The sequence below is a fragment of the Lineus longissimus genome, chromosome 17, assembly GCF_910592395.1.
Source record: "Lineus longissimus chromosome 17, tnLinLong1.2, whole genome shotgun sequence".
Lineage (NCBI taxonomy): Eukaryota > Metazoa > Nemertea > Pilidiophora > Heteronemertea > Lineidae > Lineus > Lineus longissimus.
In genome coordinates, this window is record NC_088324.1 from 9,553,737 (window position 1) to 9,675,633 (window position 121,897).

The window sequence follows — 121,897 nt, forward strand, 5'->3', positions numbered from 1 at the left end:
ACTTGGAAAATGTTCCTTAAGAGAACTGCCCTTTTGACAAAACTTCTCAAATTCTACAGTCCGTTACCTCCCTACTGAAACTGAGAACTTAAACTGCTGATTTTCTAAGGATAGAATTAGTCATTGTAATGATATCAGGCATGTCAAGGAGGGATACAGATTTGTGTCTCTTGCTAATTCAAAGCATCACCGAGAGTGAGAATCCTGAACGAAGGCTGTAGAGAAGTTGTCCACTAGATATCTATACAGTGAGCACCATGACCCCTTGACATTGAATTATCAACTTCGCATGTGCACCTACATGTACAACCATCATTTCATGTTGTCTTTTTCTTTTCAGCATGATGAGCCATCCCACAGAAGGGAGAAGGATGTTGTTGACCTAGCACATCCCAACCATGCTCCCATTGCCGTCAAGTAACTACGACGGTTGTATTTTGTCGCCGTAGGCCCTATTGTTTTATCAAAATATCTGATTGAAAGGTGATTTTAATGAAAATGAAAAATTTTCTGATGGTGAGAAGGCAAATATTTATCTTGCTTATGACAAGCATAGATTCTTTTCATCTAATCTTGGTTATGACCATGACTTATGCCATGGTTCATAATCTTACACTTTAATATCAAAGAATGATAATTATCATTATTGGGTTGTTATTTAAATGAGGTAGCCAATAAGGCACAAAAGGAAAAACAATTTGGGGGGGGGGTTGTTTATGGCTGCCAGAGGAGCCAACAGCTGCCTTGGGCATATCAGGACCCTGAAATTCTTTTCAGGCTAAAGTTATTTTTCTGCTTAAAAAATCACCGAATTCATCAGATATTCATTTGATTATATCCATCACTTTGGACATGGGGTCCATGTGTTCTTGTTTCGCTGACCCCACGAAACAAGAACACATGTGTCTGATGGAAACGTAGGCCTTTCATACTGTTTCTCGATCTCATCAGTACCACAGAATCAACTGACATGGCCTGGGCTCCGATGCCCTGGACCCTATATCACACTGGCTGGATCAGTTGCTCAGTACATGACTGCCTTCATGCTTGAGACAACTGACCAACAGTGATAAGTTGAATTTGAATTTCCTCCTTCTTGAAATACCAAACATCTTTCCAATTGAACTAAAACAGTTGGATAAACTCTCACTGTTTTATAGAAAATTTAAAGACTGATCCTTCCCTAGTGGTCACACGGTGAGCCGTTGTCAAAGCGTGTCATTCGACAATGGTGGCATGCATGCATGTTTTGTTACGGCTGAGGGACCCCAAATTGCTGATGATGATGTTCTCCATGAGTACATCTCCTTGGATAATAGTTGAACACAATGGTACCTGCCCTCATGACAATTTTGGACATTATACTGAATTGATCGAGAAAAGTGTAATTTAAAAACGTCAACTTTTAGACGTTCCTGTATGAATGTATTTAAAAATACTGTATGTAAACTAAATATTTTGTAAAATGCTGAATAAATGAGATCTATAGACTCCATGACTTGGCAAAAAGTCTGGCAAACCCAACTTTTAATCTTTACCATGCCAAGGTCACCTCTTTTGTCATGCAAATAACATGTCAGAACTGCTCCTTTTGTCATGCTAATTGGCAGCCAGATCTGTCCAGCGGCCATGAGAAATGTGGTTCTTTTGTTATTCAAATTAAGTCCTGCAAGTCAACAGCAGTGACCAAACCTATTGTCAGCTAACATACAATAGCCATTCATGTATAATAAAGTTCGATGAATGCATGAAGAGGTTTATAATGCTAACTCAAACCATTGTGTTGGAGCAGTTGAGCCTATTGTGTTTGATCTCAATTTAGCATTGTGTTGCAAGGACACTTATCAGTGTTTCTTTGTGATATCTTGTAAAGAAGTTGACCATATCTTAAAGGGATAGTGCTTAACTGTCCTATCTCCTGGTCCTCTTCTTGTGTTGGGCTTTCGGAGTGGTGCAGCAAAAAAATAATGTACAATGTATGTACTCATTTTAAACATAAGCGCCTGTCACCTGTTTGATGGAGATGGCGACTCCCTCCGATTGCGTAGGTTTTCTCCCGGTATGCGGGTTTCCTCCTACACGACTTTCCATTTGTCAAGTGTCTTCCTTGGAATGTACAACAATAAAGTTTTTTTGAAAGAGAAACAGTTTTTTTTCTTATTGACCGCCTCTAACAGAAACTTCTCACTGGAGCCGTCATGCTGACCAGCTTTTGACCTAGACAAATAGGTCAAGTAAAAAAACGCTTCCTATGTCTTGCATCCCAATGGATGTTGGAAATGACACACTTTTAGTGTTGTCAGTTTCAGTCGCCCCTGAGGTCATCTTACCTAGTGGATTATGCATAAAGTTGCAATGACCATTGGACTATGTAGCTTACCTTTGCACCCCAAGGAGAAGAGGCCATTGATTATAATCTTCGTTATGAATCCTGGCCAACAGAAACCCAGGATTCAGGAACAGAATATAACCATAGCAAAATTGCCACCCAGACGAAAGGGCAACAACCTCTACGAGGGTTGCCCATCTCTCCGAGTCGAGGTAACAAGGATTCGTTATGGCAAACGGCGGCGCGGCCGACAGCATAACTGTCCTTGGATATACGTTTTGGGGGAGGGGGGGCCTTAAACGAACCCAGTTTCATCCCTCAAGGTAGCCTTTGATCCCCGATCTGCGGGGGGTTTGCCTCGACTATGGGAGGTGGGTAATCGGGAGAAATTGTGGCGATTCCCCAGTGTGTGCCGAACACAACTCCATCTTAAAGTCTCCGGAGGCAGGCATATTTAGTGCTAGCTCTGAGCTACTGTGAATTGGGGGAACAACCTATCTTGAAGACAAGCATCAGTGCTAGCTCTGGGCGACTGTGCATTTTGGGAACATACTATCTTGAAGACAAGGAACAGTGCCAGCTCTGGGTGATGGTGTGTTGGGGGAACAACCCATCTTGGAGACTTATCAGTGCTAGCCCTGGTGTATTGGGGAACAACCCATATTGAAGACAGCTAGATCAGTGCTGCGCTGGGGAGTGGTGTACCCATCCTAGAGACAGATCAGTGCTAGCTCTGGGCGACGGTACATTGGGGGAACATACTATCTTGAAGACAAGGAACAGTGCCAGCTCTGGGTGATGGTGTGATGGGGGAACAACCCATCTTGGAGACTTATCAGTGCTAGCCCTGGTGTATTGGGGAACAACCCATATTGAAGACAGCTAGATCAGTGCTGCGCTGGGGAGTGGGGTATTTGGGGACAAACCATCTCGGAGACAGATCAGTGCTTGCTATGGGCGATGGCGCATTGGAGAACACCCCATCTTGAAGACAGATCAGCACTTGTGCTGGGCGATGGTGTATTGGGGATCCATCCTGAAGACAGGCAGTGGGCCTTTCGTTCATTCCCAGACGAGTGGACTTAGCTTTTGTATAGCTGAAACACTCTCCCTAACGCAGAACATATGAAAGAATTTGTCTTATCATGGGGGGGGGGGGGGGTGATTATAACACTTAAAATGCTGGCTTCTAGAACTAAATAAGTGGGTTGTCAACATAATAACCGCAGTCGGGGCACAATGTGCAATGCGCGAATCAGGTGTCTTTGTTGCAGCCGCGGGTTTACGGCTGGCTAGGAATCTGTCTGAGATATTTACCTACTAAAAAAAACTAACCCGGAAGTAAAAATAAACAGAGAATGAATGAAACCTTTCTGACATTTTGATTGCCAGTTAAGTCAAATATTTACTGCTTATGAACGGAAAGGCTGCAGTAAGTTTGCCATATAAGTTGTTTTGATTTTCAGGACGATCGTCGTACCACAAAGTCTGTGGTAATAGGTTGAACCAGTACTTTCTTTTGTAGTGTAAATTCCATGTACATTTTCACATGCATTGTACATTGTTAGATTTTACATTCTAAAAATATTTTTCTGGCAAATGAATAACACAGTCGAAGTGAGATTGCTTTTTCACTTCTATCTCATTAATATGCCCACTTTCACATACCTTAAACTGCCCTTTGATGTCCCTGACCCTGGCATGGCCCTTGCGTTTAATTCAATTATTGAGCATAGCTAGGCCTAGGCACTGCATTGTCTGTGACAGATTCAATGCCTATAGCTTTTAGGGTTCTCGTCTTTGACAGACGTGACCATCTGACTAGGGCCTACATGCATGTATCAATGATGTTAATGACTGAATCATCCATAGACCACACATGATGTCGGTCAGTGGGTAACTAATAACAAATGCGCTAAACGTTTTGTCCAGCCTTTACCACTACCATTGTATCAACATCTGTGATGCCTCAAAAAAGCCATGAGGCTCTAAAGGGTCAAGGAAAATGCGGGACAGGTTCAGTAAAGACAAGGCAGGGCCCAGACAAAAGAAATACGAACACTAAGACTCCGAATGCATCAGAATAGGTCAAGATACAACTCGGGCATATTTTCATAATGGCAATAACCAGTGGCATAAAAGTGTGAACTTGATCATCCCAAATAGCAAAGGATGTACATGTAGCCATTGTACTGTTCTTCCCGAATATTAACCAACCACTATAAGACCTATTTTTATTTTTCCAAACTGTTTTTTTCAGAGCTAATGTCTTGAAATGCAGGACATCAAAGACGACGTGCCAACAGATTTGCCAATCACTGGTGTGTGTATCGTGGCAGACCTTAGTAAGATACCCGCTGGATTCAAAGCGGTAAGAGTAATTCATTCTAAAACACATTTTAATAATAATTGGTTATGTATCAAGACTCGTGTTGACCTCCGAGGTTTTGATGAGACAATCGTTGCCTCTTGAGTTGGTATAAAAAATACGGTAAGCAGATTCTTGGTGAGTTATCATTAAAACATATCAAGAGGTATTCTAGAATAGAAATTGATACTCGTACCCCAACATGCTCAATGTTGGTATTGGTTAACTTATCTCACCAAACACTGTTCCAGTGGAGCTCTTTTGGCAGTTTCGGTCTAAACTTTAGCTCCACCCTTGAGGTATTTGGTGCGAATCCAATACCTCCATTATCAATTCCTTGATCTCTAAAACCAAAACATCACAGACACAGACTAAAGCACTCTCCAAGCCGATTGAATGGAAGAACAAACAGATTTCCATTACACTGAGTTGTTGCTTGCGCGTTAAGCGGGCTGAGCAAAATAAGGATCTATCTGACACAGGCAATATGACTTTGGGGATTCCTGCTTTATAATTGGTATGCTTTCTCTACAGATTGACCGTTCGTATGACAAATATGAAGATGCAGACTTGTGGAAAGACAGTTTTTTTGCTGCAAGAAAAGTTTATCGATATTTTTGTGTGACTCGAGAGATAAAGAGTGTGGTAAGTTTCAAGCTGTGCTGTCTGATGGTGTCCGTGGGTTTGTCCCCTTGTGACTTGTAGAGTGATATTCACATTTAGACCCCTGCCAGCTAAGTACCCATTTACTCCTGGGTGGAGAGAAGCAAGAATGGTTTGGTGCCTTGCTCAAGGTCAAAAAGCACAACAGCTTCAATAGTTCCTAGAGTCAAACCAATGATGATTACGATCCTAGTGCTCTTACCACTATGCCACTGATCGCCCTACATAACATTTTCCTAAGCCACTAGTAATAGACAACTACATATAACACTAACGGTGTAACGACCTTTTTCCAGGACGTAATTGCTGGTGATGTTGTGTTGGCTGACATAGCTTTATTGAACGATCGAGAATCAGTACCTCCTGGGTTTGCCCCTATTGACCGAACAATAGACACTGGTAAGTATTGAAATTGTAAATAGTTAGATTTTGCAGGGTTGACAGCATGATCGAAAAAGTCATAGTCTAAGGCCACCTTCTGGTGATAAAATGATACAAAAGTGGTGCCAGTATCTCAACCCGAATAGCATTCCACAAGACAGTGCAGGCCGCCTCTGGAAAACCAGTCGCCACTGAGTGGGTATCACCAAATTAAAACACCTTGGATATCCAAATACTCTTGATACATTCTATCTGCTTCAGGCAATGCTTGACAGAGTCGGAGGAGAGAGATTTCAATAACCCGCGCAGAGTTGGGTTGTCATGATCATTTTCTGAGCCCTTTAAAACAGATTTCAAAGCCATGCGAGGACAGGCCCCCAAGTACCTGTCTGACTTTTTAGAGATCTGTCAGTCACGGCGAGTACTTCGATCAGCAGATACCATCTCGCTAGTGCTCCCGCGCACAAAGACTAGATTTGGCGAGCGTACATTCCAGTGTGCCGCAGCAGCACTCTGGAATGACCTCCCTAGTAATATTCGAAATGCGGACTCCATCACAACTTTTAAGACACTCCTCAAGACCCACCTTTTTCAACAACATTACGAACATTAGAATTGTTTATTGTTGTCAAAGACTATACTTCTTATAGAGACTCTGTTTTTGTTAAGCGCCTTTGAACGGCCCAATATAGGACTGATAAGGGCGCTATATAAATGTGATACATAAGCCGCACTTACACCACCTGAAAATGGACCACCAATCTTGGTTCGGGAACCAATGCCGCACCATCGAAAATCCACCAAGCGCTTACACCAGTGCTGTAGCTAGTTATAAAATCCGGCTACAGATGGCGCGCAAACAATAAGCAGAACGCAGAAAGCCTAGGCAGAAAGCGCCATTTCGAAAGCGCTGCCTGGAGCCGAACCATCTAACTAGCTAATTGCCGATCCATTTGCGCTTACACCACGACAAAGCCGAGCTTTTAACAAGCCGGGCGAATTTGGACCATCAAGCTTGGTGGGACAAATTCGCTCGGCAATTTGTATCGGCAATGGATTGCCGAACCAATTTGTCGCGGCAATGTGGTGGTGTAAGTGCAATTGGTCCACCAATATTTCGTGGTGTAAGCGCAGCTATTGATAGATAGATAGATTGGGTATTGGCACAGAGGGGGAGGGGTCATTTTATCTACACCAACGCCTCCCTAAACTCCCCATATACTTTTCAGGGGACAAAGCAACCAAAGGCAAGAGAGTGGTGATCAAGATGATACAGCGTGACACAACAACCGATGGCATTTGTGAACTAATCATTCTAAGTAAAAGTAAAAGACCGCCTGGAGATTACACTCTGGTTGGGTAAGTAGAAGGAAAAGAAAAAGGAAAAATAACTCTGGGCTTCTCGTTACTGTGAACTGCAAAAATCTTGTGCATTTTTATTTTTTGTGATTCGTTAACATTTCTGAAAGAAATGTAATATATTTTCTTTTCTTTTGGAAAATATATCCATTCTTAATTTGTATTTTTATTTTCAGTGAACTGAATGGTTTAGCACTTTGTTTCAAAATGGGGCCGGTGCCCAGAAATCCTAATGCACAAAAGTAAGTGACACTACAATATCAAGTTTCCAATTGAGCCAAGACCCTGGAGGGACATGATGGCTCTGGCTATAATGATGTTCTTTGCTACTTGTAAAGTGTAAAGCATATGGCAAGCACTCTTTAACTTCAGAGCAGATCTGAGATGTGTTAGCCCCATGAAGGGATTGTCACAATAGCCTTCAAACAGAACCGAACTCACCGCATAAAAGCGCTTGGCCAGACCCTACTGAATGTATGTTCCCAAAATGACCCTATCGATCAGTTTCTTTTCTACTGCAGATTCTTTTAGATACAATACATGTAAAAGATGAAACCTAAGTTTCAGACTGATTTCTCTCAACTTGTTTTCCCATTCATTTTGAACCCATTTCAGTTCTGTCAAATTACCATATGCCTTTCCGGGACAAGTCACGCAACCGGGCGGAACTGCCTACTGGAACGGTAAACAACAGCAGACAGGCTACCATCAGCAGTCGAGTACCTATAGGGAACCCAGGGTAGAGACTACACATACAATAAACGTTCAACAGGCTCCTATAGATAGCAGGCTGTCTGAACCAAGCTATGGACAACACTCAGGGTACGGGCAACATGCATATGGAAGTGGCAACGCTACAACTCTACAAAGGCATTTTGCTACGTCACGTAAGTTTTTAGGGTAGTGTAGTGGTTCATCAAATGTCTGATTCTTCACCAGGAGGTCTCTTAGAGGTGAGAGACCTCTGTAGTTCCCAAAAGTCATAATCTCTCTTTGGTGTCAGGCTGTTAGTTAGCTGGGTCTTCAGCTTTTTTCTGAATCATTCTCTAAACCCTTTTGGATTTTGGAAGCATGATACTCTGGCAAAAAGGTACCAGTATGTTTACATCTAAGGAACAAAGGTTTTTAACATCATGATTCGACCACTGAAAAGTCTATTGGAACATCTTTTCTTGGACGCTGTGGCCTTAATTCATCTTACCCAAGATACTCATTTAAATATGCTGGGCTACTGGCTGAGCCGTTATTGTCTCGAGCCAAAGCTTTGAGATCCTCATTCCAAGAGTCAATCCCTCGAGCTCTACAAAAATATAAGAATAATTTTTCTGTTTCAGCATTGTCAGGTGTCCCATTTCAACTCCATAAAAAATTTGCAGATTCAAGTGGTTTATCACAGGTAAGCCAGATTTTTACTGTAAAATGTTGAAGCAGTCAAAATCACAATTCGGTGTTGCTTCAGTTGTCTTAGAATAGAAATTGATGCCTCAGAGTAGGTTTGGGTGGTTTTGCCAAACATCGCTAAAGTCGTTTTCATTCTGTCCAAAACCTTGGTTGCCACCTTGGTTTGGACCTACAGTTTTTCTGTGTTTTGTAAGACATTAACCAAGTTTGTTTTAAGTTCCCTAAACCAACAAACCTCACTCGCCTTTATTGTCTGTTTACAATATTACTCTGTTTCATTTTCAGTGTTCATTGCCAAACATAGGATACAAGACAATGATGGAAATAGAAAGAGATGTAAGCACTGCATCATTTTTCCGTCTCTAGGAACAAAGAAAACAATTCAGAACTAAAATGAAAAGTCAGTTCGTCTTGTACTAGCTTGGGTCTCTGACCAGTGGTCTGGTTCGATCCCCACTGTTAGCGTGAGCCTCTTAGCAGGTCTCATTGGCAGGGCTTATCTTGTATTCTATTGCCTAACATTAACTGGGATTCACATCCTGAAGATAAGCACAGTGTGCCTAAATACACTTAAATACATGAGCCATTCCACTGATCTCCCAACTGCATCTGGTGATGCTTTCTAAATCTCGCAATATGTTTCCTTTTTCAGTTCGAATACAACTTTACTGTGGAAAAATCTGTCCGCTCCCGGTCTCCTTCGACATGAAATGACGCAGGAATGTACTCTGATACAGGACACTGTATGCAAGACGAGGCTTACTGGACATCAGGCCACGGGCCATGATGAAGACTTGAACTTCCAAGATGCCTGTTAGATGCTCCTGGACACTGAGATTGGAGACAACAGGCAGGAGCTGGGGGCTGGGGGTCAGATTAATGTTGGCTGAGTCAGGACCCTGATAAAGTCACAAATAAGTTTCTCTACCTTCTCAGAGAGCATTAGCAATATTCTTGCTTGGGAATCTTTGAACTTCTTTATTACTAAGTAAAACAAGACCTAGCTCCCTTGCTTTGCACATTGGTGCCTTAGACCACCAACTGGCCCCACGAGCTCCCTCGCGTAGTCACACTAAGGAATCCCTGCATTACTTAATGCGATTGATATCATTGATGTGCTTTTGAAGACAGTTTTACATTGTAGGGAGTGGGGAGAAATATTTAATTCTATCTTGTGCTTCTAATTTCCTCCGATTTACTGGAGAACAGAAATTTTTTGTGGCATTAAATATTAGGTAATGCCCGACGATGGACATAAACGGAAGTGTATTCGAGGCCGTATTTTCTTAACAGACAGACAATTTGTCCTCTAAAAGAGGTCACCCAATGAGCACAATGACTGCGTGCTATTGGTCTAGCAGCTTATAACAACTTCCATTAAAAAACTTGTTTGAATACATGTATTTATTGTTGGTATTGAGCATTGTCAGCCCCACATAAGCTATGGCACCACCCATGTCTCATACGACCAACTGAGAAAGCCCCAGAGCTGCATTGAGTGTGGTCATGAATTGGATAGGTAGCCAGCGCATATAACACAACTGGGTTTTCACACACACCGAGGAGACACGTCTGAAATAGACACAGGGTTTTACGAATAGGTGAATGAATGTTCAGCTTATGGGTCAAATAAATGTGGATGTTTGGAATCGGAGCTCTCGCATTTTCACTGTGTATATATATCAATGTTATTGTAATTAAGGAGTCATGATGTGTAAATACTGTAGGATTGTTTTACGTGTAAAAGCTGTTCATAGTGTGACCCATTCTCCAAGCACGTCAAGGATACTGTATTTGCCTACACAGATTGCCTCTGCACCATGAGGGTGCAGATGTGTCACAGGCACATGATAATATCAGAATTTACAGCTCAAATAGCAATTGATCAGGCATGACAAAACCAGAAGAAAACTTGCATTTAACCCGGACATTATAGACTGATACGGTACATGAGTGCGTAGTTTTTGTAGTCTTATAGGTGATGTGTATCAGTTGATGCGATCAATAGCTATGATTCTGGTATCTTCAATCGCCTGTGATCTACTCCACGAATCATGGAGTAGCGGATACGAAATGGTGGCCTGTGTTGACAGTAGCGTAACGATGTATATACGTGACTTGCTTTTAGGAACATCTTTACATGTACCTGCTTATATGTAACTTATTTTGACACAAATGAAAGTGCTATTTTTTCATGCTATACGCACTTTCCGAACTGTCCTTAGATTTATGAAATCCATTTTGAGATGATGAAAAGTATGTTACATGAGACCAAGCTGTGGTCTCTTGTGCTGTAGGTAGTCTTCTGTATTTTAGGTGAAAGCTCCGAGCCTGTACCTGACGAATCTGAACTGCAAAACCTCTCAAATTTCCAAATGTCAGGTTTAAAACAAATGGTGCGGGACCTTTCGCCAGGTACCGGTACCACAAAAGTAGTTTTGTTTAGGCTTCTGCATGCACTGAAAAAGTACTTTACTGCAATTGCTATTCAAAAAACAATTTCGAAATTTTGATGAGAAAATGCGAGCATGTTTGTGGTGAATTTTCATACGTTATTTCAGTATGAATCATCAGTTCATTTAGGGAGGTTAACTCCTATGTTAAACCTCCATTGTTCTTTCATCCCTCCAGATAGAGAAGACCAGTGATACTGCTTGTAAATATATGTATTATACCCAGTATTACTTTTCTACTCAAATTCATGGATATTTTCTGTATACATGTATGCATGATAGTCTGCTGCTTAAGGCTTCATCAAGTTAATAACTATTTTAAGTTCAACATCAGTTAGAAATTTAGTTCTCACTGTATCATTAAGTGCTACTCTGCATGGAAAGGATTGATATTACCTCCCCTGTCCTGTGTATTGAATAATAGCGCGTTATAGATTACAATGCATGTGGTTATTTCTAATGAACTGTTGAATAAATTTGTTAAAAGAAACTTTGTATTTCTTTTCTCCACAAGAAACGGTGTTCTTCACAACGAATTTCTGTCCAGGTGCCAAAATGGAAGAATTCATTTCGTCTGGTAGCAACGCGTGGACCAACAACCTTAGCACTGATTGACCAACCAGACTCTGGTGTTGATGACAAGGGAATGTCACTTGCATTCCCACTGCTCAAAATATGGGGGCCTTTAGGGACTTACCATCGAGTCTGTACGCAATGAGGCAAAGTGAAAGAATCTTAACAATAATAAGCTGAACAATAAGCGTGAACAGTGCATTTGGCCTACTGACCAGACACAACTGTTTGCATTGAGGACAAGTCCAAAAGTTAAGACATTGATGTGTGCGAACTTTATGGACTGCTCCTACGAAGGTTGCAAAGCTTGGGCAGAATATTAAACATGCAGTAACTGAACTGTTGCATGCATCTTACCTCGGCCTCCGGGCAGGCTTAGGATGATGAAAAATAAACTGGCTTGAACAGTTTCCTGCTTTAATCCTGGAAAGCCAAGAATTGAATGACATTGAACAATAATCATAGAAATTGAACCCAACTCCTCATTTGCCTTGTATCGGCAGATAGAATGTGGCTCTTCGATCAGTGGGATCTGTGTGATAACAAGATGAAGCCTTAATAACTTCATTGAAAAAGAATAAAAGTAATGAAAACAAAAGAAATTTTTCTTCAAATGTTTCATTTTATTTACATCAAGAATAAATATTTGAATGAAAATTTCACCCAAAAAATGGTCAATTATTACACTTTACAATACATGAAAACAAAACTTCCATGGATCACCTTTCGGAAACCTTCTCAATGATCAGCCAAGCCAAAACAGAACTGCGCATTCTTACCTCCGCAGAATCTGAAAAACAGAGACTGGTGGGTTCCAGCTTTTTGTAATTCTACAGACATGAGTCGGTACTAAGAGACATCATGTGCAGGCATTCACACAAAGACATACACTATCCAGTCTTCCATTATCCTAATGTTGGCTGGCTTCATCTCCTAAAGAGGCGCTTTCCATAACGGCTATACCACATGTACAGGGTAGCTGCACACAGAGAGTACCTGAAATTGTAACGATGAGGCAATTATTAAGAAATCATCTAGAATGAACCAATACAAGGAATTTGGAGTTGACCATTCACTTTTCTAACACATATTCTATCTCTTCAACACTCTACAACAACAACAACAATCACACAAAAGGAAACCCCATTGGGTCATGTAGGATGGGAAAAACCAAGCAGAGCACGAGAACTTACCATGTGAATATATAGGACAAGTGTTCATTTCTCAACGTTACTCTCGTCTGGCCCCCAATCGGGCCGCCCTCTACAGTACTATCTGAAGAGAGCAAAAAAGAACTAACATCATGGGAAATTTTAGATGATGGCATTGTCTTCTCACAGGAATTATCAGCAGATAAATTATTAATCAGGGATGGGTCACTTCTTAACACTCAGTAATTTTCCTCATGTTTACCTTTTCCGGCATCAAGAAATATCGGCGAGGTTTGTAAATATTCTGAAATGGCTTCTATATCTCGGTGGTGCCATCTCGTTGAGTTCGGTTCATTGTGCGCACCAAATGGTGGTCGCTGAAAAGAGCGAGAAAACAGAGGTTGTGAATCATTTACGACTCTCACCCGGACTTCAACATCATGAACATTGAGAGTGAATTAGAGCTGTCTAATGAGACTACGATTAGACTGAACTGACAAGCGTTTTCAAATTGATAAACAACATGTACCTGTACATATTGTATTGCCACGTGCTGTCAATCATTTTTACCTTTTCTGTGTGTCTAACAACTGCTAGAAATTCCTGCTCATCTGTGACCTGTCCCTGGCGTCTTTTGCGTGGCTCGACTTGTCCGTGTGGCACCCAGCCTCGATTGACTAGAATAGTTAAACTGCAAAAAAAGAGTTCTCAATATTCTGCAAATGGCACGTGAATGAGTCCGATGATGCCCCCTCATTGACAAGACAGAAGTGTTTTTACTGCAACTGCATGTGTCAGTTCAACTAAGATTTCTTTAGGTTTCTTTTGGATTTTGTCGATCAGTTCTAATGTCAGTTGTTCAATACCAATCTGATCTGTTCTACCGGTATTCAAATGCCACAAGTATTGCTAACTTACTCCGAATCCACCACATGAAATGGTGTTACCACATGGTATCCTGAATTACCCCCAGTAGACATCAGCCCACCACCTCTCTCTTCCTCCGACTTCATCAGTGAGCGAGGTCCAATGTAAACCTCCTTACTGTGGTCGAATGTGCCTTTCACCCTAACTCGGCAGTACTCCAGGTCTTTGAGATCATCTAGGCTACAAGGAGTTAAAGATTTATAGAGTTTACAGTTGAATTGGTGGAAAAATACACGTACATGAATCAGAAACACGTGAGAAATTGTAAGAGAGCTTTTAAACTCTGTGGTCTAATTCCTCTTCTTCAGCACTTGCTTATTTCTCCTTCGAGGCAGGATGACCGTTTTTGCGTGCCACTATGGTTAGGCAACGATTGGGTTTACTGAACTGGTAATACATCTAATCCACTCAGATCGTGACCACTGAAGACAAGGGAAGACATCACAGTGACGTTCTTATACTGACCTATTGACAGGGAATGACACAGGAGGTGTCCGGGTCCGCTGCTCCAACTCAGAAATCAGGTTCAACTTCCACTTCCGTCGCTTGACTTGCCATGCTCCAAGACAGAATGTAGTTAATGGTATTACCTGTTAAGGCACAACAGGAGAGAAAGAAATGTAGTATAATACGGTGTTAAGACTTGCCATATCACATGGTCCAATCATTCATATGCCACGAACTCGAAGTAAAGTACAGTAGAACCTCTCTATCATGACACACTCGGAACTGACAAGTGCTGTCCTTAATAGAAGCGTCCTGATTAGAGAGGTCAAGTTATATGGAAACAACCGATTTGCCACATCACATGGTCCTAACGTGTTCATGTTGTTACCTGTTTTCATGCCTAGACCTGACATTTATGGTCATAATGTGAGCAAGGTTCTGAGACAGAAGATTCAGTTGGTTGACATCACACAAAGTCTTACCAACAATATATATCCATTCTCGTTGAAGTTACTCTTCTTTGGGACATCTAGTCTTATAGACATCTGCCTCCTCCAATTTGTTTGAAAGTTCTTTGCTAGATTTCCATTGAGCAGAGGCATCTGGAACTAAGAAAACAATCAATGCACATTCATACTTTCAAAAAGTGCTATTGAACCATTGTTTTTTTCACACTGGCCATGTTATCGTTAGAACTTAGAAGTTACATTGAATTTGGAAGTTAACTTTATCACATCAGTTCTGTGTCTTGTTGATAGCTGTCACTGTCAGTCACCCTCCCTCAGTTCTCAGCAGATCTGTCACTCTCTCGAGTTTGAATATTTGAAGCATTAGGACGAAAACAAGACCACGTCACATAATGGACGTCGATGTGGTCCTTCTTTGTCAACGTCCGTCCATGATGTAATTTGGTTCGTCTCCGATTCGACATTGTTGGAACTACTTCTTTGACATAAACGCAACGGCAATGCCCGCCTGACAAGTCAAACATAACGTCAGTCGTCACTGATGTCATCGCCGTCGACATCAGTGACGAGGCCGTGGGGCGTTGCCGTTGTGTTGATCATGTGAAAGACGCGTCATATCAAAAATCATCACGATATGAATGATAATGACAGGGGATTCCATGAGCATGTTCGGCGGACAATTTTAGTTTTTACCTGACTCCGACTCCGTGAACGTGCGGTTTCGGAAAGCGTTCGTAAAATTCTTGAAACTGACATCATTATTGAAGCAGTTGATATGCTGTAGTTACAATCACAATCTCTATTAAACGCAAATGGCAATGACTTTTTTGCAACTTATTTCGAAAGTGTGTTACAAGCATGGTTTTATGAAACCAATCATTTACAAGTGCTGCTACCTTTCTCATAATTGCTTCACTATAATTTGATAAAACGTGTGCTGATTAGTCAGAAATATATCAATTAGAGAATTTGAACCAATCAGAAGGCCTCAAACAAAATTGCTTCGGCTAGGCACAGAGATTCCAAGATGGCTGAAGGGTTGCAGAAAAGACTCCAAAATGAGCTTGAAAAGTACAAAATAGTCCAGAAAGGTACTAAATATTTTCATCACTCTAATATTTCCTGATAGACGTTGTCTTATTTCATGTATGAAACACAAAAGTAGCCATTTGTATTGCTCTGGCTCATCGACAGGGGCTTTTGAAATGTAATTTTTGAAAGGCTCAACTCTGCTTGCCTCATTTGCGCAAGCGCACTTCTTATTAATTGACATTGCTGAGATCGTTATACATGTTATACTGTCACAAACCCTCGACATTAGGGATGACCTGAAATGTTTTGAAACCAGAGAAGGAACTGTACTGAAAAGTGGTGCATGGTCGGTACGGGAAGGACAAAGAAAAGAAAGAAATTTGTTATTGTTGCGACGTCGCAGGATTTTGATTTAACAAATGAACAATCACTCAATCACAACACACCTGCACGGTCGACTGTCCGCCGGGCTGGATTTTGCTGATAGTGACAGAAGTCGATAGTGTGGTAGTCGGTGTGACTGCTGTGAGACTAAATGAAAGGGATCAGTTGAATCTGATGATTGTTGTGCCATCGGCTTCATATAGTAGAGCTGGTTGTTCATAACACTAGAACCTTTAAACTGGCCTACTGGGTACGTTACTATGTACATTTTCTTGGCGGAAAAATTGAGGATATTGTTTCTTTTCTCAATTACAGACTATCAAAAGTACTTGACAACGCGGCAACAACTTGAAGCGCAGATCAATGAAAATACAATGGTGAAAAATGTAAGTAGCTGGTCGTACTTTTGCCTAGTACGAGTATGGGCTCAATTTTATGGATTATTTGCATGAGCATTATAGACAGCAGGCAGGGGATCAAATGCTGAAAAATATTTTGACCCCATACTGTACATTCTTTACTCAAAAACCATTCACGATTTGTCTTTATATTCAGGAATTAGATGTATTAACAGAGGATGCCAATGTGTTCAAAATGATCGGACCGGTGTTAATCAAGCAGGATATTGTCGAAGCCAAGTCAAACGTACAGAAAAGAATAGACTACATCAATGGAGAGATGTGAGTTCTAACAGTTACCTCTTTGATCATTGTCTGCCATCTGTTGGTCATAGGTGTTAGGTGTTTGCTCTAAATAAAGACAATTTCGCTTGCATCAGATTGGATTAGATAATCGGGCAAGGTTAATTCCTCCTTGTAGTCCTACAGATTAGAGTAAATTTATAGACCAAATGACAGTGATTTTGTCTTCTCCTTCAGAAAACGTCATGATAACACGATAAAAGAGCTTGAGAAGAAACAGGAGGCTCACCGGGAAAATCTCACAAAGATGCAGCACCAGTTTCAGCAGGCACAAGTAAAAGCAGCGGCACGAGCTTAAAATCATGAACATTTGACGCTTATTATCACCTTCCCGAGGAATCTATGTAGCAGCTGTTAAGATCTCCATCCCAGATGGAAATGAATGGACTAAAAGAGACCTGTATCGAAAACCATTGAGTAAATATGCCATTTTTGGCCTCGCTATAGATCAATTTTGCTCAGTGTCAGTCAATATGTTCAAAGAAGTAAAATTCTTTCATTAGCTTCAATGAGATCTTGGCAAGTTGTGCCATTAGATGCCCCATTTTGATTTGCTTTACAATCAGTCCCAATCGCAACGGGTGGAGCGAATTTCATTATCAACCTCTCCAGCGCAGCAAGTCAGGTACCTCTTCAAAGCCCATACAAACATTGTAACGACATCGCTAACAGCTGATGATGTTATGTCATCAGTTTCAAATGATGACACTCAGAATTTGTGACTGTCGTCCTTCAAAACATGTTGTTTTTCTGATAAGTTGACCTGATGAGCCCTGAAAAGTTACCTGACATACTGTGTCTCCATGCTTTATTCAATGGAAACTATCTCATAAGGAAAATCTTTGACACATCGGCCACAAAAACTGCAATTTTTCAAGCGTTGATGTGGACATCTTTTGACTTGCTTGTCCTGCACATTTCCATAACAACGCAAGTGTTTCCTTTTTCGCTGTTCATAGATCTTCTATGTGTGTTTTGTACAGTTTTATTTGAAATAAAAATATAGATAAAGAATTTGAAGAATTGTTTGGTTTGTTGCTAGATACATTTCCAATGCCATGATGGAAATTGAAGGTGAACACCAGGAGTGGAATTGTCTGAGGGTGATATTGATTTATTTCCCTGAGCTTCCAACTGTCCTGCTGTATTCAACATTTGTTTAAGGCACCATCAAAATGGTGTGATAAGAAACTTGGTCCTTGTCAGATGGATGTCCCCAATCCCTGCAAAGGCAATTAGAATTTTCTGTACTTCCTTCACTAAGATTCTGTATGAGACAACATTGAAGATGAGATGCAGGCCTGCCATTAAAGTGATATTGGCACTCTGAACCAGTGTACAGTATCGTTAAGTTTATCCCAGTTTGTGAGGGATGGGAATTGTTAGGGACATCCAGGGCACCATTTTAATCGCTAAATCACTCACCAATATGGTGGCTCCCGATAGTAATGATGCAAAGGCACGAGTCCAGATGACTGGGTTTTGGTTTCAACGAATAAACCTTGATAACCATGTGTCTATCATAAACTGCCAAGTGTACTTGTCTTGAACAAGATATTGAGTTCTCTTGGCACTTCGGACTGCAGTCAAGAGTCACAGCCAAGTGCTTCCATGCTCAATATGGCCTGGGTGTTGTCACAACAGGCTTGCAAAGCATGATAATTAAGAGCCAAATGCGATAGCCTTAGTCTCATACTCCTTAGTCATAATGTGAGCTATACACTGTCCTCAGTCATAATGAGCAATGCACTGTCCTCATACAGCCACAATGTGAGCGATGCACTGCCATCAGTCTTAATGTGAGCAATGCACTATCCTCATGCAGTCACAATGTGAGCGATGCACTGTCATCAGTCACAATGAGCAATGCACTGTCCTCATGCAGTCATAATGTGAGCTATGCACTATCATCAGTCATAATGTAAGCAATGCACTGTCCTCAGTCACAATGAGCAATGCACTGTCCTCATGCAGTTACAATGTGAGCAATGCACTGTCCTCATACAGTCACAATGTGAATGATGCACTGTTACCAGTCACGAGAGCAATGCACTGTCCTCATACAGTCACAATGTGAGCTATGCACTGTTACCAGTCACGAGAGCAATGCACTGTCCTCATACAGTCACAATGTGAGCAATGCACTGTCATCAGTAAGACTGTCACTGTATAGTAGCCAATGTGCTGTTCTTCAAGAAAAATAAAAATGCTGTTTGAATAAATTCGTCATGATTTATTACATGGTCATAGTGACATTGAGAAGAAAATGGTGTCCAGTGGACTTGCTGTGCCGCATATTAACAAAATCATGTACAATAAGCATGCAACAAATAAACTGATGCACTTCTGAAATCATCAGGAGAAATTATCTTTCCAGATCTGTCATTCCCTCTTGTGACCTCTGGAGCCGGTAAGGCTGGGTTTACTTTTACAAATTGGTGATGCCTATGCTCAACCAACAACTAAATGGTTACAGTGCATGCCACACTACTGGAATAACATTTGGAAACTGTAGTTAACATACAGTGTGTCCAACCGACCCCATCATTTGGCCATTTTTCAAGTCTCAGGGTGGCGACATGTCCTCCCTCAATCAGAAACCTGTGAAACCAGCATACATTTTAAAAATCTTAATGGTATACATAGTACTAAAGCTACTATACTAATGAAGACTGAAAATCGATTTAACTCTCACTAGGTGACGTCTTTTGCTTGCCCCGGCAGAGGCAAAAGTTACAAGAAACCTTGGTTTCACGTCTCATTCGAAGGACAAAGAATGCCATTCAACGAGGTGTACATTCACCGAGGTGTACATTCACCGAGGTGTACCTTCACCAATCAATTACTTAGGTACATTAGGCTCCCACATCTACCAAGTTTCATCAGGATCCATGTCTGGTTGGTGAGACCCAGGCGGAATCAGTTCATATTTACTTGTTGATCCACCACTGTCCATGATATGGCTGATCAATTCATTCGCGGTACGCTTCCGCGAAACCACCAGATACCGATCATCATTACGTCTACCATGGCTGCGGGTTTTCAGACCATATTTACGACACTCCTTATGAATGACAGCCCGCTCTTCATTCGAGAAGCTAGGTGAGAATTTCATATCGTCCTGACGCCCTGATTTTGCATAGTCACTGATAACGTCACGGACACATTTGATAAAACTTTGCGTTATCCCTTGTTCTTTCGATAGGCCAAGTCCCTGGCGATTGATCACACCCGCATCCGCTTTTACGGGTTCTTCAATTCCTGTCCCCTTTTTACCAATGCCTCCACCACTCCAACCCATCATCTTGAGAAGTTTGTTCCCAATACCAGAATCGATTTTTTCTTCCGATTTAGCAATTTCACCCAGTACCTCCTCTCTGGACAATGCAGATTCCTCAGTGTCTTCGTTTTTCTTCGTCTTGATTGTATAGCAGTACTGTCGCAATTTCTCCAATGCTTTCTCTGCGGCTGCATTTTTTGCGTCCTTGCTGGTTGGTCCTGGCATATCGGACAACACCTCATGCTCGAGCAGAACACGGCACCAGTGCTCCCCATTATGCTCCCGATGATCAAACACCAGTTTCATTTTACTGAAAGCGGCACTACAGCTGACAGTGGCCAGAGCTGTTATAGTGTTAAATTTTGGCTTCATTGGTTCAATGATGATGAAATTTTGCAAGACGTTCATATCTGGGTGCAAACGCTTCATACCACGAGTTGCGACTTCTTCCAAACCACACTTGGTCAAAACAGCAGGAGTCTCAGCGGCGATGACTTCAGGTACATTACCAAACGGAGTATCAGATGCCTGAAGCTCTTTTTTCTCTGGGTTGATGCTAACGATTTGAAAATATGGCTTCTTCAGCTTCTCAAGTGCATTATCCCAAGCATTATGCTTCGCAATCTTCTTTTTTGTTCCTTCCCCTGTCGCAACAACAATGGAATCTATTTGCAATTCACAATGCTGCCCACCAACTACCGGAACAAACAGGGTCATTGGTACCATCTTAACCTTATCTAAACAGTACTGAATAAATTCAATTGAATTGTTCCGTTTAACCTTCTGTTCGATCATCTCTAAGATCTTTGTACGCAACCCAGCATATTTCACATCCATCTCCCCATGAGGTTGCACATGTTTCCCGACAGCAGTTTCAAAGTTTTTCATGGCAGCTTTGTAGCCACTTGAATGTTCTGGTGGGGCCCCTAGTGATGCACTCGGCTGGTTGACGTTGTCTGTACTACTGTAGGCCGCGTCTGATTTAAGGAAAGTCATCACTTTTGGCTTTGAATCATGGTCCGAGGCAGACATTGTCCGCTTACGCTTTAGAGGATTTGAGCCAGACAATAGAGCTTGTTCAAAACTGCCAAGCTTTTCAGATTCAGCATGTTCATGTTTTTGGTTATGCGCTGATGACGAGGACTCCGAGGAGCTGCATTTATGGTCAGAATGAGACGAGTGATGGTGGTGATGAGGTGAGTGCTGCAAACTATGATGGAAATGATGGTGGGAGGGGTGGCCATGGTCACTGCCTGAACATTTCTCCGTGTGCTCTGAATCCGAAGCTTTTACAAACTTGACTTCCTTCGCCTGCTGCATGGCGCGGTTCCTCTCTTCCAACTCTACAACGATCCCGCCAAGATCCTCTTTCAAAATACACAACCTCTTCATAACAGCGGGGGGATACGTTGCACCATATATATCAGAATTAATGAAACAATTTGCTAAACAAATCAACTGATTTTCTGGCAGTTGGTTGTGATGGGCCACGATAAATGCTTTACGCAGGTTCCATTCATGGTCACTTTCATAAGAGTTACGATATTTTTCAAATGTTTTAAGTTGATTCTCATCGAGACTGGGTCCAGACATTTGATTATCTCGCTCCATTTTAACAATGTTATACACTTCGTTCGTTCTTGATTTTGAATGTGTTGCTCCTTTTGGCGTTATGACTGCAGATGTTTTTTGAATAATAGATGTGACAGTGTCCGAGTTTGAATCTACAGCTTTTGGCGGAGCAGATTCAGGCAAATCTGCACGATCGACAGTGTCATTTACACTTTCACAAATGAGTTTTTTTGCAACTGTCGGCTGTGTGGAATTAGTTGTGTCTGAATCCCCAGACACCCAATAAGACGCATCTAACACTTTCACAGCTGCTTTCCTTTCCTCCTTCACAGTAACTTTATTTTCAACCGGGAGTTGAACCCTTTCGGGTGATTTTGTTTCCGCTTTTGCAAAAGTGTTCTTCCCTTCCTTTCCAGTCAGTGTTTTCTTTTCCTCAGTTGCCAATGTCTTATTCTCTTCTCTTCCTACTGATTTGGTTTCTAACCTCGCCGACGACTTCTTTTCTTCCCTGGCCTGAAGCTTCTTGGCTCCTTCTTTGCTCACCGTTGCTCCCTTTCTTGATTTTTCCTTTGGCTCGTCAGTAACCCAGTATGATGGGTCCATCTCACTTCTCTCTCTGAAAGATAAGAACAGAAGTTTTTTTAAAACATTGCAAGACAAGGCTTAATTGTTTTGGACTAGGCCTATAGGGTCTCCACAACCCAAATAAGGTCAGTCTAAACATGTGGTGTAGCTACTCATTAAATTGGTGCCTATCATTTGCAGTCAATAATAAATAACATTTCCCTTGGCAAAGATCGACTTCCTTTATATTTAGGCCTATGTAAATAAATGTGATATGGCCTAAGATGTCAGTGACCGGCATTTCAATCCATGTCCTAATCTGATGATGGGGCCGGGGGGGGGGGGGGGGGGGTGAGGGGGGTGAGGGGGGTGAGGGGGTTGATACAGCAGTGGCTGGCAGCGGACATTTGCCTTGACTCTTGCTTGGCGCTGCCACAGCTTAAAGTGCTGTGGTACAGCCTAGAAGCAGTGTCATCACTGGCGAAATCGACCAAAGTTTGTGAGGGACTGAGTTTCGTCCAAAAATAGATATGTTTACACACCACTGCAATGGCGTATTGCAGGTACACGTCAACGGGTCATTGATTGTCGGACGTCAGTTCGCCAAGAAAACCAAATGAATCGAAGGATTCATTGAACTCATCAACACATCATTAGTTTTCAGTGAAGTTCAACTGTATTCCTAGGTAAATCACTTTGGCATATAGAGAGTAAGATTACAATTAACTCACGTTAAAGTTTGAGTTCCGGGGAGGTAGCGTTGTCAGTACGGTGGTTTAGGGGCGCAATAACCTAGCTTATAGCGAGCAATTAGTACACTAAGATTTCCGTGATTAACATAATAGTTGCAAGTATTTGGCATTTTAGACTCATATTTCGTGCTATAATAACTACGTTGTAAACATAATGCTCAAAATTGATTCATGAAAAAGTTGATAGGGCAATATCAAGCAAGCAGTAATGGAAAAAAGTGTAATTCCATTAACTGAATATTGTTTTTAGACACTATAACATTTTAGGCCTACTTTTCCGTAAACCACGAGATTCAATGTATGTGAAAAAAACAACACATATAAGTGAGGCGCCGAGTATATAGTATTTGTAAGGTAAAGAAAAGCTCGGTCTCTAAAGTCTGGAGGTCCGGAGTCCGTGAGCGCTGACAGTCTAGTGGCGCGGTACGGATAGATCGAGAGGTTGGTTTGGGGTTCCGCCGACGGTGCTTGCATGCATTGGTCGTATCCCCGAAACCTTTACAACGACAACAAATCTGGTGGCATCCAATGACGGTAAAGGAATTGACGGTGGTACAAAAAATCTGGTGGCATCCAATGACGGTATAGGAATTGACGGTGAAGTTACATTGGTGGTATCTATCCAATGAGGAATTGACGGTGAAGTTACAAAAAATCTGGTGGCATCCAATGACGGTATAGGAATTGACGGTGAAGGATCTCGTGGCATATCGGATGCGCATCCGAAGACGGTAAAGGAATTGACGGTGAAGGATCTCGTGGCATATCAGATGCGCATCCGATGACGGTAAAGAAATTGACGGTAAAGGATCTGGTGGCATATCGAATGCGCATCCGATGACGGTTTTATATATATATATATTATATTAATTTTAGTTTTATACTGTTATGTAAGTACAAGCTCTGTTTGACAGTCATGGCTGCTCCACCGTGCTGACAACATGATAGAGAGATGAGACAGTCACAGCTAGGCCACATCAGTCTTGGCTGCTCTGCCAAGTTGTCAACATGGTGAGAGAGATGAAAGAGTCACAGTCGGGCCGAATCAGTCCTGGTTGCTCGACCGTGTTGACAAGGTGAGAGAGATGAGACGGTCACAGCCAGTCCGAATCAGCCCTTGCTGCTCCACCGTGTTGCAAACATGGTGAGAGAGATGAGACCGTCACATCCAGGCCAGATCAGTCTTTGCTGCTCCACCGTGTTGGCAACATGATGAGCGAGATGAGACGGTCACAGCCAGGCCGAATCAGTCCAGGCTGCTCCACCGTGTTTGCAACATGCGGAGAGAGATGAGACGGTCAAAAGCCAGGCCGCATCAGCTCTTGCTGCACCACCGTGTTGACAACATGATGAGAGAGATGAGACAGTCACAGCCAGGCCACATCAGTCTTGGCTGCTCTGTCAAGTTGCCAACATGGTGAGAGAGATGAGACGGTCTCAGCCAGGCCGAATCAGCCCTTGCTGCACCACCGTGTTGACAAGATAATGAGAGAGATGAGACAGTCGCAGCCAGGCCGCATCAGTCTTGGCTGCCCGACCGTGTTGACAGCATGGTAGAGAGAGATGAGACGGTCACAGCCGGGCCAAATCGGTCCTGGCTGCTGCACTGTGTTGCCATCGTGATGAGACAGAAGGAACGGTCACAGCCAGGCCGAATCAGTCCTGGCTGCTCCACTGTGTTGACAGCATGGTAAGAGAGATGAGACGGTCACAGCTAGGCCAAATCAGTCCTGGCTGCTCCACTGTGTTGACAGCATGGTGAGAGAGATGAGACGGTCACAGCTAGGCCAAATCAGTCCTGGCTGCTCCACTGTGTTGCCAACATGGTGAGAGAAATGAGACGGTCACAGCGAGGCCGAATCAGTCCTGGCTGCTCCACTGTGTTGCCAACATGGTGAGAAAGATGAGACGGTCACAGCGAGGCCGAATCAGTCCTGCCTGCCCGACCCGTGTTGATAGCATGGTGAGAGAGATGAGACGGTCACAGCCGGGCCAAATCGGTCCTGGCTGCTGCACTGTGTTGCCAACATGGTGAGAAAGATGAAACGGTCGCAGCGAGGCCGAATCAGTCCTTCCTGCCCGACCCGTGTTGATAGCATGGTAGAGAGACAAGATAAGGAGAGAGATGAGACAGTCACAGCCAGGCCGCATCAGTCTTGGCTGCCCGACCGTGTTGACAGCATGGTAGAGAGAGATGAGACGGTCACAGCCGGGCCAAATCGGTCCTGGCTGCTGCACTGTGTTGCCATCATGATGAGACAGAGGAACGGTCACAGCCAGGCCGAATCAGTCCTGGCTGCTCCACTGTGTTGACAGCATGGTGAGAGAGATGAGACGGTCACAGCTAGGCCAAATCAGTCCTGGCTGCTCCACTGTGTTGCCAACATGGTGAGAGAGATGAGACGGTCACAGCGAGGCCGAATCAGTCCTGGCTGCTCCACTGTGTTGCCAACATGGTGAGAAAGATGAGACGGTCACAGCGAGGCCGAATCAGTCCTGCCTGCCCGACCCGTGTTGATAGCATGGTGAGAGAGATGAGACGGTCACAGCCGGGCCAAATCGGTCCTGGCTGCTGCACTGTGTTGCCATCATGATGAGAGAGATGAGACGGTCACAGTCAGGCCGAATCAGTCCTGGCTGCTCCACCGTGTTGAGAGCATGATGAGACAGAAGGAACGGTCACAGCCAGGCCGAATCAGTCCTGGCTAATCCACCGTGTTGAAAACATGATGAGAGAGATGAGACAGTCACAGCCAGGCCACATCAGTCTTGTTGGCTGCTCTGCCAAGTTGTCAACATGGTGAGAGAGATGATGCAGTCACAGCCAGGCCGAATCAGTCTTTGCTGCTCCACCGTGGTGGCAACATGGTTAGAGAGATGAGACAGTCACAGCCGGGCCAAATCAGTCTTTGCTGCTCTGCCAAGTTATCAACATGGTGAGTGAGACGAGACGGTTACAGCCAGGCCGAGTCAGTCCTGACTGCTCCACTGTGTTGACAGCATGGTGAGAGAGATGAGACGGTCACAACCAGGCCAGGTCAACGTGGTGAGAGATATGAGACAGTCACAGCCAGGCCAAATTAATCAGTCCTGGCTGCTCGACCGTGTTGACAACATGATGAGAGAGATGAGACAGTCACAGCCAGGCCACATCAGTCTTGTTGGCTGCTCTGCCAAGTTGTCAACATGGTGAGAGAGATGAGACCGTCACAGTCAGGCCGAATCAGTCCTGGCTAATCCACCGTGTTGACAACATGATGAGAGAGATGAGACAGTCATAGCCAGGCCACATCAGTCTTGTTGGCTGCTCTGCCAAGTTGTCTACATGGTGAGAGAGACGAGACGGTCACAGCCAGGCCGAGTCAGTCCTGGCTGCTCCACTGTGTTGGCAGCATGGTGAGAGAGATGACACAACCAGGCCAGGTTAAGCACAAATATCAGGAACATCACATCAAAAGAATCGTTTAATTTATTAAGAAAATGTAACTTTTCAAATCTGGATACATGAGAAGTTTTTTTTAATATTATGACATCTTCTCTTAGATACTTCTAAATATCATACCATAGAAGAGGTATCATTACAAGAAAAGATCAAAATGTCCAATAAACCATGGGAAATTTTAAACTTTTTTGAAATTTATCTTAGACCATCACACTTGTTCCCCGAAGTGGTGTCTCACTGCTTGAAGGGATTTGGGTCATATTTTCCCTAAACAGCTTCTCTTCATTGGGTTGCTGCGCTAAGGGTTCTGCGACTCTGCAGGGCTTGGAAATTCTTCCGGGCCTAACTCTGGTCCCTGAAGTTGCCGTTAGGCTGCTTGTAGGGGGATTTCTGCTCAGGCATCATGCTGGAGCATTCCCTCGATCCCCCTGGTCCCTGAAGTTGCTGTTAGACTGCTTGTAGGGGGATTTCTGCTCGGGCATCATGCTAGAGCATTCCCTCGATCCCCTGGTCCCTGAAGTTGCTGTTAGACTGCTTGTAGGGGGATTTCTGCTCAGGCATCATGCTAGAGCATTCCCTCCCCCCTGGTCCCTGAAGTTGCCGTTAGGCTGCTTGTAGGGGGATTTCTGCTCAGGCATCATGCTAGAGCATTCCCTCAATCCCCCTGGTCCCTGAAGTTGCCGTTAGGCTGCTTTTAGGGGGATTTCTGCTCAGGCATCATGCTAGAGCATTCCCTCCCCCCTGGTCCCTGAAGTTGCCGTTAGGCTGCTTGTTGGGGGATTTCTGCTCAGGCATCATGCTGGAGCATTCCCTCCCCCCTGGTCCCTGAAGTTGCTGTTAGACTGCTTGTAGGGGGCTTTCTGCTCAGGCATCATGCTGGAGCATTCCCTCCCCTCCCCCCCCCTGGTCCCTGAAGTTGCTGTTAGGCTGCTTGTAGGGGGATTTCTGCTCAGGCATCATGCTGGAGCATTCCCTCCCCTCCCCCCCTGGTTCCTGAAGTTGCCGTTAGGCTGCTTGTAGGGGGATTTCTGCTCAGGCATCATGCTGGAGCATTCCCTCCCCCCCCTGGTCCCTGAAGTTGCTGTTAGGCTGCTTGTAGGGGGCTTTCTGCTCAGGCATTATGCTGGAGCATTCCCTCCCCTCCTCCCCTGGTCCCTGAAGTTGCTGTTAGGCTGCTTGTAGGGGGATTTCTGCTCAGGCATCATGCTGGCAGCATTCCCTCCCCTCCCCCCCCCCCGGTCCCTGAAGTTGCTGTTAGGCTGCTTGTAGGGGGCTTTCTGCTCAGGCATCATGCTGGAGCATTCCCTCCCCTCCCCCTCCCCTGCCCCTGCCCCCCCCCAATAAGTCCTTCCACAATATTGGTTCTAGTTCTTAGATTTGCCGCTAGGGTTCCGTCGTTGGATGTCAGCTCATCGGCCGCGTCGGAAGGAATGAAATCAGCGCCTCTAGTGTCAAGATTGTTCCTGGAGGTAATCGCGGAAGGCGAAAAATGCAAGATGATTTATTTCGGCGGGTGCGCTGGAAAGTGGGTGTGCATGTTCACCGGTTTTCATATCTCATTTGGAATGATATCGTGCGTTACAAATCTCAAAAGATGTAGAATTTTGATCAAGTGATACTAAGTAACATAACCAGTGAAGTAATTGTCAATTTTATGCCGAGCTTCTGGCCTAATCGGCCGATCGGAAAACTGTCTGAAAACGACCTGTCATATATGTAACCAATGCATTGTACACCAAAATACACTGTCCGATGCACTTGATAAATGCATGATCGATGATGCACTACAGTATGACAGTACAGTAGAGTCGAGTAAGATGGTGCATGACGATGCTATAGGCTATGAAATGAATCATATTTCTGCCAAACACCAAGTTAAAGGCCAAGAGAAGCGTGGAAGAGTGATCTCATTGAAGAGGCGAGACTGAGTCACCTGGCATGATAGAATATATAGCAGATTTGAAGTTGGAGCTACTACTTTAGATCCATGCACTTGATTGGGACCAACGTTTACGAAAACGTCACGTCACGTTACACTAATGTAAAATGCATGGTGACGTGACGACGGCCAACACTACGTCATGTAATCGTTGTTCCCAATCAAGTGCATGAATCTATAGTATAAATATGGCTAAATAAGGCAGCAAGTAGGCTAAATTTGTGCAAAAATATTACGACCATGACCGTCCGTGTGGACATGGTGGACATGCTGCAGGGGTGGAGACTCGCATCTGACCGGAACTAGAGTTCACCTTTTGGCTTTTTAGTATACCTCTCACTCTTGCCAGTGGGACTCGTCATCAATTAGACATTGAATTGGTGTCAACCCTTGAATTTTTTTGGCGGGGTTCAGATTTCGAATTGACTGTGCATCAATATGTTTGATTGATTGATTGATTCTTTATCTTCACACCCATGTATGTAGTCTTATCGATGTTATTCAAACCAGTTATTCAGATAACTGACAGAACGATTGATATTGATACCATTGCCTTTTATTTCAGAACCGTCAACGTGGATTAAACGAAGTTCCATTTGTGAAGACCACTGGCACGTCACGATGAGGCGATTTCACTTGAAAGATCTGAAGATTATTCTCCGACGGAAAGTACGAGGAATATACTTCCTCTACTTAGGTATTCTACTGACAATCCCGGCTCTGTTTCTTTTGGATATGTCTGGTGCTTATGAGTACGCAATGCAGACACCTTTCACCCATTTCCGATACCCTCTTGATGTCGACATGGTCAGTGTTGTGCGCGTTGTGAAACAAAATGGCTATCCTGGTCTGCAGCCAGTCAACAAGTACCCATTCAGGGAAGTTATTACAAACAATCACATATGTGACGAGGTAACTGACGGGAAAATATTTTTGTTGTATGCTGTGAAATCTGCAGTTGACCACTTTGAGCGGCGCATGGCAATTCGTAATGCCTGGGGAGGGGAAAGAGTTCTGGGCAAGACTATTCGAACAGTGTTTCTACTTGGAACCAGGTACTACCAGGTCAATCTTCAGGACAAAGTCCTTGCAGAAAATGAGAAGTTCGGGGACTTAGTCCAAGACGATTTCTCTGATGAATATTTCAATAATACCTTCAAAATGATGATGGGCTTTCGATGGGCGACAACCCATTGTCGGAGTGCTAAATATATCCTTTTTGTAGACGATGACTTTTACATATCATCGCAGAATCTCGTGCAGTATTTAGACCATGTCCGTGACGATAACCTTATCGCTGGGTTTATTTGGAACAAATCCTTTCCAATGCGTCATCGCGTTAGTAAGTGGTACGTCTCGCTTGCGGAGTACCCGTTCACCCATTGGCCACCATATCCAACAGCCGGTGCTTATGTCATCTCGATGAAGACCGCTATCAATTTCAACATCGCTTTCCATTATACAAAATACATGCGGTTCGACGACGTCTTTGTTGGCATTGTTGCCTGGAAGTTGCACATTAAGCCTGTTCATCACAATGCGTTTCATTTTTATAAAGTTGACCCTTTAAGGAAGGAATATCTTAATACTGTTGCTTCACACGGATACGAAGATCCTGACGAACTCGTAAATGTTTGGGAGGCCCATCGGGAGCTTTTGAAGAAGGTGTCGCGAATATCAAATCAGGCACCAAGAAGCTGATAAACGATTGTCAATATTGGCGTGCCAGTATCACCAACTGCATGTATTATCAGAACCATTCTTTCCATTTTTGTCAACATTTGTTATCCTTGTTTATCTTTTTAAATCAGGTGCTGTTTTGAGATTTACAAATATGTCTCATTTGTTGGGGTTGTTTTTTTCTCTGCAACATCCTTGATAATTGGAAATCTATTTCAAAACTACTTTGAGGGACCACCCAAAAACAAATTATGTCGAACCCTTGAATATCAAATTTCTGCATCCTCTTGCAAACAGGGTCTACAACACGACTTCTCCTTACGCATGTTTGAGGGAGTAAATATGTATCGAGTGAAATGATCTGAAATTGTCGGGATGAATTCCCTGATGCTCAAGCGGTTGTCTTGCTACAGGCCTTATGAACGATGTAGTCTAAAGGTCTGTGTTATCTTTTTGTGATTTTGGCATTTACTTGGGCCATTGTACTTCGTTGCTTTAATAAGGCTTACAAAACCTGCCTATCGAGTCTGAAGTGCAATAATGTTTGCAGGTGGTGGCTTTTCATCATACAGCCAAACATACATACTATAATAGGAAGAGATCAAAATAGTCATCAATGCACTTGTTATGTCATGCATTTTTAGTCGGTCTACATAATGTAATTTGAGAATGAGAGTTCACTGGTCATTGGTGCTTATGTCATCAGTTGATAGTTACTTAATCTCATTACTTTTTTCCCTGTGGGACGGCCTTTAATCAAAATGATATCAATTATGTTTCGAGATCCGACCACAACTTAAGGCCAGAGGGAAACATCTTACACAAGATTATTAAAACATGATATGCATATTTTTTTCAATTCCTTATTTCACAATGTTCTGTATTGCATGTTATTCTGTGTTCCTGCAAACTATGCAGGGCCATTCTGTCTTGTTTATTTGCAATGTCTGTTTAAGAAAATTTGGCAATTTGGTTTTTCGACCATCCGTTGTAAGTCATAGAGGTGCCATTTATGATAACCTCGTTGCAATTAACATATTAATAATGGACTCTGTGCGTGTATGTGTACTGCCTGCATGGTTATAATTGTATCGCCTTACCTCACATAGTTTTTTGGTTTGGTGGCATGAGAAGGCCCGAGACCCACCAAAGCCCCACATTACCTACCTGGCAATGCCTGGTAGAGATCTGTGTTCTTCTCATATGAATGTGGAAGTGTGCAATGTTATATACATCAAAACCTACAGGTGTGTGATCAAGTGCAAGTGAAATTGAAATTGAATTTGTTGTGTTGAATTCACATGTACTTGTCTTTAATAAGAAGAAGTGAAGCTTTTTGCTGCAATTTCAGACCTGGTGCTTCCTTCTTTTTGGTATTATTTGTGGTTTCTCTTAAAGCCATTTTATGGTTCTACATACTGGGTACTGTGAAGTTATTCATGAATTCAAGCCCTTATAGCCTGGAGCTCAGTTTTCAAGAGGGTGTATTTCTAAATTTTCATCTGTAGCCAGTAGTTTTATGTGCATAATATTTGACTGCATACAACATTATGTATGAATGTTTTATGTAGATCTTAAAATGATCTCCTCATTTATACCAAAGTGATTAACCAATCAAATTAGACCTTGGAAAATCTGCTTCCCAACTGTCCGTGAAACGTACAGGCGCCCCAACTCTTTGAGCTGGCCTACTAAGAATTTTCAGGGACAAGTTTGAAATGCATGATTCTGAGCACTGTGAGTGCTGTGATACATGAAATGGGAATAAAGATTGAGCTCTTGGGAATGACATACCTTTAAAAAGGCATACTTTGAATTGTATATCAAGAATATTGGCCCCCGAGGTTTGTTCTGAGGAGTGCAAACAACACCCTAAGCTTAACACCCTGAAAACACCCCATTTATGTCAATCATACTTGCACTTGCAGTGCACACATTTCCCAGGGTAGGCGAGCTGGGATGCCAGCCCCAAATACACATGCTTCTCGGTAACTTTGGATGCTAATTCTCCAGGGTAAAGAAATGATGCTCATCACAGCTCAAACAAAATCATGTCACTGATGTACATGTATGATAATCCAATCTATAAATTGTCTGGTGAAATGAATGTTGTAGAATATACGTTTATATTTGTGTGTTGAAAATAATTGTATTTTATAGTCCTGCACCGTTGTGTACCGGTAGATTGTAATTACTTGTGGCGCAGGAAAATAGTAAGACACATGGCTGCCGTACTGTAAATGGGGTTGTCATTGTGATGAAAATTTACTCGTGGATTATGACCATGTACACAGCCACTGTGTTGAATTTTGTATTCAATGCAATATTGAAAATCTCGATTCTCTATTTCAAATTTTGAATGGACGGCGTGGGCTTAAGAATGGGTTGTTGTGAGATTAGTAATGTTCATTCAAAATGTTTTAGAGGAGCTCTGAGGAGTAGTGACACATTCATAATTTGTAGGGACAGCATTTTTCTGCCCCAAAGGTGTCCTTTAATCAAAGTGAGGTTCTGCTGCGAGTGAAACGTTTCAGCGAATGTCTTTTACTTATCAATCCCATCAAAAAGGAGATTCAGTACATGCAACTTGAAACAAAAGTGTTTAACTTGAATGCTTTGTACAATGAATCGTGTTTATACTGTAATTATCTGCAATCAATTATATGTTCACTGTTATCAAACGCATGCGGTAACTAATTTGCATTGTTTTTTTCTTCATGTTTCAATGAAATTGATTATCAATGGGTGCTTTTGTTGAATTGTAAAAAAAATGTGGTGTCTATGTATAAAGATTCTCCCAAATGTCTTGATTTGTGAAATTGTCCGTGGATCATGATAAATATTTGTCATTGATGATAACAAGAAATGATAAAGACTCGTCTCTCTTAAAATTCTTGATGATAACTATTTGTGAATACATGTATATATGAGGTCTAGGCATCAGATTTTCCACACCTTCCGCTAAGTTTAACAGTGCAATCATTCTGATTTTGATGGCATTTCGCTCACCTTATCCCGTTTTGGCTAAAGCCTATAGCCAGGTGCTGGGACTATGAGTTAGTCAGGTCACACCGGTTTAAATTTCTTGAAATAAACATGGGATGCCATCATTGCTGCAAAACATTTCAGGAAATTTTGACCTATGAATTTATTTTCTTAACTCTTTTTATTCCTTCAGTTGCTTTATTCATTTTCAAAGGTCAATGACAATGAATAGTAAGTTAAATTCAGCAAAAGACTTGGGACTGAAACATCTAAATGTCTTGCTCTGTATGCATGGTGTCCTCTGGCGTGGAGGAAAAGTCAGGTTGTATGTGATCTGGATCTTTGGCCTAAGATAGCTTAGAAATTTATTCTTCAATTAACATAATCATAAAAAACATATCTTTTGAAATGAATATCAATATATCAGGATGCAGATTATTATACAAAATGTAGAAAAGTATAGGAGTGGATGTAATGACCTGGCAGAAAGCCAGTGGTCCCAGGTCAATAGTCAAAACTGAATTGTCATGTAAAATGCACACCGATACTGTGAACTGTGAAATTTTTGCAATGATGAAAGTTGGCGAATTTGTTTTTTTCCAAATGGTGATTCATTAAAAATCGCGTTGGCTGCCAACATTTGATGTGCATTACAGTTTGAATTTTCACACTTTTAAGCTTGTGTTAGACAGTTGCGAAAAACGTAATGCTGAAAAAAATTTCATGGTTTACATTATCGGAGTTTTCCACACCCACATGCAACTCCACGGATCTTGGCTTGATGCTATATCCTCCTGAAAGATTTTTGCATGATGCGTCATTTTACTGTCTATATGTTACCTTTCATATCCCTATATTTTCCGTTCAAGCTTTGGCGAAAAAAAGTTGTAAATCAGCTCAACATCTATTCTTCGATGTAACCTGTACGCGCAGCTCTTTCCATTTGAACTCTGAAGCCCGAGATGCGACATCAAATAGAAAGGCCGAACATAGTTGCTTGGGTGTCCTGTCCTTGCCACCGTAAAAAAGAATGTGACAAATATCCTCCATATTTCTGTTGCTAGGACCCTGTGTTATATGTACAGTCCATTCAAGGGCCTGGCTTAGAGTTGGCTTTCTTGATCTGGTCTTGTGCAGAGAGGTGGTCGGCATTGACTCGGCTAAGTGGGCGCACAGAGAGATTGCTGCTGATCCCATGTAGGGTGAATGTGTGTAGCTTTTGCATCAGTGATGCCTTTTTAATGCTGGTCATATTCATGATATCATTGTTTGTTGCTGTTCAAGAATTTTCTACTTGTGTTATTCCAGGTCTTCTGCTTTTGATGATCTGATTGCTGCTTTTATGACCAATAAATGATAATCAGTAATAATCCGTCGTTTTTATTCCTGTGGCATATTTTACTATGGAGAGCATGGTAAATTCTACATCCACCATGGTGAGCCTGGTAAACTCCAATTTTACCATGGTGAATCTGAGATCTTTTTCATAAGGGTTGAGACCCTCTGTATAGTGTGACTCTAGTCCTGTGTTACTCCTCACAGTTATTCATGTTGTTTGTGGCATAGTATTGATATTATTGATATATGCCCTAGCCTTCATCTTTACCCCTCCCCTGGAGGTGGGAATGACATTTTACCTTCCATGATGACGAGATGTGGTGCTGTGGTTGAAGGAAGGCAATGGGGTGGAAAAACTTGAAGGCAACAGTATTCTCTTTGTTATCTTCTATGCCAACTTCTGTCTTCGGCAAACAGTGAGGAACGTCCGGCTAGGACGGAAATGTTCAAAATACGTTGTCGCCATTTTCATGATTTTGGACTTTTCAGCGATTTTTCTCGAACTGTATTGTAAGATTTCGGCAAGTGTGTGGACATAAAGATTTGCAGCAATACCACATATGCTATTTAGATATCCTCTGGGTATGGTGGAATATAATCGTTGACTTATAAAATTTTGTACATTCCTCTGTAGAAGCTTGGAACTAGCGCTGCCATTTTCAACTTCTGTACATTTGTGTACATTTTGTACATGTATTTAGGCCTACTCCACTGACTTCTCTCATGAACTGGCTTCACCATCATCATCCGACATCGTCAACTTTGCGGACTCGTAGTCCTTTTGAAACTTTTCTCCTTTCCGCTTATCCGTTTTAGCAGCCATACCGGTGGCGGTAGGCACTTGACTTTATAAGTTTATCCTTGAGGGCCTAACTACAGAATGGCCGGGACAGTAGTAGGCCTACTAGCTCTCTACATTATGTACACTCTGTCCCTCTGTACATTATGTACACATTCCTATCATTTAGCACAGAGTGTCCCGGGTATTCTGCAGTTGCTCCGTGGAATCTGCCAACTGGCAAAGCGAGGATGCAATCATTCCCGATTCCATATTTTAGCAGTCTCTCATTGTCTAAAGTGTACCATCGCCACTATCGGGCCAACACTGTAAGTGTCGTATGAAGTGACCGCAGCGCTTGTGGTTATCTATCTCAATTGGATTAGAAGTGAGAAAGATCATATCTGATGTGTAAACCTTCAAAGCAGATTTCAAACCTTAGATTTTAATATCCCAAGATTATTCACTTCAGGTACTCACACCTGTTAGTCTGTGAATAGCTGCAATTGATGTTATAATCAACATCGAGATGAGTGCCTGTCCTCACATCGTTACCAACAGTGATGTCACGTGGCGGGATATAGCCACTAAGAAAGAGGTAAATGCATTTCTTCAAACCAACCAATTCTAAATGGAAAATACCACCAACCTGAAAAGCCAGGTCTCCGAATGAAAGCACTGGCACGAAGGATAAGTGAATAAGACTCAACTTTTTAGTGGCCGGTAGAGCTACCCGGTGGCTCCAGTTCAGGGGTAGAGCGTGTGGCTACCACTCCATACATGAAGGTCCCCGGTTCAATACTCAGCTTTGGCGACATTTTTAAGGACTCAAAGTCAAAGTCACTTTTTACTGGAAACTCTGTGACTTTCAGGACTGTCCGTTTCAAAGTACCAATCTTGCCTGACATGTTCTTTTTCTTCTTCAGAGTTCCCAGTGCCAAGCTTGCGGTGTGGCCGGACCGAATCTGTGGCTGTGTTTGAAGAGCGGATGTTTCTATGTTGGCTGTGGAGAGTCCGCCGAAGACCACAGCTCGACTCATGCGGATGAGACAGGCCACTGCGTGACTCTCAACCTCACCACTCAGCGCATTTGGTGCTACACGTGCGAGACTGAAGTGTTTCCTGGTCGAAATAACCCGCCCTTTGTGTAAGAATTTTCCTTGATTGATTCAGTTTCTTTTGTGCAGCCGTATCGGAAATTGCTATTGAGCCAAGTTTGTGAAGTTCCTACCACGGACTGGCTGGTTTTGTTGTCGTTAGGTTATTGATTTAGCTCCTGTGAGTATGTGAAATGAGATTTGATGAAGATCAAAACCACTGTGACAGGTATTGAGATACTGGGTCTCTGAGGTCTGAGTATTGCACTTTTAGGACATCTGATGTTGTCTGTTGCCATGAACATGTACTGCAGCGAGCATTGAGAGTTTGGTTTAAAGGATTTTTTGTGACACATCCTGTAATGTTCATCTCTTGAGTTCAGAACATGTAGAGTTAGGTTTGGTCCAGTTTAACGGGTTCATTTTTTTCATTACTTTAGCATCAAGGATAACCACATGCTAGCCTCGGAAAGTTCTCCGCTGCGTGGTAGAGTAACTATCAGCCAGCATCATCACGAGGAGTCTGACACTGATGATGAGGATGAGAATAAGAAGCCGAGGGGCCTGACAGGTTTGAACAACATCGGCAACACGTGTTACATGAATGCTGCCCTACAGGCTCTGTCGAATTGGTAAGTTGAAATTCGATTCAGCGCATCTTGTGGTGGAATGGGGTCATCATCTCTTCAAATCGATGTCACGGTGCGGTTTTCCGTGAATGACACTGTTTTCATTAGAGGCTGACCTCATAATTAAGCTGAGTTCAGCCATTCCACTGAATTAAAATTGGCAGCAGAGAACACTAAATGGAGTTCAATCAAACCTGTGTAGCTTATCTCTTCTCAACTTCATTGCAGTCCCCCTCTGACGCAGTTCTTTCTGGACTGCCCCGGTTTTGTCCGGACAGATCATAAGCCCATGTTGTCGAAGAGTTACCTCAAACTGATGCGGGAGATGTGGCACAAGAAACGACCGAGCTATGTCGTGCCGTCGTCTGTGGCTCATGGAATGAAGATGGTCCTGCCGTGTACCTTCAGACTTAATTCCCAGCAGGTTCGTGCTATTTCAAATGTTTTGATCTGATGAATGTGATAGCAACTTGCCCTGGGTTCTGTTGCATTCTTATCGACCCTGTGATGACAAACCCTGGTCGCAGCTTAATAATCAGTGGTTGTTTTCTGCTTTTGAAGTCAAAAGTCTTTAGTAGAGAAGTCTCTCTTGAGTTGTCAGTAGCGATAGAGGACTGTTGAACTAAAATAATGGTAACTCATCTAATTTCAGGATACCCAGGAGTTTCTAAGATGTTTTATGGATCAGATCCACGAGGAACTGAAGCAGATAAAAAATACCATGGAAGCCACGCCGGAGGAAGATGAATCTGAGGTCATTCCCGATCAGCCGACAGAACGCCATTCATCGCCCCACAAGGCCATGGAGACGAACCTGATGGGACCGTCGGATACAGAATACGAGACGTGCGACTCTGGTCTCAGCAGTGAAAGGAATTCCATCGAGCAAGGTCTCGCGGAGGAATCACAAGATGTCCTGATGGAGGCTGGGAGAATCGCACGTGTTAAACCGACGATCATGGCGAATAAGAATGATAGGAGTGAGTCGGTTTCAAACGGTGATACACACGGACATACGGTTATATCGGCCGAGACGCCGAGTGTGATGTCTGTACCGGATCATGCTGCTGGCACGGGTGAACTGGCCAGTTCGGTTGAAAAAATGGAAGTGAAAGAGTCGGGCACTGAGGAGAAAGAAATTGACGAGAGCAGTTCTGTTGAGAGCACCTCGATGCAGGTTGACAATATTGAAGGGGGGTCTGAGCCACCGCAGGCCGAGGCGAAAAAAGTTCAGAAGGAGGCTTCAAATTTTGCGCATAAGCGCAGCAATGGTGATCCGCCAACAGTTACTGAGGAGGCCCCTCGGATGCCGACGGAGATGACGGAATTTACAGATGCGTTGTCTGATTTGGAGATGTCGCCAGGACAGCGTCGACAACAAGGGATCCGGTCACGGCAGGCGTCGGAAAGTGAACGTCTTCAACAACGTATGGCGGCGAAACAGGGGAAGGGTATTCATGAGAAGCAGGGCGGCAAGAAGAAGTTCCCGGAGCACGTCAGTGTGATTTCTGACATCTTTGACGGGAAGATTAACAGCTCTGTGCAGTGCCTCACTTGTGAACGGGTAAGGTTTGGTTGATATATCACAAAGGCTGTCGATTCTTCTTCTACGCATTCCTCTCTTGCGTTTGATAGCTGGTTGGTAGACGTCACGTTCCATCCTCAGCGACGAGATGTTAACGAATTCGGCTGTCGTAGTAAGTTGGTTGATCCGTTTCACCCAATCGCTTGCAGGACAGTGTCTCTCCACCTGGCCAGGTAGCTTCTCCCTCGGCCAGGAACTGTCTGCACTCATGAAAACTTGACTGCTCTGGGCCAATGATGACACCCTTAACGTGATTCATTTCCCTTCCAGATTTCGTCGACCAAGGAAACTTTCCAGGATGTTTCGTTACCGATCCCGACCAAGGACCACCTGCACATGATCCATGCGTCGCATGTCAACACAACAATGAAGGGCACGTGTGGCGAGGTCAACCTACAACAAGGATGGTTCGCTTGGATGTATACGTGGATGAAAAGGTATTGTTCTCTGTAATTTTGCACTGCAAGACAAGTGAGATGCACTGCCCTCATTCGTACGCATCCATGGTATAAATATGTAAATACCTTTCTCTCCACTTCAGCTGGTTCTGGGGACCCCTAATCACATTGCAAGACTGCCTGGCCGCATTCTTCTCGGCCGATGAACTAAAGGGCGACAACATGTACAGTTGTGAAAAATGTAAAAAGTGAGTACATTTCTAACATCTCAGGGGTAAATATCCGGTAGGTGCCACTCACTTCGGTCCATGTGATACGTTGTGAGGAGACAGGCTACCCAGAGATAGTGATCAACATTTGTTTTTGGTCCGTGTTGATGTTTGGACTGCCTAATTTTAAAATAAAAGACATTTTCCTCAAAATCTTTTAGTTCATTTTACAAATTTCAGATTGAGGAATGGTGTCAAATATTCCAAAGTGTTGGAGCTGCCCGAGATTCTATGCATCCACTTGAAGCGGTTCAGACACGAGTTCACCTCGAGTAAAATCAGCAGTTATGTTCAGTTCCCACTTGAAGGCTTGGACATGGGACCTTATCTACATAAAGGTAGGCTGCAGTCTTTCCAACAGAATATGTATCTCAAACCGACACTGATGATCAACTGATTTGAGTGTCATGATAGATTACCTAGAGTGTTTATCAAGTATGTGCGGTCGGTTCTCGTTTCACAAAGAATCTTCATTTTTTTACAGAGTGTACATCAACAGTGACTAACTATGAGCTCATCGCTGTTATCTGTCACCATGGTAACGTGGGAGTCGGCCATTACATCGCTTACTGCCTGAATGCGCTGAGCGACCAGTGGTACGAATTTGATGACCAGTATGTGACCCGGGTGGACGAACAGACTGTTGAAAGTGCGGAGGCCTATGTGTTGTTTTATAGGTAGGGGATTTTTTTTTTGGTAATTGAAACATTTTTTCAGGTATTTTCAGGAAAATATAACCCCTGTAATGAATTAAGAAATGTATGCTGCTAATGTCTTTGCGGTGTCTGTACTGATGACTGACATCGCATTTTGAAAACTAGGAAATGTTGTTTGTCTTTGTATCATTGAAGTCAGTCATACTGTTTTGTGAATTCATATTTATAAATTTTTGTTTATTTTTATTTATTTTTATTCATAAAGAAAAAGAAATGACAACATGATCCCGCTGCGGCAGCAGGCCATGGAGCTGATGGAAGACAAAGAGGAGAGTCTGATGCAGTTCTTCATCTCGCGCCAGTGGATCAACAGATTCAACACATTCGCGGAACCCGGCCCGATCACCAATGAAGATTTTCTATGCAAGCATGGCGGGGTACCGCCTGCACAAGTGTCGTATGTGGATGATATGGTGACGGCTGTTTCGCAGCCTGTGTGGGAGTTTTTGCATGAAACGTAAGTTAACAAGTCCTTCTTCGGTGATTTTGATCCACATTGGGCGAGGTGGTTCAGTACTTTGATTACCACATCCTTTGAATAAGACAAAAATTGATCGTCCTGAAGTGTCAACGCAAAAGCCAGCAAAATATACCTTGGGGTTAATGTTTTACATGATTTGTACTGCCTCCCTGGCAAAGTCTGTCAATGGCTCATAAGCTGCAGTAAAACAGAAAAACACTCGCTATAATATAAGCACAGAAAAGTATACACTTTTGCCATGATATTTACTGTTATTAAGAATTTACTGAGTCGTGTTTCTCTGCTCCAGCTTTGGTGGTGGCCCGGCCGTCAATCATCTGTACCAGTGTGTCACGTGTCAGACAGAGTTGGAAAAACTCAAGAAGCGACAGAAACATGAAATGGACACATTCATACGGGTAGGTGATGTTACAAATATATCCGTCTCTAATTCTTTCATCCATCTTGAGAGGATGTGGAAGGTCATCCTAGCTCTTTGCAGGTGTGAAATTATCCTGGGGCACCTCACCCAGGCTTGCAAAACAAAGCAGTTTTTCTATCCATGTAGTGTGCTGATTCTATTTCGAACTATTCCACTTCCAGTTGAATGCTGAATTCAAAGATGAGGAGAATCCGAACGTCATCTATGCGATCAGTATGACGTGGTTCAAAGAATGGGAGAACTTCGTCAGAGGCAAAGTGGATGGTAAGTTTAATTTTGTCTGTATTAGCTTTTGTAATTGTATACAACATTATCATCTTCTGTCTTGTTTCGACAGATAGTTGATCTGTGATTGGGGCTCGCTATTTTAGTTCTTGATATCTTTTCTTATAATATCTTTCAGGTCCACCACCAGCTATTGACAACGCGAAGATAGCTTACGTCAAAAATGGCATCTCTTTCTTACGCACCAATTCTGATTATGGCCAGTTATCGGAGGAGATGTGGCAGTTTTTGTTTGAAATTTATGGCGGGGGACCAGAGCTTGTTTATAAAGAAAACAGCGCTGCGGTGGAGAGCAAGCCACTGGAAGCCGGGGATGGAGCGAAGATGGGGGAGAGTCCAAAGGTGTAATTGGGACTGAGCATGCAGAGGTATCCAGTCGACAAGGGTGGTCCAAGATAGGTTGATAGTTTTTGATTGGTAGACGCTCTGCGGTGTATTAATATTGTGGTTCACTTGTCTGATTTGGTGTTTGGCCAGAAACGCTGCATTGCCAGTGGGGTTGTCAGAGTGGCACAGTCTGCCACCTCTAAGGTCCCGGGTTCAATTCCCAGTCAGTCCCGGTACACTCATGTGATAGAGAGGGCAACTCTCTTCGACGGCGTAGGATTCCTCCGGGGTCTCCGGTTTCCTCCTACTTACATAAGAATCGCCTTTATTGTTTGTAGAGTTAATAAAGTCAGAGGCTAGGCTCTCAAGTCAATATTTTATTCAACACTTTGTGTTTAACATTGCGTCACAGAAGCACTATTTTGAGGTCAAAAACACAAAATGATATGATTGAATGAAAAGTAAGTTGTTGCTGTTGACAATATTTATATTGTATGTCTTTATATTAAAGATGTTGTTTGGCTTTAGCAAAGTTGACAATAGTGAGACTGATCTTGCGAATGAACTAGCTACATACATCTAATATGCGGATGTAATATGCCAGTGACTTTGTTCTTCATGACTGCCATACTCTTGCATACATGTACATGTACCTATAGATGTATCATATATCTTTGCATGTTGGAAGAGATGATGTTATTATTTTTGTTGATGCCCGATTTATAGTGGAAACGTACACGTACATTGTACTACTGGCCTTGGTATTAAAGCTTGTCTGCCTAGCTGAACCTAATTTACATGTAGTACATGTACATTGATAATACAAATGTTGGTGTCTCAAATCTTTCTCGAGTTGAACTTTGTATCAGTTTTCAGACTCATACACACGTGGTCTTTAGAGAAGGTTCAATAACATGGTGTTTTAATACATGTAGGTACAGAGTGTACATGTACATAGGTTGTTATCGTAAAGCACTGTGCTGTCTGATTTGCTTGAATAAAATCTTGTATTAATTATATATGCAATGATGTTTATTCCTGTGTATAGAGCCTGCCCAGAGGATGACATCACAGAAAATGACACCATTTTAGATGTACATTTTTTTAACAGACGACCCTTCTTTTATAAATCTTAGCAGTTTCAAGTACACCACAAGTAGGTTATAATGTCAGCTGGCATCTGGATAGCGCAAAACGTTTTGGACCTCAGTCGATGAATTGGGTAAGATAATCTGCAAACCAATGATATTTACTATGATCAGTTTCCATTTCAAAAATGTGGCTGATGAGAATCACAAAATCAAATTTCATTGGCCTTATAATGGAGAATGCTACTAATCAAGAATTAATATTGGTATCATGCAGGACTACTTGATGTAATGGTTAGATGTTATGACTTTCACAGTATATGCATGTTGAGCTATTACTACTATTCATACATTAATAAATTATTTAAATCACTGAAATAAGTTGTTGATTTGTTCTTTGATCAATTCTCATAACTGATATGCTGAGTCATTCTCCAAAGTAATGATAATATGAATGTAAGGAAATTGTCAAACCTTTATCCAGCTATCCAGTTGGCTCTTTCAGTGTCGTCTGAGGTCAATGTCTATGCGTGACCTCCGGAATTGTCCTAGATATTTGGGAGGTTGGAGCACCCCTGTCCTTGAGCAACTGTCAATAGTGTTAGCAGACTATCATGGCCTCAATTCCCCTCACGACCATGCCCCCCTGATAAAAATTTAACCCTTTCATGACAAACCAACTTATGTTTTAACAGACATTCGACACAAGTAAAGGCAAAACCATTTGAACGTCATGCCGCTCTGTATTATTGCTCGCCTAGGCCAGGGTGAGTGTTAAAGGGACAATATAGGCAGAAGATGAATCCGACATGACCCAGGGCCCTTACTGTGTATATTAGTCACCTGAAGATGGTCAAATTAGCCCCTCTGCTCCTGCCTATAGTCCCCCTTTAAGTTTCAAGATGCCAACCAATTGGGGAAAGTGCAGCTCCCTCCTTGACATTCATACATTACGAGAAGAAAACTTGTGTAGATCATATCACCATTTGTGCTTCATGCTCGGTAAAATCCCTCCAATTTCACTATATGGCACATACATGTAATGATGTTCAGCTCTTGTACAGCTCTTGTCCTCAATTCATTCGACTTGCAAGTGCTTAAATAGCCATATCATTATCCAGGCTTTTGACTGGTACATTCCTGTTCAAGCTATTCCCTTGGGAGTATACAGTCCAGCTGACGCTCAGCAATAGGACTCAAAAACCATGACCATCTCTGCCAGCTTTTTACCAATAACTCCTCGGTGGAGAGATGCAAGTAAGGTTAAGTGCCTTGCTAAAGGACTCAACGATGAAACGGTGATAATGACTTGGAGTGTTGAACCTATGATCTCCTGAATATGAGCCCTGCCCCCTGACCACTATGCCACTGAAGTTATATGTATATATGTGTAAAATCAAGAAACAACAACACTGGGTATAAATCAGCTTAAATACAGATATATTTATCCACATCATTTATAGCAAACATGTAGTGAATAATTAGCTCAATAACAATACCGGTACTTCAAATGTACAGACCCTTTGAATGTACATTGCACACCTACATGTACATGATGTATTCTGCTTTGTTCAAAAGAAAACACTGCACACTTCATTTTGCATACCTCTTTCCTTAGACATCCTAATTTTAAAAGGATTCTATATCCATAGGCAGGAACAATAAGCGCCATAATGCATTACATTTAGTGACAAAACTAGTCCCATTTACTTCAGCTTGCTTGAATAGTATATATGATTCAGTTCAACATGTATGAACGAAACTTCTCGTGTGATGATCAACTAATTTCATGATTTCTGCAGTTTATCAAATTAATATACATGTAGATTATCAATACTATGCATATGGGTACACTAGTTCTGTTTGATGTACAGACCTTGTCACAAGCGCCTTTCCCATTCAATCTTGATTTGTTTACATGTATTTGGTCTGAAAATAGGCACTCGGTCGATGACCGTTATAAACAAACATAGTTTCTTCCACCAACCCAGACAAGGATGGCACTGGGCACACAGAGCAGATACAAAATAGGCCGGGTTCCGATCCCTCCGTACAGAGAACGCGCTCTAGATACATGTAAAGTCAAGTGGCTGAGGACAAACGCAAGGGACTGATTGCCGCAGCAGGATGTCATTTGACTAACGCATGACACAGTTATTATATTTTTATCTATAAGGGTGAAACTGGGTTTCTTTTTGTTTTCTAGGAAGTCTTCTGTCTCCCCTTGGCTGGTGTCTTGTGTTGAAATGATTGTTCCTCAAAATAATCTGCTACTGTTTTCAGGACGCCGGCTGCCAGCGCCTTTATTCGCGGGTTCGGCCGCGGATCTTTTGTGATCGCGTCTAAGAGCACCAATCCTCCTTCCCGCTCGAGGAGACGACAATACTTTTCCGCTGAAATAAAAACGGAACTTTGAAGGGACCGTAAATCTATGTGATGATAACCCTCTATCTCTCAGCACTCCGGCTAATAATAGCTCTGAAAGGAGGTCATACCGGTCGAAATGTCATCGAAACTAAAACAAAAATATACATATGCTGTCATGTCACGTCTCTTTTGCACAAAGCACCTGTCAGACGTATTTTTCGTGGGTTGGAAGTGGCGCAAAATGATAATGAGACTTACGATAAACTTGCGTGAGATTGCACAGAGCCCAGGACGCCCAATGCTGTACTGCTGGCGTTTCATACACTGGCAACAGACGCAGAATCGGCTCAAAGGACCTGAAAAATGAAACATAGGCTTACGTCCAAACTTATGTGTAAAATTAAAGGCCACATGAAAAAATGTTCTTGCCATTTTTCATATTTGTATCTGTCTTTAAAATGGCATGATTGAAATCGAACAGAGTCGGCCTTTATAGGATGGGAAATAAATACCTTCTCTTCAGATCACATACCTGTAGTTTATATTCCTCGATGATGTAATGTCCCACCTCTCAATGGCATCGACCAATCGGGCAAGGACAGCTTCACGTGAAGGAGAATCTATCAACCAGACATCGGGTCTGTCGGATGCCATGTGGGCAAGAACACCAGCGGCATTGTAACTCACTTCAATACCATCGCTGTCAGAGTCGAGAAGATCACTGAAATGTTTAAAGGGATTTCCTCATGAACCTTTCCACCTCCATCTCCCCGTAAAGACTCTTCCAATTACCAGAGTATCAGTGACTACTCAAGCTGCAGTTGAGACTTGAAACATAGATGATCATCTTACTGACCTGAATATCTGGACAAACTGCTTCACCATCAGCTTGCTGCGTAACGCTTTCACTTCTGCCACATTCCCCTGAAAATGGAACAAACGATTACTAACGGTGCCTCATGCATAGAGTGGCTAACACAAAACCTAGGCAAGTCTCTGAGTGCATAAAGCAACTAAAGTTCTCTCCAGGGACAACCTCAAGTTTCAAGGAGTGCTAATTTGTCCTTGACTGAGGTGGAGTGCGCTGACACAGTTGAAGAGCATCGACCTGTGATGGGAAAGTCATGGGTTCAAAGCTCAGCCAGCGCCAAAGGGAACAGTGACATGTTTCCACGGAAATGTGAACTCTTCTCGCGGTCTAAAGGATGAGTATGAGACCTTACCATCAGACCCATCATGTTCCTTAACAAATCGTGCTTGTCCGTCCATTCCTCCAGGCACCGGATGAACAGCTGCATACCATTACCCTGCAGGAATCGCTCACAGTTAACAGCCGTTTCGTCGGTAATATTCCACAGCGTACTCCAGGCAACCTCCATTATGTCATCACACTGTTTGGCATTGAGGCGTGTTTGTATCACAGAGAGCATTAACTGAAAAAGACGGTACGAAGATATGAAATATAACCCCTTCTGGGTCTTGAATTAATGAAAAACGTCTCTGATAGCACTGGCCAGGCAGTTCAAGGATAATCAAATCAACAATAACTGTCCCCGAATTTCGGACCAAATCATTACTTACATCTACTGCACCTAAATCCCCGACAAGCTGTTTCTCGCTTCCATCAACCTGGCAAGCTAGACTATTCAATAAATAGATGGCGATTCCCTGCACGAAGTCCTCATGGGCGCTGGGAGGTCGAATTAGCCTCAACATGATCAGGACAATACGCTTGAAGGCAAACAGCTGAAAGAGAAGAAGAGTTTGTCGCAAATCGATGGGTTTGAGGTCACACCACAGAGCCCCAGAGCTTTGCGTAAGGGTTGCGTCATTTGGCCAGAAGATCTCTCTATTCTTCATGAGGGAGCCGGCCTGAAGCTCATGAGCTGGAGTCTCAAGCTCCACATTCACATCGTGGAGATTCTAAGAAGTCTATTCTGTGTTGATACTTCTTAAGTCAGCAAAGCTCTATGCGTAGACGGTATCTCATCGTCTCCTGTTGCTTCCTGTCAAGCTAGTTGATTCAGTCAGTCTGGAGGTTGTAACCATTCCTTTCCTCTCTTCATACCTTGGTGAACCCACACACAACCGAGGTGCCCACAAGAAGGGCCTGCTGCAACTAGTCCAACAAAAACTGAAATTGTTAAAATATTTACCACGTCTCTTGGTATGTCAAAATGGCAAAGTGTCAGGCAACCATTCCTCATCATCACTGGCTCATCAAAGTGTTCTTCCATCGCGTCGACCAGTGTCAGTATTGCCTGCCTTCGATCCTTCATGGCAACCTTCTTACCGATGCCGCTTTTGATGATGTAGAATAAAGACGCACTGAAAAGAAATATTGTAAAGTACAATGTTCCCCATGACAGTTTCTGACCAAAAATGTCATTATCCATAGCGCCGCGTACCCACATGCCCCCCCATAGATGAATCTAAATCTGCAATATAGACAGACAAAGTTTAAACAAATCTCAAGATTTCACTGTCCTAGTATTAAAATAAGAACAAAAAAACCTCCATTACCTTCCAGAGATCTGTATGTGGCGGTCCAACGGATGCCTCCGCATGGCTGTCACAATCGCTCCGAGTTCTTCCCGCATTTTCTCACACACCGACGTCCGGATCATTTGAAACAACGCGTCTAGCGCTTTCTGTACCATCCCGCTACGGTCGTAGTACGTCTTGATGGCTAATAAGATCTGATCTTCATTAGCATCTCCCGTAATCTATGAAAAAGAAATTCACGCATTTTACAGATAATTTTGCGAGCAGTTAACTAAAATTGCCTTGAGTCATTTAGGCCATAATTGCTGTAGTGTGCTTCTGAGCCCTTGAAAGACAGAGGTGATGTCACAGAATGCTTGGCATTATAACTTCAAACACCATGTGGTATATATACTTGCCTTTGTAGATTGATGTGTTTTTCTGGTGAGGAAACTCAAGGTGCAGAGTTGCTCTTTAATACTTATTAAACCATTGACACAACTTACATTTGTTGCAGGGATATCTCTTCTTTCACATGGTTGATAAGAACACTTGAACAATCCAAGGAACTCGAGATGACGTCCCTCTAAACCATTGATACAGCACCCAGGCTTCTGCTCCCTAAAGATGGAAAACGTAATTCATTAGCGCTCTGAACTTGTAACAACCACAAGTTACGCAAATCTCAGACTAATTTGTACATTGTGCGACAGGGACATGATGTCATTTTGGGTCGTCATGACATACTTTCAGAGCTATTTTTAACCAAAATTTAAAGGTTTTTATTAAGCTGTCTTTAAATTGTGAAACTTACTCGTGTAATGTTTTTCCATCTGCTGGCGTAAACAAACGATGATCAATTTGTTCCATGGACTCTAATCCTGCAAGGTTAGTCCCCGATATGTCGAGCGATGTTAAGTTTGGTAGACTTGTCACCAGATGGCGCAAAGCTTTTTCGGGTTCTTTGTAATTGATGGTGGTTTCGTCTTCATCCTCATGAGAGATATCCAGAAATCTGCAAGCATAAAAATGAATCGAGAGCTGAAGCATACGGTACATCTTTCAATTTCGGAGAAAAGGAGAAAATGGAAACTCTCCAAAAAACACAAATGTAACATCCATGGTCTACAGAGTAGTTTTGAATACATCGGTTATGACAATGCGCACACGAACTCAAATTTAAATCGTAAGATTAATGAGGTGCAAAGAGTTTGTAGTTCACTGTACACCTAGAACACATATGAGAAGCAAGATCCACTCTCATAAACCATCACCTACCTCAGTCCCTTCAAACAACTTAATACTTCAATAGCAACTTTGGTGTCCTCGGACGTAATCACGTTATGCAGTACCAAAAACGTCAGGCATTTCATGTTTCGTAACCAATCCATTGTACCAATGTCGACACCACAGCTCCCAAGACCAGACAAATCCAAGTGATGAAGCTTATCAAACGGATTCAACATAGTCGCAAGAATATCCTGCATATTACTCTCTCCGCATTCGACTAAATCTCGGTCACACCGTGCGGAGAAGACACGCATTTCCGGACAATCATAAATGAAATCACCGCCAAATATCGACTCCTCCGCAGCTAAAACTTTCGTCGGGAAGATCTCGATGTCTGTCAACGCCTCCCACTCATTTATATGTAATGCACGCAGGTTTTTACAGTATCGGTTTATAAAGTGCACACAGTTTAACGTCAAGTACCGACAACCTGTTATGTCTAGTTCTAACGGGTTATGTACTGCAACAACTTCAAAGCCATCGTCAGTGACCCGACTCTGCCGCAGATTCACACGACTGAGTCGTGTTCGTTTCGTATCGGTAAACATGTGCAGTATTTTGTCCGTGATGCATATTCCAAGGGTCTGGTATGCTTTTAGTAACGAGTCGCAAACGTTTGTTGGTAACGTCAGTCCTTCGCGGAGATTGTGGTTACCCGCAATGTCAAGGTCGCATAAGATGCGAGGCGTTCTCACGCATGTATTGATGCAAAGATCAATTAATGTATCGACTGCCTTCAGATTCATCGTGGCATCGATCGAGTCACCTTGACCACCCTTAGCCATGTTGTTTCTCCCTGAAAGTAGATCAGTCTGAATGACACTTTATAACTGACAAAATGGGTTATCAAAACATCAGTATAATTATTTTGGCACAAGATGAATTTTACTGAATGTGACACAAAGCTTATCAAAATCACTAAAAAGGAGGCATGGCGATATTACGCACAATCTTCTCACGAAGCTGGCAATTCAATATCGTACAGCGTATGTCACAGTGACACTGACAATAGAATCTCATTTAGGCCTTGCTACACTAGCGGACTACTGTCAACATCCTAGCCTGATGGCTATCGGTGGGTCGAACATCATGACGTCACAAATTATTTTCTTTGCGCAGCGCGCTGCTACAGTATCGAGACCCATGGCCTGCTCCTGGGTTGTAAATGGGTTGCAATTGTGTACAGGGTGTGTCAGTGACAGTGTGTCAGATTTCTGAAGTTTCATTTAGTCAAAAAAATATTTATCTTTGCCTTGCCTTTGCTTTACAGTTCAACTGATTGCTAATCTAAACATCCTACCCAATGCAGGAATTGTAGATCTATAACTCTAACACTTCAGCCATTAAAATCCATAAACGACAAGCGTGATATCATGATATTGCTATTTCTTTCTTGACATTTTGATTGTTTCTCGTCTCAAATCGGCTATCTCACTCGGCACACATCGATCTGTCAATGTACGCGATCTGCTGTACAAATATCCATATACAGGAATACCGAGTGATAATTAAGATGGCAGCGTTCAGAGCAAGGTTTGTTTTTTGCTGTTCCTCCCCCACAATTTTCTACTCTATTTTGCACTGTTTTGCAAATGTTGACATGTCAATTTCTACTTTCAGATTAAAAGAATTCGATGAGCTGTTTGAACAGGATGAGCTTGATTTGAAAAAGGTCCGCCGGATGAGTTTTTATGGTGAGATTGATATGTCAATAAAAAATCACAAGATGTACACAGTACATGTCATGTGTGTAATACACTGTATGTGTATACATTGTATTGGCTTGTGTGTACATAGATGTACAAAAAGTTGTATCAGATTATATTTAGACTTGAATAATGTTGTAGTATAGGATAAAATAAAGTCTGTAAGATGTCGTAAGCAGGATGAAACTTTCATCAGTGAGCACACAATTGAAAGATAGGGCAGGCTGCACCTAAGCCTTCGGGCTAAGTGGATGCCGCCACGACACGCCGCATGGTCAATGGTGCCAGTTATTTTTAATGTAACTTGGTTTTGGCTTGCTTGGTCTCGGTGAAAAGTGCAAGGCTGAGGGCCGAAATCGGAACCGGCTTCATTGCCATATCCATGTATCCATATCCCCCCCCAAGGCCAGGGTCAGAAGGGATGGATACCACCTCAAAAAACTGACAACTGTTTCCATGAACCAACATCACCAAAAACTGCAGTCCCAAAAATTTTTTAATTTTGAAATTTTTGAAAAATTTTCAACTGACTAGAGTGATGAAAAAATTTCTAAGTACAAACATTTTTTTCATTTTTTTTGGCTCAAAATGAACCAACATCACCAAAAACTGCAGTCTTAACTTTTTTCGCCTTTTCAGGCTGTCCGGACGCTGGAGGTATCCGAGCCAAATGTTGGAAACTCCTTCTAAATTACTTGCCATCATCAAAGAAGGAATGGCCTACAGTGCTGGAAAAACAGAGGTAAAAATGGGATAAGTGAGGGTGGTGTTGCAGAAATGCCAGTACTAAACCTAGGTACATTTGCACAATTGTGACACCTGGGCAAGGAAAGACAGAGTCTGATGAATCTTGATTCTTGATGAATCTATCATGGTGCTGCGCCTGAATAAAAAGCAGAGAACTGTGATAAAACATGACGTTGGTTGAATAGTCATAATGATCAGGTTGTATGGTGTCTTGATGGTCTTTCTTTGGCCTGTCTTGCATCTTTCTTTCATTTTCAGGACTCTGTACAAGCATTTCATTGACGAAATGATCGTCCAGCCTGGGTCAAACTATGATAGCACAAACACTGAGGCCATTGTTGATCATGTAAGTATTTCTCTCGTTGTTTAAAAACAAGACGTCTGTCGCAAAAATGCAGTCATATTGGTGTTTAAGGTTCAAAGGCTGAATGTTTGGGAGGTGGAACAAAATCAATTCAGTGCTAAGAGTATCTAATGGCGTAACGAATGCCAAGAATTCACTCACTTTACTGCAGCTGTTGTTGTTCAACTTTTCCACGTTGACGTATACCCCTTTCACATTGATTCATGTACAGTAGAACCTCTCTATTAAGGACACCCTTGGGACTGACAAGTGACTTATGTGTTTATACAATTGTTTTCAGCTGAGTAATAGCAAATATATATTCAGGTCAGAAAAACACATTTAACTTTTTTCAGCCTCTCAATCCGAACCCAGACAGCCAGTGGGTCGCTTACTTCAAAGACAATGAGATGCTGATGCAGATCGATAAAGATTGTCGGTAAGCAGGGCTAAGAAAACATACTGTGTTGGCGTATTTAAGCCAGCTTAGCCGCATCTGTTACATCTGTTAGATGCCTGGCTCGATTTAGGTAAACACGCCAGCTAACTATTCCGACGGGGTTATACTTTTAGAAGATTGATTCAATTGGTCATATTAGCCTCGAACAGAAACTCACCATCACCTGAGTTCCTTATATGATAATAACTCTGAAAATGGTGTCTGTTTATGTGTCTCACCATTACCTGAGATCCTTACATGAAAAAAAACTCTGAAAATGATGTCTGTTATGTGTCTCACCATCACCTGAGATCCTTATATGAAAAAAAACTCTGAAAATGATGTCTGTTATGTGTCTCACCATTACCTGAGATCCTTATATGAAAAAAAAACTCTGAAAATGATGTCTGTTATGTGTCTCACCATCACCTGAGATCCTTATATGAAAAAAAACCTCTGAAAATGATGTCTGTCATGTGTCGTCACTTAATGTAATCGTTCCAATTCAACAGACTTCATCAATAATCACTCTCTTGTCTCCAGGCGTCTCTGCCCAGACTTGTCCTTCTTCCAACAACCGACAGAGTATCCTTGCCCCGAGTTGATGTGCTCTGCTGGCGGCTTTGAAAATCTACGAACTCGTGTCGAACACTCGGTGCTAAAATCTGAAACTGTCAGTAGAAGTCGGTTTGGCATCACAAATGTACGTATTCCTTGAACTTATAATCTCTCTGAGTTTGAACTTGAAACATTGAGATTGATTGAGATCCACAGGGTAACTCGCGCATTGAATTTGAAACATTGAGATCCACAGGGTAACTTGTGCATCAAATTTGAAACCTTGAGATTGATTGAGACCCACAGGGTAACTCTTGCATTGAATTTGAAACATTGAGATTGATTGAGACCCACAGGGCAACTTGTGCATCAAATTTGAAACATTGAGATCGATTGCGACCCAAAGGATAACTCCTGCATTTGAAACACTTCAGATGATACCCAAGAAAAAACGAAGCAACACTGATGAATACGCGACGTTACCAGAAGGACAAGAGGCTCATTGGGAAGTGTGTGAGAGGATCTTGTTCATTTATGCCAAGTTGAATCCTGGACAAGGCTATGTGCAGGTAAAATGGGCATTGTATTTTCATCACTCGGGGCTAATGCATTAGACTGAATGTTTGCAAAGCTTAAAGTTGGCGAATTTGCTCATTTTCAATTGGTGGTGAACAAAACATTGCGTTTGCTGCCAAACTGCAATTTATACATTACAATTCTCTAAATACAGTTTAGACATTCTATTGTTCTAAGTATAATTTAGTACTAGGTATATGACAGGTTTTAGGAATTGAAGTAGGTTCTATGATGTCTATCAAAAAAAGCCTCATGAGCACTGTCTTTGCACTTAGTCCCATTATGCATTTGAACAATAAGTAATTGCGTCGAATCTGGCACAAAGCTGAATGTAAAAAATGTATGATGAAGGCAAATATGTGATGGATCGTAATTGCTACCCGGCATTTATTTTTTCTGCATTTTTGCATACCAACCTTAGTGACCTACATGTATTTTCATGACAACCACTGCGATAATTTCAGGGTATGAACGAAATAGTCGGCCCAATCTACTATGTTTTCTCAACAGATACTAATCTAGAATGGCGAGGTAAGTTGATTAATTGGTTATGCAGTGGTCAATGTAAGCCCTGTACACCCCCTAATCTATTGTGTTCATTGGTCCAGTGACTGTGTCTTTGCCCAGTGATAGAGTCCACGCACGCTACTCATGTTTCTCACTTGGTGGGATCTTTAACCTGCCCTGGCATAGACACCAGATACAAGGAACCTCGGTTTTAAGTCTCATTTGAAGGACTGTGAAGGGCCAGGATTTTCATTTCCTTGAAAACCGCGTCAGTTAAGAATTATATCTGAATTTTTCAGCAGGGCGATAATTTTCTTACTTTTCTTCAGAGCATGCAGAAGCCGATTGCTTCTTCTGTTTCACCAGCCTTATGTCAGAAATCAGGGACAACTTCATCAAATCATTAGACGACTCAGAACATGGAATAGGTGAGTATCTTATCAGTTCTTCTTTGGAATGGTAGAATTTCTGGGTCAAAGACATCATGGTTCACACTTGTACTGAGAATCGGGGAATTAGCTTTCTAAGGCCAAAGTTCGATTCCTGGTCAGTTCCATTGTGCTCATGCTTATAATTTCTTTCCAGGAAGTTTGATGAATCGTTTAATGGAAACAGTCAAAGCCAAAGATGTGCGATTACACTGCCGAATCCTGGAACAAAACTTAAGACCAGAATTTTACGCGTTCAGATGGCTTACGTTACTTCTGTCTCAAGAATTCCCCCTTCCAGGTAAGAAGAACAGTCAGAAACCTGTGTTAGATGTTGTTGCGTTCAGAACGTTTGAAAGTCACGCCAGACGTAACAGTCAGTCTGTTTTCGAGAACAAAGTCAGTTGTCCTGGAGATTTCCCCCACAGAGCCCTGGAGCTTTCTGGTCAGGGTGGTGTCCTTTGGCCAGTATTCCTCTCTATTTGTCATTAGGGAGCAGGTCTGAAGCCACAGAGCCCAAGAGCTATGTGGTCAGGGTGGTGTCCTTTGGCCAATTTTCCTCTCTATTTGTCATTAGGGAGCAGGTCTGAAGCCACAGAGCCCAAGAGCTATGTGGTCAGGGTGGTGTCCTTTGGCCAGTATTCCTCTCTATTTGTCATTAGGGAGCAGGTCTGAAGCCACAGAGCCCAAGAGCTATGTGGTCAGGGTGGTGTCCTTTGGCCAATTTTCCTCTCTATTTGTCATTAGGGAGCAGGTCTGAAGCCACAGAGCCCAAGAGCTATGTGGTCAGGGTGGTGTCCTTTGGCCAGTATTTCTCTCTATTCTTCCTAGACAATCTTTATAATTTGCCTCTTTCAGATGTCCTCCGTCTCTGGGACTCATTATTTGCTGATGAAGATCGTTATGAACTGCTTGTCTGTATCTGCTGTGCTATGTTAATGTAAGTACCGTTCAAGTATCTCAAATAGGTTGCACAGATGTGCCCAGCTGTGGTCCCAAGGAGTTGTAGGTTTCTTCCTCTGTGTTCAGATGATGTGCTGCCATCATTATCCCCGTTTTGTGATGCCATGAAATTAGCTGTTCTCTATAGGCTGTGAGGCCTTTGCCAGTCAGATTCTTTCCCAAAACTATGGATGATGATAATGTTGATGATGATGATGATGATGATGATGATGATGCAAATGCACAAAGTAACCCTAGTAAAGAAGTTATGTATTTATCTCAGCCATACTTACTAAATTTCAGACTCGTTCGAACACAATTATTGGACAGTGATTTCCCTGCTATGATGAAACTCGTCCAGGTAGGATTCTCAGTCTTATTCATACTCAATGTAGATTTTCTGGGGCTTTTGTTGTGCTCCGCGGATGCTAGATGGCAGCAGCAATAAACCATTGCACACTCCTTTATTACTCATGTGAATAGACCGTGAAGTGTGGTGTCTTACAAATAGTCAAATTGTTGATGATTTATTCTTTATGAGATCATCGCTTGACTGCCGCTTTGCCTAAGCAGTTTTGTTGCAAAGTGTGCTGGAAGAAAAGATGTGTGATGGGGCAGACTCCTTTTCATTTGCACTCCGTGGGCTCCTTTGAGGAAATTGTCAAATAGCTGACGTATTTGTGGTTGTGATGTCATCAGCTGTCCGCAAGTGATTATCAGAATCAAAGAAAAGTGTGCCTTGAATAATTGTACTAAACCTCGGCACACTTCTTTTATACTTGTTAAAGTTCTAGACACCTTTTATATCTTTATTCTGACTTGCATGAAAGAAGTCAGTTGCTGCTATAATTGACGTAATGATGTCATCGTCAGATCGGAAGTGTGCCAGAAACAATTATCATAAACTGCGGCACACTCTGTAGACGCTGGTGTCCACGGTTGCGCGCCTTATGATGACATCACAATGTCGTTATCATGATTACCGGCGATTACAGAACAGGTTATTTACCCCTCTGTTTGTATTCTTGTCAGCTTTATTTTATTGTTTTCATACAATGTGGAATAAATAGGTCCAATAAGGACCAATTATTTTACTATTTTCCCAGTGGGACTTTTCAATGCTAGCATATGGAGGGAAACAAAGAGAGATCTCTGTTTAGATTTAAGGCTGTTTTCTAGCAAGCAAAGCATCTTCTTGGAGTTTGGGTTGGGTGGGAATAGGACTGTCATCTATATTGCTCACAATGTGCATGGTTGTTGTTGTAATGTAATGTGTAGGAGGAAACCTACATTGTCAGAGAAACACTCTCTCTATACACTGCACCTTTAGGGTCCCAATCAACTCGAAGCTTTTATATCAGAGTTGTCCACCTCCCAGGCCTGTTGCCAGCCAAGGCTAAGGAGGCCAGTCCCTCTAAAAAATCCTCTTCAAGAAGAATGGGGGTTGGGGGTTAGTTTTCACTTGACTTCATCAACCTTCCCCAGGTAACTAGCTCAGCCTGTGTTGAATGATAAGTGAAATCATTTCATGATATCGTAACTGGTGTTGTGAATGTTTTGTTAGAGGGGTAATACTGACTGACATGACTTTAATGCATGACTAACAGATGTGTGTATATTGTGTATTTGCAACCTGTTCAATTCTGGACCAGACATTGACCAGAAACTTTGCATCAGGTCCGTGACAAAAGCTGCTCTCCTGGGAAGAAGTATGCATATTAAACGCCACCATTATAGTATCTCCCCAGGGGAGGGGAACCTGCTGGGAGACACTTTAGAGTACCTCTGGCAGGAAATGGCATATTAAGTAGAGAATAACCAAATGATGTCTGCGATGCAACTGGCACAGTCAGGCATTTTAAAACCTTTTGTTAAAACTAACAAAAGAACTGTACTTAGGGAATGGAACTGGAGAGGAAAGAGGGATGTACACACCACATTCACACCAAAATATTTGGGAGGTTGACTTGAATTTTTTCAACCATGGGAGTCAATGGGAGATATGAATAAAGACTAGCAAATGCTTTTATCTTAAACTCCATGTACATTTACACTGGGCCTTTCTGTACAAAACTGAAGTAAAAGCAATTGCTAGACTTTATTCATATCACCCAATGATTCATATGGCTAAGGGACAGACGACTGATTGCACGTGCCCCAAAGGGAACTCCAATGGGACCTTAGTCCTCTATGTCAGCAGGGTGTCCGATGCATCTTCCATGGGGTGCCCAATGTGTAACTCTGTGGGGTGTCTATTTACAGCGATGTGAACGATTCAAGTCCAGCTCGTTGGCCATCTATGAATAATTGCGTGGTCAGTTACAGAGTTGTAAAGATTAATTTGTCAGTATGGTCTGTGTAGAACTCACATATGGTCAAAAAAAAGGGTAGGAGAAAGGGACCTTGAAATGGAGTACGGTGAACAAAATACTGTACCTCCAGATGGTTCCAATCTAGGGGGAAATTTTATGTCTAATAAAAATAATAATTGAATGATTTCATGTTGATGTCTATTTGAGAAATTGAATTTTTACACCATATACTTGAATTGTCGTATTTCTCAAATCCGAACTTCTTTCTACTTGTAGACTTACCCCGTAAGTGATATCCAGAAAGTCATATCCAAAGCTGCCGAGATTGCTGGGAGGTAGCAATAACTGTCTCCAAAGTTTTATACCAGGTTAAAAGTAAGTAAACTGCACTATGTATGAGCATGTTAGTTGAAGTAGATGATGGTTTTAGGCCATCCATTTTAAAAGATATCTTGTCAAAACTTGATAGTATAGGATAGTTGATTTGTCAATCTACTTTCTGTATCTCTTGTCAACTCAATGAAATAAAATTCTTTGTCCCTTTGCCTTTGTCTTCTTGATGTTTCTGACCACCCTGTGTATGGTTACCAGGTAAGGTCAATGGCCTCTGGATGTTGGCCTGTGCGTGGAAAAGTCCACTTCAGGCTACTGTCCATCAATTTCGGGTCCTTTTAGTTGACCAGAGATAAAATGGACAATGGCGTACTGTCCCATCCGATAGACCTAAAGTGACACTTTTGGCTGTAACACTTCTCCTTTCTCACCTAATTATGTTATTTTCCCCTTGCAGGTGTATGTGTTATGGTCGCCCACCAAGGAATAAATCGGGTTTGGAGGCTGCTGCTGAACTCCATGTTTAAAACTTTACGAATGCTTCTAAAAATAAACGATTCTAGATGTTCATCAAATTGTTTTAATGTCCGCAGCTTGCTGTCTCTGCTCAGGCATTCAGTACTCAGTGCCAGATATACACTATAGATGGGTTCAAGTTTGGGTGGAGTGAAGTTGTGACTGTCTCTTTCAGCCGAAGCCATGATCAGATAAAACTCAATGTTAAACTGTGATACGGACCAATTTTCAGATAGTGAATTTCTCATTTCATGCAGAGATTTTGCCTCCCCTGGGAATAGCTGCATAATCGGGTTTTAAACCGGTATTTATTTGAGAATACCTGCTGAGAGTCGAGTGTATAATACCCCATGGGAGGCTGCACCAGGGACACAATGAAACTGATCTAATTGGCAGGTCATGTGACAATGACTTGTGGCTGTTCCAGGAGGTGAACACACCCATTATGGTCTGGCTTTCTTCTTCACCATTATAGACAGACAATCGGCCATTTCTACTAACAGGGTTAGTGTCTGAATTGAATATTACAGGACATTTTAACATTTAAATGTATAATGTCCTAATTTGTTCCGAAGGCAAGAAATTTTAGTTAAAGTAGTGGTTTAAAATAGTTTGTATTCATCTTTAAAATTACGAATTTAGGAACGAAATGATTTTCAAAAGTTTTCCCCGATGTCTAAAAAGACTTGAAAATCAATCTGATGTTTGCCACAACTAAATAAGCAGAGGGAAAAATTGTATTAAATTGTTTTCCAACATGTTATCAATGTGATTCTATCCAACACACAAAACATGATTTAATCCCGAGATTTGATTTGGAAACTTTGGTCTCTTTTCGTAGTTTATGACATTTGTAAATTGCCCTTGCCAATTACAGGTCGAAACCTCGTTTTTCATTTAAATCTTGTCAGGAATGAAAAATAGTGCTCTGATTGGACCCTAGAAAATAACATAATTTTGTTGCAGAGGATGTGAACATTGGTGAATGTCACAGCCATATCTTGGGTGTGAGTGTTGGGGGGGGGGGGGACAAAAAAACGTCTATCATGAAGATTTTGGCCGAAGAATGGGTGTTGGGCTGTGCTCTAGCAGACGCATGCATAAGAGGGGGAATTAAGTACCGAAAAATCTGAAAATTGTGCAGACGCACTAAATGAACTGCTCTTTATTGGAGTAAAATTGTGAGAATGGAAATCTGTTTGTCAATAGTTCTGACAAAGGTGCTTCAAGTTGTTTTATGATGTTCATTCATATAATAGAAGAGTCCACATATTGTTAATAGGGGTCATCCTAAACAGCGTCAAGTAGGGCTAAAGTTGTAGAGATTAAAAAAAGTTTTATTTTGGTGACTTTAAACCTTACTGGATGTTGTGGATGATCAGGATGACGGGTAAATAGTATAGAGATGGTTCTGATCATGATTTAATTCTCCCAAATGTTACTTCGTGACCCCAGAACAAAATGTTGCATACAGAGGTATAAGTTGGCAAAAAAAGTGTAGCAACAATTTAGTCAATTCTGTGCATATTTTGTACATAAATAAACACATGTACATGTATTGTATCATATGAATAAAACCATTATTTGTAAGAAAAACATAGTTCTTCATTCATTCTATTCTTATCAAATGTTCACATTAGAAAACCCCCCGAAAACCCTTCTTACATTCTACATGTATGTCTATCGCTGTTCCAACTTTTCCCACATCAGGAAAGTGTTAAGTGAGCAAAGGAAAGGCATTCACTCTAATTGTACAATCAAGGTCAGGGTGCCAAAGTATCTGACGAAATAGAATATTTTCAGAGCAGGAGAACTATTAAGTTCTAGAACAACAGAATGTCCACACGGGAGAAAACCCATCTCTTAATAAATGAACAGTTCACACAGGGGAAGAACCAATCCGCTCTAAAACACTATTTACACTGGAGAAGAACCAGTCGGTTCTTGTTCTAATGTAATGAACTATTCACACCAGAGAAAAATCATTATGGTTTGATTTGGTGAATCATTCAGTCGGGAGAAAAACCATTCAGTTCTAAAATAATAAGTTCTCCGTACAAAAGAAAAACAATGCAGTTCTAACGTATGACCTATTCACACAGGAGAGAAACCTTTCAGTTCTGTAATGAATTATTCACACAGTTCATGCCGAATCACCTTCAGACTTCATGGGCGTTTCGTTCATTTTTTGATCGTCAACTTTACGAGGTGTCTCCTTTGATTAAAACGTGATGTGATGTCTCCTTTAAGTATTCGGTGAGCATAATGACCGCTTCCGATTCCTCATATAACGGAACTCGAGCTTTTATTTGGTCGGTTACACATTGTATATACAGTATGCAAGTTAATGCACTGAAAAATCTATCTTTACGGGCAGGAAAATAGAAATGCAGTTATACACAATTCCGTAGTGCAGTTATCATCGGGATGCATGCAACGTAGCTGAAACTTGGAGTGGAGTCAACTTGACCCTTTTGGTTTTTGCCACGCTCGAGCTGCTCCGTGAACCCGATTTCCGCTGGACTGCCATGCGGTTAGTTTTCTGGCGGAAAGTTGTCGACAAAATATACATCATCAGCAGATTTGCGGGACTATATTATCCCTTTTTCTGTTGGATAAATGGTCCCTTGACCTGGATGTACCCATTCACCCTCGAGTGCCCCGGGAACCCGCTACACAAAAGGATCCGCAAATCCACCCTCCCCTTTGACAACAATCGGTTTAGGGCCCTACTGGCAAAGAAAACTGTAATTATATTCAACAAAATGTTGAACTGGTCCTTAAGTCCCTTAAATCGCATTTTATTTTTCTATTCGTACCCAATAGTACCTGACTTATCCCGTGTCTGGTAAACAGTAACCCGCGGATCCTTGCCCCTTTCACTATTTTTTTCAGAATGATTGTAAACCTTGCCCTATTAGACGAATGTTTTTCCTAGAGATTTTCCGATTTGGATTGGGAGTTAAGGACCAGAAAATGAGTTTGACAACTACTTGAGGATAAGGAAAATGAGACCTTGGCGGTTTTGTTAGGTTTTGCCCTGAATTGCTCGAGTCCCAGGCACCTGACCCGCTCAAATGATTAGCCTTCATCGAAACGAATTACATGTAACCAGCAATATTTCATCAACATTATCCCAAAATGATTAGGCCACGGTTTCGGGTGCCCATGGCCGTCTAGCGCCAGGCGAACGGGTTTTTAGCGGGTCACAGTTTCATTTTCCCGAAACTGTTTATGGAATGCCTTTACATGTTCATGTATGTTTGCCGAAAAACCCTTCAAAGTTTTTCAGGCGCTCAACACTTTTTTCGAGGCTGTAGCCGATTCAGTTTTTGTCGTTCGTCAGGCAAGGACAAAATTGCAGAGTACACTGGTATAGTTTGATAAAGTTGTGATGACAAAATGTTTAACTTTGCCTGGTGTTTCTAATCCATTCCACAAGAACTTGGGGCGGGAAAAAGCGATTTTCGTTTCTAGGTTCCCTTGGATATTTTGCTTTAGAACTGTTCGTTTTACAAAGGTATACCGTATTTGTAACCTTTCAAATCCACCAGTAAAGTAGTGGCGGCAGCGGGAGTGAATAGTGAGGCGTGGCGTCGTTAAATGTGAATAAGAAGTTGAATTATAAATCTGACTGGTAACAAAAATCGGTAAGGAGGCACTTGTCACATCATATTTGGGAAAAAAATTTAAAAAAAAAATTAAACCAGGCAGGGTTACTGTAAGACTTATTATATTATACAGTAATGAACGAAAGCATAAAGGAACAATTCTAAATGTCGATGTTATTCATTACATTACCGATGATTATACATATACTTTTCTCGAAATATGTTAACGTATTTTATGGCTATGATAATGATTACGATGTCTTCACTTTCTTTTAGCCAGTATACATTGTAGATCAAGAAATGTTACACGGAGCGAGAAGATTGTATTTTCTTTTAAGTTTCTCGCGTTAAAATGCTTTATAATAAGCTACTTGGATGCTGTATTCTTTTAAGTTTTTCGTTCAGGCGGCGCGCGTTTAAATGCTTTATGATAAGCTACTTGCCGCCTTTTGCCATTGACAAGATATGAAACATCATCATCAGATTGCCCTTACAATCAAACAACCAATTTGCAGAAATATCGCACGCGGCCTCGCGTCCCCCGGGGCCCTGATGACATTGTTTGACAAACAAGATAAACCTTGAAAAATACCCCAGCGTCCACAACAATGTCAACCTCAAAAATCACCCAACCATCGCCAATCAACCATGGATTTCTAATCCTCGATTTGTCAATTGGCCAATCATACGTCTCGTTAGGTTCGCCCCGCGGGGCTTGTATATCACGTGTCGCCAACTTCCAGTAGTCGGTGATTGTAACCTCGCATCTGATTGGCTAATTTATTCATTGGAAGATAATGGCACATGACATAATCAAATGGCTATCTCTGACTCTCGAACGCGCGTTTTAAACAATTTTCATGTCATCGTCAGACGCACGTGCACGTGGAGTGAAACTTGTTCTCGCAGACGACATTTGTTTTCATAAGGACATTACCACGGTTTGAGGAGTTTTCCTTTTTTGTGGCAAAAAGACAAATTTTGTGTTGACAAAGAACATTTTGCTTTCCATTTTCCCATTTTAAACTTGTAAAAACATAAACATAACAAAAGTTGCGCTACTTTGGCTTAGACTTTGGCCCATCTTGGATGCTGTGAATTCTTTCCGCGACTTTCTTGCGATTTTGTATCAAGAAACTTCAAAATCGCGGCAAAGTGATGTAGAACAAAAACCGGACTATTGCTGCTTATTTCCAAAGGACTAAGTCGCTGCCGCAAAAAGTTAATGATCTAAACTGCCAAAATTCGGCGGAAAGTCAGATGTCCGATTCTGTGATGTCTACCACCTCTGACGATATGGAGATGGACTTGGATGATGACACATACGGGGGCAACATGTCCGACGACTCTCTTCATTCTTTTATTATCAAGGTAAAGTTATTATTAGATATATAATTATTCCAACTTGGCGTGTTATTTGTTATATGTCATTTTGTCATTGGTTTTGAAACGATCTTTCATTTAGCAGAGTTCGTTTGGCGAATGCGGAAAGCGAAAAGGACCACTATCATAATGCACATCATAGTCTTTCATTTTCAAGTTAATCCATAACTCTTAATTTCTTATCGTGGCAAATGATGTTCGATACAAGTAAATCACGAGAATAGTTCGTTTTCATTCCCATAACGGGCTGATAGTGTTTTTCATCAGATATCAGCTTGCCTTGTCCTCTTTTATAGTATCAAATAGATAGATAATAAAAATACCTTTTTCTTCAATTTTACCGGCGCAATTGACTTACAATTGACTTAAAAACCTATGAACAAATGCGCGTTTAAACCCAAAACAAATGTCGCGTCAGTGCAGCCCATATTTGTGACAGATGCATTTTATCATAGTTGTTTAATATCACAATTAAATCCCTGTTACACACTGGGATATTCGCTTTAAGGTCGTTCGCATTAAATTCCGATGTGTACAAGAAAAGTAAAGCAGTCTGGAAAATCTTGATCTCAATTAAACAAGAACACTCAACCGCACGAATATGCATAAACTTTCATATGTCAATGTGTTTAGTTAGGTTGAAACATGTATTACAGTTAAGCTACAACGATGTTGAATAATGGCCAGTAAAGCTTAAGGAGGGTCCCATAGGTGATGTCTCCGATCTTAAGTTAATCCAGCATCCTATATTAAGGTCAGATTCCTTCCTGGCCGATGGTGATACGATCTTTAGACTCTCGATGCTGAAGCGATTTGACAGAGAGAAAGCTTAGTTCATGAATACATGTATGCCGAGATGAAACTGTGTTTTTCTTCAAACATAGCATTGGCAACTCCCTTTTAAAATATAACTCAAAACAGTTGATTAGTCTTTTCTCCGTACTACACGCATAATTTTCATCTCCGTCTTGAGAAGGGCTAAGACTGGCTCGTGTGATCAACGGAGCCGTTACAGAAAGGGTCCATCAGGATACATGTGCCAGTTTGTTACCAGCCGAAACCGTTGTAGTTATACCCAACTTACGGAGCAATGGACGTGAGCGACACACATCCCTCCCTTTTTGGACCAGGGTAAAAAATCACTACCAACGTGTCTCCGAAACATATAAAACATATACGTTGTATAACGGACAAGAGGATTTACTAACAAAATTCAATGCGGGGATTGGACCCCTTGTTTTTCTGTGGACCATAGCAGCAAAGGAGTCGATCTTTCTATGACTGGACAATGTACCCTACGACCCCCAAGAGGGTGAACCCTAAGTAGGATTTCAATTCTGCGGGGATTTTAAAAGTTGACTAGTGAAGCATGACTTAAGGGATGATGTGTTTTCCCAGAAGGAAAGTAAGTTTTTTCGCCATATTTCCGTCTTTATTCAAGATTTGGACAGAAATCCTAAGATGACGACATTTGCGGCTCATTTACGCAAATGAGCGCCTTTTTTCGAATATTGCTGTTAGCTCGTGTGACAATAGACCACATCATAAGAAGCAAAACCTTTTTTTGTTCAAAATTCTCAAATGATGACAACAATTTCTTGCTCATCTATCTAAGCTTGCTACAATCAGAATGTTTCAACAAACTTTATTTTCAACAAACGTAATTAAACTTTATCTGGTGTCTGTGCTATATAATCTAACTCTTAAATACAACTCTCCAAAAAGCAAACTTAATGATCACTCGGCTTGGGGGTCACAACAAGTTTTACAAATGAGAATAGGAAACTGCTATCCAAACACTTGTAAACAACGAAATTAAGAACCCTGACAGTCTGCGTTTGTTTTGACATGTTTTATCAAAACTATCTAATTAACTGGAGTGAAAATAAAAACAAATAACTAGCTTTTTCTTTTTGTTAATTATCGTTTTAATATTATTATTAGAACATGGTACACGTAATTCTTTTATATTGGTTTGTTGACGTAATTAATACTGTGAAAACACGGAGTCTATAGAATCTTCGTAGTCTATCACTCACTTCACTCAATCTATCACCCGGTGTCTTTTCTGCAAAAAGGGGATACCTTTTTGTGTTTATGGCCGCAGGGTATCTAAACCTTGCCAATAAAGACAGTCATCGGAGGACGCATAACATAATTAAGCATATTTCAATACGACTTTTACATATGATGTGATGTGAAAAGACTAAAATTCATGTATTACTGTCGTGTAGTATATCAAGAATATTCTGGCTTATATTAAAACGGACCTACATGTAGTACTATTATGTATATCAACACGGATTCGATATCATATATATCGTGGATTTGTACCATCAATATTAATTGTTATTACACGTATTTTCCCGTAAAAATATACACTTGCGTCACAATCCCTACACAACGGAAGAATTTAAAGATATGCACGACAATAATATTTAGGACATAATTATCTAAAAAGAAACGCAATGAATGTAGCATCTAAAATTCCCCATATATAAGTTGCACATAGCGCACATAAGTTGCAATATTGGTGACATAAGCAACGTCTATCACTCGGGTGCGATAGACTGTCATCAACAATGAAAGTGATCGCAGTCATTTGATGTCGACAACAAACACTCTAAGATGTGTGTTTTACAGTTAGACCGACATGATATGCGGAGATCATGAAAAATGTATTCAAAACTTCCCCTGTTTGATGGACCACGGGGAAATGGGTGGTGTACTCGACAGTTTGGTATAGGTCGCGTGCCGCTGTAATTTTTGGAAAGGTAATCAACTTTATCCATGTCACATTAGTTCCCCAGCAACCTGGGAAGGACTCTTGTCAGACAGCAGAACTTAACCCCTGCAGTCCGGCTACCAAAACGTCGGGAAAAATGTCAACATCGGAACTTCACTGTTGTTTTTTATGACCGGAACCGTATTGAGTCACTGGTCCATATGAACCTTATGTTACCAAACCGCAATGCTAACTGTTTTCCTCCAAAACACCATTGTTTACAAAATAATATAATCATATATTTATCCTATTATACAAAAGTAAATACGTGATCGGATTAATCGCCGATTAGTGCTGTTTATTTTTTGGCGACGATATAGGGCCTTAATCCTCCTGACAGAGCCTGGGCGCTGGCCAAACCAGGGTCGGCAGCTGTCACACGGACTCGGCACAAGTCTTCGCGGCGCTGCCAACGCCGGCAACAGTGACCGACCCACGGGCTGAGGGCGACCCCTGTCCTGTTATGGGGGATTAGGGGGTCTTAGCGGCTAATCTGTTACGATAGGGCGAGACGGTGACACCTGCTCTTGTGTCGTGGTAAAAGTGCATCTGGTCTGAGAAACACAGGGAAAGAGGTGGGTAGGAGTCTTCGTTGTTCGTCGTCATGTTCCGCTGTGGTGCCGTGCCGCTTCTCTGACGTTCCTATCACATGGTCTCCTACTTCCGGTCTGTTCATTAGGTTGTGGAATTTGTTCTCCGTTATTTCGTTTAGCATTCCGTCGCCTGGCAACTGAATTATTTCAGTCACCGTCGGAATCTGAGTAAAAATATTTTTTTGTTTGAAGAACGAGCTTTGAATTCTTTCGCATTTTAAACGAAACACCTCTTGATTGCATCAGTGATGTCGTCAGCGCAGGGTTGGGTCCAGGATTCTGAGCAGAGGAGGTGTGTGTGGGGGGGGGGGGGGGGAGGGTCTGAATGCACAGAAAAAGTAAATATCTCTAAGAGGCCAGCTTTAAAGGGTTGATCTACAACCAGTTAGTGTGATGTCATCATCAGGGAGAATAGATGGTCGGGGTTATCGCCCGGGCCGATCGCTCCGTGATAGCAGCGACATTCCGGCGGCGGGCCCGTCCGATCGCGAACCGCGTCGAAAAATAAATAACACCGCGTTCAAGATAAGGGCAATTATGTTCCATTTTGTGCCAATGTTGCAATTAAAATCTTGTCTTGGCTAGTGAAGCAGTAGTTACAGATACACGTGATGATAACACGACTAATGTCATAATTCAATTGGGTGTCTTGCCATGAGCAATGACGTATGATTGGTTTACAGATTTATGGGAGATCACGAGATTTTTTCTTTCGGTTGGGTCCCGGGAGGTAAATAACTTTTGGTGACATACACGCTGTGGAGAAGGGATTCTGAAATTCGAAACACGCAGAATCTAACCGCCACATTCACTGAACTGTACTATTGATATTCCATCGGCATCTCACACTCAAACGTGTTCCCAACCCTCCTTTATTCCGCAACATTAAATTACATCACCGCAAATAAAACACCAAATATAATTGTCTCAACAAAAATGACGCGAGACGCGCGGCGTTCTATCTCATCCACATCGAGGATAATTTGCATACATGTCTCTTCCGAGCCTTCTTATTGTTATAAGTTGATTTTCTCCATAATATATCGACAAACGCCGGGATCAAAAGACGGTATACCGGGGTCAACTTCTGACTCTGAGCTCATGAATTAGGCATATCACGATCGCCGAAGATATTCAATTGTCCAGACCCGCGCCGAATTCTTATGAGGGAGACATAACGCTATTTGTTCATAATGGCGGTTCAAATGGTCCCATTCTTCAGTTGCTTCCTGTATCTTAAATGAATCAGCATTTTTGAGATCTTGGGCGATCTTCACTCCCTCGTGTTGTGGGGGAATCGTCCCTGATGTTGGCTGCGCACGGCTAAATGAGCGTCAAGCAAACACTTTACGCAGCGGCCGGACTTGCCGCGGACACTTCAGCAATTTGCTCGGAAGGTTTCTACGGGGATGTCGAGGAGTTCGGGCGGGTCCTCGCGCGTGAAGGACACTTGGCACCGGTAAAGCCCGGGTAATCGACGTCCTTCTCTACCCCAGATGGGATAAGAGATCCTTGGTAAAGATTCCGCGCGCGTCTTCAAGATTGACATCTCTTGATTGACGTGGTGACTTCGATATTGAAGAAATTGTCGCGAATTTAAAATTGCTTTATGGAGTGATTGTTTGAATAAATGAACATTTGTGAAATGTGGTCTTTCCTGTCATTTTACATCTAGATAATGCGAGAAGGTGTTTAACCACTTAAACACTTTGATGAATTTTATCATTAAACGAAAAGAGAAAATCCGATTACATCACACCCGAGTTATCATGAACGGTCTTGCTTCAGCCCGCATTGATTCCGACAGACCAAACCTTTTATTTTTATCCGTCTGAACAAAAGATGAATTATATCTAAAGGTAATGCTTTGGCGGCCCGTGGAGTACATAACGGAGTCCCCGCATTACCGATTCCGTACGGGGCCGGCAACATTATTTTCGTTCAATTCAAACATCCTCACAACTTCTTTTATTTTTCAACTAATCGTTTTTCAGATAATATTTACAATGTAGGACTTGTGGCGATAATCGTCTACGAATTGACACAGGAAAGTAAAAAATATTTGTTTTCTCTTTTTAGCCCGATGGTGAGGTATGCTTTGCATGCGGTGATCTCATAACGGACCGATACTTGCTTCGGGTTAGTGGGCGTTCGTGGCACGTGGCCTGTTTACGGTGCTGTGTTTGTCAAAATATCCTCGACCGACAACACACGTGTTTTGTGAAAGAAGACAACGTTTACTGTAAAATAGACTATGCCAGGTAAGCAATGGAAAGTGATTGAAAGTTTTTTTGAAAAATGTTTCATATTTCTGGCGGATCAGTGCAATGATTTCCGTCCATCACACGCATTGTAAGTTGTTCCGTTCCGTTCCGTTCGGTTCTGTTCCGTTCGGTTCTGTTATCTCAGCGGAATACAATTCCCGTTCCGCTGAAGCGGACGGAAGCCGTATAGCCTGTTACGCATTGCAATCTGCTGAGACACGTTTTGTTTATAGGCTGTCTAGTCGGCGTACACTTGACTTAGCAACCTACACTACTCCTAGAATTCTTCCCCTTCGATATTCCACCTGCTCACCGAATACCACTTGAAATACTACCCAAGACATTACAAAGACTACAAGTCCCTTTCCCCTATTTCAGAAAATTCGTTAAATTAGAAGAGATACCCTTCAGGTGAAGTACATTCCTTTTTTTCTTTAACAAACTAACTTTAACCCTTATAGCGCTTTTCTCACTAACGCCATATAGGATTCATAACATTTCTCTTGGTCGTCCCTACCGTGAAATAACATGTCAACCAATCGAGGAGATGCAATTTGCGACAGTTGTTCCTTCTTTGGATGTTCATGGTTTTCTAAAACCGAACTGACTATATACATTGTATGATCGTGGATTTCGTCCCAATACCTGTGGTGTCCTCGTGCTGCCTCATAAACCAAGATGAGGATGGATGGCCCGGAGAGGTTTCCCATTAAAATCTTTGGAGCGGAAGCATAACTTTTTGATGCAACATTTTGATTAAGGGAGGTAGCACGAGTAATCGGAGAAGATGGTGGGGACCTGAAGACGTCAAAACTTTGTAATCAAATGTTCTTGTTTCTGATAACCATTTGTCTAACAGTCTGCACTTTAGCACACAGAAAATCAAACCCTGCGCCAAACATCAAGTGTGCTCATTTAGTATCAACTCTTCGGCCAAAGAGCGCAGCGTCTCGGTCCCGCCTGGCGTATAATTGAATCATATCCGATAATAGAGCGATTGAAGGGCGTCCGAGATCTCTGTTACAAGTCACATCATCGTCTGCCCCCCGGGGAAACGGCCCTGATTTCATTGCGCGCCCATGATTGAAAACGAAAATTCGGTTTGAAAAGCCTATCGTGTTGTGTGACCCCCTATTGGCCTACTCTCTAACACGTCACCCGAGAGAATAATCTCGTTACCGAGAGCAAGGATTTGATTTTCTCGCGTGATTTTATTAGGGGGTCGTGACTAACTTTATAGTTACACACAGAAATCACTCGGGTGAGTTTACCGTGCGAATTGTCGCCGTGAAAACCAAACACTGTGAAATATCGTTCAATAATAGTTACAATCTCGTGCGCGCGTGATCACGATCTTTCCCGCCAATTTGCGCAATCCGCTCCTATCTCGGCCAAACGAGAATTGTAACCCCGGGCAGAAGTGAATGTCCATCGACTTGTTAAATACAATTTCGTCACTGATTATGTGATATTTCCTCTTGGGGGTCAGTCGGAATCATTTCAAGCCAATTGACATGTTCCTTTGTTTCTGTTTGCATCGCTTGCAGAAGGTTGTGCCGGTCATAGAAAGTTTTAGATTGGACTCTGTGAGAAACGTGGCACTATCTTTCATCTTCTTCCTTTCTTACAGAAGAGGCTGTCGTGGACAAAATGCCCCTTTCCCTTCATATTCTGTCAAATAAAAAAAGTGTTGACTTGTAATCCAACTGAACTCTAAATTTCAAAGATTTTTCTGTAGAAGAAGGGGCACGCCCTCTTTGATCCGCCTACGGTAGGTGTATCCCAAAACTAAGAAAGGTTATCGAAGACTTTTTTCTGACAAAACCACTTTTTGTACGGTTATTACATCTCGGAACAACATAACATGTGAATAATTGAAAATCTGACCGCGGTAGGCGATGTTCAGAAACAAATAGATAAGAGGGAAGATTGCGCGGTAATCAGATCTGCAACATGAGATGAGGTGGTGATGCTGGTGAATTACTCCTGCGTCTTCAACAATGCTCTGTGTATCATAGCTATTACTTCAACATTGCCAATTTTACGGTTAGTTGATCGCCGCATGGCTGGAGTATCCTAGAAAGTATTCCAATCGAAGAAGGGTACACTTTCCAATCTATCTGTTGTAGATGATGTACTTCTTTCTCATGTCTAGTTAGTTTGCACTATATTCTACCTGAGTTTCACCCAGAAAATGGCAAGAAAATGTATTGTTAATCTGTGCATTCGGTGTGTGTAATTTTGACTCAAGTTCACCTGAATTCTCTGGAAATACGATTCGACATAAAAGAACAAATGCTGGCGTATAATATGTTTCGCATGAAGCGCATGGTTCGTGGCGATGAAGCTTTACATTACGTCATCCTATGATACACAAGTACGTAAATCGACATACGTGAAAAATCGACATCTGCACCTATAGCTGAAACGAAAAGAAAATGACAGTTAGAGCCAGTTTATTCAGTGTAAGCCTTTTCTGGTCTACTTGGCTTGACACGTACGTCAGGGCGACCGCCCCCAGCAGCACTGATGATTTTGTTTAATTTGTTGGGTATTAGTTAATACTTTTCGTTGTTGCCACTTTCGGCGGCATGATTCGAGGTGGTATTCGCATTAACTTACTGCAAACACCCCTCAGCAATGTGATGATAGTCTTGGAGAAAAAACTGTCCATGGTATGATAGTCTCATTATGGATAAGATAAGGAAAATAATCGCTTTCTTTGAGCAATCCTTTGTTCTGTTGGCGCATTTGATTGGCTCATTTGTCACTTCCGGTTGCTTTGCGCACGCGCAGTTTTTTACCCGACTTTCTCTTAAAAGGAAAGCTGAGAGCAATGAAATTGTTTTAAAGATATCTACACGCCAATTCAGCGTCGGACCCTTTGTTGCGACATTCTAACAGCGGCGTGTCGTATACAATGGACAACAAGTTACTGTCACAAAATCTGCAACCTCCACACAGGGGCGTTGCAGTCTCTCAATGTTATGTTATTGAGGTGGTCACTCTTAGCCAAAAACCGAACACTGACCTAAACTTGTCCAGTGGTACCAGATACTAAAGAGTTAACCAGCTTTCTCACAGCTCAGCAAATCCGGGACTACTGGTGCATGTATCCACCATAAAATTACTCCTCATTACCACGGTTACAATAAACAGGACGGAAGTTGTTAGCGGCCATTTTGGAATCCATCATGAAAGATACATGAGGCACCCCGACGTGTTTAGTCCGTGGATGCATCGCCAAGGTGATGGGAGAGGCGCCGGGGTGATGTGGCGGGGTGATGTAACCTGTGTAGCGGTCCGTATGTTTGATGTTACCTGGCGCCTCCGGGTGTGACATATGTATCCATTGGCAATGATGTTCATGGGATACTTACCTTATCATGAGGTGACAATAATGCTCTCATCAGCGTTATCACGGACTTACATGTATAGGCCACATGCGATAACTTGAATGTAGCTCATAAGGAATATGAAGCTTTGTATACAACTCTTCTCTAAGGTGGCAACTTATCTTTCTGTTTGCTTCCCCGGGTATAGTTGACACCAGAGGTGTATTGACGCAATCCTCTGGCCCGCCTTCTCCCTCACTTGGCGAGCCTTGTCGCTGCACTCGTATCGTCCGCGGACCAAGAAAAATTAAACTATAAGGCATAACCGCCTTTTCGACTCTGCATCTCAGTCGTACGGCTCTTCAAATACTCACTCGTAAGGCCTCGGGGTATGGCTACGAATCTTCCTATATTGACTCTACCAATTTCTCAAGAAAATTTATTTACTCATCTCAAAACACTCGTGAAATCGTAGGACAAACACTCATCCCGTTCAAGACGGGTTTACTAAAACATCACACACGGAGGCACAGCACGTTCCCTGGAACAAGAGGTAAGCGTAATTCAATTTGGCGTCTTTGGTAAACGGATGATTTTCGTCACTTTGGTATGCGGGTCGCGCGATGGGATGGCGTCTATTGTTTCATTAGGGCCGTTTAGACGACAGGCGAAAAGACCGCATTCGGATCGAATCTGGATGAATCCGGATTAAAACCACCCAAGGCGATGGTACCTTTTTAGTCCGGATGCAACCACATTGATCCGGATCTTTTTGCGTTTACACGACGAAAAATTAATCCGGATTCGGGACGCATCCGGATTTTTTCGCGTCGTCTAAACGGCCCTATAATGATGCCACACTCTGGATTTTCGCTTGAAGCATTCGTAGATGGTCTTTTCCGTTCTGTAGTGCTCATCTTTTCGTTACCTATCGGGTAAAATCTCTGGAGTTGTTTCTCCACATCTGCACGAGTGTATTGAGATGATAAATGTTTTTCTTGTTTTCTGATGCTATATTTTAAAGTTGCCACATTATGTTTATAGACACTCATTCCTCAACCTACAATGTAGATGATATTGCATCAACGTATCACGCACGATTCTTGCCCTGCCAGATCCCGGTGGTGGGACAAAAATTGAGACGAAAAAACCCAACCTAACAAAATACGCTTTTTCCTGCCTCGCATATTTATAAAATGAAATTCGTTCAAGATTTTTTTTGCAAGTTGCATTCCGAATACCTCCTCCTCCATCGTAGATGATATCAACATTCACATATCACAATTCTGGCCCTGCGCGTTCCTAGTATATCTTTTCAGTGGTTGAATAATTTGCTTATTTAATTCGTGACCTTGCTTCATTAGCGAGGCTTGTTCTTGGTTATTGTGAACCAGCCCCCAGAGTACTGCCCACAACGAGTCGACGCAACAGCCATGTAATAATGTTGGTGGGAAAAGGCCAGCATTACAATATAATTATGAAGAATGTCACATTTTTTGTTCCCCCTTATTTTTGCTTTGGTAGTGTCTGGTTCATGATAAACACAGGTCGAACTCTGGAGCGGTATCATTGTTACATGCTTTGTCTCTAAATGTCCATCTTGACCACCAAGGTTTTGGCAAGTTGCATTCCGAATACCTGATTTGTGATTAACACTGCCGTCTATCTTGACCACCAACGAGGGTTTTTGCATCCTAAAAATACCCCGGCTATATACATGTAAAGGGAGCACAAGACCATGGTGTTCATGATGCCGAATGTCTATCATTCAGTTTCTAAACCCAGCATTAAAAAAGCCTAGACGCCTTTTGCTAAGAAAATTAAAATATATTTGAAATTTGAAATTAAATTTGCGCTTTTAGCTCAATAATGTTAATACGCATCGACTACAAATTTCAACATTGCTGTACACCGATACGATGCGGTATATTGTATAGGTCAGTTTCATTACGTTCTAACATGTCGTTGTATGTTCTTTCTTTGCAGACAATTCGGGACAAAATGTGCAAAATGTTCACGGAGTATTCAATCAAACGATTGGGTGAGGAGAGCCAAGGACAATGTTTATCATTTGGCGTGTTTCGCTTGTGACAGTTGCAAGAGACAATTATCAACAGGGGAGGAATTCGCATTACAAGACAATAGAGTGCTTTGTAAAACACATTACGTTGAGTTAGCGGAAGGCGGAACGAATCGAGGTAAGTTTTGCGTAAAATGTGGATTTCTTTCGGTGAAATGGTACATTTATCTTCGTCGCGTCGGGAGACAAAAGATAGGGGTATAATATACCCCTTGTGTCATAAGCGAATCTGGCCAAGGTTTTGTGGCATCTCCTGTGACAAAAGCGTCCAATTAGTTACACGGTATACTTGGCTTGGTGAGAGGTACACCGGGCTAGGAAAACTGGAACCATCTCAATCACTAAAACCTGCATCATTGAGGCGACAAAAGTTAACAAAAAGTTCCTTTTCGCCGGCTCAGGGTCGTTAGAGTTATAGGAATGATGGTGGGTGTGGTCCGTTTATTTTATACTATCCAATTTGTTCAAATATCATCAGTCTCTTGGTGGATCAGAAACTCATCTGGCCAGTTTATCTCGGCTGACTGCGGGCATCCTGACTCTCATGCGTTTGCGTCACCTCTATCGAGCTCCACAAACTCAAAACATTGCGGGTCAAGATGACTGCGGAAAGACCATCAATATTCTTGTAAGGTGACCTAAAATTTAAAAAATAATAAAAAAATCCATTGCCTGAATGTGAAGACACAAAAACCAATACTAATACTTATGGCTGCTCACTTTATTTGTAGGACCCATCTCCAGCCGGCGTGGACATGACCACAATAGACGGGGCCACCAGTCAGCGTTGGAGATGGGACCCGCAAACCAAGGAAAACAGCAAAATGACCAGTGACGTAAGAGTCATAATGTAGTGATTGAGGGATTAGTGTTGGTTAACCAGAGTCTTGACTCTGGGTAAACCAATAGTGACTCGGGAAAACATTTGTAAGCTTAAACGTTGCACCGATACGCTGCGTCGCATACTAAAGCTTAAAACAGATATTCAACGAGTTCACGGCAAATCGATTCCGTGATATTTTGTGTTTTTTAGAATTTTCCTCCATTGTGATTTGCTAAATAGTTACCAGCTACGACTCCTTTAAAATCGTCTTCCGTGTAACTCCCACTCTGACGTCATCTCCGCCAGCACGTGCTCGGCTGCCCGAATCGCGCGTCGTTAATCAATGACGAACTTGTCGATGGCCAGATAGCAAAAGTGAATTTGATGAAGACAATATTCAAAACCCAATATTAAGCATCAACAATGGCGTAGAAGAAATTCTATTAGTGTCCTGTATTGGCCACATGGGAAAGATAACTCAACGTCATAGCCGACTTCTGCTGCGAGGCGGAGAATTCAATTATTGGGTCTAAACTCATCCCGAGGAGTCATACGGGTCCTCTTGGCACTGGATGATGCATTGAGGGAATTGGCGAGATCGCCACTGGGGGCGGGATTTGTATCGTCTGCTTCTTGGCTCCAAGTGTTTGGCCACAAGCACTGACAAAGTATCGAAGAACTGAGAGTTTAGTCAATTTTCTGTTTGTCGTGGCAAATGTCGTGATTTATTCGCTGAGTCATTCATGGTCACAAGGAGGCTGTCGTCGTCTGCTCGAGATCTATGGCGTACCCCGCTTGTTATCACCCGCCCCCACCCGAAAACCATTGCTTCAGTGTACGCAAAACTCTTCTCGTTAGTTTTTGATATCACGAAGGTTGTAAAATATTTTCAATTCCATAAGGTTCTCGGGCTGTTTCGGAGGGCGTTGTGCCTAGGAGTGTCATCGGAACCTTCACTGCGACAATCCCGACTTCTTCTTTCCGGTGTTCGCTTCGTAGTATCAATCCTAAAAACATGATTAGCCAGATTATGGGAAGTGAGATAACTAAAAATCGCATCTGATCTCGGAGAATGTGTTATATCGCCGTCGTAAATTACAACACTAAATCAGATCCAGCCACAGTACCTCGGGCGTGTGCTTGGCAGTCCCGTCACGTGCCGTAGCAATCAAAGAGGATCCACTCGAGGTAGAAACAATCACGTGACATGCGCCTTAGGTTATTATAAAATCCCTTACCGAGTTTTGTCGTTGTCGTCGGTTGGTAATCACAAATATACCAGTGCAATATCTCAGACAATGCGCATTCGCTCCATCAGTTACGAAAAGAAAACGCTTCAGACACAAGCAATATTGAGATTATCGTCCCAATTATCCTCACAAGCCGTTCCGTATTTTATAGTTTAACTCATTATCACAGCATAAAATTGGACTATTAGTCGGAACGGAGTTTTTCATTGGCGACAACATACATTTCCGCTTTTCGTCCGCGTGAGAATTGCGCTGGCTATTTACTGGGAAGATTGAGGTTTAACAAATGCTAGATACGCGAAAATGGGATAATCTTCGGAAATTATTCCACCAGATGACAAATATACAACGTTTCTGCGACAATTTCGTCGCGAATCTCCGCCAAATTGTGACAATGACTTCCTACTATTAAGTTCTTATGTACATTATTGCTACGGTCTTAGCTCTTCAGATCTTGGCTAATCCTGTCCTTTGGCTCCCGGCGATGCGGTCACAATGGGCGATGGAAACTGGGATATCTGACCCGAGGCATTTTCCCTGGCTATTGATAGATGAATCTTGGTTTGACCCTGCCGGCCATTCGCGCATAGAATGCTAGTACTCGGTTAGCGTCACGAAAAATACCATCCAGGCCTACCTTGGGTACTGCGTCATTCGACTTTCTACAGGCTAATTGGTGCAAAACTGATGTAAGCTAGAATGGAAACGTCCATACCATGGTCAAACATACCATGTGTATCAACTTTACTGTTTGTCGCATTCAATGGGAGTCTCCTTCCAACCTACGCAGCCTTGATCTTCTCACAGTTCTCCATCGCGTTCGCTCCTCGGGCAGTCAGCCCTGTTCGTCGGATGTACTTCCACCTTGTGTCCGTACACAGTTGATCCTGCTATTTGGCCAGATTCGTTGTCCGTCCTGTAGCGCATGGCTCGCTCGTTGCCTTGATCATCGGTCCCATATGTTGCAAATCTTGAGCTTCTCATTCGAACAAATCTGCCGTCGCTGAATACGTTCTGAGCAAAATCATCTCACTACATTTTTGTCTGAAATACTTCTCCTTTCTTTCAGAACAGGATAGCGCAGCCAGAAACAAAGCCAAAAGAGTTAGGACAACATTTACTGATGAACAATTACAGGTGCTTCAAGCTAATTTCCAACTTGATTCGAATCCGGACGGCCAGGATTTAGAACGAATAGCTCAAATTACGGGATTAAGTAAACGCGTGACGCAAGTCTGGTTTCAAAACTCACGGGCGAGGCAGAAGAAACACCAACAACAAACTACCCCGGGGGACCCCAATGGGATGGACAGCAGTCACGGGATGCAGTCGTCGCCGACGAGTAGTCCTGCGGGTGAGTCTTGCGCGGTCGTCTTATTCCGTGGATGAATTGCAGTTATCAGCTCTTACCTGAAACTGTAACTTTGCTTCTTGAAAACCGATTATTTTTCATTCAGAAGAATTGCGAAATGTTGCCTTGACAATTCAGAGACACGGTTTTTTTGCGGCCATCTTAAAATGGCTAGCCTAGTATTTTGATAGCTTTTTCAAATGTTGTATGCTTTGAACGAATATCAAATGAATATTTTACCTGATTCACGATACCAGGGTTTTTCTAAATCCCTTCTCCGATGAATGTAGAATGTAGTTGGCCCGTGTCAACACAGGCGACTTCAACTGCGCCGCAAGCTCTTCGGCGACAACCTATAATTATTGCCAAATGGCGGGCCTCTCCCCGCACTAACGAACCGAGCATGCCGATACTTTGGCTACACTATCATTTGGAAAATTTGCCCGGAAAATTACAATGCTAGCATACAAGCTTCGCCTGTGATATCTGCCTAATCATTTTGCTCCAAGTGGCATGCCTGTATGACGCGTCGGACATTTCCCAGGGGTACCCCCTCGCGATAATTAAAAGGTATGTCCCTAGACAAGGGCTGTTACAGAATATTTTGCTTGGTTAATGAGAGGGACGTCTCTACAGTTAAAGCTGATGATAATGACTGTTATTTTCTCGGCATTATGATTGTTAGTGCGCATGGCTAGTTTGATAGTGACGTCATCGCTTGAAACGTGCGCGGTGCTGAGGGACTGGACTTACAACATGCTATTCTGGCTGCGCGTTGATTAAGATCTCTCAATACTATAACACCATTTTAGAAATGTGAACAAAAATATTTCTTGACATAATTTGGGTCGACCTGCACGTCAAAGGGTTCAATAGGGAGGTTTTTGGAAAGTTCCCGAAATTCCAACGTAAATGATTTCGCGTTGGTGTTTGCGGACTTTGCAAAAAACACCCTAATGTTTTAGCAGCAACCCGTGTAAATAACTAACTATACATTACCAAATTCACAAACATGAAAAACTTGAAATACCAAACCCAGGAAGACTACATATATATATCTTAGATAATTCATGACAAACGTATTAACCTCCTTTCCCAGGGGGCGCTCACTGTCCGACCAGGGTTAGTGGAGGAAATAACCCCGAGCGATAACATCTCTGAGAGGCTGCATCTCTTGACTGACTGTACCCAGGGGCCTTGTAGGCACGGATTAACTGGCTTAAGATGACCGTTTGTTTCAGTCAATATTTCGGGTGGCTATAACCGGCTTTAGGATGTCCGATTTTGGCGATATGGCATATATTCATGTTAACCCTTTGAGACCCCAGTATAGCAGTGGTGTCGGTCGAACGTCTCCAAGCGCATACGTCTCAACATATGTTTTTCGAGCTGCGGAGGAGTGCATTCGAGATGCTGCTGGTGTGTAATGAGGGTAAATCGCAGTTTGTCAAGTCCAGTAAAAATGCCACCCCTCCGCATTTCTGTCCCAGGAATAAAAATACATTTGCCTAAACCTTTGTCTTTGCAGGGTCACCTTGGTAGTTTTTCTTCATCTTCATCATTACCTCGCCAACAACCATATCAGCGCACGGATGTCAGAGTGAAGAAGACGTTGTGCGATATGTTGGGTTTTCGTACGAAAATGGCTTGCTAGGAGGACCGTGACCTCTCCAGACAGGACCCTTAAAAAACTACGCTAGCCATCTCCAACACCACCTGCAGCGACGCATAGTGGCGATTTGGTATATGATCCTTTGTCCCACTAAATATTCGGGTCTCTTTGTCCCTGGCGGTGTTTGCACGTGTATGATGTCATCAACAAGCCACAAACACTTCAGAAGCAAAATTATTTCATCGGGAGGGGATAAAGGATCCAAATTGAAATTACTTCTGGTTGCCAAGTTTTTTCTTTTCTTATTCTTCTGGCACACTGATGTTGCAAAGCCTGCAGACGGAGTCGAGATATGTAATTCGGGACGTTTCGAAACGTCTCTCGTGTCCTTTACCGGTGTCCGAGCAAAATGGGTTCTTATTTCAATCATTTGACATATATTAGCCTCGTGGTCTTCGAGTGGCCCTGGACTTCAATGACATCAACACCAGAGCGAAATGAAATATTTTGAGAAAATGGCGTGTTCAATATTTTAGTACATTCTCATGTCAGGGACTACCATGACGCCGACATAAACTTTTGTACAGAAAAAATATCAAAATGAATTTTGTAAATTGTTAATTGTAAATAATTATTTATGGATAAATATGGTTATAGTTGTTGTTAAATGTGACGTCATCACTGTCAGCGGTTTATTTCATCAGAGTTTATTTCATTTTCGGTCATGCGCCGAGTTGTGTCGTTCCCACTGTATAAGGTGTTGAAGGAAATTGGGTCCCCAAGAGAATGTCTAGGGCACATCGCTCAGGCCTACTTTGGCCTCTTTTATGATATTGGCCTCTATACAATGTTTCACAACTCTTCTGTAGAACTATACACTGAGAAAATCACGGATTGATGTTCGCTTCTCCGGCCCTGTAAGCGGACAAGAACCGCCGATTCCTTCAGGATGATAGAACCAGAACTCAAGACTGACGATACTGTGATGTAAATTTGGTTTTCTACTGGTAGAAAAGTAAACTATGTTGTTGATATATATATCCGTGTTGCGTGTTTATTAAGAATTAAGTTTCACATTCCTCTCGCGAACAAGGAAGTACATGTTCTTTATACTCGACACTCCTAAATCAGGAAGAGATCAGAGAAGATTATTCATACCATTGGCTGACAAAATGCATCCGCCTACATCGTAATTCACCTATTGTTGGGCCTCTCCGTTAGGTGTGCACATTCAGGCCCGGAATTCATCTCATTCAGGCCATGCACGGATGAAGCAACATCCTTGTTAAGGTTGATCCGGGTGACTGTCATATAAAAGCACAGCTCAGTTGATTGATAAAGAGGACCGTTTTCATTGCATGATATGTCAATCCAGAAGGGGGGTATTCGATGAAAGTAGTACCCTTACGCGGAGAGTTAATGTAAAGAGCGAGAGTGAGACAGCTTGGCCCTGGTGAGTAGGCGTTTTCAACTCCATCAACAGATCACTGAATCAATTACCAAGACAACACATTGTAGGATTGCATAATAAGAAGCAGATTTCGCCACCCTTACGAAGAGCTACGAACGACGAAGTACTAATAAAGCTTATATTATGGAGATCTGACGCAACTTCGCCATCTGGAATATCTTGTAGACACTATGGGCGTCAACCACGAGTTTTTCCACGGAACCAAACAGTCTCGCCTTGGTCTGTCATCAAATCTATCTGCTACTTGCATCATTCTTGCTTATTGTCTCATAAAACAAATGAAACAAGAATCAATGTAGATTGACTTGTGATAATTTTATTTATCAATGAAACATTGAGTGAGAATGATAAGCCGAACACTGTAGAAGTCATCCTCACGCTGCCAGACTGAAATATCGGCTCGGTTCCATCAAGAAAGCAAAGCTGGCAGCACATATGCCGGCTCTTCCCACTGCTGTTATTACTGTAAGTGTGTCTCTGGGTCGTCCATCAATAACTGAATGTGAATGTAATCTGTTCGATATCAAAGATTTCGTATCAAATTGGTAATTGTATTTCGTGAGCGATGCAATGCGGAAGCTCTTCAATGAAAATTAGTCACCAGACCGTCTCCGTCTTGGTCACACCACCACTTGTTGAGAAACTCGGCACTTTCTGAAATGGTGGTTAATGCTGTCAGTGTTGATCCTTTATTTCGTTTTGGGGTTAATTACACATTTTCTGAAAGTTTTTAGCCATTAACCGAACTTAATGATGGCCCTCCCGAATGCCGCCGTTGGCCTTCATAGATATCCACACTACTTCTAAATAAAAGGCCTACTATATCGAATTATCAAAAAAATGTTCTAAAAATGCTTTAGATTGATTTGCAATACAATAAACTAATTTTTTTTATCGACGAATTGACAGCTTATTGGGACTTCTTCACTTCGCGTTTGGCTTTTCCGAAATACGGCTGGTCTTTTCCGCCGAAAAACACGGTTCCAAACCGTTTTCGCATGTCGTCCCCTTTCTTGTTGAAAAACAATCGACCAAACCTCTTCTTTTCTTGGCGTTTCTGCAATACCCCCGAATAAAATTCGTCCCGGATTGCCAGGCATTCCTCCATATCATTTACGCAGATATCACAGACGTTGTATCCGACTTCGGTTGTGCAGCATTCCTGTTCTGTTAGCCCGAGTTCGAACTTCTCTGCGCATCGGACGCACATAAGTTTTTCCGCGGGCTTTTTACATGCGTCTATTTGGTCGAAAAGGGCCTCGTAGTCGGAGGCTGCGCCTGTCAGGCCTACAGCGACGCAAAGGAAGAGTATGAGAGATAGGAAGTTCTGCATCTGAAGAAAAAGAATGATATCTGTGAAAAATATACTAGTTTTTTTAACAGGTCATCCGCACACGAGACAAACATGCGTTAAACGTCCAAATATTTTTTTCACTGGTTTTTTTCTGCTCAAAATGAAGAAACATCATCAGCCCCAAAAACATTTTGGCTCTGAAATTTTTTCCGAATTTTGAACTTATGAATAAGTTCAACAATTTTGGCGGGAAAACCTTATCATGCATTTTGTCCCCGGATTTTCAACTTCACTAACGCGACCATTCAACCTCGTTCCCATAGGTGGTCGTGGTACCGGGGTTCCACTGTATTCTTTTTATCCAACGAGGGACGAGATTAAGAAGCATTAAACACTTTAACTCTATGACGATCACTTCTCAGAAAAAATGCGAAGATTGTTCAAGCAATTAGCTGATGAGTTGTGACGACTATTGTTTCCTAAGTGCACCGCCTTGTCGCCCAACTTGCTACGGAGGAAAACAATGATAGCGATTATTGCTTCATATAGGCCATTAGCATTTTTCTTCACCCATTCCGCGGCGTTGCCTGCCAGCGACACAAAAACGCCATTACTTTCGGGAGCAAACAAACAGGAAGAAAAAAATGTACAAGATTAATTCGTTGAGTGGAAGAGCAATGTGTTTCAATCACACCAGGGAACAGGAGATCACGAATTTGACCCTTCAGCTCTTGCCTATTGTCTCCCAATAATACACTCGATACAACTACACTGTTGCTATGTGACAATATTTGTCGACTTCAACGAACTTGCGACCTTTTACCATACTCTGGTACGACAGCTTCCGACATGAGATGAGAACCAACTTGGGAACTTCTGTCTTCCTAATGAGACTCCATTCTAAGTCCTGATAAATAAAGTTAATTACGTAACTCTGGTTTCTGCCTCTGATTACCATCATAAGGGTAATTGACATGAAATCCCCGAAACTGTCAGGATCGGATGTCATGGATTTTGGCAATGGCAAGCGTGCAGGTTCATCAAAATAGTTGCAATTGCTAGAGATTCGTTTAAGAAATAACCACATCAGGTTTACCGTAAAAGTTTAAAAGGAATTGCCAAAAACCTCCATTATAACTAAATTTAAAGATGTTCAAAAGCATCTTTATGAAGCATCAGCTGCAATCACTACTCCGCGTTAGCATTTGGTCGCCTCGGTGGTCTTGTCGTTCGAACTTGCCGTCGCCAATAGAGCTGTCGAGCTATGCGAAGGGCCCGGCCTGCTTGACGCTTGATGTCGAGTTAATTGGTGCAATAGAAACGATTGCTGTGATGGAAAAAGGGAACAGCTTGATCACTTTATCATGGCAGTGTTGCACGGAAATCAGGCGATTCCGTGGGGATAAGTTCGGCATTCTTCAAGTACACACAGAATGTATCCACTGAGTTGACGTCGTCTGACTACTAAAAGTATCTCCAGCGGGTGTCTGTCGTTTCTCGAACTTCCCTCAAGCAATTGACTTAACATTTCGAAACGTTATAAAAAATGTATGAATTAAGTCATCAGTTTACTCCGCAGGGTAACGGGTGGATGCGCTAATGCGTCAATTCAGTCAGAATAACGATCGGAGCATTTATCGTTGAGTAAATTGGAATTTGATTGGTTTTGTGATGGATATTGGAGGGCAACTGTTTCTGCTGCGGGGGATAGTCATCATACTATAGGCAGGTTTCGCAACCCGACAAAGTACGAAGGTCCGTCGTGTCACTAACTCATGCACAAATTCATTTACGCGCTTTATTTTGGGGGCGGGCTTCAATACATGTTTTTTAAACGGTTTAGATCGGTGAAATCAGAGTATATTATCAAGTACCACCATGTATCAGGGAAATCATTAAAAGACTGCGTCGATAAAAAAAGTGCAAACAACAAATTTATCCAATGTTCCGGCACATGGTGTCGAGCAGGGAATTATATAATCTTCCGGGCAATCCAAATCCCACGCCCAGGTTGTCCCTTTAAAAGCGGGAGATGGTCTCTATTGTCTACACGAGGTTAAGACAAAAATATCGCAGTAAACAAGAAAATCTCGAAAGTCAGTTTGCTGATAAAACTATAGAATGAGGACAAAAATGGAACTTATTAGTCAGCGCGTGTTTATGGACGACCTTTCGTCGATCAAAGATTGTTGCCTGAGAGAAGGAAACGTTTTGTTCTCAATATAGCTGAAGTATAGCAAAAGAGTCGTGTTCATTTTAGCCCGTTATAATGGAAAGCTAACTTCAAGGAGTTTTGAAAAGAAAGGTTAAGCCTTGTCGTAAAATAGAGCAAATCAATGAAGGCAGAGTTGATAAATATCAGGGCGGATGATGATATTCTCCGTCGCGAAGCACAATATATGTCATCTCAGATAGTTATCAAATATTTCTTCAACAGTCGTTGAATCAAAGACCCTCCATTGCCCTACGTTTATTGCTGGTTTTGGCAAACCCTACCTCACCGCAGATTAGAGATAGACATGGTAGATATAGCTTCAACCGATTACAACCATCCCTCTAGTGTCTGTCATTTCATCTCCTGGACCATTGGATGGTTGGTTATAAAACCCGGGTCCACCCGACAACGGCAAACCGATAAAAACTTGTGACAAATCTTGATTGCGTAATGAGTTTGCAAATAAGACCGTGTTCCGCCGGAATTGTAGTCATTGGCGAGGATTGGTGGCATTTAAGCCGCGTTCCTGTTGATACGGCCCTTCGCTTTTTGTCTCTGCGGAATAATGAATGTCACTTTCGCCAACTATTGACTGTACGTTTTCTTGTTGATGGTCTGGTAATGGCCGCTGACCTTTCTGTGGGGGAGTTTCGGAAGCATAATTTGATACAGGATGTTACAAGAAAGTGCTTAGGCATGATTTATTGCTGAATATTTATGACCAGGGTACACGCGACACTGGCCGGTGGCAAAATACGTTAAGGAGACAGATCTGAGTATACACCTTCTTAATTCTATTAAACTATCGGCCACAATTCTTTAAAGCATCATGAAAAGGGGCTCTAGAAAAATTCGTCCCCGGAAAATTCATCCCCGGAAAACTCGTCCCCGGAAAATTCGTCCCCTAGGAAAATTCGTCCCCGGAAAATTCGTCCCCGAGGAAAATTCGTCCCCGGATAATTCGTCCCCGAGGATAATTCGTCCCTGGAGAATTCGTCCCCGAGGATAATTCGTCCCTGGAAAATTCGTCCCCGAGGAAAATTTCGTCCCCGGAAAATATGTCCCCTAGGATAATTCGTCCCTGGGAAATTCGTCCTCGAAGATAATTCGTCCCCGGAAAATTAAACAAAAGTTGAAAGTTTCTGACATTATTTTCTAGTAATAACTACTACTTACTACTTTCGACTTTACTCATTCATTATATCTCTCTTTACTACCCTACTAGCTAGTTACCTACTCCACTCTTTTCATACTAGTAGGTAGAGGTAGGCAGGCGAAATAAATTTTTTTTTCAACTAAGTATTTTTACTGGTCAGAATGAAAGAAAAGCTCTAAATTCTTCAATAAAATATTTCGCTTGCCTACTTCTACCTACTATAAAAATAGTGGGGTAGGTAACTAGCTAGTATGGTAATAAAGAGAGGTGTTACACTGAATGAGAAAAATCGAAAGTAGTACTACAGTCCATTCGACAAGACTTAAGAGTCTTAGAAAGTAAAGTCAGAAACTTTCAACTTTGTGAAATATTCTGGGGACGAATTATCCTAGGGGACGAACTTTCCAGGGACGAATTATCCTCGGGGACAAATTTTCCGGGGACGAACTATCCTCGGGGACGAATTATCCTCGGGGACGAATTTTCCGGGGACGAATTTTCCTTGGGGACGAATTATCCGGGGACGAATTTGCGGGGACGAATTTTCCGGGGACGAATTATCCGGGGACGAATTTTCCTGTAACCATGAAAAGGGCACATTACCCTCGGGCCAAAGTGTATTTCGAATAGTCTTTGATAACTTGGATACATGATGTCCTTTTCTGCCCCTTAGATCTAGGATAATCAAAACAGAATCTTTCTAATTTAAAATTTTTATTATGGAAAATGTGAATTGGGGAATGCAAATCTGACGGCAGTGGCGTGAGGATTTATAATAGCGATCGATTGTTTATTGTTGCTGGGCAACCATTTTTTTTCTACGCCAACCTGCAGCAACCGGCAAAAACCAAATCAAAACTCAACTCTCTTCTAATCTTTCTCTGCACCGGAACTTCAAAATGGAGCATCCCGTCGCCACACATTTCCATGCGGCAATGAAATCTGACCCTTTAACGCTGATTTACAGGCTCATCCAAGAATTCTCATTGATTGATGAGCAATTATTGAAGCCGATATTGGCATAGTTTGATCCAGGTATGATGGGATTGTTTTTGCTTATCAAGAATCAATCATTACTCTGTCACCAGGGTTTATCCAACCAGCATCAAGGCCGTTGTCGGCTGCTGGCGTAACGGGAATCGCGGTATCCCCAAGAATTTCTGTCCGCCCAATCTTTCGTTGACGTACGTGTATATCAAGTGCCTGACTCTAGAAAAGACAAACGTTAGTTCAAAAATCTTTACCACAGATTTACCGGTTCAAACCACATGAACACTTTCTCCAGGGACAGCATTTCCCATGACTTGGGATGGCGGTCACCGTGTCACGAAATCTATTATAACGTTGCGCGACATTGTATCGCCACTTCTGCGTTATATCCGTCGCCATTTACGTCAGGGCCCAGTTATTCAAAGCAAGCTTTGTCACTAACACGGGCGTTAACTTAACTTGGTGTTGAGTCCAAGGGCTTAGCTGATGGAGATAACGCCAACTTAAGTTAACGCCAGTGTTAATGAAGAAATATGTGATGAACAACTGGGCAAAGGAGATTAATTCCCTTTTAAAGTGGGGATACAACGCTCACGTATACTCGTCTCACGTCGTGGCGATATATCGCTTGACACGCATGAATACACTCACTGTGCTTGAGTTTGCTTTTGCAACAATAATTTTGATACAAAGGCCTGCCGAGGGAGGATGTAGTCACAATTCCCATCGTTGTGTCTTCGCATGCAATTAAACCAATGACAAGTCAAAAAATGTACTCATGCTGAAACCTTTGACAGGCGAAGCGAAGACCAACGTTCCAACAGCGCGGAAAATCGGCACCGAGCTGATTACCACAGCGTCCATCAGGCGCAAAACTGATCTAATTACTTGATTTGTCACGTTTCCTTCAACAATTTTGTCGATTTATTTTCAAAGAGTTGACTTCAAAGACATTTTATGTGTCTTTAAGGCAAATAAAAGTACATTTTCATGCCAGAGAAGACATCCAATGTACTCTAAGAGTAGAGCGAGGGTTACCGCCCGTTTCTGTTGAGATGTCACGAAGAAATACTGGCCTGGCAGCATTGCTGCAGTCGTCAGTAAAGTATCGGCTTCGATGATACATTTATTACACATTTGGGTACATTACTATGTGCAACAGCTAACTATACTTTACTGACGACTGCAAAAAATACCAATAATTCAAAACGATCTTTCTTCTGCTGCTAAAAATGTCCCAGTTGAAAAGACTATGTTAATTATTTCCGCAAACTGTCATTGCACGTCCGACTCTAACAGTGTAATTAGCGTGCTCCGATCGGATCTCTTTTGATAAGGAGAGTGCAACTTTCATGTTCGCATTGGTTGAATCATTTGGTGCGGTCTGGGGTTTGATAAGTCTAATTATCGATGATCAGGTAGATGGACTTGCAATTACTGGTTTCGACAGAGTCTTTCTGCATGGTTTCGATGAGTAAGATTATGGAAGACTACAGCCAGTGTATGCCAGCAGATATTACCTGCAATAGCATAGCAATAGATATTTATAGCAGGTATACCTGCAAGCACACAATCATGATAAAGTGGTGTCACCAGAGACCAGGGTGGACACGACCCATCCGAGATAGATTGGAGGACCACTGATTATTGGTGTATAATCTTGGTGAAACTTGCAGTATGGAAAACCAATCCCCTTCCTGACTTGTCCAATTGAAATGGTTGGAATTTTAACACTATTTACCGCATCCTTTTTATGACCCCGGCTACATTTAAAGGGGGTATCCTGACCATGGGGTTCAGAATGGGACCAAACAGACATGCTAATTATGGCTAAACCTTTTGTGACGTCACTTTAACTAGCCATCTTTGGTTATTCAAGAACCGAGCCTAACTTCTTATATGTCAAAATTGCGAAATGCACCGTCAAGAGTTCATGAATGACTTGAAGTGTGATATCATATAGCTTCCAACTGCGAGGTTGGCTATATTCAAAGATTTATACGGTGCTTACACATGAAAAACCAGGCCACAGTTACAAAAACACCTTTAGTCGTTTTGTGTATATTGTAGATATTTGTGATCTACATATATGTGTCATGATATCAGAGTCTTTCAAATAAAAAAGACTGATGAATCGAAGATATTTTTTATCCACTGTTGTTTTCTTCTGGGAACCCCATCCTGTGTCTTATAGGCCTCGTTCCCAGTTGTTGCGATCCGACATTTGGCCTAACATGAACATGTCTGTCTAACAGGATGAGAGATTTTAAAAATTATTACCGTAGCCTTTTTAACCTTTTACCGGTAATGGACATCACTGGAATTATGATTATGATTAGGCCTACCCTCTGATTTATAGATAGTAGAACAATGGGAAGGCAAAGGTGCAATGAGCAGGTCAGGCAATAGTTTTGATTATACGCCATTTTTGCTGGTGACGAAAAAACTGAAGTGCGTACAATGTACATAGATGCGATATCAATATTGACATCATCGATGACCACAGCCCCTGGTTTTGCCTGGCAACACTATAACAGGCCTATACATGTATATAAAGGACCTAGTTCACGCAGTTCGTCAAGCAAACAAGCACCGAACAGTAGCTCATAGCATTTGGCAGTGGTTCCTGTGCTGAACTGCTGTCAATATATTGTTTTTCGCAAAGCTGATGGCCTACAACTCACAATATAGAGAAGCCTCAGTTTTAAAAGATCGAGACTCTTGTTGCCAGCAGTCCAGCACATGAACTACATTTTGCTGAACTGCTGCCCCGAGTAACGTTTTGGGATCTATTTCTTGGCTGATTAAGAAGGTTGGAAAAAGGAGGACACGATACAAAGTGTTTTGACGAGAGGCTCATGGGCTTGGGGCTCAGCTGAATGTAAAGATCAGCTCCCCCAACTAGACGGCTGAGATAATAGCCCATATCACACTGACACCAAATCTGCGCGGCCGCTGAATTGAGGAACAATTCAGGAACAACTTCGATTTAGACACTCTCGGGTAAGGTCTTCGGTTTAATTACATGTATGCATTACTTAGGCCCCGGCGACTTTGCTGATACCAGAGTCTTTCATATAAAATTATTGGAAGTGACTATTTGGCAAGCCCGGCTTACCAAACAGCGCCTTTTTTCTGCCCTAGATGGAGAGCCGAACTCATGCATATTCAACCATCCAGGAGCTCATTATCATTCGTGGCAACACGGTCAGCAACACTGGAGTTACAGTGAAACGCCTTTAGAAATGCACGCTAATGCATTTAACATGCTTATCAGTTAAATCACGTTTATGACTTTTTTTGTAAATCCATACAGTCATGTACATGTACATGCTTCTTCATGGATTATTGACCAAAACCCGAGTTTAGTAACAGAAATTGAATCGAGAGCGGGAAGTCGGCCATTGTTAAAATATGCGCATATAAATTCGAATATGACGTCACTGCTCTCTGATTGGTCAACATGTTGTAACCTCTCCGGCTCGCCAAACAGGGTAGTATTTTTGCCCTGTTTGGCAAGCCCGGCTTGCCGAACAGAGTTGATTTTTAGTGCTGTTTGGCAAGCGGCTCTCCAAGCAGGGCAAAAAAAGATGCCTGTTCGGCGAGCCGCTTGCCAAATAGACCCGGCCAAAATTATTTAAAGACTCAGATCCCGTAGCCACGCCGAACAAGGAATAGACTACTTGAAATTTTGGACCTAAAATAGTGTACATGAATTTTTGTGTAGGTCCGTGGTGAAACGAAAGAGCACATCCATTAATCTATCAGCGCTATCAAGCGGCTGTATATCATGCCGATCCACCGTCGTTGTGGGGTGTCTACAAAACCAAGACCCAAGACCCAAGACCCAAGACCTACAAAACCAAGACCCCATCTACAAAACCAAGACCCATCTTGGGTCTTTTGTAGGTCTTGGGTCTTGGGTCTTGGGTCTTGGGTCTTGGGTCTTGGTTTTGTAGGGGGTCTGGGGGTCTTTATGAATTCTTGCTATTATTTATATGTAAGCCCTCTCGATATTTCAAACGAGGTAAGAGCATAGCAAAAACCTGATCTCAGGATGTTGTACTTCATATTTTGCGCACTCGACCAAGAAATGAAATTCATCCTCTTCTTACCTCTGGTCACAGTATTTGTAATGGAAATTATCCATTCCTCATTCTTGCTATAACAGATCGCTTAATGTATAAAGTTTGACTGCGTGGTAAATTAGATGTAAATAATGTAAATGAAAATAACGTCTTATATAGCCCATGTTCCAAGAAATGTCCTACTTACAAGCGCTTTTTCACAAATAACACTCTTGAAAGAGCAGGGTCTTCAGCCCTGTCTTAAAACATGCGATTGAATCGCATTCACGTAGTGAACAGTCGAGACAGTTCCACAGTCTACTGGCCTGGACCGCGAAGGTCCGACCCCCAAAAGTATCGAGGCTATAGCGTGGTACGTGTATAGTACCCCCAGGTATATGGCACGGCTTAACCCGCCGGCCATGAGGGAATTCCTTTATGGCCCAGTGGTTGGCGCGTTGGCCCCAGAGTGGAAGTTAAGCAACGTTGAGCGCCTTGGAGCGCCAAGCTCCTTGGTTGAGCGCGGTCAACCTTCGGATCGGTGACCGGCGCGTACAATACAGTACGGCTATCTGTCCCTGATGCTCAGATCTTAGACTTAGACGGGGCAAGTAGTGACGAATAAGGTCTGACAAATAGTCAGGTGCCATTCAATTCCTTGCCTTGTAAACCAGAAGCAACAGTTTAAAGTTTATGCCGTGATCGGAATGACAAGATGACTTATAATCGTGTGACGTTATTATCACCCAATTTATCATAAGATGAATCAGATGATCGGGTTGAATAGGACAAAAAAAACTATATAAATTCCGCAGAAAGAGGACACATTTTGCAGTTAACAATAGGCCCACTTGAATGATGTCATGTACATGTACTCAATAATAATTTTTGTTGACTAAATTCCAAGGTCTACATATTTTTTTTAGGGGACTTCCTCTTTACCTTGTCCACTTGGACTCGATCCATGCAATGAATAAATGATTGAATATGGAAAATCGATGTACTCTTTATAATTTTTTTTTTATTCACAGTACAATATCCATTGTTTTTTGTTGGCACCGAACACTCTGTTTCCCTTGTTTCTGGCGCTACATTTAACTTCCCGTTCCTCTTTGAAAGTCGTGCCATCCATAACTGGTACATGAATCTACTGAGTGCTGTGATTGATAGGTGACACAAGCTTACGTACAGTGCATTTGGCCACAGAGGAAGAATAGGAAAGGAAGAACAAGGACTCGGTCTGCAGCCGATATCCGTGGATCCTGGTGTAACCAGTGGTCTTCAATATAAAAATGTACTCCGCCTCTCGATATTTTTGTGTATGACGAAGGAGTAAAAAAGACTGATCTCAGGATCTATAGATACGGGGAAATAGGTATGGACCCCTCCCAAAATCAGTGTTGTTCTTTTCAATGAAAAGGTCTTCCGAAATCGACGATTTACTGCGTTCTTTGATCAGTGGTTCATTGATCATAGCTAAATGTTCGTTCTAACGGTACATGACGTCACACAACCGGCCGCACATTGCAGAGTGATTTATTGCAACTCGATTCATTGCATTGAATCGCTCATTTTAAGATGGGGTTTGGTATTGAAATCAACACGAAACAAAAACAATAATGAATTGCAGCTCTATTACTGCAACTAACTGCAACAAGCTGAGTTGCTAACTTCAAACGAATCTCTCACTGTGCGGTGGGCATTCCGGGGTATGATCAGTGCGGACAATCGCGTCATGCTAATACCCGAAATGTAAACTGATTACGCCGAAACCGTTTTGTAAAGTTAAATAATGCGTTTTTTTCGTCAGTCGTCCCCTGATATATTAAGCCCCCCCCCCCCCCCCCCCCCCACCGCGACTTAATAAGTCGTCCCGCACAGAAAAAAATTATACCGATGTCCTTTCCCAGCCACCGTAATTCTGTATATTTAGTTTTTCTGCGATAAAGACAGTTTACAAGCCGACTTAATGGGAACATTCTGAGGTTTTTCCTGTGGCATTGGCAAAGCAGAAGGAGACCTCTGTCATCCTTCCTTGAATAGCACGGTATCAATCTTTTTTTTGGATAAAGACTTAAAATGGTCCGGAGATTTGAGTTATAAGCAACCCAAATGTCGCAAAGAACTAACGAAGGGTTTGGTATGTTGAACTAATTAAAGGGAGTCTAAAGGCAGCCCCCGGTAGCATTGTAGGCAAGAGTAATTTACACGAAATCGCTAGTCAGAGAATGGGGTCTCTCCTCTATACCTCACAGTATATCGAAATTGTTCACGCTTGCACCAGGAACATATTTATCGCAAACCAGTCCCTTACACGCACCGAAAGAATCTTTGACCTTCTGCACGCTCTCTTATGACTTCCGGTAGGACCAAATGTCAACGCCTCCAGACCGGAAGTCAATTTCAGCGCCAACTATGTTGTAAGACGAGACAGTGGACAGCTGCTATTGGTCTTAAGAATTTATTCGAATATATTTCCTTTAATTTCCGTGTTAGCTCTCCAACCCTGCTCGTGCTAATGGTCATTATCGACCGCTCCCTTTGGAGTAACAGCAATAAAAGTGAACAAGAGTACTAGTGAACTAAGGACCTGAGCCTATAAAACAGGAGAAAAACAATAAAATCAACACAACATGTTGAGCGCTCTCGTATTTTCATTATGGAATCGTCCAAAAAAGACTTTTCCATCCCAGCAAAAAAATTTCGTGGAAAACGTCTGAAATTCATCCATCCCATGAAATTACTATGTTTATTTTGGAGGATGTATACCTCGCCAGCAATATAAAAGGCCTTGCGCTATAGGGGGTACTTTGATGTTGATCTTTTGCAAAATTTCAAATTATTCTATTGAATGTTTAAAGTTAAAAGCAAGGTTTTTACCGCCTGTTTGTAAGGAAATAAAAAATCACACAGTTTTCGCACCACCCCCTATTCCAGTCACGGTGAAACGTTTTGAATGCAATGCCAAGAGTACTATTACGGTACAGCACTTATGCCAAAAACGCAGTTTCAGAGCTATAGCCGAGCAAGACAGATTCCCCAAACACGATCAAGGATTTATTCTATAACTTAGAGGACGGATTTTGATGGCCTGGAAGATGATACTCCTGCTCGCCACCATCAAGGCCATGTGCTGATCTATAAGAGAATTTTTGTTGCTGGCGTTGCGAGGTGGTTTTGGATATGGCATGGGAATTTTGCACAGACGGTGACATTCCGTTCTGTCTGCTGCAGATCGTTGGTTTTTGTATGATCCTGTTTGGTGAAGTCATATTCCTAGAGGAAGTCGTCTCTTCATGAAAACCAGCACATCTCAAGCCCAAGGTGTCCCGTTAAGAGAGTAAAGACACTTACCTTGTTTGTCAATGAATCGAAATTTGTAACTTTTGAATCTTTGCCGATGTGGTAGTCCCAAGACGACTGGGTTCTTTCTCTCTCAGCTTCACAGCTTCAAGTACTTTAGGCGGCAAAGAAGGTATCGATGGATGCAGCGCGACCGACCTCGTCCCTATGTCAATGACGGAGGATTCCAAATTGATTGCAGTGCGATCTTGGCTCTCATTTGCTCTAACGAAGCCAGACCGGGGGGGGGGGGGGATTGCCGTGGGCGTTTCCAAGCGCCAGAGGAAGAAGCTGCCTCACCGACAACATCTGCATATAAATGGCGGAGTGACTTAACTGATGAATAAAGACTACAATAAATGCTTTCAGAGCGTGTTTTCTTCAGATGCTCAAAAGACATCACAAGAAGCATCAACTGGTTGACGCAAATGCCTAAAAGACACTTATTAGACACCAAACTGACAACGTGCAGTCACATCCAGTCCAATAGCATGGCAAATATCACACCAAATGGTCTCAAGTCCAACAGATGGGATACTGTCACATCCAGTCCAACAGTAGAGATAATGGCGCCTCCAGTCGTAAAGATGGGATACTGTCACAACAGTAGAGAAATTGGCGCCTCCAGTCCAACAGAAGAGATATTGTCGCCTCAAGTCCTACATATGGGATACTGCCACATGCAGTCCAACAGAAGAGATATTGTCGCCTCAAGTCCTACATATGGGATACTGCCACATGCAGTCCAACAGAAGAGATATTGTCGCCTCAAGTCCTACAGATGGGATACTGTCACATCCAGTCCAACAGAAGAGATATTGTCGCCTCAAGTCCTACAGATGGGATACTGCCACATGCAGTCCAACAGAAGAGATATTGTCGCCTCAAGTCCAACAGATGGGATACTGCCACATGCAGTCCAACAGAAGAGATATTGTCGCCTCAAGTCCTACAGATGGGATACTGCCACATGCAGTCCAACAGAAGAGATATTGTCGCCTCAAGTCCTACAGATGGGATACTGCCACATCCAGTCCAACAGAAGAGATATTGTCGCCTCCAGTCCTACAGATGGGATACTGCCACATCCAGTCCAACTGTAGATATATTGTCGCCTCCAGTCGTAAAGATGGGATACTGCCACAAGCAGTCCAACAGAAGAGATATTGTCGCCTCCAGTCCTACAGATGGGATACTGTCACATCCAGTCCAACAGTAGAGATATTGTCGCCTCCAGTCGTAAAGATGGGACACTGCCACAAGCAGTCCAACAGAAGAGATATTGTCACCTCCAGTCCTACAGATGGGATACTGCCACAAGCAGTCCAACAGTAGAGATATTGTCACCTCCAGTCCTACAGATGGGACACTGCCACAAGCAGTCCAACAGTAGAGATATTGTCACCTCCAGTCCTACAGATGGGATACTGCCACAAGCAGTCCAACAGTAGAGATATTGTCACCTCCAGTCCTACAGATGGGACACTGCCACATGCAGTCCAACAGAAGAGATATTGTCACCTCCAGTCCTACAGATGGGACACTGCCACAAGCAGTCCAACAGTAGAGATATTGTCGCCTCCAGTCCTACAGATGGGATACTGTCACACGCCGGCCAACAGTAGAGATATTGTCACCTCCAGTCCTACAGATGGGATACTGTCACATGCAGTCCAACAGAAGAGATATTGTCGCCTCCAGTCCTACAGATGGGATACTGTCACATGCAGTCCAACAGAAGAGATATTGTCGCCTCCAGTCCTACAGATGGGATACTGCCACATGCAGTCCAACAGCAGATAATTATATTGTCGCCAACATGTCACTGGCTCATGCAGTCCCGACAGTAGGGACACCGTCGCTTCGAGTCAAGCAGTAGGTGATATTGTCACCTCCTTGTCAGTCCCATAGAAGGAAGGCATAGTCCCAACCTGAGATTCATGTCGTGATAGAACCATCACAGCTAACCTATAATATGGACAATAGTCACAACCTGATATATGATGATACCGTACAGGATATTTATGTCACCCATACTCCCAGGAGACACCTGAGACCAACAGAGACACAGGAGGAGGGTCATCCCCCAAACCTACTATCTTCCCGGTCCGCAAGCCAACATCATTCATAATCGCCCGCGTTTATGAACTTGCCGAGGGTCACATGATCTTGCATAAATTAGCGATGCAAATCTCCCTCACGTGGAAATAAGAGCTCAATAGCAACCCCCCCCCCCCCGCGATCGACTTAAACCCGTAATAGAATAGTATTTTACGTGTGTTGTCAGTGGGGTGGGGGGTTTGTAAGTCGATTGGGGTTTAGGTGCGTGTGTGTGTGGGGGGGGGGGGGGGGGGGGGGGCTATTGAGCGCCTACTCATACTGTCGCGTTTTATGCTTCACTAAACATTGGCGTCGGACACTGTTGCCTCGAATCTCGGCTGTTACAATAATGGTTAATAATCCGCGGATAACAGCCGCTCGAATCTGGGCCGCGTGAAGAATACTTGATATAGAACAAACCAAACTGTAAATTTGGTGCAGTTTGAGATTTTCGGGTAAGTTTTCTCGCCTAGACGTTCCAAGGCGATTCTATGTTCGTTATTTTCCTTTTGATTCTTTGCTATACTGTAATTTCGTGACCATTTTGTGATCAGCAGTAGTTGAGTCACATTCCGCGCATTGACTCCCCTTGGATATTTTATGTATCACACACATTATGTTCATGACGCAGTTCTGCGTGGAGCGTGCTTTATATGGAAAAACCATTGGGATTCCCCTAGTTCCACCCTGAGCACAGGCACGTGAAAATAAGAGCTCAATACCTCCTAAATCGACTGACAAACCCTCCTCCCCCACTGCATCCTGAGCTTCAGGTTTTTGATACTCCTACGAGGTGCCGAGGATGCCCCACTGACACTATAGATTCATGCACTTGATTGGGAACAACGTTTACATAACGTAGTGACTTGACTGCAGGATCCCTTACAAAACATTTTTATTCAGTGAAACCATCGGAACGAGTTTACAATCCCCGATCACACCCAAAAAAAGGTCATCGGTTGACTAACCAAGCACCACCGTCAATGGATTTATAGTTGAATGCGATCAAACTACGTCATTTCCGATCGGGGATTCTAAAGTTTAGCCAAACCATCATGTCAAGGGTTAGGGTTAGGGTTAGGGTTATACTTTTTGTAAGGGATCTGCAGTAGTGCCGGGACGACTTGAGTGCCGTGACTGTTGGCCGTCGTCACGTCACCATGCATTTTACATTACTGTAACGTGACGAGACGCGAAGTTTTCGTAAGCGTTGGTCCCAATCAAGGGGCATGGCGATTTAGCGGATTCTGCGGAATCTGGTCTGCAGCGGATTGGTATCCGGTCGTTTCGCTCCCTGACGTTTCCGCCCCCAGCATTTTCGCCCCCAAACTTAGCCTAATACCATTAAGCCCCACGTGGTGGCACTGAAGGTGGCCGCTGCCGTGATGTAATGTAATCAAGCTAAATCAAGAGAGTGTCTGAGAGTCACTCTACCCAAAAATTAGTCGTTTCGCCTCCTAGGACTTGGGGTGGTTTTAGGATCGTTGCCAGGATCTCGGGCTTGTCACCTGTCATCGCATGATCTTGCTGGCTGTTTGGTCATGAAGAGTGGGCTTACTGGACTTTGCGCAATATTTCGCCAAAAAAGTATTCTACGCAACGGTCCCTAGGTGACTTTTCCTATTCATAATACACAGCCTGTCCATACTATATACTAGATCGTGGTTACATGGGGAGTAATCGTTGTAAAATTAGGCCAAACGCAAAGACAGTTAACTCGGGTACCACTATGTTTACGATGCGAACAAGCCGTGTAAAGTCATTATCAGCATTTTTTTCATTGAAAATTTGCGGGTACAGCGTCACAGGGAGCAGCATTGATTGAACGGTAAACAGGTTCACATCATATTCAGACAACGGCTTGTAACGGCCATACAGGAAACGATTCGTATCAAAAACCGACAATCACAACTGTTCGCTTGCTGAGAGTACAATGTATACATTACGCGCATACATTACATTCAGACATTTGAGCTTCCAAGCTTTGAGAAATAACAGGTCATGTGCGAATTTGGCATGTAATTTTGGTAATTTACGTGAGTACATTTTCAACCCCGAAATGTGTGAAGTGAAGTTATGCTTTTATTTAGTAAAAATCGGTAGGCATGTCCAACAAGACATGTGTCTCAGCTGCCTGGGTGGGTGCGGGTCATCACGTACCGGGGTAAAACATAATGGTCGCTCCCCCATTTCGCTTGTTTCGTTTCGTTGCGCAAAGTCCAGTAAGCCTCAAGAGTGGGATGATTGACTGGGTGGACGTTTTAGAAAAATCTTTTATTTATTATCATGAGAGTGGGAAATTCTCTGTTTAAACTGATTTGTCATCTGGGAGTCCTGGACATCATCAGACATCATGTGACTTGAATATCTTAATGATGGATCATCAAGGCAATCGAATGTTGCTCGTGCACAATTTTGCGATGTTGTAAAATAAAGAGAGGCGTGTCAACCAGGCCAGTGTAGAAGTTTAAAATGTCCCCTGGAAAAAGTGTCCGTCCCTATTGTATTCTGCACGATATTAACAAATTAACGAATGAGCGAAAATGACGTGTTTTTCGGGTGCGTAACGACTTACACGATTACGGGCCAACTCGGCCTACTACCAACTCGGCCTGGGTTATAGATCACGATCAATGGTCTCATTAGGGAGTGTTTTTTTTATTCATGCGCCCCCCCCCCTCACCGTAGTTCCTAAAATCATTGATTTCTCGGTCCTTACAGTATGTCGGTGTTGATTCAGCAGTTGTTTTGGCAAAGACATGTTTTTTTTGGAGTTTCTGAAACCTAGAGCGCTACTCAATAGGCGGCTAACAAGAAACTACGCATTTATACTGTTGTTGCCGATGTATGTGTACACTAAACTTGGGATGTGCGTCGGCCCCGTGTTGAAATGCCGTCCAGTGCCAGTTGGTGCGTTTTTCGCTGATTTATGCAAAATTCAACATATCTCAAAAGTTCAATGGTTGACCCTCGATTTTTTTTTATTTTTGTGTAGCGTAAGCAACTGTCTTTCATGGGAGAATGGTCACTGTAAGAATTATTCAGGAAGAAATGTATAATATTTGGGGTTTTTCGTGATTGTCCGGCCCAATTGGCAATATTGCCATTTGGGATGGTGAACAGAGCTAGGAGCAAATGTGACGCTTATGATTTATTTAAATAAATAAAATGCCCGATTTAACATCCTGCAGAATCAGGGGAATCGGGTGTTTCCAGTGATATACGACACAAATGGGTTGTCCTCATGCATTCACTTTGGAAACGCATTTTAAAATAGATGTTACGTCCTGTTAATGGGGCACGTCATCATCGCGTACATTTGGGAAAAACTCCCTAACGAGACCAATGTGGAAATCGTCCGATAATAGAATGCAGACATTTTTTTCATGCATGTTGGGGTTTTTCCGAAATGCTTGATAATCTTAGCGGTTTAGACAATTTAACAGTTATCGAATATTACATATATTTATTATAAGGATAATTTATCATAATTAATAATAATATCGATATTCTCGAGCTGTTTTTATGCTGATTCCGCCCAGATTCCGCAGGTTCTGCAGAATCCGCAGGTTCCGCAGAATCCGCAGGATCCGCTAAATCGCCATGCCCCCAATCAAGTGCATGGATCTATAGTGACAACATATAAGAATTCAGAATCTAAATTCTTATATGTTGTCAGTAGGGGGCGGGGGGGGGGGGTTGTCAGTCATCACACGATTTGAGGTATGTTAATGTTGAACTCTTCTTTCCACCTGCCGTGTCACAGCGTGTGTCCCGAGATCAGGTTTTTATACTCCTACCTCGTAAACAAAACCCTGAGAAAAACCAGTACAATCTGCAGGGAAGGGTGGTTATAGGCTCGATCCGCGACGCTGTACATCGAGCCTATGGACTACCTCGAAAAAAGCCAGGAATTCCAGCCCAAACGCATTAATGCTTTAACCATGATGAAAAACAGGAAAACCCCTCGCCCTCGGTGTAAAAAGAGTTTGACGTCACAAGGCTAGCCAACCAATCGGGCCATTGTTTCGTCAACCAATCATTTTCGTACCTCGCACTTCGTCCCTTTCCCGACCCGAAATTCAGCAAATGGCCTTCGAACTCGATCTTAAAAGTGTATTTCGCACGACTAGCGATTCAGCCTATGATTCACTTTTTCCGGGCGGTAAAATAAAATGTAGTCCCTACCTAATTCCTGTTCAAAAGTCTGGCGCAGATCAGTTACTCTAAGGATGAACATATTGACAATAGGGACCACAATATGACACTTAAGAAGCTGGCCCGGAAGTGGCGATGGTACGTTTTAGACAATGGGAGATTGCTAAAATGTGGAATCTACCAACTGGCGCTGTTACATCGATGTTACAGCATTTAAATGTAGAACATTTTACTATGTATTGACATAATTTTCACAGGGGTTTCGCGCCATCGAAGAAATGTTGTGCTTAATGATATAGTACAAGCTCCAGACAGTCTGTTGCAAGTTACTTCGACATGCCGTGCTTGACACATGCACTTAGCAAGGGACTATATCAAGCACAGTTTTCATGTTGTACTGGGAATGAACTTTTGAACGGCGTTGCGAAAACACGGAACGGAACGGAACGGAATAATGTTACGGAATAGGGTGAAAATCCGGTCTGAAGTTTATAACTACGTAAAAAGGCAAGGTTGAGCACTTAGAGGGAGTCCGGAGATGACTTTGCCAGGCCCACATTGTTCTACTCTAGCTCTGGTGCTACATAGCCAAGAAAAGTGTGATGAAACACAACAAACGTTGACCAAAGTTATAATTTTGTTGTGTTTTCATCAATCTTGAAGACAATTTTCAGTTTTTTGGGCGCTTAGCACCGGGCCATCACCCGGGGTTTACTGTAACGACAACAACAACTGGCATGATCATTACGGGGCGTCTGCAGACCATATTCCGTAACATTATTCCGTTCCGTTCCGTGTTTTCGCAACGCCGACTTTTGAATGGATAAAACACTGGGACATGACGTTACCATCAATTTGAGATAGGCCTATGGTTTTCTTCTTGGCCAATCGAGATAAAAATTGTTCATTATCAAGTTATTTCTATTAGTTTGTGTGTCCATATGCTCATCTACTCATAATTTTTTTGGTTTTCAGGAGATCTATTTTAAAAGGAATGGCCCAACCGCCTGAAGTGGGCTATGAAAGGAACATCTTCATCGACCATGTAGACGAGAAGTTCCTTTGTGCTGAGTGCAGCCTGGTCCTACGACTACCAAGACAAAGCCAATGTGGACATCGCTTTTGTCTCAACTGTGCCACTCGAGCTTCTGGGTATGTATTGCGCGTAAATGTTCAGCATCAGCAAATGGGAAGGCCGATAAAAAGTTATCATTCAGAAACTATGTAGAAAGAGATGAATAAAATTGCATTTAAAATTTACGCATCCATGAATATCCAATCACAAAGGCCAGGGTACTAAGTACATTAATGACATTTATATTTCTACTTAGCGAGTAAAATCTGTACCAAAAATGGTGTAAGGCCCTATATGAACTCCTTATGCTTTCACCTCCTCAGCACTTTGCACTTTTTTCGTCAGTCTGATGATCTCGTACAGTGTTCTCCACAGGGTTTTCTCAAGGTAGGGTGATACCCTTGATTTTCATGACGTTTTACCAGTGTGCAACACAAGGTAGGGTGGCCAGCAATTTAAGGTAGGGTGGCCCTATAGGAACCCTCTACAAAGTTCTAGAGCAAGGTAGCGTGGCTCTTCCAAGGTAGGGTGGTAAGCTGCCAAGGTAGGGTGGGCCACCCTGACAAATAGCCTTGTGGAGAACACTGCTCGTATGAGTCATTGTCAAAAAGGTAACTTTTTGGTCTGCCTCTGACTGTGAGTGTTGGGTTTCTTTGGCTGAGAGGTGGTCAGGCCTAACCAGTGCCGACCAGAGTGAAATGTATCCGTGGTAGATATTGACCATCTGGACTAGACTGATTCTACGACATTGTTTTTTTAACACTACAATACCTCATCAAAAAGATTGCAATAAGCGTACTGTACTGTACTCTTCTGTCATGTGTAGGCCTACTGTACATGTACTGCATGATTTAAAAACAGACTGGCATTTAATTAACGTATTTCAGAAACACCTGTAAGGCATGTCGTGCAGAAGGAGCTGTTGCCGAATACAGTTCAATAAATCCGTCGCAGGTGCGTAAAGTCTTTGAAAAATCATTGGAATTGGTCTCTCTTTTTTATTTTATCGGTAAATGTTTTTTAAAAATGTTCTTTCTTTTCTTGTCTTGTTATATTCTCTACTAAAAAATAAAATTTGTTTGGTTTCCTGTGTATAAATCCCATCTGACTATAAATTTAAAACTTGATGTCAGTTACATCAAGAAACCCTCACTGTGTGATTCTCAAAGGTGCATCATTGATCGATGTGATCAAGATTGACATGGAGGGTATAACATACCTTTACCTAGTTTCCAAGGTCAGGAAGGTCAAACTACTATTTGTCTGAGATTCTTCAAATTTTATATGGAGACACCTATTGGGCATCTGTACAAGTTGACCAAATTTAGGTCAATTGTGACCTAGTTTATCAAGTTCAAAGAGGTCAAACTCTAAAAGAGAGACCAATTTGGTGTTATTTTTCTCAGATGGCCATGATCGATGGTGATGTGTATTTAAATGTTGGCTCCTTATTTCAATGCTATGGATGTTTTTGCATGAAACATACCTGCTTGAAAAATAGGTAAATTACCACAACGTCCCCATAATGCTTATTCTATACTGGTAGTTTTATCTATTATAGACCTAGCACTTAAAGAAAACATCATTTTGATGGACTCCTTCCTTATATCAAAGAGCATTCCAAACCCAATGAACCCTAACATTGCTTCAATAGCTTCCCACATCTTGTGTGAACTTCTTACATCTCTGCCCAGCCATGCATTCCAACAGGTTCTAAAGCTGGTTTCAACTTCGGGGCAAAGAGGACTGGAAGTGTGTCACAACTGTGTGCCTCCTTCATGCTTGTTTTTCAAAATCGGTCAGTCCTTAATCACAAGCAAAACACAGCTACAGTGGTGAGTTTTTAATAGCAGGCTGGCAGTTCTCACATTGATCGTGATGATTGCAAACTCGTGTCACAAGGCATACCCTATCTCCGGACATAATCACAAGTGTTTCTCCAGTGGCATAAGTAAGATTAGAACCACGTGACATGCAACGTGCGATTGCCAGAATGTCTCCATTTCATTCTGTAAGGAATTGGATATACCATGAATACTGTGGTTTTTATAACCTCTTCATTTGCTGCATGCACTCAGACTTCCTGCTTGAATGCAGCGCTGCAGCTATCTTGTATGCTGAAGATCATCTTTTGTTTCGCGTGGCTGGTGTCTCAGGTAAAAAGCCTTTAGCTGGATTAGAGTAGCATACCTCTTTCTAATGAATGTTTGAGGTAGTGCCGCTTATTGTAGCCCCTTTGCAGCATTTTAGAAATATAGTGGCAAAATTAGCACAGCTTATGATTTCAATGCAACACCATAACTCACCAAAAATCTCACCTTTTCCTAAATTTGTGCACAGTTGACAAATGACACAGACACAAGGGCGCACACATGAAGCATGCCACTGCATAGTGGTCGATAATTGTTATTCATCACTTGGTGGTCATCTCACTGGTGAGGGGTACAAATCACCACCGACCTGTACTGCACACAACGATATTCACACCGGGCGCTGCTTTTTATAGGGCAGAATTAACGATTATTAACAATGAACAATTACTAACGTATAAATTATATGCATCTATTTCAAATAACTAACTCATAGAAATAGGAAGAAAAAAATTGTCAAAGCATGTACTTTCTATGATCAAAATGTTTGCCTGTGTATGACCCTGTGGAATGTGGGGCGTACATTGTAAATAGTGCATGGAAAAAGAAACTAAATTTATTTACGAATACTAGTCAGAATGAAAGTAACTCTCACTGATGAGGGCAATTTTGCTTCTGCTGCTGTTCATAAACCATCTGTAACAGCTGTTGTTATTGTCTGTTGTTATTGTGATGTAAGCTCCAAAATATTTGCATTCGTGTGCCTTTTATTTTCCCTTTAACAGATAATCACAAAAATTGATACATTCACAATCCACAAAGTTGTTGTAAACTCCATTTGAAATACCTCTCACCAGAGTTTCTCTACTGGAATGTTGACGAGAGTGTAAGCATTGGTGTTTTCATTTTCATTTTCTTAAATTATTAGGGGCCATCCATTTAGTACGTACGCACGAAAAGCCTGATTTTTGGACTCCCCGTAGGCACGCTGTACGTTTTGTTAGTACCCCCTCCTCCCTTGAGTAGGTATGCAGTGCGACTCCTACCAGTGTGGTATTAGGACTTTTACTTTATTATGTCCGATGTGTCTGAGCGTCGGCCGGCATCTATTGTCGTCAGTCAAATTGGAATTGTACTTTAGCTTTGACTCCCTCTCCCTTCCCTGTCCATATTAGCACAAACTGATCACTCTGTGTGCACATACTAAACCTTTCATAACACAGCTATAGGGTGTTCAGCCCACTGTCAATAGTGTTCACACGTTTTGCTGAGGTGATTCCCCACAAAATTCCCAACTGAAAAACCCTGATAAGTATTCTGAAATGTCGTCCGAAATTAAGGAAATAATGTGCTTGCCTTGTGAGTTCTTGGTAGAGGGATAGTAGTTGGCTTGTGACTGTAAATAAAGATGATGTCAACTTGTGGCAGGATAGTCTGGAATTTGGAATCAATACAGGTGATTCATCCTGTATTGATTCCAAATTCCAGACTATCAGTCCGAAAAAATAATAACAAGTAAATAAATGTATTGGGCATTTGAATGTGTTGGGGATTTTCTACATGGTTAATGCATGTGGGTGATGATCACGAGCATATGAGCAAGGCATTGGTACACAAGTAAATTGGCATAAAATCTTGTAGGCCTCAGGGGTGCTGTAATTTTTTTTTAGTTTTTGAAATTAAAAAATTGTTTCCACTATTCTGTAACATGTCAGTCCTGCTGGAAACCATTTTTGTATGAAAAAACCAACATATGTATCTCATGCCCAAGTTGTCTCTGTTGAGCCATTTCCCCTCCGCTGGACCGGGTTGGCAGCATTCTAACACCAAAGTCCAAATTTAGACAGCCTGTAATTAGTAAACTGTCTAATTGGATCACTTCAATGATTATTTTTACACGTATTATAATTTCATACAAGATCCACGATGAATACACTGGCAAATTCTCCAGTTTCACTGTTGTTTTGAGGTTTCCAGCAGGTCCAGAAAATTTTATCAATGTACCGTTTTCAATTTTCATTAAAAAAGTTTGTTCTCTCAGATGTTCCCTGATCGAGCAGTTGAAAAAGAAATACAACAAAAGAAAGTGAAATGTCCCAACCAAGGCTGCATATTTCAGGGTATCTGCAGGGGATATGACGTAAGTAGAACAGTTCTCTAACATTGTACCATGTTGTTTGAGTTTAGTGTGAGAATCAGTTGCAGGATACATGTACTTATAAAGCGACTTTCCAAAGCCTGATCAAGGCGATGTCCTTTGTTCATAGTAAAGCAGTCAAAATAATTTGGTCCAGGTCTGTTTAAAATCTTGTATGCCATGAGCAACACCTTGTAGTGGATCCTGACCCAGCTGGTCATTCGTTATGGTCTCAGGCCTGAAGTGCACCCCATTTCTTGCTGCAGGAACATGAACAACAGTGTCGCTTCAAACCTGCAATCTGCCGTCGTTGTGAAAACTCTGTTCCCGAATCGATGCTAGAGGAACACATGAAAACAGATTGCCCTGAACGCATTATCAAGTGCCGCTTCTGTCAACAGAGTTTCAGGAATATAGACAAAGAAGTAAGAGTTTGGCCTTCCCGATAAGATATTTTTCAAGGCCCGGGCCTGAATTTTCATTTCTCAGTGTCTGTTACTGTTTGTAATGAGCATGGTAAAATCTCCATAGTATTTGAACACGGATAGAAAAGCTGCTGTCGATGCACCGAGGAAATACGCCGACCCTGTATGTGTGCACCTGGAGGGGAGATTTGACTCCAGCAGCCCTTTTTAAGGGGCCACAGGTCATGCACACACTTATGCGTAGGCTTGTAGATATATCTGCTCTCCTCTATTTTATTAGCAACACAACTACAGTTGTCCCAAGTTTCCCTTACGCTGTGGGGGCTGTGAAAAGACCAAGATCCCCCGTGACGTTGTAAGTATGTTAGTGGGCAATGAATGATAATCATTGGTGCATCCAGATCTACTTGACATTTGCACCTCGTCACCTGCCCAAGCGACTGTGATCACAATGAAAGTAGACCGCCCTCTCTGTACATACTCGTATAGATGACAAGACATAATACATTACATCCAAAGTGTAGACTCTGTTTTGTCTGTGTCGCTTTGTAGGATATGTAAATTCAGGGAAAAGTGTATTGTGAATGTACGGTATCATTTAAAGAAACAAAACATAAATTAAAGTACTGCGATCTCTTCAGTTTTTGGCTCACTGTAGGGGAGTCTATACGATACCGCAGTGTCTGTCGTCCGTCGTCGTCGTCGTCGTTGTCGTCGTCGTCGTCCGTCGTATCCTAGTTCAAAAACAGTGGCACGTTTTTTAACCGCTAGGCCTATGAACTTAAAACTTTGTACACATGACCCCCTGGGTCAGATGACCCGTGACACTAAATTTCTGTCCGATCTGATTCTCTACTTGGCCACCAGTGGGCCAAATGTGGATATCTAAAAAGTGTGATATCTCGCTTATTAGTGACTTGTTTTCGATAAAACTTTTGTGGTAGGTGCTCATAGCAAGGATACATCATATATCTTACGGGTTTTTAATTTGATCTACTTTTCAAGGTCGCAGAGGTCAAATGGCGTGAATTGGCCGTTTGAGTGTAACTATGGCACGTTTCTCAACCACCAAAGCTATGAGCTTGAAACTCGGTACATATAACCCCCTATATCAGATAACCTCTGGTGCTGAATTTCAGCCTGATCTGATTCTTGACTTTGCCACCAGGGGGCCAAAACAGAAAAGGTAAGAAGTGCAATAGCCTGCTTATTAGCAAATTGTTTTTGATGAAATTTTTATGGCAGGGACCCCTAGCAAGGTTACCTCAGATGTTGCACGATTTTTCGGATTTGACCTACTTTTTAAAGTCGCAGAGGTCAAATGGCGTAAATTTGCCGTTTGAGTGTAACTATGGCACGTTTCTCAACCGCAACAGTTATGAACTTGAAACTTTGAACAAATGACCCCCTAGGTCAGTTAACCTTTTACACTGAATTTTGGTTCGGTCTGATTATTGACTTGGCCACCAGGGGGCCCAAACTCAAAACTCAAAAAGTGTGATTTCTCGCTCATTACTGATTTGTTTTTGATAAAAGTTTCATGGTAGGTACTCCCAGCAAGGATACATCACATATATTACGGGTTTTTGATTTGACCCACCTTTCAAGTTCACAGAGGTCAAAGTTGAAAACTTTACCGTTCTTGGTACGTTTTGTCGTTGTTCAATGTAAAGAGTTTTAATTTTGTGTAATGATGCATCTAAGAAGCCACTATTTGTGTGCCAAGTTTCAGCCAGATCGGAATTCAAATATGGCCGAAATTGCATGTTTTGTGGGTTTTTCCTCGTATTGTGGCAATCCAAAGGTCGTGAGTTCAAACCCCGGTCAAGGACAGCCAAAAATATTTTTATTTTTCATCTTTTCCTTTTTTCTTTTCTGAGTTCTATCTTACATTTTCTTCATTTTTTGATTTATTTGGTGCCATAGATTTAATTAGGCGGCCATCTTGGAAATCGTTTTTTGCCGATTGCTGTAGTGTAACGAGTGATGAAATCGTTATGGTCAGGTGGATGTGTCTACATCACATATCACCCTGGTTTGTTATTTGACCTACCTGTCAGGGTCACTGAGGTCAAAGTTAAAAATATATTCACCGTGACCATTGTCATGGAGTGGCACGTTTCTTCATTATCATTTTCACCTACACTCTACAAGCTTGGAACCACAAGTCTCGGATTCACCACTTCGCCAGGGCCGGCTCTGAACTGGTCACAGATGCATGTATAAATTATAAGAGGCCTACATACTGTAGCACTTTCTGTAACTGTCCACTAAAAATACTTACGGTGAGCACAATGGCCCCTGGCCGTTTCATTTTATTTTCTTATATGTCAGAAATTTGTTTGACATTTAAAGCCCCTAGAGTGTACGCAAAGTAGCCCTCTGTATTTGGAGCCTACATGCGTATATACTTACAATATAACCCCTTACACAAGTAGAATTTAGTAATAACTCGACACTAAAAAGCAGAAAGAAAGGATTATATTTGAAAAACTAGCTTTATTTCAGCCAATACCTATTTAAAATTTGGGAAATATTTTATTTCTTTTCCAGATGAATGATCATATTTTGTCGTGTGAGACCGCATGTCCCTACCAATGTCTTGGATGTGCCCCTGTGAGTATTTTCTTGATTGCACAGATATTGTTTTCTTGCACAGCTCCCAACATGCCCATTTAACTAATTAGCCTATTTAGCTAAAATTGATTAAATTGTATGTTTCCAGGTGAAATGTATGATTGATACTAAAATAATAGTAAATCATCTCAATAGTGATGAGTGATCCACAGTAGCTATTACCGAATGCCCATGTCACTAACTACTACACTTTCATGAAAAAGTCATTGGTCCAGATAACCTCTTTAAGGAACTCTGCAGTGTAACGACATGTATATCATTAGTGCCAGCCTGGCAAACTCTTTAATTACCATATTTAACATGTTTCAAGAGTGCTAAATCTTACCTGACCGTTTGCTTTTGAAAACAGGTTCCAGTGCGAGACCTTCCAGGTCATTTCAAGGAGCATTCTCAAAATCATCAACTCCTGTTGATCAAAGGTGTCCTGGGGAAAGACAACAAGCTCGCACAGGAAGTTGATAACTATCTGAAGTCAAGTGTTGGCGGATTGGAAGGGCGGCTTCGCGTTGTCGAGCAGGGTGGTGCGTCTGCAGGTCCACTTTCTGGTAAGTATAGTGGTAATAGCAGTTTTCACTTGAAGCATTTAAGCTGCAAGCTGCTTGGCTATGAACAATTGATAAATGACGAGTTTAAAAATACTACGCGACCAAGCTTTTTATAAGTCTTTTCCTTATAGTACATGTATGTAATAACTGGATTGAATTTGACATTCCAGATACACACTTTACACACCGATACTGGTCGTCTCGAAAAGGTGTACTTATATAGTCGAATTTTAGAGCAACTGAATGCATAATAACATTGTACTATGTACGAATTTTTAGCCAGAAATGAAGAGTGTTATCAGCAACTGGTTGTTCACACAGAGGTCATAAAGGTGCTGAAGAATGAGATCAGTACCCTCCACCAAGCATGCAACACAGTTGCCGAAGGCGCCCAGGCACAGCAGTCCAGGATCGTTGAGTTGGAGAACAAGGTCAGGCAGCTAGAGCGCACGCTGTCCCTGAAGGATGTCGGCCTTGCAGAGCAGGATCTGCGCATACGCTCCCTGGAGTTGACCAGTTATGAGGGCACCTTGCTCTGGAAGATCACTGACTTCAAGAAGAAACGTGACGAGGCCATCGCTGGACGCACCATCAGCGTGTACTCGCCTGCCTTCTACACATCACGCACAGGGTACAAGATGTGCGGCAGGATCTACCTGAATGGCGATGGTATGGGCAAGGGGTCCCACATCTCCCTGTTCTTCGTCATTATGCGGGGTCACTATGACAACATCCAGAAGTGGCCGTTCAGGCAGAAGGTCACTTTCATGCTGTTGGATCAGAACCAACATGAGCATGTGATAGATGCGTTCAGGCCTGACCCTAACAGCACATCTTTCAAGTGCCCAACATCAGAGATGAACATCGCAAGCGGATGCCCTCTGTTTGTACCGTTGACGCACTTGGAAAATGCGAGCAGCGCATATGTCAAAGATGACACAATTTTTATCAAAATCATTGTCGACTGTAGTGATTTGAATTAACTCTGCCAAAGCTGGTCCGAAGCCCAGTTCTTACAATAAAATGAGGACGGATTCACACCGTGGGTCTAGGACTAGTTGATGGTATAAGTTATGTCTAACATTGGTCATTCAAAGTCATTAGCGTAGGCTGTAATATATGCTAAGTATAAATATCCATATTTGAATCCAATATTATTGCATATGAGATGTGTTAGTCATCCGTGACCAAACTGTATACGTATAACCTTGATAAAATTTGTCTAATTTGCGTGACCAGGAGTAGGTCTATCGGTTGCAGTAACTATAATACAAGTCCATTCATCTGGAATATATTCAGTGAAGGGGTTGTCTGTAAATTGAATACAGGTAGTAGGGGGTCTTTTGAAAAGATGATTAAAACATTTTTATTTTGAACAATTTTTTTTGAAATTGTTTCTTAATATGAAAAAGAGGTGAGACGTTCAGGTAACAATTTATAAGAGTAAATTGGTTTCAATGGATGTCAACTGGTTGTTGTGTTTTATCATACAGAGTGACATCATCAACTGTGACATTGTAAAAATACACCAGTATCCAGTGGTGATCGTTTTGTGCACAGAATACCATAATATATTTATGGGGAAAAAGTAAACAAATATATAAAGAAATTTAAAAAAGTAAAAAAATGACATGAAAAAAACAAAAAAAGTAAAAAATATTTTTTAAAACTAGCAAAAAAAACCCATTCAAACAATCAGGTAGTAAAATGAACATTAAAAAAGTAAAAATTCAGATGCAAAAAAACTAATATAAAAAAATAACAATATCTTGAAATATATAAAAAAATTCAAAAAATGACATGAAAAAAACAAAAAAAGTAAAAAATATTTTTTAAAACTAGCAAAAAAACCCATTCATACATGTAGTAAAATGAACATTAAAAAAGTAAAAATTCAGATGCAAAAAAACCAATATAAAAAAAAAACAAAAAAAACAATATCTTGAAAACATGTTTCAGTAGTTATATCATTGACATCCTGTTGTAGATGGCAACATGTATGCATGTACAGTACTCGTCATCATTAGGCTTCGTCGTCTAGGATTTGTCTTGTCTAGGATATGTCTTTGGATGATAAAATAATAAAAGTCTTGAGCAACTTGCTGTTCAACGGCACTATTATTCGTGTTTATAGTGTGACTGTGATCAATGTTAGACATAATGTGTTAATTCAATGGGGTTAGCCCATGCTTGCTACAGTTGATTTTTGATGCGTTGCAAGGAATAGTTGACTTTCTTTTTGAAGGCATGTAAACTCTTCACTGTTAATTCATCTGCTTACCGCTAGATGAGTTAATCACGTGATATTTTCAGAAAGAACAGTACAATAAACATGTAATTGTAACACTAAATGTAGCTGAACAAACTTACATTCATAAATTACTTTGTGGACTTTTACTGCATACATCAAACTGGGTTTTGTCTTATTAATTTGGATACAAGTAGAACGAATGTGTGGGACTTACCAAGGTCGAGTAATGAATTTTCACTGAAATTTGTTTCGAATGTAAAGCTCCATTTGCCTATGCGCAGAGATGTGTACTGAAGTTGTGTACTGAGGTACTACATTGTCCCACAAACTTCTTTCTAATAGTCCTTTGTTTTTTCTCTAGATATCTGAGATACCTAGAGGGTGCAGAGTGTTCTTTGATGTATCTATAGTCGTACTTTCACCTATCAAATCCCCGTGTCTTTTGCGCTTACACCTATGAATTGCTGTGTCTAAATAGACCCGTGTGTCAAATCCCCGTGTCTATTAGCCCCATTGAGCTCGATGGGGCTAATCGGGGGCTAATTTAGACCCGTGTTCAACACGGGTTTTTTTAGGGAGCACCCTCCCTACAGCGCACCTGTCCCCGGGGTTATTAACCATTATCTAACACAACTGATAGGTGTAAGTGCGCCACGGGTTTTTTGACACACGGCGAAGACACAGGTCTTGAAAAAACACGGGGTTTTATGATAGGTGGAACTACGACTTATGTTAATAGATGGATCAATGAATACTCAGTCTTAAAGGAGGTTCTCACAGGTTATTGATGAGGTGAGAATGCTATGAACATCACTTATTGATGCAGACACGCCTAAGGATGTTTGCTTTTTATTCATTTAGTCTCTCTGTATCTTATGATTGTTTTTTTGTGCTTCTATGAATAAAATTTTTGTTACAATAATTTTCTGTTGGAGCTTTTCTGCTGAACTCATGCAGCTATTGCTACATGTAGGTTGCCTGACATGGACCTAGTACAGTGACAATTAAGGATGCTTATTTAAGGGGCCAAAGTACATCGTTTCAACCAAATCAATGTTATTGTTTTCGAATAAATTACTGCACAAAAGGCATGTGATCCACTGCATTGTAATCAGCAAGTGGGGATGCTCTAAAACAAGGCAGGGCCTTGTAAGACACTCTTCATCATCCCTAAATGCAGCCAAGGGATTGATGTGGACATGTAGAGGCAGAGAGAGCACCTAACCCAGTTCAGATTGCTAAGCAGTTTTGATTTGGGCAAAGGTATAATCAGTTAAATTTACATGTCCCTGCCAATTTGTCTTCCTTGTTGACAACGCAAATGAGGGCATCCACCAAACAAACATTTTATAAGGATACCAAGAAGGAAGAAGCAGTTGGTCTCTGTGCGAGGTCATCCTCCCATCACTACACTCCTGGCGCAGTGGACCGGCCTCGGCCCTCACCCTAAGGAGATACGCTGAAGGATGATGAAATGGACTGCCCGGGGAGTCTACCCATCGCAGACCTTAGTATTGTTCCTTAAAATGCACTAAATAAATCGTGTCTACTAGAATTTTAGAAACTGTCCAAAGGCCTGCTATGCGAGGATGCTGCGGTCCATTGCCCTTGGGTGTGATGGATAACTGACACCAGTGCCACTCGAGCCAAACCTATTTTTGGCTTCAACCATATTTTGAGATGGTCCCTTTGCGCCAGTGTGGGCCACCTGTCAAGCTGAAACTATCCTTACTACTTATACTTGCATGTGCGTGCTAGCCAGACCTGTCAGCACCGGGACAACTACCAGCTGATTACTTGGGCCAAGCCCCGTAGATCAGGCTCTGGTTAGACCTTGCTTGGGAGACAATATAACCCAAGCCACTGTCTGATGCTCAAGACCATGCTACAAGCTGATCGTCCTAGAAGTGTCATTTTGCCCCCCCCCCCCGAGAGCCGCGACCACGAGCAAAAAGCTAGCTACGCCCCAACTCCGCCTCCAGATATTTCAGTGTATTGGTAATGACGAAGGAGTAAAAAAAGGAACAGCAAAATGACACACTCATCATCGAAGACTGTTAAAATCTCTATTGGATATCCATCCCGGATGTTCACGCTCCAGTCGAATCAGGCTTGCCCGAGACAATTCAATAGCCGAACCAAGAGGGGGCGATTAAACAATGTCCCAATCCGACAAGTTGTCCATGGTCTAATAGACCAAAAACTTTACTTTGTCCCTGTAGATTTTGCACAGCGGCTCAAAAGGACATCGACATTTCCATCTGAAAAAGGATTTTTCTAAAATTCCCACCCAGAGAGGCAACGCCCACATCAAGCGTGGTACTCCATTAAAGGGAGACTGCTAGTCATCAAACCGGCGTCAAATTCTTTGGCCTTCATAAAAAGTCCCAATGTATATTGAAATATAATGCAGCGCATACTAGTGAAAAACAACAGGCAAGGCTCCCCATGTTTTCAAAATGCACTGTGCTCGTTTTAGTTCAGACTGATTACTGTTTGGGCTTGGCTCATCCTATAACAGACAATAATGATGAATTTGTCTGACAAGGTATGGTGTTGGATGCTGATCATTAGAACGTTCAGACTGGTCATTATGGCCATCCCAAATCGTCAAAAGTTGCACTGCAGCAGCGCAGCTTTGAAGTGGTGCAACTGGATGAGGGTAAACTGTGCAGGAAAGATACAAGGCAACCCAGCCATCACTAAGAATACAATATCATTCCGGAACGGCTCCAAGTCTAATGTAAGTTCATGCGAATGCATTTCCTTCGCTTGCTTTGATTTGACTGCATCATAAGCCCATACACCTTGTCCCTTTAGGGCTGAACTTTGAGACCATATCTGATCCTTGTATTGTTGAATCTGGTCTATGGATTACTTGGAAGTAACGTAAAAGAGTATATATGTCTATTTCGTGGGCTCGGAAAAAGATACACGTCAGCTTCCTGTACCTTTTACAGTTTGCCTCAGGTGAAACTAAGTTGCGCAGATTGAGGTATGGTCTTTGTACAATTCGTTTTATCCCTATTGCTTTTAGAATAGACATGGTGTTCAATCCATCAAATAAAATTAATCAAAGTATCCCAAAGTCACGAACGTTTTTCTTTTTATCAAGAACGTTTAATGTATCAAACCAGAATTATGAAGCATGTTTTTCATATTGAATTGCAGATTATATGTCAAAATGCGCCTGGAAATAGTACTTTCCCTGTATCTCTTGGGATCATTGCCTTGCAAAAGTAAGTCGCATATTCCCGATTGAATTAGACCGCCTACGGTATTTTCATGAAACGTCCGATATATCTTGGTTTCTGGGCCCTCAGACCAGGTCCTCAGACATGTCGGAACAAGCGCCTGTTTGTTCAAATTTTTTCTTCAATTCTGAATTCATATTTACCAATTTATAGTTATAGTAGCCTATCCCGCCGTGACATCCTGAGAAAATAAGTTGTTCGCGTACGGAGGAGCGCACGAACATTAACCCCTGATTTTCTCAGGATGCGCCGTGCCAAATCTACCTCACTGCTTTCGTTTGCTGTTAAGTGCCTGCTTCTACGGGGTCTTGACATCATCCTGCGCATAAATGTACTCTGGCATTGAGGCAGAACTCGACATGGAATGTTACGGATATGGAAACAGCGGCGAATGTGAACTTGGGTGATTGAGGCGAATTTTCGGTGGGAAAACGGACCAGCCTGGGATCCGGAGTAACAATACATGCACAGAGAGTGCGGAAGGGGACGTGAACTTACTATTGCGATATCTGCTTACAGATTGTGACGGCCACGTACCTTCCAAGCGTATCATCGACGGTCGCGTTGCACTGAAGGGTGAATTTCCCTACCAGGTTGCGCTCGTGATGCAAAATGGAAAAGGTCATTTGTGCGGTGGGGCCATATTGGATGAGGACACTATCCTGACAGCAGCACATTGCTTCATGACGATGTAAGTTAAGCAGTCAAGTTCAGCAAAGTGGTACAATTTGTCCTCATGAAAACTACGCGACACCAGTCCTGTACGCAACTATCCTGAGGAAATCAGGGGTATGTGGGCAGGGCCGGAGAAATGTACATTAACCCCTATTTTCTTCGGGATGGTCCACAACAAAACCCTATTACTTTGCCACTGCAAACAACCGTACAGTGCTATATTACATGCCGGAAGATTAAGTCCATCATATTCTTTTATTGTTATGCGTGCTAAAAAATATGTCGGGCACGTTAATCTATCGGCTATACGCACATACACCATCGCTGCAGCGAAAGTTACTATTTATAGCTCACAAGGTCATTTGCATAAGATATTGATGACGTTTTAGTCACGTGACAGTCGGACATCGACACTTATTTCTACGCATTTGAGCTTATTTCAAAGTCAACTATCTTTGACCCTGCATTGTTTTAGCATGCATGATACCATAGAGTCAGAGAGAGAAATATTCAGAACGATTATTTCCAACACTCGGACATGTGCCAGATTGAATCTAACTGCCCTAGTTAGAAAGCCTGAATCCATTACGAAACCGCGTGTTTGTCCGACATTGCCTGTAATTCAGCGATGGGGAAATAGAGGGCAGCAGCTGCAGTGACGTCATCTTCGCGGGATGCTATTAAAGTGTGTTTTTGTCCTCTCCAACCAGCGGTTTTCAATATGCTCCGCCGTCGATATATATAAATTTATATATGACCGTGACGTATAGGAGTAAAAAGCCTATGATCTCAGGATGTTTTTGCAGGGGACCGTGGCCGATGCTCTATGCGATCGCCATCGGGAAACTCGTGGTATCTTGGCGAAAGGATGAAAACTACTATAAGGTCAAGGCGATCAGGGTTCACCCAAACTATCACATGCGGCCTGGAGTCATCATGCGTAAGTATGATTGTATTAGGAAGGTTTTGTAACCCTTACCATGCTTTCGAACGACGAGTCTCTGTCGGCGGCGGATCCAGGAGCGGGAAAAAGAGGGGCGTGTACTGCATTTCTCATCAAAATTCCTGGTGTGTTCCAAAGAATTTATGGTCAAGTACAAAGGATGTTTAACGAGTGTCACGTTAAGGAATAAGACATGACTTAATTGATGACTTCGCAATGTTTCCTACGAAATGCGCAACCTTCCTACTTTCTTTTTGGTTGGACTTAATCCATCAAATTTGCCACGCACGCTTTACACCGGGCTATACATTATGAAGTTTTTCTCCATTTTAGCTGATGATGTTGCAGTTGTGAAGCTGGAAAAGAAGATTATTTTCACTGATGAGATAAAACCAATAGAATTACCTAAGACTCGAAAAGATATGCCAAAGATCGGAACAGAATGCGTGATTGCTGGATTTGGAGCACTGCCTGGAGGCCGTATGTATAGTCAGGTTTAGAAACGTCCCTGCTACGTATTTGGGGCCGGAGTAAAGTGCTTTGATCATGGGAAGCACTCTGCTTGAGCAGCTATGCCGTGCTTGAGGCACCCATATTCCCTGAAGTATATGTGATTAACATATAAATTCAAGCTATGCAGGTGGTCGTCCGACGGTCATGACGTCATGCATATTCCGGCGTGGCCCTTGTTTCGATTTCGTTATAGTTAATCAACCGGTCCTAGATCTAGTAACTGGACAAACTTGTGAAACTAGAGTCTACTAGTTGTTTTCTTCCAGTGATGGCCCAGCAGCTGATGTATGCTGAGATGAACATTGCTAGGATTGGCGAGTGCATCAACTTCTACAGTACCATCGGTTCACCTATCCCCAGCCCTCACACCCGATTGTGCGTAAACGGTCAGCGCTGGAGAAACGTCTGCTCCGTAAGTTCCGGATGATAATAGAAAATAGAAAAATGCAATATGATAAATTATTTGGGATGTAACATGTGGAGATACTTAAATGAAATACTTGTATCAGGAAGAAGTAGTATGAAAGACTAAAACTTTGGAACTTAAAAATGCCAAAATAAACTTTTTTAAAGGCCAACCCAAATTTTCCTGAACCGAAGAAAATCTTTAAAGCGCCGTTTCCTTAATTGTTGTAAAATTTGAGCGTTTGTAGGCATAAAAGCGATATAATAGTTATTGCAGGATACTCGCAATTTATTTCTGTGAACTATATTTGTGATTCAGGGAGACGCCGGTGGCCCATTGGCTTGCAAGCGGCCCGACGGCAGGCTTGTGGTGGATGGGATCGTCTCTTACGGCATCGGGTGCAACACGCCGCCACCTTCCCAGAGTCCTACCATCTTTACACGGGTCAGCAGCTTCCTCCGGTGGATAGAGCAAAACAGGTTGATGTAGAGAAACTCTCAAGCGAATCTCGACGACCGGGACAGCTCTCGGGGACGTTCTTGAGTCGATTTAGATCCGTAGCCACCAGAGTTACAATTTGTATCTTATTTTGCATGTGTTGCATATTCGTTGATAGAAAAAATCATGACAATTCTATTTTTATGCTTTTAGTTAAATGTATTTCGAATCTCGGACTGATTGGTCAACAAACGACGGATCGAAATTTGCCCAATCTTTCATTAACTTGACCTTGGAGTTGACCTTACCATGCTACAGACCAACATTTATCAACACCATAATTAGTTTACAAAAAAGGTTAGTTAAAAAATAATAAGCTTTAAAGACTGACATGCAGGGATCGAGCGGGGTATATATACCTTTGGGCGTCCTTTGACCAACGTACATGTACACTTGCTGTCTTGCGGTGGTCCGGTGTTACCTGATTAGGCAAGATGTATTTACAAGGTATTCATCTGAGTTAGAAACAAATAAGCAATAAAATTTAATAGCTGGAACGTGGCACCAAGCGATGTTTTAGGATCTCATTTGTCAAATATAGAATCGAGGGATGGATATAAGCTAACTCAAACATTTCAATTTAATGGGGCCTAATATACGACACGAGAGTTGGCAAATATGGCGTTATTTGAAAAAGAAAAGTCCAACACGAACTTCTTATATGAACATGTACATGAATTAGACTCCGAGTCAGTCCGTTGGTCTTCCTAAACATGAATGTACGTAGCAGCCGATCCGGTGCGTCCGGAGTGTAGCTTGACTTGGCTCCAATTGCCTCCGACGTTGTCCGAATAAGTGCCAGATTTAGCATTCCATTAGACTTTCAAGGCCTCTTTTCATGCAAAACATGTTTATTGGGGTCATTGCTTCGGGCCTAATTGATTTCTAAACGCTTCCGTAAACTTTCGGAGTGACGTCCAGTGTTGGTTAAGGATAATCCCCTCCTCCGCTTTCCATCAATTTAAAGTGCAGAATCTCCAATTATAGTACATACATGTACATTCATCACATGCAAATCCGGCAAAGTATGCATGGAATGAACGTTGCCCGAAATTTGTATAATTGTACCGCTGAAGACCAGTTGTTTCATTCAAATCACGGATATCGTCCCAACTGTTGTGTGAGACCAGGAAAGCTTCGACATGATGAAGTCAACCTTGATTGTACTGCTGGTGGTGTTCGCACTGCTCGGTGAGTAGAACATTTTCGGAACAACTTTTAATCACTTTGCATAGAGGGGTAGAAGGAAGTTTTTCTTTAAAGGAGAATCTATCTTCTGTATTTCTCATAACTTTTCAGAGAAGAAGCTAGAACAACTAAGGCATCTGTTATAAGGGCTACATGGGAAATGCCAGAACAGTCAGTGTTTTGTTCGAATGTTTTTAAAGAGCAATCTCAACGTTCCATGTACATGCATCAAAGTAAGGCGCTCATCACCAGCAATGGCATTATTTTCTTCCTGTTTTGATTCCAGCTTTGAGCGCAGATGCCAAGAAGAAGCGCCAAAAGAAGGGAGGAAAGGGTACCAGAGGTCGTAAGTAGTTATATGTGCCTCTAAACTTGTCAGTTCGCGACAACTATATTGACCTGGTAGATTTTTATCTTAAATAGATAACTCCGTAAAAGGCTCACAAATCACCTATGTATTTACTCCTTGAAATATTCGTCTAACATACCGTGGAGCATTATTTACAGCAGTTTTTTTCTTTTCAAGTTGGAGATCAATGTCCATTTGATTCCCAACTGAAGGGGCCCGTTCTCCGTAAATTTGGTTATTTCTATAGCCTCGACTGTGGGACACATTATCTATCTTTGAAACAAAATTCATGAATTTCTCTCTTCTTCGCCGCCGTTTGCAGCCAAAATCTACGTAGTGGACAGCGCCAGTGGTATGGACAATAGCACCTGCGTCCAGCGATGCGCGAAGGAAGACTTGGGCAAGAAGGCCAAAGTACGAAGGTGCACCGCCTTGTACACCGGCGCAACTATCAACAAGTGCATACTGATTGTAGTCCATTGCCCGAAAAAATTCCAAAAGCCAGCTGACTTGACCCTGTGCACCGATTGCGTTTTCAAGAACGGTAAGTTCCCTTTTACATACCGGGTAATCGAATATTAGTAGGCTAAGAAATATTAGTAGCTCTCAAGACGCGCCGTCGAGCGATTTTAGTCACTGCGACGAAGCCATAACCACATGCACATGACAATTGTGGTTCGGCTGATTTTGTTAAATTTCATAGTATTCTGGTGCTGAATATAGCAAATCGCTTATCCTTCTCTTCCCAAGTTATGGTCAATTTCAGCAGCGTATGACCAACATTTGCATTGAATAAATGAGTTCCTGGCCATGTGGCCATGGGGGGAAGGGGGTCTTATATTAGAAACCATACAAAGAGTTTTGAAAGTATGAAAGCAGTATATACCAGCACCATTCTAACTCAATTGGAATTCATAGTCCTGCTCAAACTCGCAAAATCGCGAGGTCGGCGCGTCGGGCAAATCTGGGTGGAATGGATAAAGACCGTATGTGATATTCTCCGGGTTGATGTACATTGCTTTCATAGTCATTGAGAGATGGCTCTTATAATACTCCCAAACCGCTCTAATTTCTAAAGAGACTGTTATTGGTTCTTTGCCGACTGTTACGGAATAGTGCCGAAAAAGGAATTTACTTATCACTATATTGTATCCCGAGCTGTCTTAAAACATCCGCGTACTCACCATCTATCCCGACCCCGTTTCCCTCACAATGACAGCGTATACATCAAACAGTTTAGACGGGTTTCTGTTCTGGGCCGGGTCGCACACTGTCCGCAGCATCCTAAGCACTAAGGTTTCTACATCTTTCGTAGGTTTGCGACACCTGCCGGATGTATCTTATCTGATCTTCTCGAAGGAACCTCTCTCGTAAGGTTCTGGGCCTTGTTTTTCAAAACAAATTTTAGCTGGCGTACTTAACCTAACTTGGCGTTGTCTCCTTCACTTAAGGCCTCAGACTTAGCACTAAGTTGATATAACACCAGCGTTAGAGACAAAACTTGTTTTGAAAAACCGGGCCCTGGTCTTTATTGATAATTCTGTTTATATAATCTTTGCAGTAAGAGGCAAGGGTCAGCGAAACAAGGGTAGGAAAGGAAAGAAGGGAAATAAGGGTAGGAAAGGAAAGAAGGGAAGGAAAGGAAAGAAAGGAAAGAAGGGTAGAAGAGGAAAGAAGGGGAATAATAATAATGGCGGAAATAGTAAGTACACCTTCAGAATTAAGACGACGCGCGAATATTCTGGAGAATTTCTGATAAAAAGTGAAAACGTGTGAAGAAGATTGCGCATGACCTGTACGATGTCGCAGTCTGCAGTAGTCTTAGCCGCACCACGAGGGCGACGAACTAACGAGGCTAGTGGGGAAAAAAGGACACCATCCAAGCCCATCCAGCCAGCAAACTGTGAGAGTTGGCCGTAGTTGCGTTTGAAAAAACAAGATATTTGTAATCCGAATTGGCGCCTCCTATAGAGGTCTACATGTGCACATGAATGGTTGAGGAGAATTTTATTCGGGCTTTGCAAACTGCAGGTATTATTTTTTGTGCCGCGTGATATGTAATCCCTTGCTCTATACATGGGATTATTGACTGGTCCCACGTGAATATCCAAATAGTGAGTGCCGCATTATCTTCACCACCTAGGTTTTTAAAATCTTATCCATATATTATCCCCCGCCTACGTTCAAATTGACCGTGGGGTTCAGGATGCCACCGCATAACACATTTATCCACAAGTTGACAGTATCTATGTATCATTATCTCTTTTATCCTTCAGGCCAGCCAGAGCCATAAGATGGAACCTCAGATAAGCGGGGAATCTCAAGTTAGCAGCAACAACGTAACTGGAACTCACGAATTGATTTTTATCAAATATGCCACAAACGGAATAGAGATGTTAGACCACAGAACATTTTTAGAAATTTCCATCCTTAAAAGTGTTTTGTCGCCGAAAGGCTTGCTTACAAATATATAAAGTGTTTCGGCCCATTGCGTACTAAATTTACCTATAATAAATTGACACAGGGGATGATACCCGTATATGTACTTCGGATACCGACAATGTGCAATTAATAATCATACGTGTAGTAATGACAACATTTAAGGTGAAACTAAACTTGTAATTTGATTTTCTTCACCAATAAACAGAGGACTGATACCACAAGAAAACTGTTCTCCCCTTCTTATTCGAATCATTGTCTCATTGAATCATTGAATCCGTAGGACATTTGAGTTTGTGGCAATGGTCCATGTAGCATGATCATTTTCCTAGGTACACATCTCTGTCATAGCATCTCTGTGGTATAAACGGCGGTAGTGTCATTGATAATAAACCATGTCTTTGAGGATAGGTAAGGACACAGTCAATTGAGACGGTACCCATACTGTTGCTGGGTGGTTGAAATATCGGATACCATCATGTCAATATCTCTCAAACTGACTCGCCTCAAAGATGGACTCCCATTAGATTGAAGCCCAGCAGAGCACTCGAACTGATAAAACACTGCCGATGTAGTTGTTGATGTCGTACAGATGCTGCATGCAAAAATCAGCTCAAAATTCCAACCGCTTCATGCTTTTTCAAACATTTGGTAAATTTTTGCAAAATTTTGCCATCAAACTCAAAAACGGGCCTTGGATCCAGGGCCTATATGACCATCCATGATCATGAATGTATAGGCCTGAAAAGCCTGTAAGACCTGGGTACAAGGTATTTTTAAAG

At 42.2% G+C, this 121,897-nt stretch overlaps 12 protein-coding genes and 1 long non-coding RNA gene across 17 annotated transcripts; 9 read left to right on the forward strand and 4 right to left on the reverse strand.

Annotated features, from left to right (window-relative positions):
• Positions 1-3,652: 3,652 nt before the first annotated feature.
• LOC135501611 (multivesicular body subunit 12B-like) lies at positions 3,653-11,444 on the forward strand. Its single transcript, XM_064793812.1, has 10 exons — positions 3,653-3,761; positions 4,590-4,700; positions 5,232-5,342; positions 5,657-5,759; positions 6,971-7,100; positions 7,277-7,342; positions 7,716-7,987; positions 8,435-8,496; positions 8,787-8,837; positions 9,154-11,444. The coding sequence occupies exons 2-10, from the start codon at positions 4,605-4,607 to the stop codon at positions 9,208-9,210; spliced, it is 948 nt and encodes a 315-aa protein (XP_064649882.1). The 5' UTR covers positions 3,653-3,761; positions 4,590-4,604; the 3' UTR covers positions 9,211-11,444.
• A 704-nt stretch (positions 11,445-12,148) lies between these two features.
• LOC135501192 (surfeit locus protein 1-like) lies at positions 12,149-15,444 on the reverse strand. Of its 2 annotated transcripts, none has more exons than XM_064793113.1 (8): positions 15,213-15,444; positions 14,535-14,654; positions 14,071-14,195; positions 13,597-13,785; positions 13,249-13,369; positions 12,941-13,055; positions 12,721-12,802; positions 12,149-12,523 (listed from the first exon to the last, which is right to left on the reverse strand). In XM_064793113.1, the coding sequence occupies exons 1-8, from the start codon at positions 15,276-15,278 to the stop codon at positions 12,454-12,456; spliced, it is 888 nt and encodes a 295-aa protein (XP_064649183.1). In that variant the 5' UTR covers positions 15,279-15,444; the 3' UTR covers positions 12,149-12,453. The 2 variants fall into 2 exon arrangements, with proteins under 2 accessions (XP_064649183.1, XP_064649182.1); XM_064793112.1 differs by having other exon boundaries at positions 14,535-14,660; positions 15,213-15,442.
• Positions 15,445-15,516: 72 nt separating this feature from the next.
• Positions 15,517-17,650, forward strand: LOC135501193 (prefoldin subunit 6-like). The gene is made up of 4 exons (XM_064793114.1): positions 15,517-15,610; positions 16,251-16,321; positions 16,491-16,615; positions 16,814-17,650. The coding sequence occupies exons 1-4, from the start codon at positions 15,547-15,549 to the stop codon at positions 16,932-16,934; spliced, it is 381 nt and encodes a 126-aa protein (XP_064649184.1). The 5' UTR covers positions 15,517-15,546; the 3' UTR covers positions 16,935-17,650.
• Positions 17,651-18,865: 1,215 nt separating this feature from the next.
• LOC135501779 (uncharacterized) lies at positions 18,866-22,866 on the reverse strand. The gene is made up of 2 exons (XM_064794083.1): positions 22,784-22,866; positions 18,866-22,104 (listed from the first exon to the last, which is right to left on the reverse strand). Exon 2 carries the CDS (start codon positions 22,089-22,091, stop codon positions 19,506-19,508), a length of 2,586 nt encoding a protein of 861 aa, XP_064650153.1. The 5' UTR covers positions 22,092-22,104; positions 22,784-22,866; the 3' UTR covers positions 18,866-19,505.
• A 4,886-nt stretch (positions 22,867-27,752) lies between these two features.
• Positions 27,753-34,210, forward strand: LOC135501690 (beta-1,3-galactosyltransferase brn-like). The gene is made up of 2 exons (XM_064793932.1): positions 27,753-27,885; positions 28,751-34,210. The coding sequence occupies exon 2, from the start codon at positions 28,807-28,809 to the stop codon at positions 29,884-29,886; it is 1,080 nt and encodes a 359-aa protein (XP_064650002.1). The 5' UTR covers positions 27,753-27,885; positions 28,751-28,806; the 3' UTR covers positions 29,887-34,210.
• A 435-nt stretch (positions 34,211-34,645) lies between these two features.
• Positions 34,646-42,633, forward strand: LOC135501447 (ubiquitin carboxyl-terminal hydrolase 20-like). 2 transcript variants are annotated; one of them, XM_064793572.1, is made up of 14 exons: positions 34,646-34,698; positions 35,439-35,564; positions 35,893-36,113; positions 36,504-36,695; positions 36,921-37,116; positions 37,345-38,256; positions 38,548-38,714; positions 38,819-38,923; positions 39,125-39,282; positions 39,429-39,621; positions 39,866-40,117; positions 40,431-40,539; positions 40,724-40,826; positions 40,966-42,633. In XM_064793572.1, the coding sequence occupies exons 2-14, from the start codon at positions 35,496-35,498 to the stop codon at positions 41,193-41,195; spliced, it is 2,907 nt and encodes a 968-aa protein (XP_064649642.1). In that variant the 5' UTR covers positions 34,646-34,698; positions 35,439-35,495; the 3' UTR covers positions 41,196-42,633. The 2 variants fall into 2 exon arrangements, with proteins under 2 accessions (XP_064649642.1, XP_064649643.1); XM_064793573.1 differs by having other exon boundaries at positions 34,668-34,770.
• A 1,048-nt stretch (positions 42,634-43,681) lies between these two features.
• Positions 43,682-49,863, reverse strand: LOC135501319 (protein zer-1 homolog). Its single transcript, XM_064793373.1, has 12 exons — positions 49,704-49,863; positions 48,392-49,199; positions 47,928-48,128; positions 47,620-47,734; positions 47,153-47,355; positions 46,786-46,957; positions 46,211-46,375; positions 45,853-46,062; positions 45,486-45,553; positions 45,162-45,350; positions 44,888-44,985; positions 43,682-44,655 (listed from the first exon to the last, which is right to left on the reverse strand). The coding sequence occupies exons 2-12, from the start codon at positions 49,186-49,188 to the stop codon at positions 44,465-44,467; spliced, it is 2,409 nt and encodes an 802-aa protein (XP_064649443.1). The 5' UTR covers positions 49,189-49,199; positions 49,704-49,863; the 3' UTR covers positions 43,682-44,464.
• A 53-nt stretch (positions 49,864-49,916) lies between these two features.
• On the forward strand, positions 49,917-58,834 carry LOC135501320 (TBC1 domain family member 13-like). Its single transcript, XM_064793374.1, has 14 exons — positions 49,917-49,936; positions 50,024-50,097; positions 50,749-50,851; positions 51,115-51,202; positions 51,556-51,638; positions 52,182-52,341; positions 52,631-52,765; positions 53,237-53,303; positions 53,609-53,707; positions 53,865-54,008; positions 54,566-54,647; positions 54,953-55,010; positions 57,238-57,336; positions 57,752-58,834. The coding sequence occupies exons 1-13, from the start codon at positions 49,917-49,919 to the stop codon at positions 57,298-57,300; spliced, it is 1,176 nt and encodes a 391-aa protein (XP_064649444.1). The 3' UTR covers positions 57,301-57,336; positions 57,752-58,834.
• Positions 58,835-62,301: 3,467 nt separating this feature from the next.
• Positions 62,302-80,298, forward strand: LOC135501051 (LIM/homeobox protein Awh-like). Its single transcript, XM_064792778.1, has 5 exons — positions 62,302-62,792; positions 68,262-68,443; positions 73,768-73,979; positions 77,004-77,288; positions 78,814-80,298. The coding sequence occupies exons 1-5, from the start codon at positions 62,682-62,684 to the stop codon at positions 78,825-78,827; spliced, it is 804 nt and encodes a 267-aa protein (XP_064648848.1). The 5' UTR covers positions 62,302-62,681; the 3' UTR covers positions 78,828-80,298.
• A 366-nt stretch (positions 80,299-80,664) lies between these two features.
• Positions 80,665-93,608, reverse strand: LOC135501053 (uncharacterized). Its single transcript, XR_010449547.1, has 2 exons — positions 93,445-93,608; positions 80,665-81,701 (listed from the first exon to the last, which is right to left on the reverse strand). It is a non-coding gene; the product is annotated as an uncharacterized LOC135501053 (long non-coding RNA).
• LOC135501050 (TNF receptor-associated factor 2-like) lies at positions 88,638-111,772 on the forward strand. Of its 3 annotated transcripts, none has more exons than XM_064792776.1 (9): positions 88,638-89,026; positions 100,666-100,842; positions 101,653-101,719; positions 104,897-104,995; positions 105,259-105,417; positions 105,698-105,772; positions 107,971-108,033; positions 108,404-108,599; positions 108,879-111,772. In XM_064792776.1, the coding sequence occupies exons 2-9, from the start codon at positions 100,685-100,687 to the stop codon at positions 109,580-109,582; spliced, it is 1,521 nt and encodes a 506-aa protein (XP_064648846.1). In that variant the 5' UTR covers positions 88,638-89,026; positions 100,666-100,684; the 3' UTR covers positions 109,583-111,772. The 3 variants fall into 3 exon arrangements, with proteins under 3 accessions (XP_064648846.1, XP_064648845.1, XP_064648847.1); XM_064792775.1 differs by lacking the exon at positions 88,638-89,026 and adding an exon at positions 95,875-95,987; XM_064792777.1 differs by lacking the exons at positions 88,638-89,026; positions 101,653-101,719.
• A 1,727-nt stretch (positions 111,773-113,499) lies between these two features.
• Positions 113,500-117,277, forward strand: LOC135501678 (transmembrane protease serine 9-like). Its single transcript, XM_064793914.1, has 7 exons — positions 113,500-113,593; positions 114,022-114,089; positions 114,624-114,795; positions 115,586-115,719; positions 116,056-116,202; positions 116,502-116,647; positions 116,960-117,277. Exons 2-7 carry the CDS (start codon positions 114,035-114,037, stop codon positions 117,128-117,130), a joined length of 825 nt encoding a protein of 274 aa, XP_064649984.1. The 5' UTR covers positions 113,500-113,593; positions 114,022-114,034; the 3' UTR covers positions 117,131-117,277.
• Positions 117,278-118,219: 942 nt separating this feature from the next.
• Positions 118,220-121,367, forward strand: LOC135501524 (uncharacterized). Its single transcript, XM_064793677.1, has 5 exons — positions 118,220-118,330; positions 118,614-118,673; positions 118,999-119,220; positions 120,238-120,378; positions 120,953-121,367. The coding sequence occupies exons 1-5, from the start codon at positions 118,282-118,284 to the stop codon at positions 120,967-120,969; spliced, it is 489 nt and encodes a 162-aa protein (XP_064649747.1). The 5' UTR covers positions 118,220-118,281; the 3' UTR covers positions 120,970-121,367.
• Positions 121,368-121,897: the final 530 nt, after the last annotated feature.

Bases quoted from the DNA above. Each gene is read 5' to 3' on its own strand.
- LOC135501524 (XM_064793677.1), top strand. From the start codon at position 118,282: ATGATGAAGTCAACCTTGATTGTACTGCTGGTGGTGTTCGCACTGCTC. The intron at 118,674-118,998 runs GTAAGTAGTTAT...CGCCGTTTGCAG, and splicing joins AGGAAAGGGTACCAGAGGTC to CCAAAATCTACGTAGTGGAC. The intron at 119,221-120,237 runs GTAAGTTCCCTT...TAATCTTTGCAG, and splicing joins CGATTGCGTTTTCAAGAACG to TAAGAGGCAAGGGTCAGCGA.
- LOC135501050 (XM_064792776.1), top strand. From the start codon at position 100,685: ATGGCCCAACCGCCTGAAGTGGGCTATGAAAGGAACATCTTCATCGAC. The intron at 108,034-108,403 runs GTGAGTATTTTC...TTTTGAAAACAG, and splicing joins AATGTCTTGGATGTGCCCCT to GTTCCAGTGCGAGACCTTCC. The intron at 108,600-108,878 runs GTAAGTATAGTG...ACGAATTTTTAG, and splicing joins GTCTGCAGGTCCACTTTCTG to CCAGAAATGAAGAGTGTTAT.
- LOC135501447 (XM_064793572.1), top strand. From the start codon at position 35,496: ATGAGTGCCTGTCCTCACATCGTTACCAACAGTGATGTCACGTGGCGG. The intron at 36,696-36,920 runs GTAAGTTGAAAT...ACTTCATTGCAG, and splicing joins CTACAGGCTCTGTCGAATTG to TCCCCCTCTGACGCAGTTCT. The intron at 38,257-38,547 runs GTAAGGTTTGGT...TTTCCCTTCCAG, and splicing joins AGTGCCTCACTTGTGAACGG to ATTTCGTCGACCAAGGAAAC.
- LOC135501193 (XM_064793114.1), top strand. From the start codon at position 15,547: ATGGCTGAAGGGTTGCAGAAAAGACTCCAAAATGAGCTTGAAAAGTAC. The intron at 15,611-16,250 runs GTACTAAATATT...TCTCAATTACAG, and splicing joins GTACAAAATAGTCCAGAAAG to ACTATCAAAAGTACTTGACA. The intron at 16,322-16,490 runs GTAAGTAGCTGG...CTTTATATTCAG, and splicing joins AAAATACAATGGTGAAAAAT to GAATTAGATGTATTAACAGA.
- LOC135501320 (XM_064793374.1), top strand. From the start codon at position 49,917: ATGGCAGCGTTCAGAGCAAG. The intron at 51,639-52,181 runs GTAAGCAGGGCT...TCTTGTCTCCAG, and splicing joins CAGATCGATAAAGATTGTCG to GCGTCTCTGCCCAGACTTGT. The intron at 52,766-53,236 runs GTAAAATGGGCA...CGATAATTTCAG, and splicing joins CTGGACAAGGCTATGTGCAG to GGTATGAACGAAATAGTCGG.
- LOC135501611 (XM_064793812.1), top strand. From the start codon at position 4,605: ATGCAGGACATCAAAGACGACGTGCCAACAGATTTGCCAATCACTGGT. The intron at 5,343-5,656 runs GTAAGTTTCAAG...ACCTTTTTCCAG, and splicing joins CTCGAGAGATAAAGAGTGTG to GACGTAATTGCTGGTGATGT. The intron at 7,101-7,276 runs GTAAGTAGAAGG...TTTTATTTTCAG, and splicing joins GGAGATTACACTCTGGTTGG to TGAACTGAATGGTTTAGCAC.
- LOC135501690 (XM_064793932.1), top strand. From the start codon at position 28,807: ATGAGGCGATTTCACTTGAAAGATCTGAAGATTATTCTCCGACGGAAA.
- LOC135501319 (XM_064793373.1), bottom strand. From the start codon at position 49,188: ATGGCTAAGGGTGGTCAAGGTGACTCGATCGATGCCACGATGAATCTG. The intron at 47,356-47,619 runs GTAAGTTGTGTC...TCTTTTTCATAG, and splicing joins GAGATATCCCTGCAACAAAT to ATTACGGGAGATGCTAATGA. The intron at 46,376-46,785 runs GTAAATATTTTA...CTTCTCTTTCAG, and splicing joins TTGACATACCAAGAGACGTG to CTGTTTGCCTTCAAGCGTAT.
- LOC135501779 (XM_064794083.1), bottom strand. From the start codon at position 22,091: ATGGACCCATCATACTGGGTTACTGACGAGCCAAAGGAAAAATCAAGA.
- LOC135501051 (XM_064792778.1), top strand. From the start codon at position 62,682: ATGTCCGATTCTGTGATGTCTACCACCTCTGACGATATGGAGATGGAC. The intron at 68,444-73,767 runs GTAAGCAATGGA...CTTTCTTTGCAG, and splicing joins TGTAAAATAGACTATGCCAG to ACAATTCGGGACAAAATGTG. The intron at 73,980-77,003 runs GTAAGTTTTGCG...CCTTTCTTTCAG, and splicing joins GGAAGGCGGAACGAATCGAG to AACAGGATAGCGCAGCCAGA.
- LOC135501678 (XM_064793914.1), top strand. From the start codon at position 114,035: ATGCGCCTGGAAATAGTACTTTCCCTGTATCTCTTGGGATCATTGCCT. The intron at 114,090-114,623 runs GTAAGTCGCATA...ATCTGCTTACAG, and splicing joins GGGATCATTGCCTTGCAAAA to ATTGTGACGGCCACGTACCT. The intron at 114,796-115,585 runs GTAAGTTAAGCA...ATGTTTTTGCAG, and splicing joins GCACATTGCTTCATGACGAT to GGGACCGTGGCCGATGCTCT.
- LOC135501192 (XM_064793112.1), bottom strand. From the start codon at position 15,278: ATGATGTCAGTTTCAAGAATTTTACGAACGCTTTCCGAAACCGCACGT. The intron at 13,786-14,070 runs GTCAGTATAAGA...AACTCCTTGTAG, and splicing joins GTGTCATTCCCTGTCAATAG to CCTAGATGATCTCAAAGACC. The intron at 12,524-12,720 runs GTAAGTTCTCGT...TTACAATTTCAG, and splicing joins TTGTCCTATATATTCACATG to GTACTCTCTGTGTGCAGCTA.